The following is a 140,000-nucleotide window of genomic DNA, read 5'->3' as shown; positions in this document are numbered from 1 at the left end:
CAACAGGAGACAGAAACGATCATATTCCAAGGATCCTATTTGAGACACATTTGAAGGCTCATCATTCTTCAGAAGGTGGTGATGCCAGAAAATATGGAAGGAGGAGGAGAACCGCCAGCCAAGGGGAAGGTCTCTCGGTTACAGTGGTGATAAGTTGGGAGACTTGAAAGAACAGGCTTAGGGATAGATTCACCTGTAGAAAATCTACCTTGATGGTGAAGGTAGATTTCTAGATGACCTAGAAGTCAAAAACAACTTTGGTTGCTTTTTTCAAGAGGCTACTGGACTTCCTGGATTTTTTTCCTTTGAAGATGTTTTGCTTCTCATCCAAGATGCTTCTTTAGTTCTGAATAATCAGAACTTCAGAAGCTTCGTGGGTGAGAAGCAAAACATCTTTCAAGGGATCCAAAAGACCCCTGTTGTCTTTTGAAAAAAAAGCATCGTTGAGACTGACAGAGAAATGTTTGGATTTCTCAACTTACATGTGAGGGAAATGGCTTTCTGATGCTAATATCCTTCACAGAACTACAGCTTGGACTCCAGATTTTCTGGCTGTTTTAATTTACGCGAGGGGGCGGGGGGGGAATCAGAATATGGCCGGTCCTGCGTGGGTGAGATAAGCCGCCACTACCACACACATAAACACACAGACACACAAGCCGCCTTGATCCAGAATGCTATTTTTCTGGGTGGAAGGAACTGCCTCCCTGGGCCGCAGAAATATCTGTATCAACGCGGCTTGTAGAATAGTTAATTACAATTAGCCTGGAGGAAAGATATTGAACAGATAACATGATAGACACCTTCACACCCTGGAGAAAAGGGCTTGATAAATGGGGGGGGGGGAAACGGAGGAGATGGAAGAGTTGGTGTGAAGCCATCAGGTAGTTCTTCTGCTATTAGGGGCCTCCTCACCCAACCATGGTGTAATTCATTCTCCCCATGAACACGTCGATGTTACTCCCCGGTTCCACTTTCGTCCTATTTGCGTGGGGTTTTCTGAGTAGTCTTCCTCTCCTCTGGGCACAGCATGGGCCGAAAAGCAAGGCTGGGACAAACCCAGCAAGAGGTTTCCTCTACGGCTGGAGTGCTTCCACCTTCATCGATCCAATCTCCAGGCCACCACAGTGGCATCAGACTCCCCCCCCCCAAAAAAATCCCTCGAGCTTCCCTTTGTTCTCCCACCTGGCAAAAAAAACCTATTTTCGCTCTCGGAGACAAAGGGAGCCCCGTTTCCAGGAGTTGGATTCAGCCAATTCGGACGAACCGGTTGTTAAATTGCTGGCTGGCCTCGCCCCACCCCTCCCGGCCCCGCCCCTTCCAGGAGTCCTCCCCCCCAATGCCTCGTTTTGTCTCCCAGGGAAATGCAGGGAGGACCACGAGGCCCAAAATGGGGCACGGGGGAGGAGGCACGCCTCCCCTCCACCACCACAGCCCATTTTCACTCCTGGGGGGGTGCAGGAGGTGGAGTGCTTCCTGGCCATGCCCATCATGGCCACGCCCCCCCTCCCAAGCCGGTCATGAGGGCAGAGAACCGGTTGTTAAATTATTTGAATCCCGTCCTTTCCATCTGAAGGGCACGAAGAGTTGTCCTTTCTCTGATGGTTGATTGGAAGGACGTTGGGTTGATTGCACTTGTATCCAGAGCTTCATTCCTCCTGGTCAAATATTTGGAGACATTGGAGAACTTGAGAACGGGGGGAAGGGGGTGAAGTGGGACATCTTTGCTTGTCTTTGACTCTTAAAATTAGAGCAGAACATTTCACAAGAGGTCTCCACCCATCGTATTCAGAGGAGATTCTTTATTTTTAATTTTTTTTATTTTTATTACCTAAACAACACATACACACAGAAATAAAAAAGGAAAAAGGAAAAAGGAAAAAGGAAAAAAAAAGAACACACACAAAAGAAAAGAGAAAAAACCCATCATCACATACAGCATGTCGTTTAGTTACAGGTATTTTAACATTTATCATTCTTGTACATTTATTATTTCATGTAATAGGTTATAATATACAGTTTGGGTTGCTTTGATTACCATCCCTTCCTCCTGTTATAACACCACCTTATTCTCCCTTTCTTTTCTCCCTCCCTCCCTTCTCTACTTTCTTCCTTCCTCCTCTCCTTTCCCTTCCTTCTTCCTGTACCTTTCTCCTACTCCTGCTCTTCCTCTTCCCATTCCTACCCTCTCTCCTCCTCTTTCTCTCCTTTCCATCCTCCTCTCCTTACCTCTTTCTTTCCACCCTCTCTCCCTTCTCTACTTTCTTCCTTCCTATTCTCCTTCCTTCTTCCCTTACCTCTCCTTTGCTCCTGCTCTTCCTCTTTCCCTTCCTACCCTCTCTCCTTCCTTTTCTCTCCCTTCCATCTTCCTTTCTTTTCCCTTTCCTTTCTCCCTCCCTCCCTTCTCTACTTTCCTCCTTCCTCCTCTCCTTTCCCTTCCTTCTTCCTGTACCTTTCTCCTACTCCTGCTCTTCCTCTTCCCCTTCCTACCCTCTTTCCTTCTCTTTCTCTCCTTTCCATCCTGCTCTCCTTACCTCTTTCTTTCCACCCTCTCTCCCTTCTCTACTTCCTTCCTTCCTCCAGAGGAGATTCTTGAGATTTACACTACAGTAGTCCTCAGCTTACAACAGTCCATTTAGCGCCCATTCAAAGTTACAAACGGCACTGAAAAAAGTGACTTATGACCGTTTTCAGAGCTGTGACCTTTGCTGCACCCCTGTGATCATGTGATCAGGGTTCAGAAGCATGGCAACTGACTCATATTTATTTATGACAGTTGCTGTGTCCCAAAGTCATGGGATCCTCTTTTTAGCGACCTTCTGACAAGCCAGATTCATTTAACAACTGGAACAACTAACTTATGCAATGATTCACTTTCCTTCTTTCCTTTTCTTTTTTCCTTCTTTTTTATTTTTTCTTTCTTTCTTCTTCTTTTCCTTCCTTTTCTTACTCTCTTCCTTTCTTCCCCTTCCTTCCTTTCTCCCTCCCCTTTTTCCTTCCTTTTCTTACTCTCTCTTCCTTCCTTCCCCTTTATTCCTTTCTCCCTCCCTTTTTTCCTTCCTTCCTCCCTCCCTTCTTTTTTTCCTTCCTTTTCTTTCTTTCTCTCTTCCTTCCTTTTTCTTTCTCTCTTCCCTCCTTCTTTTTCCCCTTTCTTTCTCTCCTTCCCACAAAAGACAAGTGTAGAACAACTGAGTCACCCTTCCAAAATAAAAAACAACAACAACAACAAGAAGAAGCAACTTTCTTTTTGAATGCACTACACACACTTGTAACATTCTCCCCAGCCCGGTCCATGAAGATATGTATATATTATTTATCTTTTGAAGTTGTCATCGGCCAACTGGCTCCCCACTGGGCAGCAAGATTCTCTTGCTACTTAAGGGAGAATTACGTGATTAAATTGAGACTTGAAAAATCTCGCCCTTCTGAAGGCCGTAATGAAGAGGGCCCAAGTCCTCCTTCGGCATCAACTAAGCCATAGTTTGTTTTCACTCTGGTTAATCACCCACCAAGGCTTCCGTGCGGACCACCAGTTTCCAATAAGCGATAAAAGGCAGATCGGGGAAAGTATTGTCCTTTTTCTACAGAGCTTAGCGCGGAGCAGATGAATGAGACCTGTTCAAAGTCAGGCCGGTCAAGGAGATGGGAACGGGGGCCGCAGAACAAGGCGAGGCAGAGGGACGGAGGGCAGGATCCTGAAAAGTAAATTAATGTCTTTGGACACAATTGATGGCAGGGCCAACAAAAAGGCCAGAGCTCATGCTGTCCTTGGAAATTAAAATATTGGCTACTGCAAGTCTTGGAGACAATCCAGGCAATGCCGAACAAGGCTGTGAATTCCTGAACAAGCTTTGCTTAAAGAGGCTGCTGTTGTTGTTTGGGGAGGGGGGCAAGGAAGAGTCTCCCAACCTCCCTACCCAACTTGTGAAAGAACAAGCCCAGAAACCACCATCCACGTCCTAGATTTGTTAATGTCTCGGTTAGTGTAGCAATAGCAATATAGCAATAGCAGTTAGACTTATATACCTCTTCATAGGGCTTTCAGCCCTCTCTAAGCAGTTTACAGAGTAGTAGTAGTAGTAGTAGTAGTAGTAGTAGTAGTAGTAGTAGTAGTAGTTGTTGTTGTTTATTGGTCTTGTATGCCACCCACTCCCGAAGGACTCTGGGCGGCTTACAATAAACAAGGGAAGGGGATAAATAGACAAAACAACACTTTAAAATACACAACATTCATAGTTACCGTGGGGCTGGGTATTTCAACAGCCCCCCGGCCTGCTGGAGCAGCCAGGACTTAGTGGCTTTGCGGAAGGCCGGGAGAGTAGTAAGGGTCCGGATCTCCACGGCGAGGTCGTTCCAAAGGGCTGGAGCTGCAACAGAGAAGGCTCTCCCCCGCGGAGTCGCCAGCCAACATTGGCTGGCAGATAGAATCCGGAGAAGACCTAGCCTGTGAGATCTGATCGGTCTATGGGAGGTAATCGGCATATTGCCCGCAACAACAATCCGGGTCCTCATTTCATCCACCTCGGAAGGATGGAAGGCTGAGTCAACCTTGAGCCGGTGAGATTTGAACCGCCGAACTGCAGAACTGCAGTCAGCTGAAGTGGCCTGCAGTGCTGCACGTCTAGTGTCTTCAACGTACGATACCAATTGAGCCCCCAAATTTCTTATGGCTGAAACGTGGGTTAAGTGAGCTTCGCACCATTTCTCGATCTTTCCTGCCACCGTTGTTAAGTGAATCACTGCAGCGGATGAGTCAGTAACAGGGTGGTTAAGGTTACCCTCCTTCCGTAGGGTCTCCAGCCCAAGCGGGAGACCCTTAAGCCAGGGTTGGCGAAACTTTTTGGCACCGAGTGCCGAAACGGGAGAGCGCGCATTGACGTGGGAGAGCATCAGAAACCGGAAGAGCAGTTTCCCGGCATGCGTGAGTGCACCAAGAAGCTCAGCTTCCCATTTCCGGTGTGCATATGCACCATCCTCACTTGGTCTTCTGTTTTCTGGCACAAATGCATGCACGCACTAGTTGGCCAGCATGCAGGAACCTGGAAGGGCAACGGGCAACGGCTGACATGCCCAGAGAGATGGCTCTGGGTGCCACTTCTGGCATACGTGCCATTAAGTTCGCCATCACGGCCCTAAGCCATTTTTGACTAGCATTGTCTCCGAGACAGGGCTGAGCACATACCATGATTGTCTGGTTAGTTTTTAAGAAGCGTCTGGACAGCCATTTCTCTAAAATGGTGTAAGGCTTCCTGCCGGAGCAGAGGGTTGGACTAGAAGACCTCCAAGTTCCCTTCCAACTGATGCTCTGTTGACACAGCTCGTTCTTTGCAAGCAAGCCATTCAGAAAAGATGGGGAGTGGTCAGCAAAAGAGAGCCTGGATACCCTACTTCACTGCCAAGGACCTCAGGATTCTACAACCTTGGCCACTTGAAAATGGATGGACTTCAACTCCGAGAATTCCCCAGCCGGAAATTGGCTTTCAAGTTTAAACAACGGAGCTCTTTATTGGCCAACTGGCTGCGGTAGGAAATCTTTGTGAAATAATTTGTTTTCGCTTTTTTTTTGACCCGCGACGAGTTAGGAGTTAGTTCGTTTTCGTTCCCATTTCTCTCAGCCATCTGGAAGAGAAGACAGCTCAATAGCTCTCCTACAGCCCTGTTTATGGCCCAAACTGGCCAGTTGATCTTTTATTTTTATTTTTTATAATCTTTGCAGAAAACGCTTTGGAGGATTGCAAAGGCCAACTCCTCACTTTGCCTCGTGCCAACACGAAGGAGTTCTGTGCGTGCAAACGTTTTCCTTTGATCCTAGAACTTTTAGAATAACTTTAATTCTCCCTTTGAATGTTCGCTAATCGGCATATGTCGAGATGAGATTTCGCTGCATCCAGCTCTCAAAGGGCCTCAAATATACACTGGCCAGCCTAGACCGCATGCTAAAAAACAGAGACATTCCCCTTCCAACAAAAGTGTGTCTAGTCAAGGCTCTGGTTTTCCCAGTTGCAATGGATGGCTGTGAAGGTTGGACCATAAGGTAGGCTGAGTGCCAAAGAATGGAGGCCTTTGAACTCTGGTGCTGGAGAAGACTCCTGCATTGAGTCCCTTGGACTGCAAGGCCATCCAACCGGTCAGTCCTGGAGGAGATCAACCCTGACTGCTCTTTAGAAGGCCAGTCGGCGTGAGCTTCAGTGGACTCCAGAGGATGGTAGAGGACAGGTAGGCCTGGAGGAACATTGTCCATGGGGTCACGATGGCTTGGACATGACTTTGCAACTCACAACATCTATCTATCTATCTATCTATCTATCTATCTATCTATCTATCTATCTATCTATCTATCTCAAGTACTTTGGCCACCTAAGGAGAAGGAAGAAGGACTCCCTGGAGAAGAGCCTCACGCTGGGAATGATGGAGGGCAAAAGAAGAAGAAGGGGATGAGAGAGAAGGAGGTGGCTGGATGGAGTCACCGAAGCAGCCAACGTGAGCTTAAGTGGACTCCAGAGGATGGTAGAGGACAGGAAGTCCTGGAGGAACATGGTCCAATGGGTTGGGCACGACTTCGCAACTAACAACAACACAACATGACAGAATAAATAAATAAATATAACATTACGCTTTTAGCCACATATATGACATGGCAAAACAGCCTCATCCAGTTCGAATGTAATTCTTGTGTTCTGCAGATGTTTCCATTCACTTTTGGATCTTGGTCCTCCGTCTTGCACAACTTGAGCGCCAAAAGTTGGGAGTGCGACTCGTCCACGCAAATCTCTCCCGATTCAAGAGCCCGAGGAGATTCCCAACTCTGCTCTCTAGCTCTCTTTCCTCCCCACACCAGATTCTCCTCCCCCCGCAGGTTTTCCCTTCTCCTTTTTCTTTTTGTTCTCACGAAAACATCAATTCCCTCGAAGACGTCCTTAATCCCACGTTCGCCAGCAACAATTGCCGGCTCGGACAGATTAAGAAGTGGGATGATGCGGCTGTCTTGTTTAATTCGACCCTATTCAGGTAACCGTCGTCGCTCGGGCTTTGTAGTACCGGGTTCAAAACTTTCAGAGGGAGACCTTCTGGTATGGGGGCTGTCCTGGGGCGCCCACTTTGAATTAGGCCAGGCGGACAATCACTTAAGTCTTTGAGCTTGTCTTGGAGGCTTTGGGGAGCTCTCTCTCTTCTTTTTCTCTTTCTTTTTCTCTCTTCTGTTCTTTTCTCTTTCCTTTCTTTCTTTCCTTTCCTTTTTCTTTGTTCTTTCCTTTTTCTTTTCACTTTCCTTTTCCTTTCCTTTTTCTGTCTTATTCCTCCACCTTTTCTCTCTCTCTTTTTTTGCTTTTCCTTTTCCTTCTTTCCTTTCTTATTTCTGTCTTATTCCTCTTCCACCTCCAACTCTTTTCTTTTTTGTTCCTTTCCTTTTTTCTTCCCTTTCCTCTTTCCTTTTCTTTTTCCTTTTTCCTTTCCTTTTCCTTTTCTCTTTCCTGTCCTTTTTCCTTTCCTTTTTTTTGTCTTATTCCTCCACCTTTTCTCTCTCTTTTTTCCCCTTTTCCTTTCCTTTTTTCCTTTCCTTTCTTATTTCTTTCTTATTCCTCCACCACCGCCACCTCTTTTCTTCTTTTTCGTTCCTTTCATTTTTTCTTTCCTCTCTCCTCTTCCCTTTTCTCTTTTTTCTTTCCTTTCCTTTCCTTTCTTATTCCTCCTCGTTTTCCTTTTTTTATTCCTCTTTCAAAAAGCTATTTGAAAAATAAAAAAAACCCTTCATCTTGGGTAACACCAACTCAACCCAAATCAAAGGCGAAAACAAAATGAAAGGAACGATGAAGTTGAGGTGCAGAAATGACTGGAGATGGTGGTGTGTGTGTATCAGTGGTGGGTTCCGGCCGATACGGCCGGGTAGGGCCATACCGGTAGCAGCCGGGAGCTGTGGCCACCGTACCAGTACAGTGGCTTATTTGGCCCACCCACCTGCCTGCGTTCCATACATGTTTATAACGGGACCGGCCAATTGTGCATGCGTGCACGACTAGGACACACAGCCCCATGCGCAGAGTACCGGTAGCAACGGGGAGCGGAATCCCCCACTGATATGTATGTATCTATACATACATACATATGTAGGTCTTTGGTTATTCGGGTTTTTTCCCAAGTAAAATTGGAGGTGTCTTGGCGACATACATATACATGTACATATACATATACATACACATACACATACATATACATATACATGTACAGAGCCGAGGTGGCGCAGTGGTTAAATGCAGCACTGCAGGCTACTTCAGCTGACTGCAGTTCAGCAGTTCGGCTGTTCAAATCCCACCAGGCTCAGGGTTGACTCAGCCTTCCATCCTTCCGAGGTGGGTAAAATGAGGACCCAGATTGTGGGGGCAATTTGCTGACTCTGTAAACCGCTTAGAGAGGGCTGAAAGCCCCATGAAGCGGTATATAAGTCTAACTGCTATTGCTACTGCTATTCTTTTTCTTCTTCTTCTTCTTAGGGTGCAGTACTGCAGGCCACTTCAGCTGACTGTTATCTGCAGTTCAGCGGTTCTAATCTCACCAGCTCAGGGTTGACTCAGCCTTCCATCCTTCCGAGGTGGGTAAAATGAGGACCCGGATTGTTGTTGGGGGCAATATGCTGACTCTCTGTAAACCGCTTAGAGAGGGCTGAAAGCCCTATGAAGCAGTATATAAGTCTAACTATTGCTATTGCTACATATACATATACATATACATACATACATATTAGATTTTTTACAACCCCCGGTATGCCCAAATATGGGAGGAAGATCACTACTTCCATTCTCTGTCCTTCGGCTCGTCACAAGAGACCATCCAGGCAGAAACCCAATATTTTTACTGTTGCCTTTTTGTTACATTTTGTTGTATTTGTGCTGATAACTAAATAAAGGGAGACTAGTATAGATCTATTTCAAGCTATTTAGCTCTCATCAGCTAGCCATAGCCAGGTTCAAATCCCAGTAAGGGTATGGCTAGCTGATGAGAGCTAAATAGCTTGAAATAGATCTATACTAGTCTCCCTTTATTTATTTATCAGCACAAATACAACAAAATACATACATATACATATACATATACATATACATATACATATACATACACATACACATACAGACACACACAGACACACACAGACACACAGACAGACAGACACACACAGACACACACATACTTAAAAGTCCAATCTCTTCCCCCCACCCCACCCAACACAACCAAAACAATCTTCGTAGTGGAGAACCTGTGAAAAAAATCCAGCCCTGTAGTATCTCCATGGCAACCAAAGATTAAGTTCATAGGGGGCCTGGTGGGAAGGCGGGAGATGGTGGGGGGTTTAAGATAAATGCCAAAATCATCCACGATTTTATTTGGAGGGAGGACTTGATGGAAACAGATGGGGCGAGAGATGTTTGCGGGGGAATCTGTCAAATGCTTTGCAGCTCCAGGAAAGCAGAGGATGCTTCACCAAAGCCTTGGTGGGTCACTTCTTCACTTTACGGCCAATTTCTTTTGGGGGGGGGGGAGATTTCAAGCTTAGAAATGCTGCTTGGGACAAAGAGGTGGATGGTGCATCCCAAAACTCAACCAACTGACCAGTTGTAACTCAACACAACCACCTCTGAGATGTTCTTCAGCCAAGTCCTGAACCTCCACTTGACGTTGACCCAACTTGCGTCCTTCGTCAAAACTCTCTGGCGCAATTTGTTTGGTTAAACCCTTCGGGTTTTTTTTTTCCCCTTGGGTGATCAAAGTTGTTTTTGTTTCATTCGGCCGCAGCCCCCTTCGACTCCTTCCCTCTTCCTTGTTCTTAATTGCCCCGGCCCCCTTCCATAATGACCAACATGGCCAAAAAAAAAAAAAAAGAATGAATGGGGAAAAAAAAATCTAAATAACTGCGGAAGGCGACTCCGCCAAAGACTCTCCGACGACGACGTGTCCCACTCTTGTGCCTTTTCTGTGTCTCGAAAAGAAAGGGAACAAAAGCTGCCCCATTGAAAAACCGGCCGGAGGGACAAACAACAGGGGCAGAAACGGCTCCCTCATCCGTGTCCGAGGTTAGGATGAAAGGACCCTGGTGTTTTTTTTCTTTTTCTGAGAAACAGGACATCACAAAAGAGACAGGAGGGCTGACAAAACTCTTCTTTTTCACGCCTTTCATGGAAGAGGAAAAGGGAAGCCGTGGAGGAGAAAAAGGATGGCATTGGCCGTTGGGTTAATATTATAACATTATTATTCCAGGGATTCTGATCATTCCTGGGGGCGCGTCATGGCGACGCGACGGGGCAGTTGAATCGAGAAGTGGCTGGTCTGAATCCCATCCACCCCGTCCAGTCAGAAGGTTAGAAGGGACCTTGGAGGTCTTCTAGTCCAACCCACTGCTCAAGCAGGTGGTTAAATGAAGCACTGCAGGCCACTTCAGCTGACTGCAGTTCTGCAGTTCGGCTGTTCAAATCTCACCGGCTCAAAGGTTGACTCAGCCTTCCATCCTTCCGAGGTGGGTAAAATGAGGACACGGATTGTTGTCGGGGGCAATATGCTGACTCTGTAAACCGCTTAGAGAGGGCTGAAAGCCCTATGAAGCGGTATATAAGTCTAACTGCTATTGCTACCCTGTATTATTCCAAACCAATCTCTTCTTAAAAACCTCAAGGGATGGAGCACCCATAACTTCTGCAGGAAACCGGTTCTACTGATTAATTGTCCTCGCTGTCAGGAAATTTCTGCTTATTTCTAAGTTGCTTCTCTCCTTGATTGGTTTCCACCCATTGCTTCTTGTCCTGCCTTCAGGTGCTTTGTTTCAGTTTCAGTTTCACTTTATTTGTATGCCGCCCTTTTCCCTGGGGGGGACTCAGGGCGGCTCACAGTTCAAAAAGGGGGGGGGGGAAGGACAAACAATTTACAACATAAAAGCACTACATCATTTAAGAACTCAACAGTCATACAATTCGAGTAGGGGTTAGAGTCTTTAGCCCCAGACCAGCCGGGATAGCCAGATTTTAAGCGCGGCGCGGAAGGTCTGGAGGGTGGTGAGGGTCCGGATCTCCACGGGGAGTTCGTTCCAGAGGGTCGGAGCTGCAACCGAGAAGGCTCTCCTCCGCGTAGTCGCCAGTCTACACTGGCTGGCTGATGGGATTCGGAGGAGGCCTAATCTATGCGATCTTATCGGTCTAGTGGAGGTAATTGGAGAACAGGTGGGCCTACTCTTCGCTGTGACTGTTCCTTAGATATTGGAAGACTGGTATCACGTCACCCCCGTTCTTCTCTTCATTAGATTAGAGGCAATTCATGCAACTGTACTTTGTATGTTCTAGCTTCCAGATCCCTAATCCTCTTAGTTGTTCTTCTCTGCCCCCCTTTCCCCCCCCCCAAAGTCTCAACATCTTTTTTGTAATGTGTTTTGTAAATTGCTGAGGCCTCTTGTGTTCGAGACCTCCGTGGAGAAAGGAAAGAGGCAAACAAGCCGTAGACCTAATTTTTCTTCTCTCCTTTCCATGCATGGATGGCCAACTTACTCTACCAGAGATAAAACTCAGCCGAGTCCCATAACGGATCGGCAACCGGAGAATCAATATTTCAGCAACTTCAGGAGATCGCAGGGGCCCTGGGAGACCTGGCCAAGAGTAAGCAAATTGATTTTTCTTTCGAGGGGAAATTGCTCGGCAAAAAAAAATATAAGGGGAAGAAAAAGCATATCTTCCGCCCCTTTGAAGCAAGGGACCTCTTGGAGTTGTGTCATCCTGGGAGTCCCAACAGCTGTTCTGAGGAAAACAACAAAAATTAGGATGGCATCGGAAAGTTTCAGGAGTTTATTGTGGCGTAAAAGTTTTGAGGGCACCAGAATTTACTCAACCCAAGGTCTCAGCCCAGAGGTGGGTTCCTACCAGTTCGCACCTATTCGGTAGAACCGGTTCGTCAAATCTACCGAACCGGTTAGAAGAGGTCCCACCAGTGGACCCAGAAAGCAGGCCACACCTGCAGAAGAGGTTCCAAAATTTTTGAAACCCACCACTGGTCCTTGGATATGATTATTCTACACTATCATGGTCATGTTTATAAAACTCAGTGCCTCTGTGAAAGGTAAGGATGACTACTGCGTTTGTGGTGCAATCAGAACATTGCGTGTGTTGAAGTTGTTTTAATGCAAACCAAAGATGCCTTTTCAAAAACAAGTTTACATCGTATTCTCATGCATGCCAGTGCTGTGTGTGAGGTAATTTAAGGTGGTTCTGACAAGTGTCGTCGGCATCTTCATATCTGGTCACATGGGCGGCAAGCCACTCCTATCCGGTCACATGGACGGCAAGCCACTCCCACAAAGGAGGCCACACCCACAGAGTAGGTTCGAACCATTTTTGAAACCCACCACTGGTCTCAGCTATGAATGCTCTCTTTTCCCAGTATGCTCCCCAGTTGGGCGTGGCCTGAAGGAACTCAACCCAAGTTGAATTGTGCAAACAATCAGGACCGTATATTAAGCTGGAATTCGAAGATGGGTTGTCCAAGCCTATACACACGAAATCTAGTCAACTAGATAAAGGTCAATGGGATTCAGGAGGGTCGGATTTGGACCATGGATATCAACAGAACGATGACACACTTAACTCCACCTCTAGCTCCACCTGTTCTTCTATAAATGGTCAGAAAATGCACACTCTTCAATCGTGGCATACCGAAGAAAATGCAAATATGGAGAAGCAGATGATTGGCCTGTCCACCTTCGTAGCTCTCTCCTCCTCATTTAATGCCTGCACCAGCCTTTTTGGAGAATCCACCAAAGATGGACCAATGATTTTATTTCATTCACATTTCCACCAAGGCAGATTCATTAGAAATATGCTTCTTGCCCCCTGCGTGGGTCCTCATGTTCATTTTTTGGAATATCCTAGTTCAGGTGTTGAATTTATACCCTGCCTTTTCCCCCCAGGTTGTTCAGAATCAGATATTAAATATCCCTTCCTCTCTTATCTCCCCTCCCCAACAACAATTTTGTGAAGTAGGGAGGGCTGGGAGGCAGGCTAAGACCCCCCCCCCAGCGAGCTTCCTTGGTTAAGGCGAGATTTGAACCCAAATCTTCCTGATCCAAATCTGTTATTCTATCCCCTGCCACACCTTGCCGTCAAAATTGCAACATCGGCTCTACAATTCATTGAGATTGACCCCGTTTGGGTTGTTCGAACCGATCCAATTTTTTTAAAGAATCGGGTTTGATTCCACTGAGGTGTCTGAATCATCTCACAGCCTCTCGATTCAATCGAAGTTTTGGGGGATCAAGGGTGGAAAAACATCTTTTGGTGAGCCTGAAGAAAAGAAAGCATCCATTCTGCTTTGTTCCTTCAAGGCTCTTAGCTTGCTTGCTTTGATTTGGAAGTTCAATGCCATCATGTCGAATTAGATCACCCAACGTATCTCATTATCTTCGCCTTCATCTTGGATGTGGGTTGTGTTATTAGTGGGAAGCAAATGGGTCACGTTCACTCGTCGGTTGCACCCGGTGGTAATTTCAAGAAGCACACACATGTTCTGAGTGACACCTGCCTCATATTTGCTCGGAAAGCATCACTTGGATCGAGGACAGGTGCAGTTCGATATTTGGGAGGAAAGGGAAAAAGAGGGACACGGGACTGCGATATTTCTCGAGAGCAACCGAGGGCCCGTTTGAAGGGCTGATCCACGAGCACGCCAATTCTGCTTGCATAAATTCTTCATCCTTTCATATGGATTGATTCAACGTCCATCTCAATTTTTTTTCTTTTGGCCTTTCCACTTAACTTTTACTGGATTGTGGTCCGCCCATATATTCGATTCTTTTTCTATCTCTGGTACATTTGCTCTTAATTACGGCAACATCTATATCACATCTATTCTCAACCATGATTGGTGTGTATTTGAATAAAATGTCTATTGATTTTTCTTGGGGTTTCTTCAGTGGTGAAATTCAATTTTTTTACTACCAGTTCTGTGGGCGTGGCGTGGTGGGCGTGGTGTAGCTTATTGGGTGTGGCAGGGGAAGGATACTGCAAAATCTCCATTCCCATCCCACTCTAGGGGAAGGATGCTGCAAAATCTCCATTCCCACCCCACTCTAGGGGAAGGATACTGCAAAATCTCCATTCTCATCCCACTCTAGGGGAAGGATACTGCAAAATCTCCATTCCCATCCCACTCTAGGGGAAGGATACTGCAAAATCTCCATTCCCACCCCACTCTAGGGGAAGGATACTGCAAAATCTCCATTCTCATCCCACTCTAGGGGAAGGATACTGCAAAATCTCCATTCCCATCCCACTCTAGGGGAAGGATACTGCAAAATCTCCATTCCCACCCCACTCTAGGGGAAGGATACTGCAAAATCTCCATTCTCATCCCACTCTAGGGGAAGGATACTGCAAAATCTCCATTCCCACCCCACTCTAGGGGAAGGATACTGCAAAATCTCCATTCCCACCCCACTCTAGGGGAAGGATACTGCAAAATCTCCATTCCCATACCACTCTAGGGGAAGGATACTGCGAAATCTCCATTCTCATCCCACTCTAGGGGAAGGATACTGCAAAATCTCCATTCCCACCCCACTCTAGGGCAGTGGTCCCCAACCCCCGGTCCGCGGACCGGTGCCGGTCCGTGGAGTACCTGGCACCGGGCCGCGCAGCGGCCAGGGGCCATGATCGCTCTTTTAAATCCGCTCCTCTTAAATGCATTTCTCTCCCCCCCCTTTGGTCCCACCCTCGGCTCTCTCTCCCTCCCTCCCTCGCCATCTCCTCCCTTCTCTCTCCCCCCCTCCCGCACCGATCCATCGCCAGGGAAAGAGAGAGTGAGAGAGTGAGAGAGGAGAGAGAGAGGGAGAGAGGGAGGGAGTCAAGAAAACTGTTCCGGCCGCCGCTGAAATGACTCAGTAACTTTTGCGCTTGGATCTGCTTTTTCAAACCTCCCCCAATCATCATCGCCACCCTCTTCCTCCTCCTCCACCACCACCGTTTGTTCCGCTAAAGCTCCTAAAGCTCTCTCCTCGGCTTTTCCTGCTTTCTCCCTGTCACCCAGATGCATGCTGTGGTTCGAGAGTTCGGCTCGGTTTTACGTGTCCGCTTCTCTCCCTTTCTCTCCACACACCCCCCACCTCCATTTAATTATTTTTTTTAAAAGAAAGAAAACCGTAGTTCTGCCAATTGCAAAAAAAAAAAGTGTGTGTGCGTGCATATCTGCCGGCGGGTGTGTGTTTGTGTGGTGTGTGTATGTGTGTGTGTGTATGCGCGCGCGGAGAGAGACTGGTTGGAAAGGAAGGACAGGACTGGCGGTGTGTGTTTCTGCAGCCCCTCCGGTGGAGGCTGCACTAGCCGTCAGATCTGGTGTTTTTTTTTTCCCCCTCTCCTTTTTCCGGCAGGTCGTTTTAATCCTTGCTAATTACTTTCTGTTCTTCGCTTGCCAGCTTCCTTCCCACCCTCCTTCCTCCTCCTCCCCCCCCCCCCGGCCGGGTGCGCCTCCCCGCTTTTACTCCCAAACAGTTATATATTTATATATATATTTATTTTCTCTCTCTCCACGGCATTCGCGCGCGCGCGCTCTGTTCTTTGCCCGCCGAATGTGGTGGGGAGGGGGAGGGCGGGCAGAAAGGTTGGTCCGGGTTGAGGGTTCAGGATGGTCTTTGAGGAACATAAGTCTGTCCGGGTGGGGGGGGGGCATATTAAAGCACTTTATATTTATGTAATTGTATTTTATTTTGTAAGGCATGTTTAAATACAATAAAATAAAAGTTGTTTAATCAAAACAATCTGATATATAAACAATCAATGTGTCGTCGCGAACAACGCCCCCCCACCCCTGCGCGCGCTCAGCGGGCCACGGTAAAATTATCAAAGGCTGACTGGTCCGCGGCGATAAAAAGGTTGGGGACCACTGCTCTAGGGGAAGGATACTGCAAAATCTCCATTCTCATCCCACTCTAGGGGAAGGATACTGCAAAATCTCCATTCTCATCCCACTCTAGGGGAAGGATACTGCAAAATCTCCATTCTCATCCCACTCTAGGGGAAGGATACTGCAAAATCTCCATTCCCACCCCACTCTAGGGGAAGGATACTGCAAAATCTCCATTCCCACCCCACTCTAGGGGAAGGATACTGCAAAATCTCCATTCCCATCCCACTCTAGGGGAAGGATACTGCAAAATCTCCATTCCCATCCCACTCTAGGGGAAGGATACTGCAAAATCTCCATTCCCATCCCACTCTAGGGGAAGGATACTGCAAAATCTCCATTCCCACCCCACTCTAGGGGAAGGATACTGCAAAATCTCCATTCTCATCCCACTCTAGGGGAAGGATACTGCAAAATCTCCATTCCCACCCCACTCTAGGGGAAGGATACTGCAAAATCTCCATTCCCACCCCACTCTAGGGGAAGGATACTGCAAAATCTCCATTCCCATCCCACTCTAGGGGAAGGATACTGCAAAATCTCCATTCCCATCCCACTCTAGGGGAAGGATACTGCAAAATCTCCATTCCCACCCCACTCTAGGGGAAGGATACTGCAAAATCTCCATTCTCATCCCACTCTAGGGGAAGGATACTGCAAAATCTCCATTCCCACCCCACTCTAGGGGAAGGATACTGCAAAATCTCCATTCCCACCCCACTCTAGGGGAAGGATACTGCAAAATCTCCATTCCCATACCACTCTAGGGGAAGGATACTGCAAAATCTCCATTCTCATCCCACTCTAGGGGAAGGATACTGCAAAATCTCCATTCCCATACCACTCTAGGGGAAGGATACTGCAAAATCTCCATTCTCATCCCACTCTAGGGGAAGGATACTGCAAAATCTCCATTCCCACCCCACTCTAGGGGAAGGATACTGCAAAATCTCCATTCCCACCCCACTCTAGGGGAAGGATACTGCAAAATCTCCATTCCCATCCCACTCTAGGGGAAGGATACTGCAAAATCTCCATTCCCATCCCACTCTAGGGGAAGGATACTGCAAAATCTCCATTCCCATCCCACTCTAGGGGAAGGATACTGCAAAATCTCCATTCCCACCCCACTCTAGGGGAAGGATACTGCAAAATCTCCATTCCCACCCCACTCTAGGGGAAGGATACTGCAAAATCTCCATTCCCACCCCACTCTAGGGGAAGGATACTGCAAAATCTCCATTCTCATCCCACTCTAGGGGAAGGATACTGCAAAATCTCCATTCCCACCCCACTCTAGGGGAAGGATACTGCAAAATCTCCATTCCCACCCCACTCTAGGGGAAGGATACTGCAAAATCTCCATTCCCATCCCACTCTAGGGGAAGGATACTGCAAAATCTCCATTCCCATCCCACTCTAGGGGAAGGATACTGCAAAATCTCCATTCCCATCCCACTCTAGGGGAAGGATACTGCAAAATCTCCATTCCCACCCCACTCTAGGGGAAGGATACTGCAAAATCTCCATTCCCACCCCACTCTAGGGGAAGGATACTGCAAAATCTCCATTCCCACCCCACTCTAGGGGAAGGATACTGCAAAATCTCCATTCCCATCCCACTCTGGGGCCAGCCAGAGGTGGCATTTGCTGGGTCTCCAAACTACTCAAAATTTCCACTACCGTTTCTCCAGAACCTGGCAGAACCTGCTGGATTTCACCCCTGGGTTTATTTCTTCCCACGTATCTTGAATACACGCTTCTTCTGCCCTTTTAAAGAAACAGATACTTTGGGTAGCAATACGTGCACCAAATCATAAACAAGAAGACTTTTTACGAAAAACGACGTAAGAATATTATAGAAATGGGCTACGAAAACATTTGCGTGGTAGGTGATTAATGGGGTAGGTGATTGCAATGCAATTGTAGGTGCAAAATGTGATTATAGAAGTGGTAAAACAAGCAAAAAGACAAGAAATAGTCCCCCACGCACCGCCAATTCTGGTGTGGTTGGAAACTGAACGAAACATCTGGTTCCAAACCAAGGCCAGAAAAAGGTCAGCCGATGCCCCAGATGGCTTCTGCACGTTTCCATTCCTGTCTCCTCCGGTGCTCTGAAGCTGGTGCCCACAAAAAGAAAGTCAATTGTCCGTTTGAATCAAATCCCCACCTGAATTTGCAGCACGGCACGCAGAGGCCTCGACAAGCTCCCAGCCCTTCCAAATGGGCTCGTGCAGATGTCTGCATTTGTCTCCATGCCCCAGCCAGGGGGTGGGAGGCGGGGGGGCGGAGGAGTTGGGGTGGAAAACACAACCATGAAACGGTGAACGAGAAGGTCAGCAGCGCTCAAACAGCACTTGAACTCAGCTGTAACTCCTTTTTGCAGGAGGTAACGTAGCAAAATAAATTCCACAGGCTGGTGGTACCCTGAGAATCTCACCGAAAGACACCACGCGTGGCTTGGTGTCTTCGGTAGCTCCAAAGAGGCCGCGTGTCAACCCTGAAGCTGACCTGGCCGAAGCCGTCTTGGCGCTTCGTTGTTGCCACGCCAGAGCTGAGGGATAGGGAGGGAGGGACGAGAGATAGCTGGGGCCGTGTAGTCAAAATAAAATACTTTCCCCTGGGAACCAAGGACTTTCTCACTCCTGGGTGGAGAAAGGAGGAGCAATGTCATCAGACCAGTGGACGCTGCATTGATTGGACCATGTGACTGGTTGTTTGGGACTGGGGGAAAAACTTTTACTTTTAATTAGGTGACAACCAAGGGGCCCTTCAGATTCGGTTTTCACCAGATCTATGCCAATGTGATATTTCCAATAAAGCTATTCTTTCAGGAATCCACCTGCCTTGGAGTTCTTGCTTGCAATAGATCTATTACTTGGAACCCTGACATCTAGACCAGATCGGTCTTACCTGCCCCAAAACCATCTTGGAGGAACATTGGTCAATAAACATGCAAGTTTTATAGCATGTAAGTATAACAATTAGACATGTAAGAGAGAGATAGACAATATATTCCCAGATAGGGTGCTGCAAAGTGCTTCTTTGCCTTTGAATAGCTTCCAGGAGGTTGTGTGTCTTGAAGTAAATAGATTCACAACAAAGGCATGGGTGGGTCAAACAGAAAGGAACTTTGAAGGTTATCTAAAATTACCTTAAATGAAATAGAATAGAATTTCCTCCATTCCTTACACTTCCTATTTTCCACCTTCTGTTCTAAGAAAAGCTTGCCTTTTCTTGCAATCTTGAAAGACCTCTGGGCCAAGATCTTCAAATATTGTATTCCTGTCCCAGGATCTCCAGGCAGGTTCCTTCGGCATCTTGAGAGTCAAATTGTCAGGTAAGGCACAGGTAAAAAGAGTTGGTTTGCAGTTTAGCATGGGGTACAAACTCACGTCAGTGAGGTTGGAGATCTAGCATAGGGAATGAACGCTAGCCAGATAGGGCTGAGCTGATGCAAATATAACTTAAGATGGTGTAAAATGCCAGCCAGGAGAACACTAGAGTGAAATTAAATAGCAACTATTCAAAGGTTAATGTTGTGAGGTTTAAATCAGAAACTAAGAATAACGAAGTTGGAAGGGACCTTGAAGGCCTTCAAATCCAACCTCCTGCTCAGACAGGAGACTCTGTTACAGTGGTCTCCAACCTTGACAACTTTAAGACCTGTGGACTTCAACTCCTAGAGTTCCTCAGCCAGCAAAGCTGGCTGAGGAACTCTAGGAGTTGAAATCCACAAGTCTTAAAGTTGCCAAGGTTGGAGACCACTGCTCTATAACATTTCAGACAAATGGCTGTCCAATCTCTTCTTAAACACCTCAAGTGATGGAGCACTCACAATTTTTGGAGGCAAGTTGTTCTACTGGTTATCCTCACGATCAGGAAATATCTCCTTAGTTCTAGTTGCTTTTCTCCTTGATTAATTTCCATCCATTGCTTCTTGTCCTGCCTTCAGGTGCTTTGGAGAATAGTTTGACTCCCTCTTCTTTGTGGCAACCCCTGAGATATTGGAAGACTGCTATCATGTCTCCCCTAGTCCTTCTTTTCATCAAACTAGACATATTCATATCCATCTGAGGGAATGAGATGATACTTCATATTCTTGATCGCCTCAAAAGCAATCTTACGAAGATGCTTGGTGTTACAAATGGAAATCTCTTCTTCTTGAATCAGGTCTTCAAGGAAATGTTGCATGAATTATTGGCAAGGCCGTTGATTTTCTGGGTCCCCATCCTGCTTTTAAATCTGCCTTTATGTCCTGCACTATCTTTCTTGATGCTTTCCAAAGAAAAGTGCACATCGTTGACCTTAATAACTTATTTATTATAATATTTATTATTATGCAGGCTTCGGCAGTTCAAATCCCATCTGGCTCAAGGTTGACTCAGTCTTCCATCCTTCTGAGGTTAGTAAATAAGAACCCAAATTGTTGAGGGCCATTGTTTACAGCCCTAAGAAAACCACTTAGAGAGGGCTGTAAAGCACTGTGAAGTGGCATATAAGTGTGATTGCTATTGAGTTATTTTCCTGCAGCTGAAGAGTGTAACCGAGCAAGGAATTTTCAATCCAAAAGATCCAATGTTTATTCCTACGATGGCCCTTGAGGCTCTCTTGCTAATCCATTGATAAAGGGAGTTGATGGATGGACATTTAACATAATTACGCTGAAAGATCATAGCTTTTATAGCGTTTACTCGCTTTTTGTTATCCTCTCCGCCCCTCCCGCACAAATCTTCAAAATTAAAACATGTGTTTCTCTTTTCCACCACCACCCCTCCCTCCAAAAACATCTGTCTCGGGGAGTGAGTGTGCCCGATTAAGCTTTCTTCTTAGCCAAAGCTGTCATGAGTTTATGGGTATTCATTAAAATCCCGTCCTAATTGCTCCCTCATCAGCTATGAATTTTAAGAAGCTTAGTTACTAAGTGTTTAAAGTCTATTTATTGACAGAAAACAGAAAATTCGCTAATGACTGCAGGGTGATGTCAGCATTGTCGTGCTGGAAGGCTTGTTTTACACAGCCGTACAAAGGAGGCCAGCTTCAAGATTTCACCCTTTCGGATGAAAGCCATCCCCCGTGGGAAGTCAGCGGGGCGCAGAAGGGACCCAGACTGTTTTCGCAGAGAGAGAGAGAGAGAGCAGACGGCGGCCGTTTCTGAAGCCTGAAAAGACTTTTTTGAAAGGGAGCAAGTCGGAATTAGCCGTGAGGGTGACCCTCTACTCTATCTAGAGTTGGCCACCTCCTTCAGAGACAGCACCGAGTTCTGGAGACCCCATTTCAAGAAGACTTGCGTCAACCAGGACAGGTCAAAGGAGACCAGGAAGAGGATGAAGGGTCAAGCTCAAACTTGGGGGAAGTAAAAAAAAAAAACAGGGAAATGTTAAGGAAAAGTTGCCCCCCCCCCCAAAAAAAGGCAACTGGATTTTCTGGGGGTTTTTTCCCTTGAAAACATTTCACTTGTCATCCAAGATCTGTCATGCCTGCAAACCATCGTTTCTTTTTGGACTTCAGACCCACCACTCTTTCTACTGTGGGAAAATGGCAGTGGGGGGGGGGGGATTATATGGAGTTGGGTGATATGTAGGCATAACAACCTTCTTCCTAGAAAGCCAAGGTCATCTTTGCCTCTGCACCTGGCCGGATCTGGATGGGAGGAATCTGTCTTCGTGGCAGTGGGAAATTGGACCGTGTGATGAACTTGTGGCTGTTAGGGCTGGATTTTGAACTTTCAACTGGGTGGGAAAACCTGGAGGTTTTTCCGCAGATGTGCCAACATGGCTTTTTTAAAAAAATAAATTGGAACTTTGAGGAATCTCTTGCCTTGGCACTGATTAAATGATAGAAACAGCAGCTCTGCTGTTTGCAAACCTACCCACTTGAACCAACTGCTTTCGTTGGGAGAAACGTGGATTGTAGCTTTCATTAAACGAGGCGTAAAAGAACAACCACACAACAACACATCTCCGGATGAATTTGTGCACGATTCTGAGCCAGGCGTGGTCGAGTTACATGACGCATTTATGGAGCAGCGACTTCTAAAAATATGAGCTACAAGAGGCCATCGATTTCTTTTGCAGGCCAACCCTTTCTTTCTTCCTGAGTCAATGAAATATCTAAAGAGATGTGCAAAGTTGGTTTGGCTCATTTTTTTTAAAAAAAATTGTGCCTGCTGAAGTTCTCCCAAAAGATGCATTTTATTTGAACATGTTTATGGAAGCTGGATCCATGCGCCGATAGCCTCAAAGCAGTGGTGAGGAATTTGGCTTTTTAAGCGACACGGAATACGTCATCGTGACAAGGCTGCATCACGCAGGAATCCAATTCTCACCACAGATTCAATTGGGGACAATACCTTCTAGAGGGTCCCCAAACTTGGCAACTTTAAGACTTGTGGATTTCTACTCCCAGAATTCTCCCAAGCATAGCTGGCTGGGGAGTGAGGGTGCCCGATTAAGCTTTCTCCCAGCATAGCTGGCTGGAGAATTCTGGGAGTTGAAGTCCACAAGTCTTAAAGTTGCCAAGTTTGAAGACCTCTGTTCTAGATTCTTTAGATATTTAAAATGGGCATCCTTTACTCCAAAGAAATTCCCAGAAGTGTGCAGAAGGATTACACTGAAGTCTTTTCTTTCTGGACTCCCCCCCCCCAAAAAAAGCTCTGAAACTTCTCCGGTTTTCGACATTTTGACACCAGAAATTGTAAGATTTCAAAATCTTTGTTGCTGCAGTGGAATAATGTTATTTCTCCTTCAAGATAATTTCTGTTTTTAAAACACAAGGAGCGCCCCCTGCTGGAAAGGAAAAGAAAAAAACCCACCAAATCCTTCAAGATTTTTATATATTGTGCCAGGAGACTTTCGAAGACATCTGTCATTTTCACAAGGGTGGCCAGTTTAGAACTCCTGTCCTACACGGAAGATAAAGAAATAAATTACTTACAGCTGTTGGTTTAAGCAAGCCCACCACCCTTAGATTTCTACAGGGCCCTGAAATCCAACAGGTAGAGATGCCCTGAGTGAGAGGCTGGCACGCAAGCAGGCAGGCGTTAATGGAGGAAGATTTGGACCAATTGTCTATTTCAGTTTTCTGCAGATCAACAGTTGCAAAATTTTATTGTAGACCAATGTTATCCAACCGTGGCAACTTTTAAGATAGGTAGACTTCAACTCCCAGAATTCGCCAGCAAGCATGGGTGAATATCCCAACGAACTGTGGCCGAGGGAGCCCTTCCGTTCTCATTTTTGAGTGCGCTGGCTGTCTTTTCACATCTCACAGCCAACCAACCACAAATTCCTTATGTGGCAGAGCTAGCATGGGTCAGAACACTGGAAAAACAGAGTTGGGAGGAACCTTGGAGGTCTCCTAGTCCAACCCCCTATTCAAGCAGGAGCCGAGGTGGCGCAGTGGTTAGGGTGCAGTACTGCAGGCCAGCTGACTGCTATCTGCAGTTCGGCGGTTCAAATCTCACTGGCTCAAGGTTGACTCAGCCTTCCATCCTTCCGAGGTGGGTGAAATGAGGACCCAGACTGTGGGGGCGATATGCTGACTCTGTAAACCACTTAGAGAGGGCTGAAAGCCCTATGAAGTGGTATATAAGTCTAACTGCTATTGCTATTGCTAAATTTTCTCTCCTTGAAAACCTTCAGTGTTGGACTATTTGCAACTTCTGAAATCAAGTTGTTCTACCGATTAATAGGTCCCACTGTCAGGAAATTTCTCCTGAATTCTAGGTTGCTTCTCTCCTTCATTGGTTTTCATCCATTGCTTCTTCTTCTGTCTTCAGGTGCTTCGGGAAACAGCTTGACTCCCTCTTCTTCGGGGCAGCCCCTCAAATGCTGGAACGCTGCCATCATGTCACCCCTAATTCTTTTCACTAGACCTACCCAATTCCTGTAACCGTTTCTTTGTGTCGTAGCCTTCAGGCCCCCCAAAATCTGATGCTTTTCTGCATAATGTCTTTTTCCAAGCAGAATCAAATCTTATCTAACCTGTTTTTTTTTTCCTCCAGTTGCCCTCTATAAAAGGCGTCGTAACCTGACCTGAACCCAGAGGCATGTATGGAAGGAGTCTTGTTATACTAGTGGCCTTCTTGCAGTGAGATTTAGATCACTATGATTAGCCAGCAAAGGCTGAGTAATCTTCTTATGGGATCGCCCTGCCCTCTGCCAGTCATTAATTTTCAGAAAGCATCATGTTCAAAGAGCTGCTGATTCAGATCTACAGAGGAATGATGGGAGTCTTGTCCTCTGCACCTCCATAACTGTCTGGTTCGGCTCTGCAACCCAACAAGACAGACACGGACTTCAGAGGAGAGTCAGAACTGCAGAAAAACAATGGCTACCAACCTCCCTTCCATCGAGGACCTGCACACTGCACGAGTCAAAAAGAGGGCTGGGAAAATATCTACAGACCCCTCGCATCCTGGACATAAATTGTTTCAACTCCTACCCTCAAAACAATGGTATAGATAGAGCACTGCACACCAGAACAACTAGACACAAGGAGAGTTTTTCCCCCCAAATGCCATCACTCCGCTAAACAACTATAGCAATAGCAATAGCAGTTAGACTTATATACCACTTCATAGGGCTTTCAGCCCTCTCTAAGCGGTTTACAGAGTCAGCATATTGCCCCCAACAACAATCCGGGTCCTCATTTTACCCACCTCGGAAGGATGGAAGGCTGAGTCAACCCTGAGCCGGTGAGATTTGAACAGCCGAACTGCAGAACTGCAGTCAGCTGAAGTAGCCTGTAGTGTTGCATTTAACCACTGCGCCACCTCGGCTCCTTCCCACGACACTCAATAATTTACTAAGACTGTGTTACTGTTATTCTTCTCATCCTTCCTAGTACTTATCTCTTCCCACTTATGAGTATAACCATCTGCTTGTATCTTTACAATTTATAGTTTCTTTTCCTATTATGATTTGATTGCTTATTAGTAACCTATGACTATCACCAAGTGTTGTTATTTTACGATTCTTGATGGATGTATTCTATTTTATTTTTTTCTTTATGTACACTGAGAGCATCTGTACCAAAGAGAAATTCCTTGTGTGTCCAATCATACTTGGCCAATAAAGAATTCTATTCTATTCCTTTCATTCTTATTTCCCTTCCCTTCAGTATTCTATTCTATTCTATTCTAATCATTCTGAGTCACCTTCAGGGGAAAAGGGCGGCATATAAATATAATAAAATGAATGAATGAATCATTTCCAGAAAGGACCCTGTTTCCAGCTGCAAGACTTAAAAGAGCTTTCCTCATCTTGCAACCCTTTTTGACAGAGAACTTCACGGATACCAGCCTCAAGACTCCCATTTCACCTACCCAACCCCCAAAAATGCAAAAAATTAGTTTTGAGAGTTTGTTGTTCCCAGGAGAAGCCAAGATTTGAACTCGCAAAGGATTGCGATGGCATCAGCTCTATTAGGGAAACATTATAGTGAGAAATGGAACTCAACGGAGCGATCCCAAAGGTGTCTTTCCTGGAAGATGTTTCACTTCTCATCCAAAAAGCTTCTTCAGTTCTGAAGAAGTGGAGCTTCCTCGGTTCTTCCGTTCAGCTGCAAATGAACAAATGAAGCTTCTCGGATGAGAAGTGAAACATCTTCAAGGGAAAGAGGGGGAAAAAAGCATCCAGAAAGTCCAGCTGCCTTTAAAAAAATGTTTTTTAAAGCACCTTCGAGACAGCCATGACCTGGATGGCTGAGAATCCCCATGGATGTGAAACCCAGCAATGTAAATCTTGCTTGCTTTGCAAGAGAAGTTTTATACTCTCCATTTTTTAAAAATGCTTTATTCCTGCCTTTTATGCCACTCTATAAATAATTCTCTCCGATTGGCGGAAAAGGATTTTTTTTTTTTAAAAAAAAAAGCTGAATGGAACACTTATTTTCAAATGAAAAAAAAAAACGCCTGTAATTTGTGGATTCCCTTTGCTATTACGACAATATTTGCATTTCAATGAAAGCTTTTTTTCCCCTCCACAATCCCATTTCACCTTGACCCCCAACGCTGTAATCACGCTCTCTTTCTTTCTTCCTTCCTTCCTTTCTTTTTTTTCTTTCTTTCTCGCCTTGCTGAAAACACAGCAGGTCTACCGCACAAAAGTATTGCAAATCCAGCTGCTTGCAGGTGAAAACATGAAGCCGAATTCTGCCCTTGGTTTTTCCCTTTTCCCTTTATATTGGGTCTTAAGTCTTCATCAGAATTAAGACATTTTATTAGTTCCCGTTGAAAAAGAGAGGATTTGGGAGGGGAAAAGGCAGTGGGGATAAAGTGGAGGTTTGTTTTCTGCCCCTGGGAATGATGTTGTTACATCTCCAAATTTTCCTTTCCAAAAAGAGGTGGCAGGAATTGGAAAACATTGAGCAGCGCTGTTCTGACCCAATCTTCCTTAAAAAGCAAGAAGCAGAGTCTTGGTCCAAGCACAACCCCTTTTATTTACACACGACTGTGAATTCCTTTCATTCACAGTCAGCAAGGCTTGGCAAACATTCTTTCAAAGGAATGTTTATCCATACGAACCTTATCTCACTTGGGTAACTAGTTTCCAAACGCAGGGCAAGGCAAAACTTGGCACAGAGTCTCTTATAGTCACAAACAGAACTTTCCACTCTTGAAATGACCCAAGGAACAAATTGTTTCCTGCAAAAGCCCCCTCCCCATTCGCTCCTCTTTTGTTTCCTCGGGGAGGGGCCAATCCCCTCCAAGGTGTGGCTTTTCTCCTAAGTCAATCTTTTCTTAGTTGTTCCATTCATTCACATTCCCCAAGGCCTGGCAAACAGTCCTTCAAAGGAATATTTATGACCACAGACCTTATCTATCCTGGAAAGCTGCCATGTCAATATTTTCCAAATGAGGAGCTGTGCAAGGAAAGATTTGGCACAGAGTCTCTGAGATTCACGGACAGATCTTCACACTCCTGGAATGAATCTAGCGACCGAATGAACTAATTGTTTCCTGCAAAAGCCCCCTCCCCTTTTGCTCCTCTTTTAATTCCTATGGGTGGGGCCAATCACCTTCCACCTGTGGCTTTACTCCGAAGTCGGCCCTGCTTTCTTAGTTGTTCTTGTCTTCTGGCAGCTCTGCGCATGCGCACACTGGGAACAGGCTCCAGCTGTTCTTCTGCCTCACTGCTGTCTAGCTCCCTCTCTGTCTCGACACAGAGCCCTCGTCTGGGCTTTCCTCAGCCCCCAGGACTGGCCCATGTTCCTCCCCAGCCTCCTCAATGTCCAACTCTGCTGCCAGTTCCACTGGTCGCCGGCAAGCCACAACAAGCGCCAAGGTTTTTGGCAACACCTGAAAGACGGCATCATTGTTGTTGAATAAATTATTTCTGGATCTGGGCATTTACATTACCCGAAGGTTTGATCCTTGAATACAAATCCTGCAGGCTTGTTCGGATGAACGATGGGAGACATACTGGAGAGTGCTTGAAAAACAATCCCAAATTGTGCTCGCTGTGCAAATTGTGTTGACTAATTGGGTAGAGTTACACATTTGCACCAATAACACTGCAAATTTTGGGCCAGAGTAATCCAATCTGGCCAGAATATCAGAATAATAGCCGTTGGAATGGCAGATTTTCTGATCAAACAAGACTCCTCGCTTCCACATCTAGAACTGTGGGCCGTTGGAAACCGAATACAGGGAGATTCACACCTACAAGTGCAGCTGATCCCAAAATCTCCGTTGCTAAGCAAGACACTCGTTCAGTGAAGTTTACGATCTGTTCTCGCCACCGCTGTTCCGTGAATCGCTGCAATTCAGTTCGTAACCCGGTTGTTAAGCGAATCTGTCTTCCTCAGCGACTTTGCTTTCAAGAAAGTGGCCGTGCGCGACCATGGGATACTGCAACCGTCATTAATACGAAACCGGTTGCCACGCCTCCAGATTTTGACCACAGGACCAGGTGGTCGTCGCATGTGTGAAAACAATCCAAAGTCACCTTTTTTTCAGTGCTCTTGTTAACTTCAAAAAGTTACTAAATAAACAGTTGTAAGGTTGAAATTGATATTCAATTCATTGATATCCACCTACGGGTAAAATCCGACAATTGTTTTTTAAGCTTAAAAAAAATAAAGGAAACGTTTACTTGTATATTAATAGGAACCGAAGTTTTGGCTAGTTTTGGCCATGTTAAGGAGCAGCCACATTCCTTCCTGACCATCTCAGGTGACAGTGGGAAGGCTTTCTGAAGTTGTGAAACATGACGGAGGCCGTTTTTCTGAGCAGCTGGTGCCAGAACTCTGTAGTAACAACATAATTTACTATCTGTTTGTAACCGGAGGAAAAACACTTAAGACGTTCTGGCTCGCCACATTGCAAACTTCCAAGATTTATAAGCCTCGGGGAAGGGCCGAGAGGCCCTCAGGTGGCTCTTTTCTTGCCGTAAAACCGCAAGATTAATCCGTTGTGCGCGCTGGCCATATTTTTGTGTTTTGTTTTACTTTTCCCTCTTGTGTTGCCTGTCGACAGGCCTCCTGATATATTGAGAGCCCGTGGAGCCATTGTTAAAATGCCTTGTGCTATATGGTGCAGAAATGGTATCCCTACTTATTTTTTTTTAACCTCTCGAGAACAGCAAATAATGAGCAGATAAACTCATAAATGCAGTCCAAGGGCTGACTAAAATGGCATTTTCTTTTTTTTTTAAATCACCTTAAAAGTTGTAGAAAATGACACTATCAAAGCTAAAGCTGGTAATTTATGGATTGTAGCCCCCACATCGTCTTAAGGCAGGGCTGCCCAGCCTTGGCAACTTTTTAAAGACCTGTGGGTTTCGACTCCCAGAATTTCCCAGCCGGCTTGGCAATGTTAGGAATTCCACAAGTTTTAAAAGAGAAAAGCCACAAAGATGATTAAAGGAAGCTAAAACATACAAAAAATGTTTGCAGGAATTCGGTGTCAGGCCTGCAATTATATTCCTTTTAGAATTTTGGCCTCATTATGCTGTTTCATTAGTATAGTTGATGGGAGGAGGGAATAGACAGGAGTAGGATTGTGGAATGTATTGTTTTCATTCTTTTCTAGAAGCCAAGGTCATCTTTTGTCTCCGCACTTTGACACCTGACCGGAAGCAGCTGGGTGTGGATGCCAGCGTGGAAGAAGAAGATTGGACCATGTGATGGATTGTGGGTGTGGGGACAAGATCATGAACTTTTAACTGGGTGGAATTCTGATGTCATTTCCAGAATTGGGATTCACACAGATGTGCTAAGATGTCTGCTTTATTAAATTGGGACTTTAAAGGATCGTTTTGCCTTGGACTCTGATTTAACTCTACATGATACTTGGAACGCTGACATTCGGTATGTCTCGTTTAATGAAATGAAGGACTGGGGGGGGGGGGGCGCATGATAGCTGTGCTCCGATATTGGAGGGGCTGCCACAGGAATGTACTTGGCAATGTGGAGGAAGGACTTGAGACTTTCTTTTCCAAATATACCATCCTTACACTTACCCAGAATATTATCTATTGTTAAGATCATATTCTCACTTCAACTGAGCAGTAATTTCTCGTCTTATTTGCTGAAAAAATAATAACAATCTGAGAACGCATGAAAATTTTAGCATGGGTTTTGTTCTAACATTATGATGAGTTCAAAAAGAGGTGATTTTCAACAGAATTTTAATAAAATAGTAAAAATAAGGGCTCGGGTTAAAAGAGAATGTCCGGAGACCCTAATGGGGCATCACTATATTCAATATACAATTCTGCTCACAGCTTGTACTATCTGCCCATCCACTCAAAAACAGCTAAACATAAGAAACACAAGTTTGCCAAGTATAAATAGCAACAAAACTCCCTCACTCAAGGCTGACCATCTGCGGTCCAACATTCACCATGTGTTGGGACCAAAATTTGTGCTGAAACAGTTATTATTTAGAACTATTTAAAGAACTAAAACCGTCTAGTGTGAAAATCTCCCGGAATGGGATCCGGCACGAGGCCAAAACCTCCAGTCTCGGGGACCGACCCAGATTGGATCATGCAACATTATTATCCTGGGATGTGTAGATTCGCTTTTATTTGTGAATTAAAAGTCCCTCTTTCACCTGGAGGCAAGGAAGCACGTGCAAAACTCAAATGCAATATGGTGGGCTGCGCCTGGTTCGCACTGGTTCAGGCAAACAGGCAGTTAAGATTCTGCACAGTTCAGCGAACCGACAAATCCCACCACTGGCTGCCCCCCCCCTTTGTTTTCCGGGCTATTTTTTGGCCGTTTTGGCCCCCAAAATGGCCTGGAAAACGGGCCAAAAAACCGACAGGGGCAGGGCGAGCCAGTAGTGGCGGGGCTGGGTGCAATGAGTGATATCACCCACCCAGTCATATAACCAACCGACTACGCCTATCCAGCCAGAGAACCGGTTGTTAAGTTATTCAAGTCCCACCACCGAATACGGGTCACGATGTCTCAACTTGGGACTGCAATGATTTACGGCTATAATTCCAGGCTGAGTTTTGGTTGTAAGCCGAGGACTACGGTACTACTCAGCAACAGTCTTTCTACTTTACATAAACGACCTTGGTGATCGTATTATAAGCAGCCGCGTCCTCTTTGCCGACGATGCAAATCTATTTAACACCCCAGGCAATTCCACGATTCTACAGAACGACCTAGATTACGCATCTGTATGGTCAAACAATTGGCAACTCCAAATCTCTGCTAACAAATGCTGGGTGGAAACGATCTAAAAGGTGAGCCACACTCTGTTAAAGACCTCATTTAGAATTTTGTTAGTTCCTCCAACCTCCATGCCTTTGACCTTAAAGCTGTCTACCGTGGACTTTATGCGGTCCCTAAGGGGGCGTGCATAAGCGCACCAGCGTGCCTACCATCCCTGTCCTACTGGTCCCCATTGATATGCACTCTTTTTATAGCAATAGCAGTAGCAGTTAGACTTATATACCGCTTCATAGGGCTTTCAGCCCTCTCTAAGCGGTTTACAGAGTCAGCATATTGCCCCCAACAACAATCCGGGTCCTCATTTTACCCACCTTGGAAGGATGGAAGGCTGAGTCAACCTTTGAGCCGGTGAGATTTGAACAGCCGAACTGCAGTCAGCTGAAGTAGCCTGCAGTGCTGCACCCTAACCACTGAGTCACCTCGGCTCTAATAATGTGTTCATGGCTACGTTTCGCTTATTTATATCCATTTATTTGTGCCATTTTTTCATGTGTTTTTCATATTTGTTTCCTTGTGCCTGTTGAGAAATAAAATAAAATAAACTATGTGCCTTCCGTGAACGGGGGGAAAAAATCCAAAAAGCTGTGTTAAACAGCACAGCCAATAGCGGACGAGAATAGCCAAATTCAAGGCCTTCCCCGTGTCTTGAATTTGATGCTATCAATCACCAATGGATGAAAGAGAAACACGCCAAGGGTGCTGGAATCGGGTCGTTTTATTTAAAACAAGAGGAAAATGTTGGGGGTTTTTTCCTCCCACCCCTCAGAAATCTGCACGAGACATTAAACGGATGTCCTCTTGAATCAGGTGACAACCAACGGCGAAAAGAGATCCAACATTGATTTTAAAAGTCACTTTTTGTTGTTGTTGTTTCTGTAAACCGGACAGCCCTCTTCCATGACAGAATAATCAGTTAACCATGTAGAAAACAAAAGATTTACGAGAATTCTCCACCGGGAGAGACGAGTGTCGGTCGAACATAATGCGTTTGGCTTTTGTTATTAAATCGGGTGTTGCAACCAACCAACCAAAAGGGGGGAAAAAAATCTCTGGATGAAATGGTGGTGTGTTTTTTTTTGGAGGGGGGAAAAGCAAGTCAGGTTTTTCAGAAGGATCCTCGCTACTTACGTCCAATCCATTTAAAACCTGCCTTTTTGGTGCCAAGATAGAAGCTCTGGGTATTATCTGAACTGTTTGAAGATGAAATTGCTTTTTGTGACTTTTGTACACGGTTTAACGCCTCGGGTCTCCGGCAACTCGAGACGCGCGTTCAAATGGAAGACCCCGGGTTCCTTCAGTCTACTTTCACAACGCTGTAAATCTTACTGACGAACCAGAAGCAAGCGAAGAAACCGATTGTTCCTGCAAAACACGAATAAATCTTTTTTTTTAAAGACATGAAGAGGGTTAAACCTTGAATGGGTCCCAGCCAGTGCGGAGAACAGAGACAAGTAAATTGAATCTGGGTTTCTTTTTATCTCCCCGGAAGTGAATACTTAGCAATAGCAATAGCAGTTAGACTTATATACCGCTTCATAGGGCTTTCAGCCCTCTCTAAGCGGTATACAGAGTCAGCATATCGCCCCCCACAGTCTGGGTCCTCATTTCACCCACCTCGGAAGGATGGAAGGCTGAGTCAACCTTTGAGCCGGTGAGATTAGAACCGCTGAACTGCAGATAACAGTCAGCTGAAGTGGCCTGCAGTACTGCACCCTAACCACTGCGCCACCTCGGCTCCACTGCGCCATCTCTTGACTAAGAGAAAGTTTTGTTCTTAGCCTGAATGCACAAGATAACGCAAATACAGGCTTTTAACGGTTCACTTAGCGACCGTTTGAAGTCACAATGACCGCTTTTTTATGGCGGTTGCAGCACGACCCATGGTCATGTGATCAAGATTCAGAGGCTTGGGAACTGGCATGCACTTATGACGGTTGCAGTTCTTTTGGGACTTTCTGACAAGCAAAGGCAAGGGGGGAAAGCCAGGTTTCACTTAACAACCGTGTGGCTAACTGAACAACCGCCATGGCAAGAAAGGACGTAAAACAGGGCAAAACTCGCTTAACGAATGTCTCGCTGGGCTCCACTTTGGTTGCCAGCCCATCTGTACGAAGGACAGCTGGATCAAACTTGGCCACTTTTCCAGAGGTGTGGACTTCAAACTGTGGCCATAAAGTGAGGAACACCTGTAGCGTGGATGAATTACTAGCTTCTCCAGATGTTCCCCCATTTAAGGACGAGAAGAAAACCACAGCTTGGTTAAGCACCTAATTTCCCCCCCCCCTCCGCATTCTGGAGAAAGTGATTATTCAATAGAGCATTAATCAGGGGAAGGTGTGCCCCAAGGCATTTACACAACGATCTCACACGTTATCCTGGTGATGCAAATAGCAGTGGCATCAAGGGACTGGTCTCGACAAAGAGAAAATCCTCATTTCTAAGGAATATATTTACAGAAGCTGCTTCTCTAATTACAGCCGGTCTGGGAAGCCATCGGCACATCTGATATACTGGATTTTAAAGAAATTTATCGACTGGGTTGAAAGGGGTTTTTGTTTCCTTGGGAAGGAAGAAAGGAAGGAAGGAAGGAAGGAAGGAAGGAAGGAAGGAAGGAAGGAAGGAAGGAAAGAAAGAAATGTAGATAGAGAGATGTAGATAGACAGACATAATAGATAGGGATGAAAGAAGGAAAGAAAGAAATAGATAGATCAGACAGGGTAGATAAGGATGATAGAAAGAGCGAGATGTAGATAGACAGACATGGTAGATAGATAGGGATGAAAGAAAGAAAGAAAGAAAGAAAGAGAAAGAAAGAAAGAAAGAAAGAAAGAAAGAAAGAAAGAAAGAAAGAAAGAAAGACATAACAAATCTCGGTGGAAGAGCAAACTCTTGTCTTATTATTATTGTTGGGGTTATTCCCCCCCCCCCCGACAGGAGTGGCTTGGGTAACGTCGGAATGAACTCACCTGTGAACAGGAAGAAAATCAAGACCATGATCATAGTATACCCGAAGTACAGGATGGTGCTAGCAATGCCAGTAATCTGGAGTTTGGAGAAGAAATAATGGATGGCGTAGATGAAGAGATAAACGGCGGTGAAGCTGCTGGTCAGGAAGGATCTCCACCACCAGTGATAATCCTAGGAACACAAACAGAGAAGCTGAAGGACAAAGAGCAAATACTGTATTTTTCGGAGTATAAGACGCACCTTTTCCCCTCAAAGAGGAGGGTGGAAATCTGGGTGTGTCTTATACACTGAATACAGCATTTTTGGCCTCCCGAAATCCCGCCCCCTTTGCAAAAATGGCCGTGGGTAGGCTTTAAGAGGCTTGTTGAGTGCTCCTGGGGGCGGGGAAGAGCAAAAATGAGCAAGAAATGGCTGTTTTTTGCTCATTTTTGCCCCCCCCCTCCAGGAGCACTTTACAAGCCTCCTAAAGACTAGGCATGCACTTTTTTTTTGACAAAAAACAGGCCCGTTTTTGGGAGGTCTGCAGAGTGCAAAAACTTTTTTTTTTTTGAATTTGCCTCTTCAAAATCTTGGTGCGTCTTTTACTCCGGTGCATCTTATACTCCAAAAAATACGGTACGTACGAGGCAGGGGGGAAAATTCCCCGATGTTAAGAGCCAGAAAGGAGATGGTTGTTTTGAATTAGAACTCCAAAGTCCACCAACTGGGGCTTGACTCAAAATAAGAAAAGGAAGCTAATTATTTTAAGAGTTTCTTGCACCAACATCTGGTTACATCTGGGGAACGTTTGTAAAAATTTGTCCCCAGAAAACCTAGCCGTCTTCTGCTGCCTCTCTGACAGGCCTCCGTGTGTCTCTGGAGTGAATTTTGCACTATGGGGATATAATTGACCCAAACTCTGATCGAGAGATTTCCTGATTTCCAGGTTAATCCTGGCACATTCCCCAAATCTTTACGTTCTTTCTCTCTTTCTTTTTTCTTCCCCTGCAAAAAAAGGGAGAAAAACGCAATCGTGCGCCGCGCTTTTTTAATTCCTTTAACTCTCCGTAGTTAGGACTGGCATGTCGGCTCCACGTTTTAATAGGGTTGTTTATTTAGCTGGGCATAAAACTCCCCCAAAAAACATTCTAGGAAATGCACTTTGGGGGAGCAGCCCTGCTTTTTATGCTCCATCTGGCTGGCAGATGCATTTTTTTTTAATGACGGGACGCCGAGAAGGCCAGCTGGGCACTGGGAACGGTCGCGGGCTCTGGGGCTGGCAAGAGCGAATAGAAAAACATTCCGTTTTTTCCTTCCCTTGGCCTTTTGCCACCATGTGTAAGTATTTTCCTTTATTGCCACTCTTAAAACAGTTGCAGATCCCCAGATGCTTATTATGGGGAAGGGACTCCTGGAGTTGCAGACAATGTGTCACCAGCGTCTCTTTCCAGGCAACGGCGCCTCACCCACACGCAGCCCAGACACCCAGGAATCCCTCTGACACAGCTCCGTGCAGGAGAAGCCAGAAGCCACCAGTATTACCAGTTACTACTGGTCTGCTCTAACAATCCAGAGAGCCAGTTAGTGGTTAAGGCACTGGGCTAGAAAGCAGAGGCCGGGAGTTCCACTCCTGCCTTACCCATGAAAACCGGCTGCGTGACACTGGGCCAATCACCAGGAGACGGTGAGTTCTAGTCTCACTTTAGGCATGAAAGTCAGCTGGGGGACTTTGGGCCAATCACTAGGAGACAGTGAGTTCTAGTCTCATCTTAGGCATGAAAGTCAGCTGGGTGACATTGGGCCAATCACCAGGAGACAGTGAGTTCTAGTCTCACCTTAGGCATGAAAGTCAGCTGGGGGACTTTGAGCCAATCACCAGGAGACAGTGAGTTCTAGTTCCACTTTAGGCATGAAAGTCAGCTGGGTGACATTGAGCCAATCACTAGGAGACAGTGAGTTCTAGTCTCATTTTAGGCATGAAAGCCAGCTGGGTGACTTTAAGCCAATCACCAGGAGATGGTGAGTTCTAGTCCCACCTTAGGCATGAAAATTCGCTGGGGGACTTTGAGCCAATCACTAGGAGACAGTGAGTTCTAGTCCCACTTTAGGCATGAAAGTCAGCTGTGTGACATTGGGCCAATCACCAGGCGACAGTGAGTTCTAGTCTGATTTTAGGCATGAAAGCCAGCTGGCTGACTTTGGGCCAATCACCAGGAGATGGTGAGTTCTAGTCTCATCTTAGGCATGAAAGCCAGCTGGGTGGCATTAGGCCAATCACTCCCACTTTAGTGACTTTGGACCAGTCTCTCTCTCTCTCCCTCCCTCTCTCTTCCTCCCTCTCTCTCTCTTTCAGCCCAACCTACCTCACAGGTTTGTTGTTGCGGGGGAAATAAGAGGAAGGTGTGTTAGATATGTTTGCCCCCTTGAGTTATTTTCAACATAACAAAAGGCGGGATGCAACTTATTACAGTAAATAAGCAATAAACACATCTGGGTCTCAAACCGATTCCCCTGCTTACCTCAGCACACAGGTGAAAGTAACACAGCAGGACGGTGGCCTCCGAGCAGGTAATCAGGAGAATGATGAAGACTAAGAACAAGAAGCCAAACATGTAGTACATTTGGTGAGACCTGAGATGGGGAGAAGAAAAAGGGGGAGAAAGAAAAAGGGCATTTGGGTCAGCCCAGAACCACAGCGATTCTCCTTCTTAAGGGCAGATTTGGAGCACGGAAAATGGGGAACGGGGAACGGGGGGGGGGGGGGGAACCTCACCAAATGCTGTTCAGGATGAAAAAGAGCTGGATGAAGATGCACCCGAAGGGCAGGATGCCACCCATGATGATGCCCGGCAGAGGCTTGGTGAAAAAGGATTGCTCGGGGATCTGGCGAGGAATCTGATTCGTCCGGACGGGGTACTCGATGGGCTAACAAAAGCAATTCAGGCAATTAGAGCAGGGCTCACGTTAACTACCACGCCTGGCGATGGGAAGATTCTTAAAGTGCGCATTGTCCGTGTGGGTTGCAAAGGGAGGTCTGAGCCATCTCAACGGTGCCACGTTAGGGGAAAGCCAAGGGGCAAACGAGGACCCCAACTCCCAGGATCCCTGAGGCAGCATGGGATTCTGGGAGTTGAGGTCCACGGGGGGGGGGGGGGAAGTCTAGAGCTGCCCATCCTAACGCAGACAAACACAACTGAGAAAAACCGAAAAGCAGTGAGAAAATGCCCCCCCAAAAAAGGTGTGAAAAAAATACTGATTTGTTCGTAAGAAGTGCAAATGAAATATTCCGCCTAGCACGGAAAGAGCCATTCCTAACACAAAGGGAAAACATGCCTGGCCGAAAATCCCCACTCCACCCCCCAAAAAACCACATGAATTCCAAGCCCCTAATTTGGAAGAGCCGTTTGCAAAATCCCTGAATAATCGGCTGGAATTTGAGATCTGGGTTTTTTTCACTGCTCTATGGAAATATTGTAAGAGCCGTGGTGGCGCAGTGGTTAGAGTGCAGTACTGCAGGCTACTTCTGCTGCCTGCAATTTGGCAGTTCGAGCCTGACCGGCTCAAGGTTGCCTCAGCCTTCCATCCTTCCGGGGTGGGTAAAATGAGGACCCCGATTGTTGGGGGGCAAGAGGCTGACTCTGTAAACCGCTTAGAGAGGGCTGGAAAGCACTGTGAAGGCGGCATATAAGTCTAAGTGCTGTTGCTAACTCTGCCCGCTGCCAGGAGTTCAATTCTCATCGAATCAGCCTTCCATCATTCCAAGATGGATAAAACAAGGACCCAGATTTTGTGGGGCTATTGGCTGACTCTGTAAACCGCCTGGAGAGGGCTGTAAAGCATTGTGAAGCGGTATATAAATCTAAATGTTATTGCTATTGCTATATTTCTCTTCTCCTTTTCCCAGCTCAGGACCCCCCAAAACAAGAGAGCTCCAGGTTGAAGATGGATGCTGAGATATCACCTCACCCCCAAAATAGGGTTGCATTAAGCAGCCCATGACCACACACAGAAACATTCCTCCCAAATTCTCTGGACTCAAATCAAATGTTCTAAATTCAGAAAAAAAGACCGAAAGACTAAAATAGCATCTCTTGTTCCTCACTTACCTTCTCCTTGAACCCAAAATAGGCACCAATGAAGGTGAGAGGGACGGATATGCCGAACCACATGGCCAAGATGGCCACCAGGGTCCCGAAAGGTATCGCAGCTGAAGATCCCTTCACCCAGAGGATAAGGTTCATAATGAAGAAGTCGGCAAAGACGATTCTGGGAGGGAGAGCAGGAGGAGAAGACAATCCAAGGAGGGCCAGGGTTAGCACAAAATGTTGGGGTTCAGATCAGGAGCATCTTCTGAGGATCTAGAGAATTCTCAGAAGAAAAACAGTCTGGGTATCCACCATGGTGAGTACCAAACCTTACCCTATAAAGGTAAAAGTTCCCCTCGCCCACATGTGCTAGTCGTTCCTGACTCTAGAGGGCGGTGTTCATCTCTGTTTCAAAGCCGAAGAGCCAGCGCTGTCCAAAGACGTCTCCGTGGTCATGTGGCCAGCATGACTCAACGCCAAAGGCGCACGGAACGCTGTTACCTTCCCACCAAAGGTGGTTCATATTTTTTTACTTGCATTTTTACATGCTTTTAAAACTGCTAGGTTGGCAGAAGCTGGGACAAGGAACGGGAGCTCACTCCATTAGTCGGCGCTAGGGATTCGAACCGCCAAACTGCCGACCTTTCTGATCGACAAGCTCAGCATCTTAGCCACGGAGCTCCCGCGTCCCTACTCTATGGAGATTCTCAATCATCCAAGACATGATTGTCCCGAAGATGCTTTTTCCAAAAAGCAACTGGATTTTCTTGTTTTTTTTCTGAAGAAGCTTCGGAAGAAGAACTGAAGAAGTTTCTTGGATGGGAAGTGAAACATTTTCAAGGGGGAAAAACCCCAAGTAAGTCCAGTTTTTGGAAAAAGCAGCTTTGGGACTCCTCCAGCTACACAGATCCACAGGCCACCAAAGAGGGTTGATGCTACGCAAAAAATAACCTTCTGTTGGTTGCAAAGAGACAATCTTTTCTCCGAGTTGCATGACACCCTTCTGATTTGGGGACCCATCATGCTAAATATTTTTTTTCTTTTCTTTTCAAAGAATTTTTTATTTTTTTATTCTCTTACATACCCCTTTAAGTATACATTCACATAATTGTTATTCTTCTTTACATTTGTCATTCTTATACATTTGTTATTTCATTTAATAGGTTATAATGTAGAGTTTGGGTTGCTTTATTTACCATCCCTTCCGCCTGTTGCAACACCACTTTATTTTCCCTTTCTTTTCTCCCTCCCTCCCTTCTCTACTTCCTTCCTCCTCTCCTTCCCTTCCTTCTTCCCTCTTCTTTCCTCTCTCTACTCCTACTCTTCCCCTTCCTACCCTCTTCAGTCCTGCTGTGGCTGCAACAGCCACGTGAAATCAATTGAATTTGGGAACCATAAGCTGACCATGTTCCTATAGCCCTTTTGATTATTAATGCGTGTGCAAAGAGGAAAAATATATTCTATTTATCAAAAAGGGGTGTGTGGTTACTAACCCAGGGCAGAAGAGAGCCGTCAGCAACACATTGGTCTTCCATTTTTCACCCCTAAAGGCTAAGAAAGAAAAAAAAAAAGAAGAAGGCAATTTAGCATTTCTGCATCATGCATCTCTGGAGATTCTCCCTCATCCAGGTCATGGTTGTCCCCAAGGTGCTTTCTTTGGAGGCAACTGACTTTCTTTCTTTGTTCTTTGAAGGAGTTTCGCTTCTCATCCAAGAAGCTTCCTCGGCTTCTCTTAGAAAGCTTCTTCACCTTCTCTCAGCGCGGAAGCGGCTTCTTGGGTGAGAAGCGAAACGTCTTCAGAGAAAAACAAAGGAAGTCCGGTTGGAGGGAGAAAAAAGCACCTTTGGGATATATCATTCTTCATTTATCATCTCTGGAAAATTAAAACCAACTTTGATTCGCTTAACGCCAGCCCGTTTTTAGTTTCATGAAATTTAGCTTAGTTTAATGAAATTTGTATGCCGCCCACTCCCATTGGGACTCTGGGCGGCTCACAAGCAAGATAAAACCATTTTTAAGAGTTTTAAAATAAGAAATACAATATTAAAATTAACACAACATCCATTCTGTCCAAGAGGGGCTGGATATTAATCAACAGCCCCAGGCCTGCCGGAACAGCCAGGTCTTGGTGGCTTTACGGAAGGCCGGGATTGTGGTGAGGGTCCAGATCTCTACGGGTAGTTCGTTCCACAGGGCCGGCGCCTTAAACCTTGCTGCCCCCTTATCTCTCTATGCCATCTCACCAGCAGCTTTTAAAAGCCTCACAGGTTTGTAAAGCAACCTGAAAAAGGAGAAGACAATGATTGCAAAGGTGACTTTATTTTTTTTCCCTGATCTTCGTGGAGTGGCTCCAGCCCCTGTCCTCATTAGACCCGAGATGATCATTAGCGGAGACGCAAACTGTAAAAACAGTGATGTCTGACCTTGGCAGCTTTAAGACTTATGGATTCCAACTCCAAGAATCCCCCAGCCAACCACGGGGAATTCTGGGAGTTGAAGTCCACAAGTCTTAAAGTTGCCAAGGTCAGACATCCCTGCTGTAGAAGTTTGTTTACTTTATCTATTTGTCTTAGGAAATGTATATTGCTGCCTATTCACACATGGCGACTGAAGGCGGCTTATAGGAATATAAAAACCTCATATGTAAGACCATAAAACTAATAAAAAAGAATCAAATAAATTAATACAATATAATATAATAAAATCACACACCCCCACCCCAATGATGGCACATCACACGAGCCATTTAACGGGCTCCATCCTGCCCTGGGTTACCCAGGCTCGCTGACCCACTCTCTTGGCCTTCCGAAAGGCTACTAAAACCTGGCTATTCCGACAGGCCTGGGGCTGTTGACCTCATGAAGGAGGTCCAGCCCCGCCCAGATTGAGTGTATGAAGTGATTTTTTAATCTGCTCTTCTTTCTCTATTTTTTAATTTTTATCCTTTTAGAAATGTGTTTCTGTAAGCCGCCCGGAGTCCTTCGGGATTGGGCAGCATATAAATTCATTAAATTTGAATTTGAATTTGACGGAACCAGGTCTTCAGTTCCTTGTGGAAGAATATTAGGCTGGGGCCGTTCTAATCTCTGGGGGAATGATGTTCCAGAGAGATGGAGCCACCACCGAGAAGGCCCTTCTTCTGGGTCCAACCAGTGTACCTCCTTAGGGGATGGGAGCCATGTTTCTCGCCTCCCCTCTCTGGTGGGCCGGGTAGATGTCCCTCAGGTTTAGCCAAGGAAGTTCAAGGGAAAATGTGGAGTGACTCCATCCCTCCCAGCTCTCTCCTTCTTACGCAGCTCTGGCCAAAACACACAACAATGTTCTGACCCCCCCTTCTTCGCTCGTTCACAGACGACAGTCAGAGAAACTTAAAAGGAAATATCTTTATCAGTCCTGGCTCACGCAGCCTGCGAGCCCAAAATAAACATAAATAATGTCTCTGGCAAAAAGGTTACGCAGCAGAATGCAAAAACAAAGAGCTATTTCAGTAACACCAGGTTTACAGAAAGAAAGCAAATCACTTATCCAAGTGCCTCTCACAAACCACGACCGAAGAACGATGAACGTTGACTTCTGCAACCAGGGTATGACACCATCAGTCCTTTTATCTCCAGAAAACAACACTAACGAGCCCCAGCTGCATTGTTATTCCTGCATCCCGACTCAACTCACAGCAAACTTCTGCTGAGTCACAACACAACAAGATACTCACTTTTGTACATTCGAGCCGATACGTAGCCCGCTGGGGTCCCCAGCAAAACCCAGAGCACCACAGCACAGGTCATCAAAGCCCCCCGGTTGGCTGGTGAGAGGAAACCGAGGCAGGCGAGGACTGGAAGGAAGACAAAGAGGGAAGTGTCAGGAGAAGTGAGATCCCACGTCATTCAGGCACCCTTTTTCTTCCAGAACGAAACAAGGATCTGAGATCCCAGGTCTCTTTCCGGCTTCGGGTCAACCGCACCGATTGGAAAAAAAAAAAACATTTTTCAGCGTTTCAAGAGGTCTATCCTAGCCTGGGGTAGGGAATTCTGGGAGTTGAAGTCCACAAGTCTTAAAAGTTGCCCAGGCTGGACATTCCTGCCTTAAGGGCCTGCCTCTCCTACACCGACTCAGAATAATCTTCCCCCACCCTTCCCAAAGAAGCTGAGGGTTTCATTCCCGAGTTTTGGAGTAAGGCTGCCAAAACCTTCTCAAGATTCAGCAACCAACTTTGCAACTACCGTATTTTCCAGAGTATAAGACGCACCTTTTTCCCTCAAAAAAGAGGCTGAAAATCTGGGTGTGTCTTATACACTGAATACAGCATTTTTGGTCTCCCGAAGCCCCTTCCCCTTCACCAAAATGGCAGTGGATACCCTTATGGAGGCTTTCAAAGAACTCCTGGGGGCTGGGGAGGGCAGAAATGAGCGAAAAATGGGCTGATATTTGCCCAATTATCCCTCCCCTCCAATCCCCAGGAGCACTCTATAATGTCCAGCTTCCTAAAGGCTATCTATGTCCTTTTTAAAAATGAAAAACAGGGGCGTTTTTGCTCATTTTTGCCCACCCCACCCCTCCAGGAGCACTCTGCAAGCCCCCTAAAAGCTATTCATGCCTTTGGGGATGGGGGGGAAATGGGCCTGTTTTTGCGAAAAACAGGCCGTTTTGGGGAGGTTTACAAAGTGCAAAAATCTTTTTTTTTTAATTCGCCTCTTCAAAACCTTGGTGCGTCTTATACTCCGAAAAATACGGTATTTCTGATTTTCGATTTATTTATTTGTTCTTGTTTGATTCTGATTATTATTTGATTTAATCTGAGAGAGCAATGTGGTGGCCTAGAGGTGGAACTCTTGCCTCCAGGTCAGTGATGGCAAACCTTTTCGACACCGAGTGACCAAATTAGAATGTGTGTGTGTGTGTGTGTGCGTGCTTGCATGTGTGCGCGCTGGAGCATTGGAAACCCAAACACCAGATGGCTGGCACATGCATGCCTATTTTTTGGCTGGTTTGGGGGCTGGTTTTCAGGCTGTTTTCAGGCCATTTTCCGGCGCTCTGGCACCCGCAAAGACCAGCTGGTTGGCGCGCATATGCGCACCGGAAACCAAAAGAGCAGCTGGTGATGGCATGCATGCCCACAGAGAGGGCTCTGCGGGCCATAGGTTCGCCATCACGGCTCTAGGTTGTGAGTTCGATCCTAGGTAAAGCAGCAAATATTTCTCTCTCTGGGCGCAAAGGGGAAAAAAAAAATCTGCTGTGAACTGCATGTAGGCGTCAGGAAGGGTATCCGGCCAGCAAATGCTCAGCTCCATTCAGTCGCCCTGATTTTCCCCCCACCGATGCAAGGAATTGCAGGGTTATTAAAAGGGAAAAGAAATGGTTTAATCAAGCTAGGCTGTTCCACATGCAGATGGCACCCTTCTACAAAACCCTTGTCAAATATTTTTGCCAGCATCGCAACATTCCACCACCCCCCCCCCAATTTTAGCGCCTCAAGCGACACTTACATAAAGTAATGAACGTCATGATAAAAATCTGCGTCCCTTGGCCGAGGAAGACGGAGAGCAGCATGCCTTTCCGGGGCGGCCTGAACACGTCTCCGTGGACCAGCTTCCACCCGAACTCCTCCTGCGCATCTTCCTGTAATAACATCTTGATTAGAGGAGCCCCACGCAACAGGGAATTAGCACACGCCAGACGTGGAAGTTGCTCTGCCTGCCTGATTATCTTTCGCGGGGGGCAGGGGGGGGTGTCGTTACTAAAAGGGTCTAATTTCATCGGCATCGTTAACATGCCGATTTTACAACTCCCCAAAGGCGAACCGAGAAGGGAAGGGGGGGGGAGAGACACACAGAAAACACAGATTTATTAAGGCTCGCTTACGTTCGGAACGAGAAACAAGCATTAACAGACCTAGCTCAAAGGCTAACAATTGTGGTTAATATAAGCTATGCACAAGAGCAGCATTTAATGTATTTATCCTTGTCTTTTATTATCCAAATCATTTCAGATCTGACGATATACTTGTGGGCCGTATTTTCCTGCTCTCCCCCCACATTAAAAGCAACGGAATTCTATTCACTAAATGGAAAACACAATTTCAAGCCCAGATGCTAAATGCCACTTAGCCTGTGCAGCTATCTCCCGAGTAACCCTGCCTCTATTTTACGAATGGTTTTGTCCCCAGCATCTTGCAGTTCGATTCTTCCGAATTATTTTCCCTCTCTCTCTCTCTCTCCCTCCCTCCCTCCCTCCCTCCCTCTCTCTCTCTCTCCCTAGCAGAAATAGGATGTTTCACCAGAGCATTTTCATAGCCAGGTATGTAGTGAGGACACGAACATCAATGATACAGGGGAAAGAGGTGACTCCAGAACCTACATTTTCCTAGTGCCCCACCTACTCAGTCTGCAGATAACAGGGTAACAGAGTTGGATGGGACCTTGGAGGTCTTCTAACCCAACCCCTCTGCTCAAGCAGGGGGCGCTATACCATTATAGACAAATGGCTGTCCGAGCTCTTCTTAAAACTCATCCAGTGGTTAAGTTGTGGTGGCGCAATGTTTAGAGTGCAGCATTGCACGGGAACTCTGCCCACTGCCAGGACTTCGATCCTGACCGGGCTCAAAAGCTGACTCAGCCTTCCAACCATCCGAGGTCGTTAAAATGAGGACCCAGATGGTTGGAAGGCAATAAGCTGACACTGTAAACTGCTCGGAGTGCGCTGTAAAGCATTAGGAAACGGTATATAAGTCTAAGCGCTATTGCTACCCCCCGTTTCAATGCAGCTCAACTGCCTGGTTTATTGCGGTGGTGACTCTTTTGAGAGCTGTATTTAACGAAATTTCACTTTAATATATATCGATTAGTGTACATTCAAAGTGACAGTAAAGTTATTGTTCTATTGTATTCTATTTTATTGTATTGTATTCTATTCTCTCCTATTCTATTCTCTCCTACATCTATTCTATTCTATTCTATCCTACATCTATTCTATTCTATTTTCTCCTATTCTATTAGCAAAAAAAAAAAAAAAGCTTCTGTTTTTCCTAGCAATTGGAAGCTACATTCTAGCCTGCACTGGAAATGTGGCTGTACTAAGGAGGGGGGAAAGAAATCAAACTGTTAACTACAGCAGAGCTTTTGATTTCTTTCATATGAAGCCAGGCACTCTCCAATTTAAGGAAGCAGGGTTTCTACCAGCTTACTCATTACCTCCAAATGACCATTGATGGAAACCCGGCTTTTTTTTTTTTTTTTTTTTTTTTAGACTTTCATTTTAATTAGTTAAGTAAATACGGACTATTGGGTTTCAGTTTTAACAGTTCTTCACTAAATCAGCTGCGGGAACTGTTTTCACAAGCGGACCACCTGGGGGGGGGGGAGAAAGAGGAGAGATTCACCAAGCAAAGGGTCAGGACTGGAAATACAGATTTTACGTCCACTACGCAGTGGGGGGCTGGTTTGAGTGTGAACCCAGCCAGCCGGTTTTAATCGTGGTTTAGTGTCAAAGGACAAGCCAGGTATCTGAAGGAGCGTGAGAACAATTGTAGATGGGCCGGGTACTCTGTCTTCTCTCGGTTCATTAGAAAGAAGCCAACCTTTCAATTAATGGAGGCTGCTCCCTTTCCAATATCCATCAAGGTTCTGAAGCTGTTAATTTCACCCGTGAAGAGCCGAGGTGGCGCAGTGGTTAGAGTGCAGTACTGCAGGCCACTTCAGCTGACTGCAGTTCTGCAGTTCGGCGGTTCAAATCTCACCAGCTCAAGGTTGACTCAGCCTTCCATCCTTCCGAGGTGGGTGAAATGAGGACCCAGACTGTGGGGGCGATATGCTGACTCTGTAAACCGCTTAGAGAGGGCTGAAAGCCCTATGAAGCGGTATATAAGTCTAACTGCTATTGCTATTTGGGTGGAAAATTAAAAATAATTTCTCTTTTAAATTTTGAGAGCTCCAAGGGCTCGGGATGACTCACCGAAGAATCAATCTTGTTGTATCTCGCGATATCTTTATGCAGGGTCCTTAGGAGAATCATGGCCACCATCCCGGATAAGAAAAGGACGATCACAAGGGAATTCATGATGCTGTGGATTAAAGAGGGAAAACAAGATTTCAAAACCGGTTCCACGCCCTGGCGCAGCATTTAAAGATGGCAAGAAGTAAATGGCTCAGGAGGGACCGGAGTCTGTTGTGGCCTGCCAGCAGCCATGCAGCGGGCGGCAGATTCGGACAGTGAGGAGGTTGGGGAGGAACCTGGGCCAGTCCTGGAGTCTGGGGAAGGCTCTGATGAAGGCAGAGAGGTTGCCAGAGACGTATGCCAGTTATCGGCTGCCTTCGGAGTCAGACATCAGTGAGACAGACGAATATCTGGAGCCTGTTCCCAGTGTGCGCATGTGCAGAGTGGCCAGACGAAGGGAACAGCTAAAGAACAGGGGTCGACTTGGGAGTAAGGCCACAGGTGGACAATGAATGGCCCCTCCCAGAAGAAATAAAAGAGGAGCGAAAGGGGAGTGGAGTTTGCAGGAGACAATTAGTTCACTTCATTGGCTTGTGACTCTCGTTGCCAAGTTCTGCAGAATATCGGCCTGGCAGCTCTCCAAGCCAGATAAGGTCTGTGACTGTAAATCCTCCCTTGAAAGACTTTGCTGGATGCGAATGAGCAGAATTCACAGCCAATTAATAAAAGGGTTTTTTGTCGGGACCAGGAGTCTGCTTCATGCTCTTGGCAAGCCTCGGTCATTACACAGTCCTAAAAAGATTGTACGAGGAGTCCTCGATTTATGGCCATCCACTTAACAACGGTTCGAACAACACTAAGAAAAGTGACTTCTGATGATTCACCATCCCCCTGGTTACGGGATCAAAGTTTCGGCGATTGGCAACTGACTTGTGTTTATGACAGTTGCAACATCCCTCAGTCATGTGATAACAGCGGCGCCCATCCCAGCCGATTTCTAACAAAGTCAACCGGGAGGGGGGGAGCCGGATTCTTTTAATGATGGTGAGATTCGCTTAACGACAGTGAGATTCGCTTAACCATGGCGGCAGAAAAGGTTGTAAAATTTGGGGTGATTCACAATACACCATTGCTTAGCAAGGGAAACTGTAATCCCAACAGCAGTCTTAACTCAAGGACAATCTGTATAAAACCGAGAGGACAATACTATGAGGGGGGGAAACACAACAACAACCAGCCTCAGGAATTTCAGGGTGGAATCTGCACCTTTGGGCTGAAATTCTTTGGGTAGTACAAGAAACTCAAAATATTATTGTTATTTTTTTGGGAGGAATTCATCTTTGTCCCACATCTGTCGACAGCATTTTAAACGCTTTTAAAAGAATTTGCAGCCCAACCTGAATGATTTTGTACGCATCTGCTTTCAAAGCAGAGTCGAAGAAGCAAGAGGATTCCACGTTTTCTTTCTCCCCCATATCTTTTCTACGGAGTGGAGAGTTGGGTCTCCAACAGAAAGCCACTTGAGGAGACCAGAAGCATTCGAAATGTGGATTGACAGGAGGCTGTTATGTATCAGCTGGGTTGACAAAATCAGAAAGGAGGAGGGGATAAGAGGCCTGGGAAAGCCAAGGGAGATCATCAAAACCATTAAAAAAGCTAAAGTTAGGATATTTCGGACCTGGGATGCAACACCCAGAAAAATGCAGCATCCTTCACTTAATCCTCCAAGGAAAAACTGAAGGCAAACGAGATCCAAGCAGAAGAAGAACGTCATGGCTTCAAAATCCGAGGGACCGGTTTGGACAAAACTCAGCCGTGCTTTTTCCCCCGCGTCTGTTGACAAAACTAGGATTGCCAACATAATCGCCAGTGTCTGATGACGGATCTGGCGCAGGAAGAAGATTGACTGTATTTCGTCTTCCACAGCGAAAGGGAGGATGCTACTAAACAAGTCATGCGGCTTTTTCTTTCTTTCTTTAAAGAATGCTGGTCAACCGTCACATCTCAGAAAGCCTCGTAAAGAAAGCACAATAAAGGCGAGTCTGTTTCCTTCAAAAGGCGCATTCTTGAGTGAAACTGAACACCCAAGAGGCGTTCCCAAGGGGGACAAAACTGGGCTTAGGCTCCACAGAAGTAAACATGGAATGTCCCCCCTTTAAAAAAAAAAAAAAGGTTGTTTTTCACTAGAATTCCTCAAATAAACGCAGGCAGATCTCGAGTTACGACCCCGACACTTCTGTTGTTAAGTGACACCTTGGTTGAGGGAGTTTTGCCTTTCTTTCCACAGTTGCTAAGGGAATCACCCCATTTGTTGAGCTGGTAACATGTTGTTAAGTGAATCGGGATTGCCACTGACTTGTCAGAAGGTTGCAAGAGGGGATCACAAGGACCTTGGGGAACGCAGCAACGGTCGTAAGTATGAGGCAGATGCCAAGTGTCCGGATTTTGATCACGGGGATGCTGCAAAGGCCGTGAAAAAGGGTCAATTTTTTTCAGGGCCATTGTGACTTTTGAAACTGTTGAGGACTACCTGCATAACGTGATCTCCTCCTCACTCCACTCTTTAGGCATTTATTTCAGAAGTCCATGTTCCCTTACTAAGATGCAACATGTAAGAGAGCCGCAGTGGCACAGTGGTTAGAGTGCAGTACTGCAGGCTACTTCTGCTGACTGCCGGCTGCCTGCAATTTGGCAGTTCGAGTCTCACCGGCTCAAGGTTGACTCAGCCTTCCATCCTTCCGAGGTGGGTAAAACAAGGACCCAGATTCTTGGGGGCAAGAGGCTGACCCTGTGAACCGCTTAGAGAGGGATGTAGAAGCTCTGTGAAGCGGTAATAAAGTCTAAAGCAGTGAAGCAGTGAAAGATCCAAACTGTAACCTGAAATATCTGATCTTGTATGACACTTATTGGACTTCTGAAGCAGACAAGGTGAAGGTGAAGGAGCTGGAAAAAGTGAGGACTGACTTTCAAGTGGTTACATGAGTGGGGAAACTTTGCTGGGACCGTTTCTTGTCTTCTGTTGATCTTTGTTGTATAAACCAAGTTACTAGCCCAGTGATTTTTATTTTTTTTTAATTTCAGAGTTATGGGCATGATGTGATGTACCCAAAAATTCCATTCCATGTTAGGAATATGATAAAATGCTGAGGTAGTTCTGGAGAAAGCTTTTAGTTCTACGTCAAATTAAAATATATATGTAAAACCAAGTTGGTGGGCTTTTTAACCATTCGGGGAAAAAAGAGAAAAGAAGAGTAGAACAAAGTAAAATAAATCTATGGCCCACTATCATAAAGCAATAATGTAGATTGTGTTAATTTTTTTCCAGTGTAGGAAATAGAATTGTTTAGATAAGATTAATTCACAAGATTGCTCACTTTGATAACCAACAAAATGCAGTTATATCATATTTTCTGCTGACAGTATAAATGATCTTCTCTCTCTCAGCCTATGTAGCTTTATTAAAAAATAAAGTTTGTTTTAAAAAAACTGTCTAAGGGCTATTGCTCTTCCTTCCTTCCTGTTAGAACGCAGTACTGCAGGCTAATTCTGCCCACTGCCAGCAATTCGATCCTGACCAGTTCAAGGATGACTCAGCCTTCCATCCTTCCGAGGTTAGTCAAATGAGGACCCAGATTGTTGGGGGGCAAGATGTTGGCGCTGTATAAACATTGGAGGGGGGGGGGGAGCTGCTGTCTTACCTGAACCATTGAATGTTGGTGTGAGGCATGGATTTCAAGATATAGTCCCACCGCGATGCCCATTTTATATTGTTGTTCTCCTGTGCAGGGGGCGGAAAAATTGGAGCGGGATCACAAATGTCGCTTCCCAAAGAACAAATTTTATGTGACTGCGAGACTTCAAATGTCAGATCATCTCTGCTGCGGTGACCCCCCAATGGAATAGGGTGCCGTTTTTCCCACAGCGTGTCAGAGACAAACATGATTTATACACAGACGGTAAACAAACCACTTTCTTGACCTCTTAAGGGGAAAAAAAAACCTCAACCTTGGCTTGGGGTTGACACGTGATGGATGTATGTTGGGAGGGGGGAGGGAATGTGGTTTAATGTTTCAAGAAGTTGTATAATGGCAACAGAAAAGAACTGCTAAAAATAATTGAGGAGAAATGCTCAATTTTTATGTCTGAGGGCACTGGAAGAATTGCGCAACACACAGTACATAGCCCAATTGTGAAAAATGCATTTGAGAAAATATGAATAATATTCATAGGGTGTGCCTTTTGGTAATACTGTTATTATTAGCACAATAACTTCCCAAAATACACACACACACATAAACACATACACACACTCACATACACTTAAAAAGCTTATTGTGAGGTTCAGTACATACTATCAGCCCATTAACCACCAATATCGGAAAACCTGAATCATTGAAACAGATGCAGTTGTACATCTACAAGTTATACTTACTTCAAATTTCACAGAGTATGTATAGATCACATCCAGCTTGCTATTAAATTCTGCAGGAATTTCCATAGGGGGACCCTTACAGGATAAATTGTTTACATCTGTATGCTTGTAGCTGCAAAGATAAATACATACATATTTGCAGATGACCTAGAAACCTTCCTTCAAATGTGTTCCAGTTTTTAAAAATCAAAACCTCTACTTAAGATCTAGGACTACTTCATATAATACTCATGTAATGTACCGAGTTTCTTTTGTAGTCGGGAAGCTTATAATAATCATAAACAGATTGTTAAGCCAAAACACTGACTGGATTATGAGTTTCAAGATAATGGGAAAATCATAGACCGGCATTTTATAGATTACATTCCATTCTAAGCGATTGATGTACCATAACCCGGCCTGGAGAATTTTATTATTATTTAGGAGCCGAGGTGGCACAGTGGTTAGGGTGCAGTACTGCAGGCCACTTCAGCTCACTGTTATCTGCAGTTCAGCGGTTCAAATCTCACCGGCTCAAGATTGACTCAGCCTTCCATCCTGCCGAGGTGGGTAAAATGAGGACCCAGATTGTTGTTGGGGGCAATATGCTGACTCTGTAAACCGCTTAGAGAGGGCTGAAAGCCCTATGAAGCGGTATATAAGTCTAACTGCTATTGCTATTATTCTAAGATTCAAAGGAGGAAAATATACACTTCAAACAGGTAAGAAACAGAAGATTATTCTGCAATATATTCATAAAGAATAATGCTAGTGAATGAAGTGTTGGAAAATACTCAAATAGTCGCATTCCTAAGGATAGCTAACCAGGGAGTAGGACTGTATTATCCTTCTCATCTTTCTTATCACCTACTCCTATTGGTATCTAATGACTATCATTTTGTTGATCATATCTTACGATGTATCACTTTGTTTTTTGTATGTACACTTAGAGCTTATGCACCGGAGACAAATTCCTTGTGTGCCAAATCACACTTGGCCAATAAAGAATATTCTGTTCTATCTTCTAGTTTTGATTAGCCCAAGAACCCAGCCATCAATAACACAAGGGTGCACCTTTATAACAGAGCAACAGAGTTGGAAGGGACCTTGGGGGGTCTTCTAGCCCAACCCCCTGCTCTAGCAGGAGACGCTATACCATTTCTGACAAGCGGCTGTTCCGTCTCTTCTTTGAAAGCCTCCAGGGATGAAGCACCCATGACTTCTGAAGGCAAGTTTCTTTACGAAACTTTTGTGGTGGAAGTCAAACTCGGACAACCAGCTGTAATAAAACCACAACAACACACCCTCTTCTCTTTCCATTGTAAAATGTGATTTTATTCAAGCATTTCTGGGCCACCCTCCGCCCCAGCCAAAAAAGGTTGAAGCAATCACAACAGAGAGCATTCCCCACCACCACTCCCAATTTTCAAATCATCTCAGATTATTCTCTTGTAGTATCTTCAGGCTTTGGAATGTATTTTTTTTAATGGGGGGAGGGACAGGAAAAAAAGGAGTTGGTAAACATGTGGATGACAAAGCATCAATTAGATGGCCCCTTCCTTCTCCAGCAAAGGAACAAGAGATGGGTGGAACAGCGACAGGAAAGGCATTCAAACGACTTGACCATGCTTACTCCGCCCTCTTGTGGAGCACACAATCTCTCTCTCTCTCTCTCACACACACACACAAAAGCCAATTGTGCGCTGGCTGACTTTGTTCTTGCCCAGGGCGGCTCGATAAATTGACTAGCTAAATAAATCGAGCAAATCTACCCCGGACTTCAAGGGTCACCGGTTAAGGTCAGGAACGCTGATCAGTTTCACTTGCCACCTTTAAAGGCTTCTTCCGATCAGTCGAAGCCCTGGCTTCAACACACACACACACACACACACACACAGTCTGGAGGGTTGCCAGTTGGGAAGAAAGCAGCACACCCAGAGGTTTTTAAGAAAGTGCTAAGAACTGGTTTGCCCTTCCCTTTCTTCTCTCCAATATGGAATAAGTGGATTATTTTTTTAAACAAAAATAGTAAAAGGAATGCTATTAGAATAGAATTAGAATTAAAAGCATTAGAATTAGAATAGAATTAGAATAGAACGTAATTAGAGTTAGAAACATTAGAATTAGAATTAGAATAGAATTAGAATAGAACGTAATTAGAGTTAGAAACATTAGAATTAGAATATAATATTAGATTAGAATAAGAATAGAATTAGAACATAATTAGAATTAGAAACATTAGAATTAGAATATAATATTAGATTAGAATAAGAATAGAATTAGAACATAATTAGAATTAGAAACAGAAGAATTAGAGGATAGAGAATAGAATAGAATTGAATTCTTTATTGGTCATGTGTGATTGGATACACAAGGAATTTGTCTTTGGTGTATAAGCTCTCGGTGTACATAAAAGCTATAAGTGATAATCATCACTTATAGTTACTTAGTTATTTAGTGCCTCGAAATGATACCTACTACGATTAGCAAGTGAGCAGTTTACCCTGGTGGCCCAGTGATTAGAATGCAGTATTGCAGGCTAATTTTGTTGACTGCCTGCCGTCTGCCATCAGTTCGAGTCTCATCCTTTCAAGGCTGACTCGGCCTTCAATCCTTCCAAGGTCAGTAAAATGAGGACCCAAATTGTTGGGGGCAAAGAGGCTGACTTTGTAAACTGCCCAGATAATGCCATAAACTAAAGCACTGTGAAGCAGTATATAAGTCCAAGTGCTATTGCTATTACCTCTTAGGCTCCAGCTGAGCTGCCACGAGCCTTGCTCCGGGCCAGTTCTCATCTTTGCCACTATGGTAGGTGATTGTAATGTCTACGTGATTGAAGAGGTAGAAGGTGTTCTTCTTGTTGAACTCATCCTGAAAGATATTAAGACGCCATGAAATATCTCTAAACCTGGAGGGGGGGAAGATAGCAACAGGCACAGCCAATGCTGTTGGCCATACCAAATTTATGTCATAAACAAAGGGACGGACCCAGATGCACTAAAAAAAATTTGCTGATTTACAAAGAGTAAGGATTACATAAATTTCCAACCAGTTTTCCAGATGGAGCCCATTCCCGAAGAACAAAGAATTGGACGAAACAAAGATGGATAGGACTGTTTGGGGCTCATGTAAGTTTGCGATAGCTCATCCGTGCATATATCTGTATGCATTTACTTTGGGGGTTGGGATAAAAATCCACTTTCGAATATGGTATGTCATCCTTCCCCTTGCAATTTGCAAATATCTTGTTTTAAAACTTGCCTTTCTGAGTGCCCATTTGTTGGCTACAGAACTGCATCCGAATATTTCCAAAATGCCCTGCGTTGAAGGATTGTTTGTTTTCTGAAATGAATTCAAGCTTGGGTAGCCTTTCTCAACCTTGACCCTTTTTAAACTTCAACGCCCAGAATTCCACTACCACCATGCATATAAATTTCAGTCCACGACATGGGATCTTGGTAAGCATCTAACATACGACACCTGCCTTGCGGCATCGGCAACAGCACCTTGGAAATCTGCTAGGCCAAGGGGTCGGCAACCTGCGGCTCAGGAGCCGCATGTGGCTTTCATCCTTGACAGATGAAAGTACTTGAGGTACTTGAGAGACCGCCTGCTGCCAATTACCTCCAACAGACCTATTAGATCCCACAGACTAGGCCTCCTCCGAATTCCATCTACCGGCCAATGCCGATTGGCTACCACCCGGAGGAGGGCCTTCTCTGTGGCTGCTCCGGCCCTCTGGAATGGGCTCCCCGTGGAGATTCAGACCCTCACCACCCTTCAGGCCTTCCGCAAAGCCCTTAAAACCTGGCTGTTCCGAAAGGCCTGGGGCTGACGAGTTCCCGTCCCCGCTCGAATTGTGTGTAGTTGTTGATTGTTTTTAAATTGTTGTAGTTGTTTGTTCTGTTTGTATCCCTCCCCCCTTACTTTGGTTTGTGAGCCGCCCTGAGTCCCTCTGGGAATAGGGCGGCATAGAAACGCAATAAATCAAATCAAATCAAATCCCTCTGCTGCAGCTCCCCAATTGACTCCCCAATTGATAGGACTTTTGGTTAGGAGAGGTAGAGGAAAAAGGATGCCGCGCTAGGAGGAGACTCCATGGTGGGGGAACTGGACTTCCAGTCATCAGGGGAAAAAGGACATTGCACTAGGAGGAGACTCTATGGTGGGGGAACTGGATTTCCGATCAGCTCCAGAATTGAATGAGGGCTTTGGGTTAGGATTTTTGTGGCTCCTTCAATGTTTAAGATTGCCAACCCCTGTGCTAGGCCTAGGAGGAATTGTGACCCACACAGATTGCTAGTTTAGACAGTATGGTTGGCTGAGGGATTCTGGGAGCTGAAGTCCACAGGGTCTTAAAGTTGCCAAGATTGGACAGTCCTGATATAGATTTTTATCGCAATTACTGAATAAACTAGAATTTGTTAGGATTACTAATATTCCAAACCCAAACAATACACAAAGCCACTGCTTGTACCCGTTTCTGATTGTTCTTCAGATCAATTTAGGAGAAATATACCCATGTTCACTTACACTCATTATACAGAAATCTTTTATCCGGCCATCTGATGCAATGTAACACCCAACAGGAAATCCAGGATTACAGTACTTAAGGCTGTCTTCCACATTGTAACACCAAGTCACGGGCATGTTATCTATAATCCTGAACAAGAAAAACATTTGTATAATTCTATATTTATAAACATCATGGCATTTGTAGGCTTTTAAAATGGTCTTCAAACATTTGCACTCTTAATGCAATTAATGCTAACACCGCTTCTTCCATGGTCTTCATCTTTCTATTTTTAGAACACTTAATTCTTCCATGCACAGATCAGTGATTTTTAGAGAACACGTTCTCCTCACCAGTGATGCTGGTAATTCAACTGCATTCCCTTCTTCAAAAAATCCAGTCTGTTTTTGTCTTCTGGCTTCTGAGGGTCATAAGATTTCACGCAAACTTTCTTGCACTCTTCATCTTTTTTAAATGTAAACTGGCATAAAGACAAAAGACATGTAAATGTTTCAATCCACACCATTAAAACAATTCAGCTCGCACTCATTCAAGATTGTATTTGAAATAATCATTTTGTCCAGCCAGAGGTTAAAAGGTGTCCTTTAATACTTCCTTATCTAAAAACTCCCCAGGATTTTATTTTCTGCTCAGTGCTCCTTTAGCTTCTTTCTCTTTCTCTTTCCCTCTCTCTCTCTCTGTCTCTTTCTGACACTTAAAATATATTGCTTAGAACGGCAAGGTAAAAATAAAGGTTCCCCTCACACATATGTGCTAGTCGTTCCTGACTCTAGGGGGCGGTGCTAATCTCCGTTTCAAAGCCGAAGAGCCAGCGCTGTCTGAAGACGTCTCCGTGGTCAGGTGGCTGGCATGACTCAACGCCGAAGGCGCACGGAACACTGTTCCCTTCCCACCAAAGGCAGTTCCTATTTTTCTACTTGCATTTTTACGTGCTTTCGAACTGCTAGGTTGGCAGAAGCTGGGACGAGTCACGGGAGATCACTCTGTTATGCAGCACTAGGGATTCAAACCGCCAAACTGCCGACCTTTCTGATCGACAAGCTCAGTGTCTTAGCCTCTGAGCCACTGCATCCCGTTTAGAAGGGTACTGGTAGACAATTTGGCATCATCTGGGAGACAGACATAAGGCAAGCTTCTTGTCCTCATAAAATCAACTAACAACAAATGAATTAAAAGCTGGAAGTAAGAATGCCTGGAAATTCAAGACCATATCATTTTCCCTCTGCCCCACAAATTTATCAATGAATGTTTTATTTCCAGCGATAGCAGCCGCCGCCAGCCATATGCCCTTAGGAAACTCACATAGGAGCAATAGTGATTCTGCAATAATTATATCTTCTTTCTAGCCTGCTTCTGGAAATTCCTTTCAGCTGACCAAGAGTCAGCTCTATTCAGAAAGAAACCGAGTTGGCCTACAATTTCTAAATAGTCCTTTTATGTTCTGTATAAACACGTCCTCCTAACAGCCATGCAGCATCTGTGTCCCCCAAATGATTTCTGTGAAGCTTTTGTCAAAAGCAGCAGGTCCACCAAAGAATCTCACAACACAAAAACAACCTTTTCCAAAAGATTTGGAAGTCTGTGATTCACCTCGTAAGGGGAAGAAGCTATTCTCTCGCCAAACAGAACTTGCCCGAGGTTTTCTGAAGGCCTCTCTTCCGTTTGGTCTTTGCAAAAATCAAAACTGTGCAAGAAAGAAAAGAAGGTCGAATCTTCACGTTATCGTGCTTGGGAGTATGACCCTTTTATCTATACCCTTCATGGTATTGGACCGCCTGCTGCCAATTACCTCCAATAGACCGATTAGATCCCACGGATTAGGCCTCCTCCGAATTCCATCCGCCGGCCAATGCCAGCTGGCGACTACCCGGAGGAGAGCCTTCTCTGTGGCTGCTCCGACCCTCTGGAACGAGCTCCCCCATGGAGATTCGAACCCTCACCACCCTCCAGGCCTTCCGCAAAGCCCTTAAAACCTGGCTGTTCCAACAGGCCTGGGGCTAAAGAGCTTTTGCCCCCCCCCCCCCCGAATGGTATGGTTGTTGTGTGCTTTTAAATTGTGTATTGTTTTGTTTGTCTTTTTATCCCTTATCTGTATCCCCTTCCCTGACTTGGATTGTGAGTCCCCTCCAGGGAAAAGGGCGGCATATAAGTGCAATAAATTAAATTCAATTCAATTATTTTCTCTCAGCTGGAAAAGCCGTACCCAGCCCCTTTCCAGAAGCAAGGTGTACTTACGCATCGTATTCATACGGCAAAACAGATTCTACCGAGTCCAGCCTGTTTACAAACAGCTCAATTTTGGGCTAGGATTAAAAAGAGACATTGTTTTAAATAGTCGGCAACATAGCTTAAGTTTTCTTGAATTCCTCCCCAGCAATAAAGGGGGGAGGGGGAGAGGGATTTTAACAGATTAACAGAGTTGGAAGGGACCTCATAAGTCATTTAGTCCGACTCCCCAGCCCAAGCAGGATTTGTTGCCTTTTTGCACAAAATTCAAAAAAAGGTTCAAAAAAAGGGACTGAGATTCTGCAGGTAGCAGTTAGCAATAGCAATAGTTAGACTTATATACCGCTTCATAGGGCTTTCAGCCCTCTCTAAGCGGTTTACAGAGTCAGCATATTGCCCCCAACAGTCTGGGTGCTCATTTCACCCACCTCGGAAGGATGGAAGGCTGAGTCAACCTTGAGCCGTGAGATTAGACTTATATACCGCTTCATAGGGCTTTCAGCCCCTCTCTAAGCGGTTTCAGAGTCAGCATATTGCCCCCAACAGTCTGGGTGCTCATTTCACCCACCTCGGAAGGATGGAAGGCTGAGTCAACCTTGAGCCGGTGAGATTAGAACTGCTGAACTGCAGATAACAGTCAGCTGAAGTGGCCTGCAGTACTGCACTCTACCCACTGCGCCACCTCGCTCCCTCTGATTTCTCACCTGCGCCACGTAGGTCCCTCTGATTTCTCACCTGCAAATTAATGGCTATGGGAGGAGGGGGGGGGGAAACCTTTTATGGGTCACCACTGACCATTCCTCCCAAAAGAGGCCTAATTAGATGATTAGGCTAATTAGACCTAGAATTTGTTAATGTATTTATTTTGGAAATTTTACATTGCCGCCCACGGGCACCTCAAGGCAGCTTGCACGAATGAAAAAAGCACCGCCTAAAAATGAAAAGTAGTAAAAGAAAATAATAATAAATGAATAATTAATAAATTTCCCTTCCATCCCCCCCCCTCCAACGCTTCAAGGTTCCCATGGATGGCTGGGAGGGGTTCGTGTGAATGCGAGACACGTGTTCTCCCTCGAGGAAGCGTGTCCTGTAAACACAAACACACACCTGCCTCCCCCCCCCCACCCAGCTTGCCCACCCAGGGAACTACAACTCCCAGGGCCGCGCAGAGGATGCTGGGAGGTGTAGTCCCGGCTCCTCAGGAGGATACTCCGATCCCCCCCCACTCCCGCATCCCATCCCGCTCGGCGTCCCACCGAACAACCGGCGGAGCCCTCCTGCTTGGTGTCCGAGGGCTCGCAGAAGCTGACGGGCGCCAAGCCGGGCAGGTAGAAGGCGGCGCCGAGGCCTGCGCGGCCTCCCAAAACCAGCAGTAGCAGTAGCAGCGGGACGGAGAGGCGGCTAGGCCGCGGCCTCCCCATCGTGGCGCTTTCCTGGCTCGCGGCAACGGAGGGGGGCTCTCTGCGGGTCGGAGGGAGCTCCAAGGGCGGCGGCGGCGTCACAATCGCCCGGCAGGAGCGGCGGCAGCGGCGGCCTCACACTGAGGAAGCGCGGCCCGGGCCTGGGTGGAGCGCTTCGCCTCAGCCACCCACGTGACCCGAGCGCGCCGCCGCCATCTTGCGTCAGGGCAGCCTCGAGGGCCCGTTCAGATTCGGCGGGTCGGCGCTCGATCCAGGCCGAGCGGCGCCGGCCGCGCCATTTTGTCTAAGGGCAGCGGTCCCTTCCTGCATCCCAGCAGTTGGGTGCGTGAAGCCAACATAGAACAAGGATAGAATAATAATATCCGTAATAACGTGGAACGTTTCAAACAGTAGAATAGAATAGAAAAGTAAAGAATAGAATAGAATAGAATAGAATAAGAAAATAAAGAATGGAATGCAATAGAATAGAATAAGAAAGTAAAGAATGGAATAGAATAGAATATGAAAGTAAAGAATAGAATAGAATAGAATAAGAAAGTAAAGAATGGAATAGAATAGAATAAGAAAATAAAGAATGGAATGCAATAGAATAGAATAGAATAAGAAAGTAAAGAATGGAATAGAATAGAATAGAATAGAATAAAGTAAAGAATGGAATAGAATAGAATATGAAAGTAAAGAATAGAATAGAATAGAATAAGAAAGTAAAGAATGGAATAGAATAGAATAGAATAGAATAAGAAAGTAAAGAATGGAATAGAATAGAATAAGAAAATAAAGAATGGAATGCAATAGAATAGAATAGAATAAGAAAGTAAAGAATAGAATAGAATAGAATAAGAAAGTAAAGAATGGAATAGAATAGAATAAGAAAGTAAAGAATGGAATGGAATAGAATGGAATAGAATAGAATAGAATAAGAAAGTAAAGAATGGAATAGAATAGAATAGAATAAGAAAGTAAAGAATGGAATGCAATAGAATAGAATAGAATAAGAAAGTAAAGAATGGAATGGAATAGAATAGAATAAGAAAGTAAATAATGGAATAGAATAGAATAAGAAAGTAAATAATGGAATAGAATAGAATAAGAAAGTAAAGAATGGAATGGAATAGAATAGAATAAGAAAGTAAAGAATGGAATGCAATAGAATAGAATAAGAAAGTATGGAATGGAATGGAATAGAATAAAAAAATAAAGAATGGAATGCAATAGAATAGAATAAGAAAATAAAGAATGGAATAGAATAGAATAAGAAAGTAAAGAATAGAATAGAATAGAATAAGAAAGTAAAGAATGGAATAGAATGGAATAGAATAAGAAAATAAAAAATGGAATAGAATAGTATATGGAATGAAATAAAAAGCAGAAATGCTACAGTGGTGAATATCTGTAGATCAGGTGTAGGATGAGGGCACAGGTTCAGTCTCCGAGCTTGCGGGTTGGTTCCGAACGTTTCGTTACCAGGCAAGGTAACATCTTCAGCGGAGTTTGAAGATGTTACCTAGCCTGGTAACGAACATTCGGAAACCAACGTGCAAGCTTGGAGAACGAACCTTTACCCTCAAAAAAACAGAAAGTTCCAGTTGCCTCTTGAAAAAGTGTCTTTGGGGCAACCATGACCTGGAAGACGGAGAATCTCCATAGACGTAGAGAATAATAGACTTGGAAGCGACCTTGGAGGTCTTCTAGTCCAACCCCCTACTCAAGAGACTCTATACTACTGCAACATGCTCTACATGGGGCAGCCCTTGAAGAGCATTCGGAGACTTCAGCTTGTCCAGAATGCAGCCGCGCGAGCGATCGTGGGTGCGAATGCTGGCTGGGAAATTCTGGGAGTTGAAGTCCGGACATCTTCAAGTTGCCAAGGTTGAGAAACACTGATTTAAAATGAAGTGATTCTGAGCCAGACACTAGCAGACTAGGAATTGTAGCTCTGTGACCTTCCTAGCCACCTTCCAAGGAGGTCACAAACCATGGTCACACGATGTCTCACTTAGCAACTACAACAAAAAAAAAGGTTCATAAAATTTGGGGCTGTGGCATGGATGCCTCAATGATCTGCACCCCATTAAGTCAAGGACCCCCTTGGTACATATGAGTCCAGTCCAGAGATGTGTTGATATGTATGTATATATGTATTTAGTGTCGCAACCCCTGGTATGCCCAAATATGGGAGGAAGCCTACTGCTTCCTTTCTCTGTCTATCGGCTCGTCATAAGAGACCATCCAGACAGAAACCCAATATTTTTACTGTTGCCTTTGTTACATTTGTGTTGTATTTGCGCTGATAAATAAAGGGAGACTAGTATAGATCTATTTCAAGCTATTTAGCTCTCATCAGCTGCCTGATATGCAATCAGCCCAGGTTCGAATCCTAGTAAGGGTATGGCTAGCTGATGAGAGCTAAATAGCTTGAAATAGATCTATGCTAGTCTCCCTTTATTTATTTATCAGCACAAATACAACAAGTATGTATATATCTGTATACATGGTTGAACTTTCACATTCTTCAATGACACACCTGGATGCCTTGATATGCGCACATCCATGCTTTTTAACGTATTGCAAAATTGCATGCTTGTAAGAGGACCACAAAGAAGAGGGTGGGCAAATCTGGATCGAAAGCATCCCAGGCTGAAATGCAATCAACAAATCTACAATCCCCAAGGCGTATTATATTTATTGCCTATAATTTTATTCCAAGCTCCCTCCTCATATTCACGCCCTTATGGGAGAAGAGGCTCGCGCATGCGCAGGCACCCCCGCCCGCCGTTACCCGGGCCCATTTCTCCGCTCTCCTAAACCCTGGCCACGCCTCCTCCCTTTCGCCATGCTTTCATCCGGGCTTCTCAGCTCCGTTCGAACGCGCTGACGTCACTTATATAAAGGCCCTCAGTCCCTTTGTTCCTCTTCAGTGCGTCGTCGCAGGCCGGCAGGGAGGAGGTAAGGATGCGAGGTAGCGGCTGAGGGAGGCTTCCTTTTTCTTTTTCTTTTTTTAAATGAGGCCTTTTCGATATAATACGTATGCTTTTATTTCGTCTCACGCACACCGGCTAGCGGGGCCCCAAGGCCGTTATTTATTTCGCTTCCCATCCCCCCACACACACCCCTCAACGGTTTTCACCCTTCCCGCTTCTCCTCATGGGGGGTGGCTGAGGCGCCATTTTAAAGCTTGGGAAAGTTAGGTGGGTGGCGGGAAGTGCTGGTTCTTTCCCCCCCCCCCGCCGCCCCACTCGCTCCCCCAAAACGCGGGCTCCTCCTCAGGGAGGGTCTCTGGAGCCGCCATTTTGCGGCCGCCTTTGGAGGCGCCTCGATGCTTCGCACGCCCCCGCCCCCTTCTTCAAGGCGCGTGGGACGGGGGGGAAGGGCGGACGGGAGTGCGCACGCGCTGCTCTTTCGAGAGGCCCGTTCTTTGCGGAGGGCGCATGCGCTCCGCGCAGTCCGTTCGGCCGGCGCGCGTGCGCGGTTTGCACAAAGGCTCCGGCCTTTGTTGCTTGCTATAACCGAACGTGCGAATTGCTTTTCCTAAAGGTTGAGTGCTTTTATTATTATTATTATTATTATTATTATTATTATTGCTATTATTATTATTATTGCTATTATTATTATTATTGCTATTATTATTATTATTGCTATTATTGCTATTGCTATTATTGCTATTATTGCTATTATTATTTCTGGCTAAATTCGAAAACTGAATTCCTTGGAAATTTGCCCGGGTTCCTCAGCTAGGGGAGGTTTTTATCTTTTCTACCTCTCGCTTTGAACTTAAACCGTCCATTTATATTTTGGGATAAAACCCTGGCAGAATGGAATGGCCGATGTGGCCTTTAGCACTCTAGATGCTTTTATTAGGTTGCTTGTTTGTTTGTTAAAGACAAACTGGGTGTTCTCCAACAGTTTGTTCTTTTGGAACAGGAAAATAGTGAGAACTGTTTCAGGGAACTATTAAAAGCGGTCAGAAGAGAGTTGGATGCAGCTTTCGTTCAATTAAAAGTGCCCAGAAATATTTTAATAGCTGCTGAATTTCACAATACTGTAGCTGGTATTTAGATTTGGGGATTCTATATGTCTGGAGGGATTGGTTTGGACAGGCCAAGTCAGAAATTAAACTCATTTCAATTGTATTAGGACGATTGAGCAATATTTGTAAAAAAAGGGCTGATACTTCAAGAAAAAACAATTAAGGAATGAGGCTTAAAGGGACTATTATGAGGAAATGTGGTTTGTAATTGGCCATTCTTGGTTCATGCTGAAACTAGAAGAAACTTATTTTACCATGTCATATTGGAGTTTTCCCCCCCTTCTTTATTGTAGCAAGAGGTTGGGCCACTTGTACTTTTTATAAAGTGCATTTTTAGTGCAGCAGTAGGAATGAAGTAATTGACTAGTAATGAAAATGGGATGTTATTAGAGTTGTCTTTTATATTCAGGAAATCCCAAGAATCATGTTGCAGTTGTGTGTGGCTATATTTTTTTATGGTTTCTGAAAGTTGGCTGTATTGTTCTAGATTTCAAAATCTTCAAAATGGTTGAAGCGGATCGGCCTGGGAAGCTGTTTGTTGGTGGATTGAACATTGAAACGAATGAGAAGGCCCTTGAATCTGTCTTTGGCAAATATGGCCGTATTGTAGAAGGTAAGGGCAAGGCATCTTGGTGGGGTTTTCAGTTCTGCTGTGATGAACTCAGCTTTTTTGATCGGCTGAAGTGATAGAACTCACCTATCCTCTAAGAAGTTCTGAGCAGGCTTCTGTGAATCCTGGGTTGCACCCCTGTGAGATCAGCAAACAAAATAATGCTTGTATCTCTCTCAGTTCTCCTTATGAAAGATCGCGAAACCAACAAGTCCAGAGGCTTTGCTTTTGTCACCTTTGAGAGCCCAGCAGATGCTAAGGATGCAGCAAGAGATATGAATGGAAAGGTAAGATTTAATGTCTGGTTTTTATTGTGCAAAGGAGAGTACTGAAATAGTTTCAAAGGATCATGTCTGTTGATTTTCTAAGGGATACTTTAAGAAAATCTGTTCTCTTTCAAGTTGGATAGCAAAGGTTGCTTTCCACCACTTCTTAAAGCAGGAAAAATCCTTAGTATAAGTTTTTTTTTCAGTGGTAACAGTGCCATAAGAAACATGCCAGATATATGCCAAATGCTTGTTGGATGCTCCTCAAAAGACAAGAGGAAAAGATGTCTGGTATAAACAGGACAGCCACGTGTTTACTTCTAAAGTGTTAGTATTGCAATTTGAAGTTAAAAAGACATGACTTAAAACACTGTAGTGATGTATTTGCAAATCCTACTTAATATCCTCTGGTTTAATGCAAATGCAATGACATAACCTTGCTAACTAACCAGCAGTCAATAAACAGCATTAGCATTCTGAGTCCTCTGTGTGCACTAACCAGCTAGAATTGGATGCTGATAATATTCTAAAAGTCAAAAAAATGTAATAAGCCTAAAGGCAGGTGTTATTCACAAAGATTGAATTAGATGCCTTTGTTCAGTCTTTAGATGGAAAATCCATTAAAGTTGAACAAGCTACCAAGCCCACCTTTGAAACTGGTAGACGTGGGCCCCTCCCAAGGAGCAGAGGACCCCCAAGAGGCCTTAGAGGTGGAAGAGGCAGCAGTGGAACCCGGGGGCCTCCTTCAAGAGGCAGTCACTTAGGTATGTTTAAGTTCCTGTGTATTGACGGCACACAAGACGTAGAGAAGTTGAATGGAAAGAAGGAAAATAGCTGGACAGAAGGTAAATAAAAGTGCTGTGAGCAAGAATTATTACACTTCGAAATGCAAAAATACCCCAGTCACAGTCCAAGTAGCGCTTTGAGGTATCCATGCGCTCTTGTTCTTAGAAGAGATTGATGGTCTTTAAAGTCTGGCTTGCCTGAACTTGTATTTTGAAAGCAGGTTCAGAGTAAATATCTAGAAGGCACCATACCTTCTATTTCTGCAGATTCCTGCCTTAATATGCAAAAAAAAGTCAGTTTCATATTGATAATCAACAGGTAATTTTTTGAATCAGAAACAAGCTGGAACGTTAGCCATTGTTTCCTCAAGGAGCATGTTTCTTGATTTTAAGCTGATGCTGATCAGGCCGTTGGTAGCTCCTGATCTGGATGGCTATTTGCTATCTCTCAGTGTTCATCTTAAACTGTAAACAAGCTTCAACAACCAACAGACAGGGCATGCCTCTGGAACAGAGCTGTCATCCTAAGTATGCTTGATTGGCAACGATTGAATGCCTGCTGACCTGCATTCTCACCTGTGCTCTGAGTTTACAACAAGAACAAAGAGGCTCTACAGTTAGAAGATGGGTGTAGGTTACCAGTTTTAGCTGCTTGCTGCTTTTCTCTAACTTGTTTTGTTAATGGCCAGGGCCATACATATAAAATAGGTTTGTGCATAAATTGTTATATAGGTTGTGCCGGTTTCTATTTAGAGGCCTTGATCCAGAGGGTTGACTGTTTCTCAGGACAAAGGGAAACCTGAACATTCTCTCTCTTAACCCTTTTTCACTTCTGGTGCCTTTCAGCATCGGGATGATGTTTCTGAAGCTGTCATATGCTGTCTTCTAGGTTCCTCTAGAGGCCCTCTCCCAATGAAAAGGGGTCCGCCTCCCCGTAGTGGGGGCCCGCCACCCAAAAGACCTGCGCCATCTGGACCTGTACGCAGCAGTAGCGGGATGGGTGGTAGAGGTAAGCCTTGTACAAATGCTGCTTTAGTTCGCTCATAAAGTTTTAACCTGAGGGCTAAGGCACATTCAGAATGTGGGGCTTTAAAATTCTTGGTGCTGTTGGTGAGGTTCTTTGCTTTCCAGGCACTGGATACACCACAGAATAGCAAATCTGTACAAAATACTTTTATTGCAACATGCACCTTACCCAGCAAGCTGTTGCTCTGGGTCAACTCTGCTCTTCTAGGCTTTGCAAGATGCTACAGCCATGTATATGTGTCTAACGTTCAGTTGCAACTAAAAGCTCTATGAGTAACATGCAACCTTTGCCGTCTTCCAAATGTTCTTGCACAGGTTGCAATGAGGTTGTGCTTAATGCACAGTTCTTCCTCTTCTAATTGCCATTGAAGAATTTGTATAATTGTGCACAGACTTTTGCCTTCAATAAAAAACAGTGTAACATTTCTCCAACTTAAGAGTGGGGACAAATGCCTTCTCACTGCCTTCTTTCCAAACACTTTAGGGTTTGTTTGCTTTTTTAATTTTAGCGCCCCTGTCACGTGGCAGAGACAGCTATGGGGGGCCTCCACGAAGAGACCCCTTGCCATCACGAAGAGATGTCTACTTATCCCCCAGGGATGATGGCTACAGTACTAAAGACAGGTAAAATAATGTTTGTTACAACGTTGAAGCAGATGTCCTCGGACTTTGTGCTATTTTGCCTGTCAGTAATCAAAACTTGATTTTTAATTTCTGTAGTTACTCAAGCCGAGATTATCCAAGTTCCAGAGATACCAGAGATTATGCCCCTCCACCAAGGGATTATGCCTATCGTGATTATGGACATTCCAGTTCACGTGATGAGTATCCCTCAAGAGGTTACAGGTACCTAGAGTTCCGTTGTATGTGTTGGTCTCTTAATGTTCTATAGAGTTAATATTTGTTGGCTCTCCTTAAGAATGTCTAGAAAATTGAAAAGCCCAAAATTAATCCATTCCTTAAGTCATCTCATCTGTAACTAGGAGGGACTGAAGTTGGTTACCAGTAACCCTCTGGCTATGAATGATCATTTGTCCTTTTGAAGTTAAAATAACCCTGAACCAAATGGTGGCTTCAGAGAGGCCTTGGAGGTCAGCCTCGCAGGATTGTGGTCTTCGGCCTCCCGTAACAACATAACCAAATCATTGATGGCAGGTATTGCCAACACTAGGTGAGGGGGCCACACTTCAGGGCCGCCTCATTTGGCGGCGATGGTAATTCCAATCAAATTGCCATTGCAAGTCTGGAAATTCCAGTACTTGGTGATCAGTACGTTTTTTGAATTAAATATTGATGGCAGGCTTGGCTCTGATACCCCTTTAAAGACCTCAGAGTGCAGACCGTACATAACTTAGTGTGTACGTCTGCATACCCTGGTGGCGAAGTGGTTGAACTGCAGTATTGCAGGCAAACTGCCTAGAGTTTGATCCTGGCGGGGCTCAAGGTTGGCTCAGCCTTACAATCCTTCTGGTGTCTGTAAAATAAGGACCAGGATTGTTGGAGGCAAGGTGCAAGTAGTGATCTTATATTGTAAACTGTATAAGAAAGCACTATGGGGCTGTATATAAGCCTAAATGTTGCTATACCTCCTGCTTCGTAGAGAAGAGATGGAGAAAGTGTTAACACCGTTTAGAAATGCAGAGAAAAGGAAATCAATGAGAGCCAAGAATAAAGGAAACTTTTCTATCACCCTGGACGTTCAGTACTAAACCCTAGCAGTTATTCCTCCTACAGCGATCGGGATGGCTACGGAGGGCGTGACCGGGATTACTCGGACCATCCCAGTGGAGGCTCTTACAGAGATTCCTATGAGAGTTACGGTAAGTGCTGACTTTGAGGGCTTCTAAGGAATGTCTTAGGCTTCTTCTTTGACTCACTAGAGTGCTGCTCCTGGGGGGGCGGGTGGGGGGGGGATTAACACAATGGGTTTTTCTGATGCAGTGGAAGAAAAAAAAAGTAGAAAAATGTTTTTATTTTAACAACAATTGAATTGCAGTTCCCTTAACCTATCGAAGCAAAGTTCAACAATTCTGAATTGCATCTCTCTCACTGGAAAAACAATGGCTGAGTTTCTTCTATAAAAAATAGCAAGCAGTTCTGGAATAATCCCAAAAAAAAGAGCTACTTTGTGAAAAACCAGCATCTTCAAAAACAGCCTGTTTATTTCCTTCTCTGCCCGATCCTTTCCCCGCCAAATATAATGTGAGATTATATTTAAACTACTACTCAGTTTAAAAATCCCAAAAAAAAAAAAGAAGAAGCCATTGATGCATTTCTTTTAAAAACTCAGATGTAAAATTGTGATATGATTTATAGTGTTGCCCTATTACCTGACCATTGAACCTGCAGGTAACTCCCGTAGCGCTCCCCCTGCACGCGGGCCCCCTCCATCATATGGTGGAAGCAGTCGCTATGACGATTACGGAAGCACCCGTGATGGGTATGGTGGAAGTCGAGAGAGTTACTCAAGCAGCAGAAGCGAGGTCTACTCAAGTGGCCGAGACCATGTGGGCAGACAAGACAGAGGCCTTCCCCCTTCTATGGAACGGGGCTACCCTCCGCCACGCGATTCTTACAGCAGCTCGAGCCGCGGAGCACCCCGAGGTGGCGGCCGGGGAGGGAGCCGCTCGGATAGAGGTGGAGGCAGAAGCCGATACTAAAAAAACCTTTGAAACTCATGGACCAAATCAAGTTTTTTCCTCCTCCTCCTCCCAACACAAGGAATGTGGAAGTTTTGTCTCGTTCCCAACCAGAGGACTACCGAAACGATGTTTTTAACTTTTTTTTTAATTGTTGCTTGTTAAGTTCCCCTTCATTACTGATGTTTTTTGTGAGGAAAACAGTAAAAACATGTTTTAATTTCATTTCAAAATTGTTAATAATTTCTCTCAAAAAGCAGATGTTAATGTATGCCATTTTGAGCCTGTGTACTAGTGTTGTAACCTTTTCAAAGTAAACGTTAACCCTGAAATGCCACACTTTTCACTTCATCAATGCAACGGCCAGCCTAAGGCACCCCATGCTCCTAAAATGGCCATGGATCGTTCTGCGCATGCAAGCATATGCCTTCTCTCTCGAGGCAAGTCGTATGATTTGTTGGAAGGGAGGGTGGGGATGGATGCCAACCCTAAAGTATTAAGTGTCCTCTGAAATGCACAGATGCTCCCAAATAATGACCACTCTTCCGTCCTGTGTAAAAATTCAGGATACCATTCAGCCTTTTTAAGTCAAAACCACCAATGGATAAAGCTGAATGTACATTGCGCCATTCTACGCATTTCCTTAGGCAATTTGCAAGAACCTCACCTCCCCCTCAGTAATAGATTAACCTGTAGCAAAGCCAGCTACGGAGTTCTGTAAATGTAAGGAGGAAAAAAAAAAGTGGTTTGGCCCATCCCATCCAAGAAGCTGCAGAACGTACTTGCTCTTTACTGTTTCAAATTTTTGCCATCCTGTAGTGTCTCATTTTTAAAGGAACATCTTTGACTCCAAAGGCAAAATGGAGAAAAGTAAGATAAGCACAGAAGTCTCTTTCAGCAGCCTCTGAAAAGCTTATGGCTTCCCATAAACAAGTGAAAACTTTCAGCCGCCCACAACAGCTTTAAAGCATCAAATGCCCGTGAAAACAGCAAAAGATGGTAAGCAAAGCAAAAACTAAGTTTTTCGGTCTAAGTCAAAACGTGAAACCAAAGCTATCGTCCTTTTTAGTACAGTAGGACATTCCGTGCGTCATGGCAGTGGAAGCTTTTCTAGCTTTTAAAGAAAGCGCCAGATGGAGGAAAAAAATAAATACCTGTGCTGGGAAGCCTTCTAAATTCGTCATAACCTTGTCTTGGATGAAAATGTGTATGGCACAAAGCTTTTGAAAATGATGCTTAAGAAAGCAACTTGTAAAACAAACGTGTCCCCATAAGGGCTTGGGTTGGGACTTGCTTTTTTGGCCCAGTATGTTTCAATGAAGATATTTTAAAAAAAGAAAGCTACTTGTATTTCTTAAATTTAAGAAATGTAAAAACCGTAATACAGTCAGAACTTGGCTTAAATGGCCAAAATCTGTGGTTAACAGCTTGGGAAATGTCAAGCAAGCCATGGTTACGAACTTGATGTTTTAGTTGGATGCCTGACCTCTTTTCTTTATACTGTAGTCTTGTTTGGGAGTTTTGGTACCTAGGCCATGAGTTGCCATGAGCCAGGTGTGCGGCCAGGAAGTTCAAAAGATGCTGTTGAAATGTAGTAAGACCTGAAGACCTCCAGCTAAAGTGCCTCCTCTAAATCTTCCAAACACATATATTGCCAGTCAAATGGACTTACCATGAAAAAAAGCACCATTGGAAAGAAAAATCAGAATCCATAAAGCCATGCGACTTTTTCACTAAGCCATTCCAGTTCATTCCAGTCCAATGAACCTTCCACCTCTCAAAAATGTGTAAAAAATGTTAGATCGTGACAGGCTAATCGGCAAGCCCAGGTTGTTGGTTTTCTGGGGGTGTTTTTTTTCCCTCCCCCTCTTTCTGGGGTGGGGTTGTGGGCTTGGGCGGCTGGGCCCACCAGAATCTTTACCCCGTCTGTAATTGTTGCAGGCTGAACGCTTCTTCCTTTTAAGATGAGACCCAGGAAGCAGTGCGTGTGTTGTTGGAAATGAAGGTCACGATTGTGAGCTGCAAGCAGGTAACCTTGTGGAGGTAAGGGAGGCCTTCAAAAATGGCTTGTTTCAGGTATCTTTCCAATTTTTACCCCATCCCTGGTTTGTAGGATTAGCTGACATTTTTAATTCTACGGTTCAGCTTGAACAGGCTGATAGCACCTCCCATTTCACGAGAACCTTGCTTCTGCAAGCAAATGGGAACAAATACTTTTATTATTAAAGTCAAAAATAAATACTCTATCCAATATGATGTGTTAAAAACTTCTAAAAAGGAAGGTTACCTATGAAACACAGGATGAAGAATATTCAGTAGAAACCTTCCAAAATAGAACTTGGAAATATGTTGGTTTTTCCCCAGTGGACATTACGGCTCACCTAGGTTTTCTGTACCTAGTTTCTTAAATCCCTTTTTTCTTTTTAAAATGGAGATATAAATAGTTAAACAGCTGGAGAGCTGATATGCTTGTGGGCTAATAGCTCCATTGACCTTAACAAGGGTTAGCAGACAGCTCTTAAGCTTTTGCTGAAAGCTGTTTTATCGTTGAGGCTCAGCATTTCATAAGAGATGATCCGTCACTTGAGAAGGTGTTATGAGAGAGGAGTTGTGGGCATTTACGGCATTTACTTGTTCAGAAACTGCAAGCAGCCAAGTGCAACCAAGTAAAGGTCCTGAAATTGTTCTTTTTGTGCTATGCAGCTGTTTCATTTTGCCAACAGCATTAGCCAGTCTAGAGTAACAATCATATGTCTTGACAGCCTTTCTCTTCTGACAGTCTCCTAATGTTTATATTCCAGGTACAGAATTGTGTGGAGGCCTCCAAAGAAAGAAGCAGTCTCTCAAACTATGGATGTAAAGTTTAAAAAAGGCAATTTGCAGGAAAGTCATTCCCTAAAGGCCATTGTCTGTTGTGACTACAGACAAGGGTCGTATGTGAGATGAAGAGAGTCTCAAATGTCAGGTGGAAATTATTTCTGTCCTCTTAAATGCGATGGAAATCCTGGCAGGAGGACATCCAGCAAAAGCCGTGGCTTGTGATTTAAGGGGGAGTCACATCCCTGATTTAGACAAGTGTACGTCTGTCTCATAACTCTCAAGAGAGATTAGACTGCACTGCGGGAAGTGGATTTTCAAAATGTGGTCAGTTGCAATACTGACCTTTTCCCCCAAGAAGAACTCTTCTTAAATTCTCATGTTCAACATGATGTTTAAGCCAGGAGTTGAACAACGATTTGATTTCACAAGAATGCCACAGCCATCTACAAATGGTTTGGGAGAAATCTACAAATGAGAGAGCATAAAACTCAGTGTAGTTACCAATGCCCTTTTCATGAAATAAGATTGTGAAAAGGAGGTAGTGCCATAAATTTTAGAAACAGGTAATGTTTTGGTCAAATGCTCCATGGAAGACGCTCAACGGCTGAAGCTTTGGATCCTTGTATTCATTAAACTGTCAATAAAGTGTTGGATTTCCTCCTGAGGTCTTCGTTACTCTAAAATGGTCTCTGGTAACACTTTCGGAATGAAGTGTAGCACAGGAGTGGCCAAAGACTACTTAGTTATTTATCGGATTTGATATTACTGACTAGATAACCAGCTTTTCTGTCAGGCTTTTATGGTACAGGTAGATTTGAATGGGTTGACAAGGGTAGAATAGAATTCTTCATTGGCCAAGTGTGATTGGACACACAAGGAATTTGCCTTTGGTGTATATGCTCTGTACATGAGGATAAAATACATCAAGAATAAAAAGATAACTAGTGGTAGTCAAGGGTATTAAGCTATCAAATCGCACTAGGAAACAAAAAAGCCCATCATGGTATTGGACCTGGGTACTTGAGAGATCGCCTGCTGCCAATTACCTCCCAAAGACCCATTAGATCTCACAGGGTCCGCCTCCTCCGGGTTCCGTCTACCAGCCAATGTCATCTGGCTACCACCCGGGGGAGGGCCTTCTCTGTGGCAACTCCGGCCCTCTGGAACGAACTCCCTGCAGAGATTCGGACCCTCACCTCTCTCCAGGCCTTCCGGAAAGCCGTTAAAACGTGGCTGTGCCGGCAGGCCTGGGGGTGATGAGTTCCCCTCCCCTCTCGACTTGTATGGTTGTATGACTTGTGTATTTTAATTACGTGTATCGTGTTTGTATCCCCTTTTCCTCTTTTGAGTTGTTTGCCACCCTGAGTCCCTCCCGGAGAAGGGCGGCATACAAATAAACTAAATCTTAAAAACTATAAATTGAAAGGAGCAACATGTTATATAGTAAGTTGGAAGAGATACTTAGCTTTTTCACAGAGGGAGATAGGACTGCACTACAGGGACAAAGCAAAGGCCTTTTCCTTTTAAACAGTCCTAATAACTCGGACAAGAACAGTCCAACCCACAATGTGCCTGGCAGTACTTTGCAGTGGAGGTAGCTGGGTGCTTAATAACCCAGTTAAAAAGATATATGAGCCAAAAAAAACACCAGGAAGAGAAAAGATACCGTTGTGTTAGCTCTGGCCCATTGCAAAGTACTCAAAATGCACAAGGATGGATTGAGCAGAGAAACTGGTGGGAAAAGGTCCAGGAAAACATTCTGGAACTTCTGTATGATTATGCCACTTATGGAGTACGGTTTTGTCACCTGAGGACTCTCACTGGGCTTCTGTGTCTAAAAACACTGCATTTTGGAGTCAGACTCCACCCAATCACTGTATTGGTAAACTTGTGTCTGGTCACAACCCTTGGCTTTAAATGATGCAAATTCACAGAATGATTCCACATGCACAGAAGAAAAAGCTGCCAATAAGTATGGGGGGGGGGAGCCATTGTTCCATTTTGAAAGGGAAGAACTTGCAGCAAAAATGAAAAAGGTGGCTTAACTTTTGGGGAGTGCAAAACAAGAATTGTCAGTAGAGGGCGGCCTAAGCCTATGGGAAAAGATGCGTAGGGATCACGGCCTCCTCTGTGCCCCACAATTATGTAAGGGATGAGCCTCGCTCTGCCAGTTGGCCGGCATGCCCAGAAAGGGGGGCATTCTTGGCGAAATGGCTACAGGTCTCTTTTATTCATGCATCCTATGCTGTGGGATCCACCATCCTGGACACCTGGCTTCCATTAAAACATTTTATGCCACCCTCTTTGAGTTAACAGTATTGCACGGAGGGAAAGGGCTATTCAATGTGCTTTTTTTTATAAAAAAGCCCCAACAACCCTGAAAGTGAAATGTGTAGAGAGCTTCGAACCCTGCCCCATTTTCAGTTCTTGGCATGCTCTGCAACATCTGGTGCAGCTCATGAGCTCCGAGGAGCCTGGCCCAAAACCACAAACCAGAAATAGACAACCTGAAGCTTCAGTGCAGCTGCCTCTTGGGTGGCTCAAGTGGCAGTTTTAAGACAGGAAGGAGGGCGAGAAATAAAGGTGCTTCCTTTTTTTTTTTTTTACAAAAGGCAACTATCCACCAACACAAACTCAAAAGCCCCGATTTTTTTTATCACTGCGTCCCTTGCAAACAGCCCTCCAAAAAAAAGAGATTGAGCACGATTCCCAGAAAGCAAGAGTTAGCCCTTTATGGCCCCCAAAACCACAAGATGCCACTGTTTGGATGAAGCCGTGGGAACTTCTAGCTGTATCCCTGAATTCTCCATTTCTCCCCCCCCCCTTTTTTAAGTTATGTGCTTGTGATTGTTTTACATACACAACGGCAGCCCGTGTGGAAAGAGGGCTTTTCATAACACTGAAAGAGTTCATCTCTCATTTATTTATTTATTTTTAATTTTATTTTTTCCATTTTCATAACATACAAGCACATGTATACTATACATAGCCAGTATCCTATAGTATTAAATAGTAATTACAACAGTTCCTCTTGTCATCAACGCCCCCCAAAATAAAAACCCATTATTAGCTCTTCTGCTCTCCATACACCTTTATTCTACCTCTCTCCTACCTCCTATCTTTTCTCCATCATCCTTTCCTACTCTACTTCCCCTTCCTTTCTCCTTCTCCTCTCTCTACATTCCACTCCTCCTTATCCTCCTCATCTTCCCCCCTTACCCTCTCCCCTATCCCTCTCTTCCCATCTTTCTTCTCCCTTCTATTTCCCACTCTTCCCCTCCTTGGTGTATTTCCGCTTCCATATCAATATACTTAACATATCCTAGTTTTAAAGAAAAAATAAGAGAAGACAGTATACATGTGGAATCAATTTACATTAAAATCTAACACCTCTCGTCAAGCCTAATATATATCCCACCCTCCCCCCTAACCCCCCCCCAACCTTCCCTCCCCCGACTTCCCAGAACCCATACACAGTATAAATCTTTAACAAAAACAGTCTAAAATATATTGGAAAAAAGAATAAAAAATTGATAACATCTTTACATTGAATTTAGCTCCTCCTTGCTAAGCTAGCTTTAAACAATTTATATCATTCCTGATCTTAATCATAAGCTATCTGGAATTTCTTAGTCCCGTATTTATTTTGTATATAATCAATCCATTTCTTCATCTCTCATATTTAAAGATGTAAACCTTTTAAAATACCTAACCTTGATTTGAGTTACGTGGGTGTTGTGTGGATTGATGCCTTAACAGATTCTTGACTGAATCCTCATCGGTCCTGGTCTGTGTGTGCGTTGTCACAGATTGTACAGTCTGAAGGTGAACGATGGCAACTAAAATAATGGATAATTCCCTTTCCCCCCCCCCACTAAAAAACAACTCACTTTTTAGAAATGCATCTTTTGGACATATCTTGACTTTTACAGCTCAGTAAAAATCTTTTGTACGTTTAAAACTATCCCTGCAAGTAGAAAAATCACCAAGATTTAAACGAAGCCACAACACTGTTTCCCTCTGGTAGATTCTTTAATTTTCCTCGCAGGGAGATTTTTTTTTTACCTATCCATTTTCTCGCCCTTCCTATCCACTCGCCCCATCACAGAATTAGAGAAATTTACTATTTATTGCAAACTTTGCAGGGCGTTTTTTTCTCTCTCTCTCTCAAGCCTGGCAACTTCAGGAATTCTGGGAGTGGGAAGTCTACCCATCTTCAAGCAGGCTGGCTGGGGGAATTCTGGGAGTTGAAGTCCATGGTTAAATTGAACCACTTTCATTTGCGACATCGGTGGTGGTGGTGCGCGGAATGTTCTGTTTTGTTCTTCCGCAGAAGTAATTGCATAAGGCAATCGATAGAAATGCAACAATCTTGTTCCTCCAGTCCAAGCCAGTCCAAGATGGTGCTTTCTTGCTTGGGGTTTCTTTTTGTAAGTATTCAACTGGTTCGTCCTCTTATAGGTGGAGGGTAATAGGGGAAGCACTTTAACTGCCTTTTCGCCCACCTCATAAGAAGCCGGAAGATGCAGCCACGGATGTGGGTTTGGCTCCACCGTTGCACAAAAGAAACATCTAAGAGCAGAACAGCCTTCAGTCATGAATCCAGAGGAGCGAATGGTGACTTGGTTGATTTCCATGGGGGCTTTAAATTCCCCCAAAATGATGGTTGAGGACCCCAAGAAATTCCTCAAGACATCCCTCAGAGACGGAGTTGTCCTTTGCAAACTCCTTCTACGACTTCTGCCTGGCTCTATTGAAAAGGTATGACCGGTGAGGATTCGCTTGCTTTAGAAAAAGGGGGGTAGATAAGAGCTGGACTTTTTGGAGGCCAGCTAGAACAGGTTCTGCACAATTGTTGCTCTTCAGCGTCGAAGGGTAAATTTTAATTGCACGTAGTGGTGATGGGGGAAAACAACAGAGATACAAGGGGGCCTTTTAGAGAGGGAAGAAGAGAGAGAATGCCAAAATACCATTAATTTCCTCAAGGACAGCTCTCAATTCAAGGCAGACGAGATCCTAAAAATTATTTCAGTCCTTTCTTTTCTCCTTCCACTCCTGTCTCCAGACTCATTCATTTCAAAGGAGGGATGACTCAAGTAGAGGACGTTCACATGGATTTAGAAATCCGTGCGTAAAAAAAAAAAAGAGAAGCCCTGAGGCAGAAGTGGAAGAACGGTGAACTTTTACATCTCCCCCCAAGAAGCGCATTTGGAAAGTGCAAGAGGCAGATGGAAAACACCAACAAGAAAGAAAGAGGAAGAAATAAAACCATGTTGTCTCTTCGCGTTGCCTTGGAAGTTCCTTTCTTTCTCTTGAAAAAGGAAGCATTTCTGCGCGGACGCCTCCCTCTCTGAATTTAGAAGGTTTAGAGTAGGGATCAAGAAGGGTTTAGAGTAGCAATCTCCAAACCTGGCGACTTTTCAGCTTTGTGGACTTCAGCTCCCAGAATTCCTCCTGCTGGCTGAGGAATTCTGGGAGTTGAAGTCCACAAGCCTTAAACGTTTGTCACGTTTGAAGATCCCTGATGTAGAAGACTCCTTCAACCAGCTGAATTTCTTTCCCCTGCCACTCTGAATGAGCCAATCCTGTAGGGAAAGGTAGAAGAAAGAAGAAGAAAGAAGGAAGCGAAGGAGGAAGAGGAGGAGGAGGAGGAGGAAGAAGAGGAAGAAGAAGAAAAAGCAGCAGCAAAAGAAGAAGAAGAAGAAGAAGAAGAAGAAGAAAAGGGAGAAGAAGGAGAAGAAGGAAGAAGAAGGAGAAGGAGAAGAAGAAGGAGAAAAGGGAGAAGAAGGAGAAGAAGAAGAAGAAGAAGAAGAAGAAAAGGGAGAAGGAGAAGGAGAAGAAGGAGAAGAAGGAGAAGGAGAAGGAGAAAAGGGAGAAGGAGGAGGAGGAGGAGGAGAAGGCGGAGGAGGAGGAGGTGGAGGAGGAGAAGAAGGAGAAAAGGGAGAAGGAGGAGGAGAAGAAGAAGGAGAAGGAGAAAAGGGAGAAGGAGGAGGAGGAGGAGAAGAAAGAAGAAGAAGGAGAAGGAGAAGAAGGAGAAGAAGGAGAAGGAGAAAAGGGAGGAGGAGGAGGAGGAGGAGGAAGAGGGAGAAGGAGAAGGAGAAAGAGAAGGAGAAGGAGAAGGAGAAGGAGAACTGTAGTGTTATTGGCTTGGGTTTATAAACAAAACAGATTCTTCCAAAATCTGACCCTCTGGTGCTTCAAATCCACTGCTGTCCTTCAGCCGTATCCTGTCCACATGACTCTTAACCTCAGCCCCTGCTTCATTAGATCAGAAGATCTGCTGATGTTGCTTCTTATGGGGGGGAGAAGCCCACAGGCAGGAAGTGCACGATGGGGGGCCTTGCAACCGTGGCCTGGAATTTGAGGAATCACAACCAGGCAGCTGTTTTTGCAGACTTGATGCGAAAACGTTATTTTCCCTCCCCCAAAAAGATAAAAGATATAATGGACTTCACAGCGCCACATAGTCGGTTGTATTTTGATAACACTTTTTACTTGGTCAATTCAATCTTCCCTGTGGCCATTAGAACCGGCATAAGAAGGGTGGAATATAAACAATCATTTTAAAAGCTTTAAAAAAAACAAGAGGATGAAACGCAGAGAAGGACGCTTCCTTCCCCTTCTGTCTCCTCCTCTCTGCGCTTCGCAAGCCCTTTCTTACCTTGAGCTCTGCTCAAAACCAGGAACTATGATGTGAGAATCCAACATCCTTGGCCCTGCAGTCCTCCTGAAGGGCTCCAGGCCTCCTGAAAGGCAGAGTCCCTTTCCTTTGGATGTGCTGAACCGGAGTAAAAAATCTTTTATTTTTAGCCGAAGCTCGGTGTTTAGAGGGAGCCATTTGTTTGCAAAACGCTGACTCAGGAGGCCAGCTGCAAATCCATACCTCTTCTTTGCGTTTGCCCTTTTAAACTGCTGTGTTTCGATCCAAGTCTCTGCATGTGAATCTATAGAAATTATGGGTTAGCCATCCTGGGAAGTCCCCTGTGACTTGTAAACAGTGACTTGAGTTTTAGGCCCGGATCTGCCAGCAAAAGGGGGATTTTATCCAACCAGCTGCATTTTAAACCCACAGTGATGCAACTGGGATGTGATCAGCTTCTCTGCCCGGGTGATTGACTGGGTGGTCTGAAGCCCAGCATAAAAACAGTGGAGAGTTGTGAAAATTGGAGTCTTAATTACAAACTCCATACCTGGAGTTTGGACAGATCAATATGCAAGCTAAGCCAATACAACGGCTAGATAGAGACATTTATTTGTTTCTGAAACCGTCTCTTAATCCATCCTATCCATCTTTGGAAAAACGTCTTTCTAATAAACCACGACTGTTTCAGCCAGGGACAAGTCCATCATTCGTGCTTAATCAGCCAAGCAGGAATTCCTAAGAACAGCAACAAAATGAAAGAATTGAAAATCACCTCTCCATAAACGTGAAGTGTGTTGATACCACTTTATAATGCCTTGGTTAACGCCACACTGGAAATACTGCATCCAGTTTTGGTCGCCGCGATGTCAAAAAAAAAAGATGTTGAGACTTTGGAAAGAGTGCAGAGAAGAGCAACCAAGAGGATTAGGGGACTGGAGGCTTATAAAGAACGGTTGCAGGAACTGGGCATGGCTAGTTTGATAAAAAGAAGGACTTGGGGAGACAGGATAGCACTGGTCCAGTATCTCAGGGGCTGCCCCAAAGAAGAGGGAGTCAAGCTGTTCTCCAAGGCACCTGAGGGCAGAACAAGAAGCAATGGGTGAAAACTAATCAAGGAGAGAAGCAACTTAGAACTAAGGAGGAAATTCCTGATGGCTAGAACAATTCACCAGTGGAGCAACTTACTTCCAGAAGTTGTGAATGCTCCAACACTGGAAATTTTAAAGAAGATGTTGGATAATCATTTGTCTGAAGTGGTATAGGGTTTCCTGCCTAAGCAGGGGGTTGGACTAGAAGACCTCCAAGATCCAACTCTGTTATTCTATTCTATTCTATTCTAAATGAAACAGCCTTCACTGAACCTCATTTTTTTTCCCCTGTCGTGCTGCTTCTTCAGAAATGCCTTTCCAAAACGGTATCTTAGCAAGGAAAACACGATGTTTTTCAGGTTCTGAGGTCCTCAGAAGACAGTTTCAGATGATTTATTCCAGTTGTTGTTATGCACATTTTCTTCCCTCCTCTTCAGAGGACTTCCCCATTTCTCAAGAAAGGAAAAAAAAGAAAGAAAGAGAAATCCACCAGAGCAACAAAACCAGAAAGACCAGAATTATAATTAGAAGGTTGGCCAACGCTAGTCCAAATTCAGCGGTAACTGTTTTAAGGATCAAATTTGCATGGGAGCAAGTCTTTGAAATACAAGACTCCACACCTGGCTTTAAAGGTTGCCATTATCACTTGAAATTAGGCTAACAAACAGCCTGGTGCAGCAAAAGTCTCTTGTGTAGTATCTCCTATCCAACTGGCTTTCCAACTGAATCAACCAAGCAGGCCAGAAGCCACCTAAGAAATGGCTTTTTTTCCTTGCTACCATCTTTCTCCTTCATCTTGAAGAAGTTGCACATTCTCACGTCTTGCAAGCTAGCTAGCTAGCTCTTGCAGAAGACCTTCTAAAGATAGGAGAGATAGATTAGCAGAGTTGGAAGGGACCTTGTAGGTCATCTAGTCAAGCCCAAGGAGGAGACCCTACACCCTTTCTGACAGAGGGCAGTCCTGTCTCTTCTTGAAAGCCTCCAGGGATGAAGCTCCCACAACTTCCGAAGGCAACTTCTGTTCCATGGGTTGATGGTTCTCACGGTCAGAAAATGTCTCCTTATTTCTAGGCTGAATCCACTTGGTCCATCGCCCATACAGATTCCCAGAATTGCTCAGCAGAGGGATCTCCCAGTTCACAGGTCTTTCATCTCCAACAATCTTTCTCTTCCTACCCTAGCAGAGGGCATCTTATGGCGACCAGCATTCGGCGTCAAGTCCTAATCTCTGGGTGGCTTTGGGTTCATTTGCTCCACCATGGTTCTTCCTGAGCTGACAGCTTGTCTTCCCCCCCCCTTCGCCCCCACCCACCCACCCACAGCCCATCTTCTTGTGAAAATCCAGTGAGCACCAAGCTGTCTTGTTCCTTCCTACGAACACGCAGGGTAATGTTCTTTGAGAACAAAAGTGAGCCAGCTGACAGGAGTTGTCACAAGCTCCCAAATCTGTTGACTGTCAGATTTTGGTTCTTTTTTTCAGTATTGCCTGGAGCCCAGGACCGAAGCCGACTGCCTTGGCAATATCCAACAGTTTTTAAACGGGTGTGCAGCGCTGAAAGTGGAGGTAAGCAGCAACAGATAACAGCGCCGGGAAGGGTCTGTGGATGGATAGGCGGTGGGCGGCAGGGGTGGTGGTAAGGAAGAGCCGCTACAACCGGATGCCCTGACCCAATGGGACCCCTTGAGGGCGTCTTCCGTGGGTTGAAGAAGGACTGAGGATTGTGGGTGTGGCTGCTGTAGAGGGCCACCGTGCTCTGTCCTCCATTCTGCAAAATAATATCAGTCCGTTTTGGTTCTCGAAAGGGTTTATTCCCAGCCTCGGCCTTCCATTGGAAATAAGCAGGAACTGACTCCAATACAGTTTGCAAAGAGGGAGGGAGGGAGATGGTAGGTAGGTAGATGAGAGAGGGGAGGGGAGAAGGAGGGAGGGAGAGAGAGAGGTGGGTGGGTGGATAGATGTGGATAGCTAGATAGAGATGGATGGATGGACAGACAGACAGACAGATATGGATGGGTGAATGGATGGATGGATTGATGGACTGATAGATAGATAGATAGATAGATAGATAGATAGATAGATAGATAGATAGATGAGAAAGGGAAGAGGATAGATAATGATGGGTGGATAGACAGACAGACAGACACAGACAGACAGATATGGATGGGTGAATGGATGGATGGATGGATGGATGGATGGATAGATAGATGAAAGATAAGGGAGGGAGGGATAGATAATGATGGGTGGACAGACAGAGATGGATGGATAGATAGATCGATATATAGGGGAGAAAGGGAGGAGGATAGATAATGATGGGTGGATAGAGAGACAGACAGATATGGATGGGTGGATGGATGGATGGATGGATAGATAGATAGATGATAGATAGATAGATAGATAGATAGATAGATAGATAGATAGATAGGGGAGGGAGGGATAGATAATGATGGGTGGACAGACAGAGATGGATGGATTGATGGATGGATGGATAGATAGATAGGGGAGAAAGGGAGGAGGATAGATAATGATGGGTGGATAGAGAGACAGACAGACAGACAGATATGGATGGGTGGATGGATGGATGGATGGATGGATAGAGATAGATAGATAGATAGATAGATAGATAAGGGAGGGAGGGATAGATGATGGGTGGACAGACGGATGGATGGATGGATGGATGGATGGATGGATGGATAGATAGATAGATAGATAGATAGATAGATAGATAGATAGATAGATAGATAGATAGATAGATAGATAGATAGATGAGAAAGGGAGGGAGGATAGATAATGATGGGTGGGTAGACAGACAGGCAGAGATGGATGGATGGATTGAAGGCTGAACAAGAGAGAACTGGGACAAGGGAGGATTTCAAAGGGAGGATTTCAAAGGGGGCTTCCAGCCCCAGAAGCAGCTCCTCAATCCTGTGACTCTCTTGTAGCAAGGCCAGTTCAGACGTTCTCGGAGTTCTTCCTTCCCTTCCGTCGCCTCAATGCGAGACTTCTTCGGAGTCCAGCTAATGCAAGAACCAGAATGTCCGGTTTTAGGCTTCCCAAGAGCGAACCGCCTTTCCCCAGCCTTCTCTCCTTCGGTCTCCCTTATCTTTAGGAAGGCTGGGGGGGGGGTATTTTTCCCCTGCCGCCCCCCTGTCCCCGCTCCGCTTCCAGGGTTTACAGACACATCTGGGGGGTGGGAGGGGGGAGACGAAGGGTAGGGTGGGGAGGGCGTGGAAGAGAAGAAATAGAAAAATCGGTGCTTGCAACTCCCACCAAGTGTCATATGTGAGTCTGGGGAGGGGGAATCCCCCTCCCCTTTTGCAGCCCACTCCCATTGTTCCCCGGCGGCGGCAGATTGTGTCTGGGGAATGATTCAGTTCCTGCCCCAGAGAAAGGAGGGGCAAAGCCGAAGCAGATGTCTGGATTCGATCTGGTTGTCATTAAGTCGGGGCTTCGGGCAAGATAATTGGGGGGGGGGATGAGAAAAATACCAGCTTCCAGGGGGCACCGCCTCTATCCCACCCACCCACCTACCCAGTTGCTTTCCTGCCAACAAGGCCGCCAAGTAGATCCTGAACCCCCCACGCCCCCACCCCTGCCATGGGCCGCCAGGCTGGGCAACAGGCAGGCGAGTCGAGTGGCAGGGAGTTCCAAAGGAGACCCATCCACCCACCCAGTTGCTCTTCTGCCAACAAGGCTGCCCAATAGATCCTGAGACAGACAGACAGACACACAGACACGTGTGTCTGACTCTGATGGGCTACCAGGCTGGGCAACAGACAGGGAGTCGAGTGGCAGGGAGTTCCAAGGGAGACACACCCCAACCCCCCCCCCCGAAAAATTCGCTTCTGCCGGATTGGGCACCTCCTGGGCTAACGCGAAATGGCTTTTTTTTTTTTTTTTTGCAACGCCGGGGCCGCTCCCCTCTGCAATCCGAAACCGCGGCCGAAACTACCGTTTCGTCCGAAACCAGCTGTTCATTGCAGCCTGGCTCACATCCCCTCCCTCGCTCCCCCCCCCCCGGCTGTTCGTGCTTGCAGATCCGGGGCAACGACCGCTTGGAAGACTGGTCGCCAAGGGTGGGAGGGAGGATCGTGGCGCCCTGCTTGTCCTACACAGCGAGGTTGTTGCAAAAGAGGTTTGCGCGCTGTCAGACCGGCGAGGACTTGGGGACCGGGGGGGGGGCGCGCATCTTTCCCCTCCGAGCCCCGCAGACATCATCACACACACACACACACACCCCGCCCGGGCTCTGGGGAGCTGAGCGGGATCCCCCCCTTGGAGACCCTTTGCCCGCGGTGCGCCTTGACGCAGAGGGGAGCGGCAAGGCAAGAAGGCAAGGGCGCTCCCCGGCAGCCGAAGCAGGCAGGCAGGCGGCGCGGAGGGGGCGCTCCGGAGCATCGCCCCTGCCTGCCTGCCTGGCTGGCTGGCTGCCTCCCGCTCCCGCCGCCTGTCACTTCCCTTGCTTTGCGCCGCCCGCCCGCGATCCAGCTCCGGGTCAGCGCCGTCCCTGCCCAACGGGGCTCCGAGATCGCAGCCAGGCAGGCAGGCAAGCAGCAGCGGCCGGGCAGAGGGAGCGGAGGGCTTGAGCCACCCGACGGACGGGCGAGCCAGCTGCGGAGTCTTCCTCTTCTTCTTCGCCCTCCTCCTCCTCCTCCTCCTCCTCCTCCTCCTCCTCCTCCTCCTCCTCCTCCTCTCCTCCTCCTCCTCTCCTCCTCCTCCTCCAGCTCCGCGGTCCCCTCCGCATCCCCTCCGCGCCTCTCGCGACCCGCGCAGGGGCTCCCCGGGCCGCCCCCCCCCCCGACCCTGCTCCGCTCCTTCCCGGGGCCTGCAAGGTTTCCCCGCAAAGCTTCCAGCGCAGGTAAGTCGCTTCCTCCTTCCTTGCTAAGTTTCTCACCGGAGCCTCTTTTGGACCCCGGTTTTCGGGGCGCCCCGAGGATCCCCGTGAACAAACCAAAAAAAAAACCGGCTCCGTCCTTTCTCTCCTCCGAACGGCGCTGGGTCTTCTTGCCATGCCCTCCAGATGTTGCAAGGGGAGCCCCCTCCCCCCGCAGCCCGAAGAAGGGCAGCCGCGGCGCCCCCCTTCCACATCTGGAGGGCGTCCTCTTGCAGGATGCGGCTGTGCCGAAGCCCTGGGTGTCTCCAGATCCAATTTGAGGGGGGGGGAAGAGGGGGTTGGACATCAAGGCCCATCGTCCACTTATGGCCTTTGCTCTCCATCCATCAAGGAGGTGGGGGCAGCTTCCAACTGGAAGGGGGCCTTGTCCCGCTTGATGAGCTGCCATCCGTCCCTCCTGTCAATCTGTACTCGACTTAGAGGTCAAGTTGGGAATTCTGCTGTCGGCCCAGAAACAGATGAATGATTTCTCCGGCCTTAACGGAGTTGATTTTCTGGAGCAAAGAGGCGACTCCTCGGGGGAGGTCTTTCTCTGTTGCTGCCCCGGCCCTGTGGAATGATCTACCGGCAGAGATCCGGACCCTTCCCACCCTCTCTGCCTTCTGGAAAGCCATTAAAACCTGGCTGTTCCGGCAGGCCTGGGGCTGTTGACCCCAAAATACGGCCCAGCCCCATTTGGAACGGAGTGCATGGTGTGTTTTTTTTAAAATCTATCTTTTCTTTCCTATTTTTTTCCCCTTGATTTATTCTGTACTGTAAGCCGCCCGGAGTCCTACAGGATTGGGCGGCATATAAATGCTATTAAACTTATAAACTTATATAAGTGACAAGGGGGTGAACAGAGGGGAGAGGCTGGGGGGGGCGCTAGATCTCTCGTTAAGAGCAGGCAAAGTGATTGGCAATTGAAAGTCGGGAAGGGGCCATTGGCACCCTTGAAGGGTGAAAAAAAACTGGAACAGTTGCACAATGCCTTTCCTTGTGGGGGGGGGGGGGGGTTGCACGGAGAGGAACTATCCAAAGCCCAAACTTTGAAGACTTATGGACTTCAACACCAGAGGTGGGTTCCTACCAGTTCGCACCTATTCGGTAGAACCGGTTCGTCAAATCTACCGAATCAGTTAGAAGAGGTTCCACCAGTGGATCCGGAAAGCAGGCCACACCTACAGAAGAGGTTCCAATTTTTTTTGAAACCCACCACTGCCACACACACACACACACACACACACAGACAGACTGACTGACTGACTGACTGACACAGAGAGAGAGAGAGAAAGAGAAAGAAAGGAAGACATAAATAAATAAAAAAAGAAGAAAGAAAGAAAGAGTGGGAGCGAGATGAAAGAAAAAAAGAAAAAAGGGACAGAGAGACAAAAGGAAGGAGAGAGAGAGAGGGGGAGGGAGAGAAAACACATGGCTGCCAAGCCACCCCCCACCAGGTCACATGGCCAGCAAGCCACTCCCACAAAGGAGGCCACACCCACAGAGTAGGTTCCAAATTTTTTTGAAACCCACCACTGTTCAACACCCACAATTCTCCAGCCAGCCAAGTCTTAAAATTGACAAAGTTTGGAAACACCCCACCTCCTGCTCTAGACTCTAAACCAGGAGGGCCTTGTTTAAGAGGGGCAGGGGGAGTGGGGAGACCCACCCACTCGGTGGGGGAGATCCACCATGGTGTCAGTTCTGTCCTACCTTGATTGATTGACTTGCAAGTTCTGGAGAACATCAGAAGACCTTCTTCTTCCCAGGGTGGGACTGGGTTGAGGCCTCCTTCGGTGAGGTTCTTCCTTCTGATCCCAATCTGCCACTCTTCCCATCTTGCTTTCCATCCAAGGAGGCACGGCTATTCCCCCCATCCACACCCACCCACCCCTGGACTGTCTAATCCTGTGATGGCAGTGATCAGTCCGTCAAAGGGAGAAATTGGTTTTAAGGGAATTTGGCTGCTTATGCAAACAGATAAACCGGTGAAATGTCCTTAGATCCATAGCAAGGATTTTTCTGATTATAAACTCATTCAGGAATTCTGGGTGAGCTTGGATGGGATGGGGGTCTGTCTTGGATGTGGACGTGATACCATTTATAACCTGACCGTGATTAAATCTCCTGTAGGGGCGGTGATGCTTCCATAAATATAGGCTACCAATAATATGTTTTTTTTTAAAAAGGGGGGAATTTTCCAATTGTGCACACGGTGGAATGCCTCTTACGAAATGATGCATGCCATTCTGGCTGCCACAGATGGTGTCCCTTCCTCTCCCCCCCCTTTTTTTTTAAAGGATGCAAGGTCCCCCCCCCTCTTCAAGGGCCTTTTATTAGTCATTTCTACTGCTGATGCACATTCTGTCCCGATCCATCTTAACGGGAGAAATCGTAGAATAGAGCTGGAAGGGACCTTGGAGGTCTTCTAGCCCAACCCCCCCCCCTGCTCAAGCAAGAGATCCTAAACTATTCTGGACAAATGACTCTCCAATTATCTTCTTAAAAACCTCTGGTGTTGGATCATCCACAACTTCCGGAAACAAGTCGTTCCACTGATTTAAGTGTTCTCATTCTCGGGAAAGTTCTCCTTAATTCCAGGTTTGCTTTTTCGATTAGTTTCCATCCATTGCTTCTTGTCCTGCCTTCTGGTGCTTTGGAAAATAAGCTGATTTCCCCCCCCCCCCCACTTCTTCTTTGTGGCAGCCCCTCAAATAGCGGAATACTCCTATGTGAATACTGCTATGTGATTATTTCAAATACTGGCGTGTGATTTTGTTTCTTGTCTAGCCTAATATATACCCCTCCCTCCCTCCACCCTCCACCCCAACCCCCCTCCTCCTTCCCCCCCCCCCCGACTTCCCAGAACCCGTACACGGTATGGATTTCTAACAAACGCAGTCTAAAATCTATTGAGAAAAAAAGAAATAAAGAAATTAATGACATTCTACATTGACCTTAGCTTCTTCTTGCTGAGCCAACTTTAAACAGTTTAAACCATTCCTGATCTTAAGCATAGGCTAACTGGAGTTTCTTGGTCCCGTATTTATTTTGTATATAGTCAATCCATTTTTTCCAGTCTCGTTTATATCTCTCATTTGAGTGATCTTTAAGATATGCCGATATTTTAGCCATCTCGGCTAAGTTTGTGACTTTCAATGTCCATTCTTGAGTTGTTTCTGATTGCATCGGTATCTGGGTGCGTGTTTTATATTGTGTGCTGTCTTGGGTAGATAATAATCTTGGGGAAATGGACTATATTTGTTTGCAAGAACAAAATGGGTTCCAACACATAGCTCCCTCCCAGACCATGCACGCAATGATTCTGCCATAAATTGGCCATAATTGTGGTACTCAAACTGCCCGAGAAGATACGGGTCAAAATCCAAAATCATGGAGTGGCACAGATTATAGCAATAGCAATAGCCGTTACACTTATATACCGCTTCATAGGGCTTTCAGCCCTCTCTAAGCGGTTTACAGATTCAGCATATCGCCCCCAACAACAATCCAGGTCCTCATTTTACCCACCTCAGAAGGATGGAAGGCTGAGTCAACCTTTGAGCCGGTGAGATTTGAACAGCCGAACTGCAGAACTGCAGTCAGCTGAAGTAGCCTGCAGTGCTGCACTCTAACCACTGAGCCACCTCGGCCTTATAGTTTGGCCTTAGCGCCGTGTAACAGAGTGAGCTCCCGTGACTTGTCCCAGCTTCTGCCAACTTAGCAAGCATGTAAAAATTGCAAGTAGAAAAATAGGGACCACCTTTGGTGGGAAGGGAACAGCGTTCTGTGCTCCTTCAGTGTTTAATCATGTCGGCCACATGATCACGGAGACGTCTTTGGACAGCGCTGGCTCTTCGGCTTTGAAACGCAGATGAGCACCATTCCCCCTAGAATCAGGAATGGCTAGCCCATATGTGCGAGGGAAAGCTTTATCTTTACTCCTAAAGTAAGGCCCCCAGATTCCTCTGTTACTCAAACTGCCCGAGACGATACGGACCACAATCCAGAATCATGGAGTGGCACAGATGATAGTTTGGCCTTGCAAACCGTTGTTCAAATAAACAAAAATCCTGTTCCCTTCTTTAGAAACTCAAAATTATAGTCCTCAGGCCACAGAATAGCCCTGGGTTGGCTGGTATGTAAAGAAAACCAGAGAAGCTTAGCGTTTTTGGGTGGTGGTGGTGGTGTTCAGTTGCAAAAACAGCTGACGTAAAGGAAAAAGTTACTTTTAAAATTTAACCCGCTTTGGTAAAAACAGTCTTTCTTGAAGATGGTGGCACTGCCCTTTGGTTGAATGAACTCTGCATACCTCTGTTTTAAGGAGCAAAATGCAGCCAAAACAACTGGTGGCTACCAGAAGGAGGGGAGGAAATGCAGGGGGGGGGGAATCCAAACAAATCTATACCCCCCCACCCCCGAAATGAAAGCCAGAATGATGCTGTGTTAAAAGTATTGGGATTGGATGATTGGCGTGTTTTGTGTTTGTTTGTTTTTTTAGAAAATCCCAGCATTCTCCCCTCCTGTGGTCGAGAATTCTGGGAATCGAACTCTGCACATCTGGAGGGTTGGGAAAGCTGGGTTGATAATTAGAAAGTGAAGGTTTGGGATGCTAGCCAATATCTCTAGGAAGCTCACCAAGAGGGTTTTTTCCTTAGCCTCCAGACTTAGCAACAGGTATTGCGAGGTAGACTGCCCCTAAACATGGAGCTTTGCATACTCACAGCAACTGAGACTGCTCTAAATGTTTGGATTGCATTTCCTCAATTACATTAGTAAATTTTGTTTACTAAAACTGTGTTACTATTATTCATCTCATCCTTCCTATTACCTCCTCCTACTTATGAATATAACCTGGCTGCTTGTATCTTTACAATGCGTATTGTTTTATTTAGTTTCCTAGTGTGATTTATGTTGATGGCTTATTTAGTATTATATGACTATCCCTAAGTGTCGTATCTTATGATTCTGGATGAATGTATTTTTATGCACACTGACAGCATCTGCACCAAAGACAAATTCCTTGTGTGTCCAATCACACTTGGCCAATAAAGAATTCTATTCTATTCTGTTCTGTTCTGCTCTGTTCTATTTTATCCTTTTCTATTCTATTCTATTCTATTCTATTCTAATCTATTCTATTCTATTCTATTCTTCATTATTCTATTGTGTTCTGTTCTATTCTATCCTTTTCTATTCTATTCTTCATTCTATTCTGTTCTGTTCTATTCTATTCTATCCTTTTCTTTTCTATTCTTCATTATTCTGTTCTGTTCTATTCTATTCTTCATTATTCTATTCTGTTCTATTCTATTCTATACTTTTCTATTCTATTCTATTCTTCATTATTCTATTCTGTTCTGTTCTATTCTATCCTTTTCTATTCTATTCTATTCTATTCTTCATTATTCTGTTCTGTTCTATTCTATTCTTCATTATTCTATTCTGTTCTGTTCTATTCTATCCCTTTCTATTCTATTCTATTCTTCATTATTCTATTGTGTCCTGTTCTATTCTATCCTTTTCTATTCTATTCTATTCTATTCTATTCTATTCTATTCTATTCTATTCTATTCTATTCTATTCTTCATTGTTCTGTTCTGTTTTGTTCTATTCTATTCTATTCTATTCTATTCTATTCTTCATTATTCTATTGTGTTCTGTTCTATTCTATTCTATCCTTTTCTATTCTATTCTATTCTTCATTATTCTATTGTGTTCTGTTCTATTCTATTCTATCCCTTTCTATTCGATTCTATCCCTTTCTATTCTATTCTATTCTTCATTATTCTATTGTGTCCTGTTCTATTCTATCCTTTTCTATTCCATTCTATTCTTCATTATTCTGTTCTATCCTATCCTATCCTATCCTATCCTATCCTATCCTATCCTATCCTATTCTATTCTATTCTATTCTATTCTAAAGGCTGCAAAGGTTGCCATGACATTTCTTCCTTTCATTTTTTCGTCTTTTTCCCAGCAGTTTGATGCCCACGATCTCTACTCCGGAGAAAACTTCTCCAAGGTACTGACTGCCCTCTTGTCTCTCAACAAGGCCACGGAAGGTAAGGCAGAAAAAAACAAGGGGGGAATGTCACAATATTTTCCTGCAAACGTCTCTCGCCTTCGTCTTCCTGCTTTGCTCCGAGCTCCAGGGATATTTCTGCAGACGGGGGCAGGCAGCTCGCTAAAGCCAACCGTGGCTAGTTTCAAAAAAGGCTCAGCCGGCTTTGCAAGCGACCGCAATATCTCGGGGCTGTAGGCCAGCTCTGGGAGGTGGTGGTGGTGGTGGGGGAAGCGTTGACAGAAGACAGAGGCAAACTTTCCATGTCGTTGCTAAATAAAAGCCAAGGACGTGTCCACAGAGGACTCACGAGTCAAGCTAGGCTTGAAAGAGGCTTTATCTTGACAATGTGGGGCATCTACACACACACACACACACACACACACACACACAGCCCCATCTATTTGCAGAAGAACAATAGAATAAAAAATTGGCTGTTCCTATAGAAACTGCTGCTTATTCCTTTTCAAAGACAAAAGTATGTTCCAGTTTAGTTTTTTCCCCGTATCCTATTTATTTTCTTTCTTCTTTTCTTCCTCAAAGTTAATATTTCTTTTTTCTTTCCCTCTTTCCTTCCATGTCTATTCTTCCCTCCTTCCTCAAAATGAATCTCCTTCCCTCCTTCCTTGAAATGAATCTTCCTTCCTTCCATCTATCCTTTCTCCCTTCTTCCATCACTTCTTCTTTCCTCCTTCCTTCCTTCTTTCTTTCCTCAAAATTAATATTTCTTTTTTCTTTCCCTCCTTCCTTCCTCAAAATGAATCTCCTTCCTCCCTCCATCACTTCCTCTTCCTTCCCCTTCCTTCCTTCTTTCTTTCCTCAAAATTAATATTTCTTTTTTCTTTCCCTCCTTCCTTCCATGTCTATCCTTCCTTCCTTCCTTCCTCAAAATGTATCTCCTTCCTTCCTCCATCACTTCTTCTTCCTTCCCCCTTCCTTCCTTCTTCCTTTCCTCAAAATTAATATTTCTTTTTTCTTTCCCTCCTTCCTTCCATGTCTATCCTTCTCTCCTTCCTCAAAATGAATCTCCTTCCTTCTCTCCTCAAAATGAATCTTCCTTCATTCCATCTATCCTTCCTCCCTTCTTCCATCACTTCTTCTTCTTTCCTCCTTCCTTCCTTCCTTCTTTCTTTCCTCAAAATTAATATTTCTTTTTTCTTTCCCTCTTTCCTTCCATGTCTATCCTTCCTTCCTTCCTCAAAATGAATCTCCTTCCTTCCTTCCTCCATCACTTCTTCCTTCCTCCTTCCTTCCTTCTTTCCTTCCTCAAAATAAATATTTTTCTTTCCCTCCTTCCTTCTATGTCTATCCTTCCTTCCTTCCTCAAAATGAATCTCCTTCCTTCCTTCCTCAAAATGTATCTCCTTCTTTCCTTCCCTCCTCAAAATGAATCAACCTTCCTTCCTTCCTTCCTTCCTTCCTTCCTTCCTTCCTTCCTTCCTTCCTTCCTTCCTTTCTTTCTTTCTTTCTTTCTCAGTGTTGGACTGCTAATAGAGTAAAATGCACGTGTCAGTATTTTCTCTACTATTTCTCTACTGTTTAGATCATTCTTGGAGGATTTGGCAAGGATCCGCTTAACATGATATGGTCGGGCTGGTAATGCGCAATGAAATCTTTATTTAAAGCTAAAAGCTTTAGGAGATGCAAACAGTGGAATCTTGCTGAACAGATGCTAGATTTTAACAAGATTCAGAGCGAGCTGAAGAATATAGAAAAGGATTGAGGCTTCCTAAGCACATCGGAATAGATTTTATCTTGTCCTGCTTGGTGTGAAACAGATGGCAGACCTTCCAGAGGGTCCCATCCTGTCTCACCAGTGGAGATTTATATATTTGTATCTGTGGGGGTGGCAAGAACACCTGTGACACTGGATGGGGAATGTTGAAGGCTATCATTTGATACCTGAAAAGAGATACTGATTTATTTTTTGGCCACTGTGTTCTGATGTTCATTTCTTGGATGAATGGATGGATGAATTGATGGATGGATGGACAGACATATAACATGGATGGGTAGAGGGAGTGAGACAGATAGACACAGATATAGTATGGATGGATGGACAGACAGATAGATATCATGGAAGGATGATTTGATGGATGAACAGACTTATAACATGGATGGGTGGAAAGAGGGAGACAGATAGACACAGACATAGGATGAATGGATGGATGGATAGGTAGATGGATGGATTGATGGACAGACAGACAGATATATAACATGTTTTTTTTTGTTTTTTTGTTTTTTTTAATTTTTATTAACAAACACACACACAAAAATACACACACACACAAAAAAATAGGCGTACACCACATTTATACAATACAATACGAACAGGAACTTCCTGTTTTTCATAATATCAATCATCAATCGATACCGCTCACCTTAGATTATTTCCCCTTCTATTGTATTTCATTTGGATTTCACCATTCTAAACCCTCTTATTTTACTCATAACTATTTTGAGTTTTGTTATATATATTCTTTCATTGATTTTTGTTTCTTTCCTCCATCCACCTATACCAGTTATCCCACAGATATATAACATGGATGGATGGATGGATGGATGGATGGATAGATGGATAGATGGAGAAACGTATAACATGGATGGATGAATTGATGGATGGATAGATGGATGGATGGAGAAACGTATAACATGGATGGGTGGATGAGTGGATGGATGGATGAATTGATGGATAGATGGATGGATGGATAGATGGAGAAACATATAACATGGATGGATGAATTGATGGATGGATGGATGGATAGATGGAGAAACGTATAACATGGATGGATGAATTGATGGATGGATAGATGGATGGATGGAGAAACATAACATGGATGGGTGGATGGATGGATGGATGGATGGATGAATTGATGGATAGATAGATGGATGGATGGAGAAACGTATAACATGGACGGGTGGAGGGAGGGAGAGAGAGACACACACAAATAGATCATGGATGGATGGATGAATGGCCCACCCATCTTAAAATAGTTAAAATTGAGAAAAACTGTCTTAATGAATTCCTGCCTGGAACAGGGCTGGACTAGATGCCTCTCCAACTCACACAATCTGTGACACCAGCTGGTTGACGGAGAGGACGGCGCATGGATGCCACACTAATAATCCACCCACACTTCCCTCCTTCCGAAATGGCTCGCCATATGATGCTGAAAGCTGTTCTACTTAGCAACACCCTTTTTTTCTTCCGAAGGCTGGGCCGGGAAAGGCTTCTTTTAAGTCCTGGTGTTGTGAGCCAGGTCATGTAAGGGGGGATTTCGCCCCACACTTTCCTGAAGGCGGCTGTACATAAAAATGGATAACGAGTAGCGAGATTATGAACGCAAGATAGAAATGTATAGAAGGGAAAACACTAACTGCAAAGAAACCGATTCGGAACTGCGGTATGATATTCGATGGAACTTATTGTTCCTATGTTGTTTTTAAGTTATGTGTTTGTTTCTGTTGATGTGCTTATGTGTTTAAAATAAAAAAAATTATCATTTAAAAAAATGGTTAAAGTTGAGAAACGCTCAGGGGGTTTTCAGTTGGGGTGCAAAAGACGCAGGCTTCCTTCGACCCATTAGAGAGCTTTTTCCAGCCCAGCAAGAGTTATTTCCTTCCGTTTTTTGACCTCTTCTCCTTTTTAACAGACCGAGGAAGTTCTACCAGGAAGCCATGTTCTCAGCTGCCTTCTCCGTCCCCCGGTGACTGCCAGCCCCTCACCCGAGCCGCCTCCGCTCGGCTATCCAGAGTGTTGCAGAGACAGTCAAGAGTTGGGGTATGTTTTCAACGCGATCCCACCCAGAACCAGGAATGCCCCATTCGCAGCTTCCTTCACCACCCGTGGGAGTGTGGCCTTCTCAAGTCCATTCTGCCCCTTTCTGCCATCTCAGAAGATGGGGACCTATTTACAAAAAACAGCTTAGCGATTGGACTTAATTAAGGCAACATTGTTTTAATTGAAATTTGTGATCCTTTAGGTTTGAGTTGGCTTTCTCTATTCTCTTCTTGTTTTGTTTTTTTTAAATCTTTCTTCTCCTGGCCTATTCCTTTGTAGAGGCTGGCATAGCAGCCCAAGTCAAGGATAATACGCCATCCTTAAAATACGTTGGATTGTCACAGGAAGTAGCAGGCAGGGGTTCAAGGCCTGGTGTTAACCTGGTGCAGCAGAAGACTTTTACAGCTGAATGGTGAAGCAGGAATTTCCTCCTTCCAATCCAACTTTTTTGGAGAAGTTGTCAGCTTCATAGTTTCAGCCCGTCCTGACATCGGTTGGCTAACAAAGCATCTCTCTTCTGCTTCTTCCTAACAAAGCTTTCCTGTTTGCTATTCAGGCAGAGTTGGAAGGGACCTTGAAGGTCTTCTAGTCCAACCCCTTGCTTAGGCAGGAAACCCGATACCATTTCAGTCAAACGGTTGTCCAATCTCTTCTTAAAAACATCCGGTGTTGGAGCATTCACAACCTCTGGAGGCAACTTCTGTTCCACTGATTAATTGTTCTAACTGTCAGGAAATTCCTCCTTAGTTCTAAGTTGCTTCTCTCTTTGATTAGTTTCCATCTGTTGCTTCTCGTCCTGCTTTCAGGTGCTTTGGAGAATAGTTTGACTCCCTCTTCTTCTTTGGAGCAGCCTCTGAGATATCGGAAGACTGCTATCATGTCTCTCCTGGTCCTCCTTTTTAATTAAACATTAAACATTCATTAAGCTGTCTGGATGTCAGGATTCCAAACAGTATCCAAAATCAAATCAGAATTCCAATTTATTAAGAGAGCCATGTTGGCACATCTGGGAAAACCCGAATCTGAAAGCTTCCTGGTTTTCCTCACACCCACAAGTCCATCCCATGGTCCAATCTTCCATTGCCATGCTGGCAGTTCCACCCACCCAGTTCCGGTCAAGTGCCGAGGTGCAAAAATAAAGGATGACCTTTGCTTTCTAGAAAGAATGTTGTTATGGCTACATAGCATCTAACTCCGTACAATCCCCGCTCCCATTTTCCCACCATAGAAAATGCATAGTAAGACAATAGAAAGTGTGGCAGGCCAAAGATCCACAAGAAAAAAATGGCTGTAGACCTGACACGGGATGGTTCCCTTTCTCACTTCTTCTTTCATCTTTCTCTTCTGGAACCAACCGTCTCCTCTTGACCTTGCTTTAGGAGATGACCGAAAACGGCAGTCACCAGCTGGTGGTCAAGGCCCGTTTCCAGTTTAAGCAGACCAATGAAGATGAGCTGACCATCAACAAGGGGGACCTCATTTACGTCACCCGCACGGAGGAAGGGGGCTGGTGGGAAGGGACCCTGAACGGGAAGACGGGGTGGTTCCCCAGCAACTACGTCCGAGAAATTAAATCCACCGGTAAGAGGCACCTGTTGTGATCGTTCCTATCGTTGTTGGCGTTTACGTTCGTGTGTTTGCGGTTGTTGTGATGTCGTCTGCTTGGATATGTTTGATTTGCGTGCCCAGAGAGATGGGTGAGGTCCCTTAAAGCACAGAGCAGCCTATATATGGGGCTGCTCATGCTTTAACAGGGTGTGGTTTCCATAGTTAGCTTTAGGTGGTCTACATGATTTCTGCGTTTGTGAAAAAATCCTTCTCCACTTTAGCCTCATCCCCTTACTCCTCCTCCTCTTCCTCCTCCTCTTCCTTCTCTTTTTTCCCCTTCCTATTTTCTCCTCCTCCTCCTCCTTTTCTTTCTCCTTTTCTTTCATTTTTTCCTCCTCCTTCCTATCTTCTCATTTTCCTTCTCCTCCTCTTCTTTCTCCTCCTCCTCCTCCTCTTCTTTCTCCTCTTCTTTATCCTTTTCTTTCTCCTTCCTATCTTCTCGTTTTCTTCCTCCTTCTCCTTTTCTTTCTCCTTTTCTTTCATTTTTTCTTCCTCCTTTCTATCTTCTCATTTTCCTTCTCCTCCTCCTCTTTCTCCTCCTCCTCTTCTTTCTCCTTTTCTTTCTCCTTTTCTTTCTCCTTTTCTTTCTTCTTTTCTTTCTCCTTTTCTTTCTCCTTCCTATTGTCTCGTTTTCCTTCTCTTCTTTCTCCTCCTCCTCTTCTTTCTCCTTTTCTTTCTTCTTTTCTTTCTCCTTTTCTTTCTTCTTTTCTTTCTCCTTTTCTTTCTCCTTCCTATCGTCTCGTTTTCCTTCTCCTCCTCTTCTTTCTCCTCCTCCTCTTCTTTCTCCTTTTCTTTCTCCTTTGCTTTCTCCTTTTCTTTCTTCTTTTCTTTCTCCTTTTCTTTCTCCTTTGCTTTCTCCTTTTCTTCCTCCTTCCTATCATCTCGTTTTCCTTCTCCTCTTTTTTCTCCTCCTCCTCTTCTTTCTCCTTTTCTTTCTCCTTTTCTTCCTCCTTCCTATCATCTCATTTTCCTTCTCTTCTTTCTCCTCCTCCTCTTCTTTCTCCTTTTCTTTCTCCTTCCTATCTTCTTGTTTTCCTCCTCCTCCGCCTCCTTTTCTTTCTTGTTTTATTTCACTTTATAACCTACTGTTTCTCCTCCAGATAAACTGCTCTCTCCCAAGGCTTTGAAAGGAGCCGAAAGTCCTCAACTTACGAAGAACTACTATGCTGTGGTAAGCCTGTAGACGTCTCTATCACCCCTGGATTTTTCTAACGGAAAGGATGCCTGTAAATCTACCTTTGTGAACCATTGAAGAAAAGCTGCAACATCACACAAAGTCATAAAAAAAAAATCAAGCCAAGCTTAAGCGAAACACATGCTTTGCGATGGGGCTACAGAATCTGGTTATGCTGATTGTCTGAATATTACGCAGCTCTTCTCCATTTCAGTTTTCTAAGCTAAGGAAGAATCAACTTTCCTTCAGCACCATAGCTGAGTCTCCTGCAACATGACTTCAACCAACTAAAAAAAATGCTTTTTAGTTTATGTTCTGACAGAGGCTTCCCGAGAGCAGGAAGCAACTCCTTGTCCCGACAAAAAAACCCTTTTATTAATTTATTGTGAATTCCGCTCATTCACATCCAGCAAAGTCTTTCAAGGGAGGATTTATAGTCACAGACCTTATCTGGCTTGGAGAGCTGCCAGGCCGAGATCTGCAGAACTTGGCCAGGAGTCTCGGAGAGTCACGAGCCAATGAAGGGAACTGATTGTCTCCTGCAAACTCCACTCCCCTTTCGCTCCTCTTTTATTTCCTCTGGGAGGGGCTATTTACCGTCCACCTGTGGCCTTCCTCCCAAGCCGACCCCTGTCCTTTAGCTGTTCCCTTCATCTGGAAACTCTGTGCAAGTGCATACTGGGAACAGGCTCCAGCTGTTCCTCTGCCTCACTGATGTCTGACTCCGAAGGCAGCTGATAACTGGCATACGGCTCTGGCCCCCTCTCTGCCTCCGACACAGAGCCCTCATCCGAGCCTTTCCCAGACTCCAGGAATGGCCCAGATTCCTCCCCAACCCTCCTCACTGTCCGAATCTGCTGCCACCTCCACTGGCCGCTGCTGGGCCACAACAGCTTATTTTTTTATTGAAAATTTTAAAAAAAGCTTTTACAAATATTTACCTCCCCTCCCCCACCCTCCCCCCCCAAACCTAACCCCCTCCCAACGTTCCCCCCCCCCGACTCCCCAGAGCAAATACAGGGTATAAATCTTTAACAAACATATTTTAAAACAAACTAAAAGAAAGCTAGTATCCTCTTTCATTTGTGCTTTAACTCCTCTTGTTGGGCTAACTCTAAACAGATTATATCATTCCTCGCCTTTTCAGTCATAAAACTATCTGGAATTTCTTAGTCCCGTATTTATTTTGAATATAGTCAATCCATCTTCTCCACTCCAGTTTATATTTCACATCTGAATGGTCCTTGAGATATGCTGATATTTTAGCCATCTCTGCAGAGCCGATGTGGCGCAGTGGTTAAATGCAGCACTGCAGGCTACTTCAGCTGACTGTTATCTGCAGTTCGGCAGTTCAAATCTCACCGGCTCAAAGTTGACTCAGCCTTCCATCCTTCCGAGGTGGGTAAAATGAGGACCCAGATTGTTGGGGGCAATATGCTGACTCTGTAAACTGCTTAGAGAGGGCTGAAAGCCCTATGAAGCGGTATATAAGTCTAACTGCTAAGTTTGTTACTTTTAATATCCATTCTTGAATAGTAGGCAAATCTTCCTTCTTCCAGTATTGCGCCGGCCACAACAGCTTATTGAAGTCATGTTGCAGTTGAGAGCAGAACACGCATTGGCTTTTCCAAGAAGCGTCTCTTCTAAGGTTGGCTCCTATTTGAAGGGCACATGGTCCACTTTCAATGGAAATGGAGATTTCTGTTTTATATCCCCAGCACTTCCTTCTTTGAAGTTAGGACCCTGGCATGTGGGTGTTTGTGCCAACAGTGATGTCAGAGGTTAAGGCATTCCTGCAGGGTATTATTAGGAAAGGACTTATTATTAGCAACGAGAAGGGGGAAAAAAACATCTCAAGAAAAGCTCCCTCTTGCAATCTTAACATTCTAGAATTTTTGGGTCTTTTTTGTCAGAGTGGGAAAAAAGTCAACTCTTCTGCCATTTTTAATCAAGTTAGGCCAAAGAATTCTCCTGCTTCTTTTTTTATTTTTGGCTGGGTCTTATTTACTTTGGTAGAAGAGATAAGCAGCTTTCAAATGTTCTTCCAAAGAAGAAAACAGCAATGACGTATTTCTGGGATAGAAATAACATTTTCTTGTACTTATCTTTTGTCCTCTCTTAACACAGGTGGGTTCCGGATTATTAAGGACAGAGGTCCACAATTAGTGGGGGGAAATCTGATTCCGGTGATTAAACCTGGAACATGGAAAGCCCTCAGAGCTATCAAACATGAACCCTGGGGCTTCACTCTTTATCAGTATTTCTCAACCACCAACATTTTAATATAGCAATAGTTAGACTTATATAGCAATAGTTAGACTTATCTACTGCTTCATAGGGCTTTCAGCCCTCTCTAAGCGGCTTACAGAGTCAGCATATTGCCCCCAACAACAATCCGGCTCCTCATTTCACCCACCTCGGAAGGATGGAAGGCTGAGTCAACCCTGAGCCGGTGAGATTTGAACAGCCGAACTGCAGAACTGCAGTCAGCTAAAGTAGCCTGCAGTGCTGCATTTAACCACTGCGCCACCTCGGCTCTTGATATATTTCTCCTGTCCATAAATATCCTGGGAAACAACAATACGATTGCCCAGGAAAGAGCAAAAGTTGACCTCAACTCAACTTTGCTTTCCAAAAGCTAAGCCCAACCAAAGCTGGATATGGTCCATGCTTGAATAGCACACTCAAGATCGTAGGCTAAACCTTGAGTTGTTGAAACCATATCTTGGAAGCATGAAATGATAAACCACTTCTACCTGTTGCCAAGAAACCGCACAGATATTTATATGAAGTCACCAGCAGCTGAGCCAACTCGAGGGAGACTTTATTTTTGGCACCATGTCCGTAAACACTTGATGAGAAGGATTTCAATGCTTGTCAGCCTACTAGCCATGTTGATAAACCTACAGTCTGTTCATGGATGCCAACATCCATGGAGGCAAGATCGACTTGGATCGTTCCTAACATCCTTCATTTATCTCCTGCTTATCTTCAGGTGCTTCAGAACATTTTGGAAACGGAGCGCGAGTACGCCAAGGAACTGCAGTCCCTTCTAGGAACGTACTTGAAGTCTCTCCAGTCCTATGACAAGTAAGTAAGATTATTTGAGGGGATCTCCATTCATGGGGAGGAGGCTGGCTGGGGAATTCTGGGAGTTGAAGTCTACAGGACTTAAAGTCGCCAAGGTTGAGAAACACTGCTGTAGATATTTAACCTTCGGCGTGCCTCTTAAGGCGAGATTCTCTTTCCCTGCTGAACGGCTCTCTTTCCATGATTCGTATATTTCTAGGCTGAGCACTACAGACATATCCGCTCTGCTTGGAAACGTGGAGGAGATCTGCAACTTCCAACAGACGCTCAACCAGACGCTGGAAGAATGCGCCAGGTTAGTCCAGGAGAGGTTTCCTTCTTTAAAATCTTCTCGGAGGGTCCAGGGGAAAGCAGGTCCAGCAGTGGTGAAGTCTAACTTTTTTTTTTGCCCCCACCGGTTCTGTGGGCGTGGCTTGGGTGTGTGTGTGTGTCACGTGACTGGGTGGGCGTGGCCAACTTTTTTTTCACTTTTTAAAGCATTTCTGTGTGCCTTCGGGGGAGTTGAGTCCTGCCGGCCACATGACCACGGAGACGTCTTCGGACAGTGCTGGCTCTTCGGCTTTGAAATGGAGATGAGCAGCGCCCCCTAGAGTCAGGAATGGCCAGCACATATGTGCGAGGGGAATCTTTACCTTTAAGTCAAGGACCTTTAAGAGTACCTGTACAGACTGGGACTGAATAGACATTTCTAAATAAATGGCAGAGAAGTTATTTGATTGATTGATTGATTGATTGATTGATTACATTTGTATGCCGCCCTTTTCCCCGAAGGAGACTCAGGGCGGCTCACAATTCAATCAGGGAAGGGGGTACAGACAAGGGAATAAAAAAGACGAGACATAACAATACAAAATTTAAAAAACACACAGCAACCATACCATTCGAGAAGGGGGGCAACAGCTCTTTAGCCCCAGGCCTGTCGGAACAGCCAGGTTTTAAGGGCTTTGCGGAAGGCCTGGAGGGTGGTGAGGGTTCGAATCTCCATGGGGAGCTCGTTCCAGAGGGTCAGAGCAGCCACAGAGAACAGTTTCTGTTCTTCTTGGCTCAGATAAAGCTAACGTTTTAAATGCCAACCTACATCTTCATTTCTCCGACCTTTGACGTGCGTGTGTCTCTTACAGACTCCCCGAACACCAGCAAAGAGTGGGAGGTTGCTTCCTAAGCCTGATGCCGCAATTTGCGTCTCTGTACCTCACTTATTGCACTAACCACCCCTCTGCGGTCAACGTCTTGACCCATCACAGGTAAAAATAAGCCCTGCCCCAGGGGGAAGAGAAGACACGTCCAGTGGGCTGGTCTGCTTCTCTCTCATCACGGATGCTTCTCTTCCAGCGATGAGTTGGAGAAGTTCATGGAGAATCAAGGGACGAGCTCCTCTGGGCTATTGACCTTGACCACAAGTCTTAGCAAACCGTTCACACGGCTGGACAAATACATTGCCCTTCTGCAGGAACTTGAGAGACACATGGAGGTGAGCTTTTATGGAAGACTAGTCATCCATCTCGGTTGGTTCCACCATTGTCCCAATGACGGGCTCTTCTTGTAAGGGTTAGTGTTTGGCTTTCCCCCGTGATTCTCTTGGTGGTCACCAAGGTTCTTCCTGGGTCTACATCCTAGTAGGTGGGTTCCTGGAAGGAGCCTCTTTCTCTAGCCCCCATCTTGGACCCATTGCGCCAAAGAATGGAGGCCTTTGAACTCTGGTGCTGGAGAAGACTCCTGCATTGAGTCCCTTGGATTGCAAGGCCATCCAACCGGTCAGTCCTAGAGGAGATCAACCCTGAGTGCCCTTTAGAAGGTCAGATCCTGAAGGTGAAACTCAAAGACTTTGGCCACCTAATGAGAAGGAAGGAAGCCAAAGAATGGAGGCCTTTGAACTCTGGTGCTGGAGAAGACTCCTGCATTGAGTCCCTTGGATTGCAAGGCCATCCAACCGGTCAGTCCTAGAGGAGATCAACCCTGACTGCTCTTTAGAAGGCTGGATCCTGAAGGTGAAACTCAAAGACTTTGGCCACTAATGAGAAGGAAGAAGGACTCCCTGGAGAAGAGCCTCATGCTAGGAACGATGGAGGGCAAAAGAAGAAGGGGACGACAGAGAATGAGGTGGCTGGATGGAGTCACCTAAGCAGAAGGCATGAGCCTAAATGGACTTCAGAGGATGGTAGAGGACAGGAAGTCCTGGAGGAACGTTGTCCATGGGGTAGCAATGGGTAGGACACAACTTCGCAACTAACAGCAACCTCACTTATTGCAATAACACATCTTTCTAACCATCAGAGCCAAGGTGGCGCAGTGGTTAAATGCAGCACTGCAGGCTACTGCTAGATCAGCAGGTCAGCGGTTCAAATCTCACCGGCTCAGGGTTGACTCAGCCTTCCATCCTTCCGAGGTGGGTAAAATGAGGACCCAGATTGTTGGGGGCAATAGGCTGACTCTCTGTAAACCGCTTAGAGAGGCCTGAAAGGCCTATGAAGCGGTATATAAGTCTACTGCTATTGCTATTGCTATCACTCCTTCTGGTTCTAGTATTTTGAGAAGGCGGGGGGGAAGGTTTCTCTTCATCTAATTTATCTACCTTTCCCTCCCCAGGAAGCACATCCTGATCATGACGACGTTTTGAAAGCCATAGGAACCTTCAAATCTCTCGTGGTAGGTCTCCGAGCAGCCCTTAAATACCCTCCAGGGGGCGCTGTTGTCCCAAGCAAGATTCCAAGTGTGATTTTATTTTTATTTTTGATGGTTATTTTTGTTGAGAAAGTGGTTTTGTTTTTATTTCCTGTTGTTTCCCCTCGTAAGGCCCAAGGGACAATCATCAGCTTTTGGTTCTCCTCCGTTAAAGGAGGGAGATTTTTGGGACAAGAGAGGAAGAACGGAGGCCAAGGAAGGAGGGAGGGGAAAATATATATATTTGTCAAAGCAAGGTGAAGAATCATTGAAATGGAAGCATTGAGGAAGCTCTAGCTCAGTGTTTCTCAACCTTGGCAACTTGAAGATGTCTGGACTTCAACTCCCAGAATTCCCCAGCCAGCGGATGCTGGCTGGGGAATTCTGGGAGTTGAGGTCCAGACATCTTCAAGTTGCCAAGGTTGAGAAACACTGCTCTAGCTTTTGACTTGAAAGCATCCAGAATCTGATCTCCTCCTTGATGAGCCGAACTCATGAAAACGATATCAGAGATCTGAAATAAGATTCGAATGCGTATCCAGGTAGTCAGAACCAGCATTTCTGGCCCAGTTGAAGTACCCTTTTGTCGGTTGTTAAGCAAATCACACGGTTATTCAACAAATCCGGCATCTTCCATTGACTTCGCTTGTTGGAAGAATTGCGGGGAGGTTGCAAATAGCATTGATTTGTGACGCCTGGAATGTCACAAACGCCAGTTGCCAGGCGTCCAAATTTTGACCATGTGGACCAATGGTGGGTTGCGGCAGCCACTAGTGGTTAAATGCAGCACTGCAGGCTACTTCAGCTGACTGCAGTTCAGCAGTTCGGCGGTTCTAATCTCACCGGCTCAAGGTTGACTCAGCCTTCCATCCTTCCGAGGTGGGTGAAATGAGGACCCAGACTGTGGGGGTGATATGCTGACTCTGTAAACCGCTTAGAGAGGGCTGAAAGCCCTATGAAGCGGTATATAAGTCTTAAGTGCTATTGCTACTGCCAGTTCACTCAGGGATGCGCCATGCGCGTGCATGTGGAGCAAAATGAAAATTGCTCTATGCATGCGCAGAAGCAAAAAACAAGATGGCGGCCAAAAAACAAGATGGAGGCGTGGCAGGCCTGGCTTGCTGCCAGTTCCAGCGACCTAGGCCATCAAGCTAGCCGAACCAGTAAGAACCCACCATTGAGGTGGACCCTGGGGGTTCCGTGATGGCCATACACACAAGGACCAGTGGGTTGTAAGTCACATATACATATTTGTTGTGACTCAGCAGAAGTCTCCTGTGAGTCTTTTCGGGATGCAAGATTAACAATGCAGCTGGGGCTCGTTAAGTGGCGTCTTCTGGTGATAAAAGGACGGATGGTGCCACGCCCTGGTTGCAGGAGTCAACGTTCATTCATTCGTTCATTGATCCTCGGTCGTGGTTTATTTGTGAGAGACACTTGGAGAAGTGATTTGCTTTCTGTAACCCTGATTCGAAGAGACCCTTGGAGAAGTGCTTTGCTTTCTTTTTGTACACCTTGTTTTGCCGTAAGAGAGATTTGTTTTGCATTCTGTTATCTTCAGGCAGAGACTTTATTTAGGTTTATTTTGGGCTCTCAGACAGTTTGAGCCGAGGACTGATAAAGGGAGTTCCTTTTAAGTTTGTCTGCCTGTCGTCTGTTAACGAGCGAAGGAGGGGGGACTGAACTGATATTTATGCATGGAGAGGCAGATATTTCTCTCTCTGGGCAGAATGAGAATATATCTGCTGAATGAAACACTCTGTATTGGCAACAGGGAAGGGCATCCGGCCAGTAAACACTCAGCTCATTTGGCTGCCCAGATTCTACCCCGCAAGGGATTATGGGGCCATTAAAAGACGATAATGATTAATTGTCTTGTATGCCATAAGATAGCAGTCCTTCCTCCAAGGGACAAACAACTTGGCCTGATCTATGATCCCCCTTGTAACCCAACCTTTGTTGACAGTCCCAGTGTCAAGAGATGAGGAAGAGGAAGCAACTCGAACTGCAGATCCTTTCAGAAACCATCCAAGGTTGGGAAGGAGAAGACATCCGGTCCATGGGCAACGTCCTTTATATGTCCCAAGCCATGGTCCAATATGGAGGGAATGAGGTGAGAAGAAGACGGAACCACGATGCTTTTTCCATGGTGCTCCACTGTCCTCTTCTTGGTTCAACCAACATGGAGCCTGCTATCAGAGCTCCATCTGAAGAAGTTCCCAGTCCCGGTTATCAGACACATAGTGATGTAACGAGCATCAAGAGACGGGGAGGGATTGCAGAGATGGTGTTTTCCACAATTGTTCACGCATGGTGCCTCTCTCCCTTGATCCCAGGAGAAAGAGGAAAGATACCTCATGCTGTTTCCAAGCGTTCTGTTGATGCTCTCAGCAAGTCCTTGCATGAGTGGATTCGTGTACAAGGTGAGCGGGATGTATCTTCTCCTCCTCCTCCTTCTCCTCCTCCTCCTTCTCCTTCACCTCCTCCTCTTCCTCCTCCTCCTCCTTCACCTCCTCCTTCTTCTCCTTCACCTCCTCCTTCTCCTCCTCCTCCTTCTCCTTCACCTCCTCCTCTTCTCCTCCTCCTTCACCTCCTTCACCTCCTCCTTCTCCTTCTCCTTCTCCTTCACCTCCTCCTCCTTCACCTCCTCCTTCACCTCCTCCTTCTCCTCCTAGTCCTCCTCATCAGTCACCTCCTCCTCCTCCTTCACCTCTTCCTCCTCCTCCTTCTCCTTCACCTCCTCCTCCTCCTCCTCCACCTCCTCCTTCTCCTCCTTCTCCTCCTACTCCTCCTCATCCATCACCTCCTCCTTCTCCTTCACCACCTCCTCCTCCACCGCCTCCTTCTTCTCCTCCACCTCCACCTCCTCCTCCTTCACCTCCTCCTTCTCCTCCTAGTCCTCCTCATCCGTCACCTCCTCCTCCTCCTCCTTCACCTCCTCCTCCTCCTTCACCTCTTCCTCCTCCTCCTCTTTCTCCTTCACCTCCTCCTCCACCACCTTCTTCTTCTTCTCCTCCTCCTCCTTTTCCTCCTCCTCCTCCTCCTTCTCCTTCACCTCCTCCTCTTCCTCCTCCTCCTTCTTCACCTCCTCCTCCTCCTTCACCTCCTCCTCCTCCTCCTTCTTCCATATCCATCATCGGACATTGGTGATCATTTTGGCCATCCTACTTTTATCAACAGCAGCACGAAAAAACGCTGCTGAGTTTTGTCCAAACCGGTCCCTTAGATTTTGAAGCCACGATGTTCTCCTTCTCCCTGGACCTCCTTTGCCTTCAATCTTTCCCTGGAGGATTAAATGAAATATGGCATATTTTTTCCCAGGTGTCGCATCACGTGTCTGAAATATTCCAACTTTCGCTTTTTTAATGGCTTCGATGATTTCCTTTGGCTTACCACCTCCTCGTTTCTGATTTTGACAAGCCAGCTTTATCCATAAACAGCCGCTTGTAAATCCATATTTCAGACTGATTAGGGATGTCTCTCTCCCCCGATTGTGAAAATATCCCATCTGAAATCAAGCGAAGGAGACTTTTGCCATTTCTAGTTTGGGGATGTGGTGCAGGTTTAAGCTACAAATCACGATTTTATTTTATTTTTTTGAATCGGCCAATCGGCCGGTCGTTTTCACATTTGATCAAGATTGCTTAGGATAACTGTCATATCCTTTTCTGCCCCCACCTCCTTCTGGGGGAGCAGGGGAGACTCCCGTTAATAGGAATGCTGGTGACCAAATCAGAAGATCTGGAAGGAAACTGTCACACTTTTGAAATCTCAGGTCAGTGTTTTTAGATTCTCCTTCTCGTGCGTCCGATCATGTTCTTAGATTAATTTTATCCAAAGATAAGGGTATCATCCCATATTGAGTACAAACCATCAAACTAAGATTAGAAATCGATGAGTGTCCAAGAGACTGTATTAATAATCAATCATATTTATAAATACATGTTATTAGCCCCCTATTAAAGTTTCATTAGGCCATCTTTAAAATGCTGGGATTGATTGAGCTTGGTAGGCAATTGATGAAGGAGAAAAAAGCTACAGAGGACACAGCTGTGCCAGGCCAGTCAACCATGTTTTTCCTATCTTAGCAAACTCTAACAAGTCTGCCTTTCAATTCCCAGAATTCCCCAGGCAGCTGTACCAGCAGGGGAATTCTGGGAGTTGAAGTCCATATGTCTTAGAATTTGCCAAGATTGAGAATAACTGATTTATGGAGTCATGGTTGATGTGGGGTTGATTCTGATCAAAGTCCTTTCTAGGCCAGAATTATTGGGCAATTGGATACCTTAGAGAAGTCCACAGTCAGGACGTGAAGATAACATTAGTCCACCTTTGTGGCTTCACAGAAAGCTGGCTCTCAGCAGTGAATTGCTTCCACGCTTGGAGGTGCTATCTAAACACCTTGAGATCCTTCTGGATTGATCCTCCTGGATTTATCTAATAACGTCTTCCTTAACCTGGTCCCTGTTCAATGACCCATGGCTATAATTTTGAGGATTTCTAGAGGCCCTGAGGGCTGGCAATTCAGGGAAATAGCAATAGCAGTTAGACTTATATACCGCTTCATAGGGCTTTCAGCCCTCTCTAAGCGGTTTACAGTGTCAGCATATTGCCCCCAACAACAATCTGGGTCCTCATTTTACCCACCTCGGAAGGATGGAAGGCTGAGTCAACCCTGAGCCGGTGAGATTTGAACAGCCGAACTGCAGAACTGCAGTCAGCTGAAGTAGCCTGCAGTGCTGCATTTAACCACTGCGCCACCTCGGCTCTAAACCAGAGGTCACCAACTGAGAAAATTTTGGCGGCCCGCAGAAAAATTATTTGCATTTTTTATATTGCACTAAATCAGGGATCCTCAAACTACACCCCCTGGGACGGATACGTGCAATGAACGCTTGTGTTGCTGCAGAGAGTCTCCCCCTTTGGGGTCTTTTTATGGGGGGGCAGAAATTCCGACTTGGGGTCTCCTTCGGCCTCCTGGTGGGGGGCTTTGGGAGAAGGCTGGAGGGAAGAGCCGCTGGTGGCGAAGAGCCGGAGGGCCTCGTTCCAGTGGGACTGCATCCTGGCCTGGAACTGGCTGACCATCTCAGCCCGCTGAGCCTCCAGGCGCCGGCACCTGGCCTTGCACTCCCACAGGTCTTCCCTCTGCTTGGAAAGCCCATGCTCCTAGTCCCCAGTGAGGTGGTTCTGCTGAGCCTCCTTCTCGGTCAGATCCAATTTGAACTGAGCTGTTTTGCCAACTCTTTCTCCTGGGGGCTGCTTAGCTCCAGCAACTGCTTCCTGTTGGGGCCCTCAGGAGCCCGGAGGGCAGGCGAGGAGTGGCTGGGAGGGGAGGGTTGAGTAGAGGCTAGCGAGGCACCCCCACAATGAGTGACATTGAGTTGGCCATGCCCACCCAGTCACAGGATCACCTAGCCACATCCACCCAGGCGGTCATTAGGCAGATCATATCAGTGGTCCGTGGGACTTAAAATTATGAACTTAGTGATCCCTGAGGTCCGAAATGTTGGGGACCCCTGATTTAAACCATCTGGAACATTTGAAGATTGGTGAAGGGTGGGCTTCCTCATGGCAGGAAGCCCACCTATATCTACACTCACCCCATGTTGCCCTTCTCCCTCTCCCAGTAACCTGGTTCGTCTTCTTCTCACAGGGAGCATGGGAGACCGTCTGACGGTACATTGCAATAGCGGCCAAGATTTGCACGAATGGCTTGACCACCTCCAAAGGCTGACCAGAGGAACCACTTTCAGTGGTACCCTCTCGAAAACCCAATCTTGGGGGTCCCATTCGGTGAGTAACTCCACGCCTAAATCAAGCAGAGAGTCCAAGCACAGGTGGAAAGTTCTTTCTTGTAGGCCGTGCCCATATCTACTTTGAGCCTAATCTTAGGGGACAATTGGAGAAAAAAATAATGTCCTGTTTTCTTCTTTTCCTTCCTTTCAGCGGGCCCAACTATGTCTCTAGGGCAGGGATGGCTAACATTTTTTGTCGTTGCGTGCCGAAAAAATAATGCAACGCGCACGTGTGCCTCCCACGCCCCCCCCCGTCCATGCGCACGTGATCCCCTGAACTCACCCACACACACGGACATGCAACCCTCTCCCCCATGCCACGTTTTGAGCCTGGTAGGGCTCCCTGCAATCTCCCTGGGAGCAGAAACGCCACCCCCGCCCCGTTCACATCTGTGTGCAACTCTCCCCCACACGCACATGCGCCAGCATCTCCTGCATTCCCCCTCCCCCCGCGCATGCGCAGCAGAAACCCGAAAATCAGCTGGCCGGTGGGAGGTGTCAGTGCGGTGAAGCTAAGCTGGGGCGACAGCTTGCGTGCTCGCAGAGAGGACTCTGTACCACCTGTGGCACCCATGGCCTAGGTTTGCCATGTTCGTTCTGGGCCACACCATTCCCTCCTTCCCAGCTGGAACCCTCCAAGGGCCTCCTTCTCCCATTCCCATCCGTCTTTTGAGAGGGGGGGAAATTAGAATGTCTTCCTGTCCTTTTACAGTTGTCTGATCCAAAGGTGCTTGGAAGCCTGATATATGAATGTAGATAACAAAAAAATTAACTAAGTTTTATAATTAGTAAGTAGTAATTTAGTAACTTATAGATGGTTATGTTAAAAAAATAATTGACAAGGGCAATAAGGTATATATATATATATATATATATATATATATATATATATATATATATATCGATTCCCAAAAACTTGGGTATGGCTAGCTGATGAGAGCTAAATAGCTTGAAATAGATCTATACTAGTCTCCCTTTATTTATTTATCAGCATAAATATAACAAATATATATATATATATATATATATATATATATATATATATATATATATATATATATATATATGTTTTCTGAGGTTTTCGCGGGTGTTAGTATGTAGGTCTCTAGTTGTTCGGGTTTTCTCCCGCGTAGAATTGTAGATATATATATCGATTCCCAAAAACTTGGGTATGGCTAGCTGATGAGAGCTAAATAGCTTGAAATAGATCTATACTAGTCTCCCTTTATTTATTTATCAGCATAAATATAACAAATATATATATATATATATATATATATATATATATATATATATATATATATATATATATATATATATATATGTTTTCTGAGGTTTTCGCGGGTGTTAGTATGTAGGTCTCTAGTTGTTCGGGTTTTCTCCCGCGTAGAATTGTAGATTGAACAATTCTACGCGGGAGAAAACCCGAACAACTAGAGACCTACATATATATATATATATATACACACACTTAAAGTCACAACCCCTGGTATGCCCAAGTATGGGAGGAAGGTCACACTTCCACTCTCTGTCATTAGGCTCGTCACAAGAGACCATCCAGACAGAAACCCAATATTTTTTTTTACTGTTGCCTTTTTGTTACATTTTGTTATATTTATGCTGATAAATAAATAAAGGTCTCTCTTTATTTATTTATCAGCATAAATATAACAATATATATATATATATATATATATATATATATATATATATATATATATATATATATATATATATATATATATATATATGTATATATATGTTGGTTTGATGAGAAGAAAATAGATATAACAGTAAAGGATTTTTTTGTTAACCAATATTAATTGGTTAATTGGTCAAGAGCCGAGGTGGCGCAGTGGTTAGAGTGCAGCACTGCAGGCCACTTCACCTGACTGTTATCTGCAGTTCGGCGGTTCAAATCTCACCGGCTCAAGGTTGACTCAGCCTTCCATCCTTCCGAGGTGGGTGAAATGAGGACCCAGATTGTTGGGGGCGATATGCTGACTCTGTAAACCGCTTAGAGAGGGCTGAAAGCCCCATGAAGCGGTATATAAGTCTAACTGCTATTGCTATTGCTAATTGTAACCACTAACAATGGAATGATAAGGATAAGGGATACAGTTAATGATACATACATGTACCACCATAACAAAAGGAACATGGACACAAATTGTAAACAGTGATTTTTTTTGGGGGGGGGGGGAGAAACGGGCTTAGATATTTTGTCAACTAATTTTTGTTTAGAATTATGTTATAAAGGTTTAAGGCTGTTGGATGACTCTGTAATAATTAATGAAATGCCATTAGGTGGTTGTGTTTTTTCAACTATGGATTATTCTAGGCAGAAGGACGTTAAAACAATTTCAGTTAAATGAGAACTAGGATATGTTGAAAGTTAAGACTCATCAAGAACTTTGATATTTGATATGAATGTAGGTAATGACTCTGGAAGAGATGCACGAAAGCTAATTGTAACCAATTGACACACTTTCTGCAAGGTGTAATGTAAGATGATTATTTTTTGTGTGTGTTGTTTGTTTAGTAAAAAATTTTTTAAAAAATGTTTAGAAAAAAAAAAAGGTGCTTGGAAGCCACCAGTGGGGATTCTACATGGCTGGCTGGAAACCACAAGCTGAATGTTCCTCCCTTCTTCTAAGGGATGAGGAGCTTTGAGATGAAAACAGGGAACTCAGTGGCCTGTTTTTCTTTTTTAATCAGACTTTTAGCTCTACTGGACAATTCCGTGGCCCACTGGAACCCCCCCAGATTCTCAAACCTTGGACCTTGAGTTGTCTCCGCCCAGCCCCTCCTCTCAGGCCCTCAGTGGCCCTCAGCTACAAAGAGGTAAATCTCGTGTGACCTTCGCATGAGAGTCTTTCTTGGGCTTCCTCGTGACAGTTTGATGTCATGGTCCTTAATTTCCAGATTGAGCAGCGGGACTCCATGTGGGTGGAAACGTAGCCCACGCGGAACCACAATTTCGCAGAGAGCTGGATGGAATTTAGGGAGTTAGACTTAGCTTGCAAGCTTTGGGGCTCCTTGCCAGAGGAAACCGCGTTTACTCCATCGTGGTGGTCCTTCTCTCCTTCCACCAAATCCATGCTCACTTAGAAATAGATTCTGCAGATTGGTTGGGAAATGACTTGTCTTGTTCAATTGACAGACTTAAGAATTAACTCTGAGTTGAATTAGGAATTAATCAAATTAATTCTGGTGAGAATTTTCCTATGGCAAATCTAGACAGCATCCTAAAAAGCAGAGACCTCACCCTGCCGACAAAAGTGCGTATAGCCAAGGCGATGGTTTTCCCAGTTGCCATGGATGGCTGTGAAGGTTGGACCATAAGGAAGGCTGAGCGCCAAAGAATGGAGGCCTCTGAACTCTGGTGCTGGAGAAGAAGACTCCTGCATTGAGTCCCTTGGACTGCAAGGCCATCCAACTGGTCAGTCCTAGAGGAGATCAACCCTGACTGCTCTTTAGAAGGCCAGATCCTGAACAGGAAACTCAAAGCCTTTGGCCACCTAATGAGAAGGAAGGAAGCCAAAGAATGGAGGCCTTTGGACTCTGGTGCTGGAGAAGACTCCTGCATTGAGTCCCTTGGACTGCAAGGCCATCCAACCGGTCAGTCCTAGAGGAGATCAACCCTGACTGCTCTTTAGAAGGCCAGATCCTGAAGCAGAAACTCAAGTGCTTTGGCCACCTAATGAGAAGGAAGGACTCCCTGGAGAAGAGCCTCATGCTGGGAAGGATGGAGGGCAAAAGAAGAAGAAGGGGACGACAGAGAATGAGGTGGCTGGATGGAGTCACTGAAGCAGTCGGCCTGAGCTTCAATGGACTCCAGAGGATGGTAGAGGACAGGAAGGCCTGGAGGAACGTGGTCCATGGGGTCGCAATGGGTCAGAAACGACTTTGCAAATAACAACAACAAATTTCCTCGTGTTTTGTTTTCTGGGGAGACAGAGGTTAGAAGTTCAATAAAGATTCTTTTCTGTTCCAGAGTTGTAGGAGAGAAAGATTTTTCAAACACGCTGCTAATTTCCCAGCCCCATCCAAGTTTCCTCAACGTTGCAATTTTGCTCATTTGAACTCCCCCGGTTTCAAATCTTCCATCAACATATTTTGACCTGTTTTTTCTTTAATCCCATAAAACCTGGGATCCCTGTCAGTAAAGCCGGTTTTAAAACTTCTGCTCCGGGAAAGTAGATTTATTTATGGAGCCAGCCCATTTCTTCTCTTCCATTGAATTGTCATCAATCCATGCCTTGTCAAAACACAACACTATGCAAATTTAGGCCCACAGGAAACGGCGGTGAGCAGTTAATTTGCATCAGCGAGGAAACTTGTATCACACACCCCAAACTCCGTAATTTTAAACCAAATCACTCATTCTTTTTCTTTGCTTTTCTGACTCACTTTCTGCGCAAATCAAATCAAGATGAGATTTACTTCTCTGCTATCACAAGAGGTTTGGCCTCTCGTTTTCACCTGATGCGTATCAGAGGAGGGGAAAATACCTTTGTCCCACCACCCTACTGACATTTCTCATGCTCAACCATTTTAGTCCTGGTCCTGGGTGGATTTCTGGAGACGATCTTCTCAAGAAGGTCTATCTCTGAAAGAAGTCAACCAGAAGAACATTGGAACGCAACCGCTGAAAGTCGGTTAGGTTAGACAGGATTGTTGTAAGAGATGAGAACTTCCCAGAAGGATCCTGAAGGGAAGTTTACAAATCTGATCCTAGCCCACTGCTCCCCACAAAAACCCACGCGGGTAAGAGGCAGTGTCAGGGTTCCAAAAAACACCCCCAACGAAATAAAACTCCGAGCCGTGAGTTTCCTCAAAGTTCCACTTTATTAGAGATGTCATGTTGGCACATCTGGGGAAACCCGAATCTGAAAGCTTCCTGGTTTTCCCCACCCGGGTTGAAAGTTCAAGATCCTGCCCCCCACACCCACAGGTCCATCCCGTGGTCCAATCTCCCACTGCCACGAAGATAGATCCCACCCATCCAGTTCCGGCCAGGTGCAGAGACAAAGATGACCTTGGCTTTCTAAGAAGAATGTTGTTATGGCTGCACATCATCCAACCTCCATATAATCCCATTTTCCCACATTAGAAAGTGTGGCAGAAAGAAAAAAATGGCTTCTTGCAGGCATGACAAGCAGATTCTGATAATCAATGTGACAAAACTTGGATTAGTTATCTAACCATTCAAGAATAGGAGACCCCAGACCCATTACCTCACACAGAACAATACAAGCAGTCCTCGACTTATAACAATTCATTTAACGACCGTTCAAAGCTTACAACGGCGCTGAAAAAAATGACGTGTGATCCTCCCCATGGTCAAAATTCGGACGCTTGGCAACTGGTTCCTATTTATGACGGTTGAAGTGTCCCGGGGTCCCCCTTTTGTGACCGTCTGACAAGCAACATCTATGGAGGAAGCCGGATTCAAAATAACCGCATCACTAATTGAAGAACTGCCGTGATTCCCCTTAACCACTGTAGCAAGGTCCGTCATAAAACGTGGCAAAGTTCACTCAGCGATTGTCTCACTTAATAACAGAAATTTGGGGCTCAATTGTGGTCATAAGTCGAGGACTACCTGTGTAGTTAGAATATTCTTGTTGGGGTTCAAAAGCTAGAGGAGAATAAATCCTAAATCTCCTGTGATTTATTTCTAGTAGGAATGTCGTAAGTTTTAAAACGGGTTCTTTATGGAGGTAGTTTGATGGCTATATTCCTCTTTTCATGCTCATCTTTTCTTTCTTTCATGCTCCTTCCCAGAGGATGTCCTACATCTTAAAGGTAAGGCAAGAAACCTCTCCACCACATGTTCCCTTGCAACCTACCGACATGTTTTCATGCACAAGCAGGGTTTTTCCCCCCCAGTTTCTGCACTGGGTTTGAGGTCACATTTCCCCAAAGCTCATTTCCAGCGCTGTTTTGTTTGCGCAATCTGGCTACCCGCACATCGACAGTAGTCAAGCAGAGATGTGCTTTCAGGCAGCCTCTGATTCAAGGCTTATTTATCCGGGCAACCGATTCCCACGCTTGTTCAAAACCAAACACGAAACAATTCCTCGTATCTTAAGGGGAGGCGTTCTGTAAAGGGATTTAGAGAGGATTTGGAGAAGGTAGGAGTGAGCCATCGTGCGGGGGGGGAGAATTTGGCACAAGGAGAAGAGATTATGGAATCTAGAAGTTGAAGGAAGTGTGAGAAAGAAACTCAGAGAGAGAGAGACAGACAGACAGAGAGAGAAATTTTAACCATAAGATGGGACAGGGAAAAAACTGGGACAGGTTTTCAAGATTTCTGAAGTTCTACCTAATACTATAAAGAGGGTTTCCTAGAATTCTCACAGTGTCCCTTTCTTGACCTGATCTTTGAAGTCTGTCCCAGTTTCTCTCTTTGTCCTGTTTTATACTAAAACAACATCAAGAGTGTCTTTCTCACGTGTCTTTCTATCTCTAGAGGGTGTACAGTAAGCTCTCTGTTGTGGCCTGTCGGCTGCCATCCCTTCCAGCAGCCAAATCAGAGGAGGCGGAGGAAGCGTGGGATCAGCATCAAGGCAACCTGAGAACTCTGAGGAGGAAGAGGGAATGGAGCTGGCAAAGAGAGAGACAGAGAGACAGAGAGACAGAGATGGAGAGATGGAGAGAGACAGAGAGAGAGAGAGAGAGAGAGAGAGAGAGATGGAGAAAGAGAGAGAGAAACAGAGTGATGGAGAGAGAGACAGACAGATGGAGAGAGAGGGAGAGAGATGGAGAAAGAGAGAGAGAGAGAGGGAGAGAGAGAGAGAGACAGAGACAGAGAGGTGGAGAGAGAGAGAGACAGAGACAGAGAGATGGAGACAGAGACAGAGACAGAGAGACCGAGAGAGACAGTCAGAGACAGAGAGACGGAGAGAGAGAGAGACAGAGAGAGATGGAGAGAGAGACAGAGACAGAGAGACAGAGGGAGAGACAGAGAGACACAGAGACAGAGACAGAGAGATGGAGAGACAGAGAGAGAGAGACAGAGAGATGGAGACAGAGACAGAGAGACGGAGAGAGAGAGAGAGAGAGACAGAGACGGAGAGAGAGAGAGAGACAGTCAGAGACAGAGAGACGGAGAGAGAGAGAGAGATGGAGAGAGAGACAGAGACAGAGAGACAGAGGGAGAGACAGAGAGACACAGAGACAGAGACAGAGAGATGGAGAGACAGAGAGAGACAGACAGAGAGATGGAGAGAGACAGAGAGATGGAGACAGAGACAGAGAGACGGAGAGAGAGAGAGAGAGAGACAGAGACGGAGAGAGAGAGAGAGACAGTCAGAGACAGAGAGACGGAGAGAGAGAGAGAGATGGAGAGAGAGACAGAGACAGAGAGACAGAGAGAGAGAGACGGAGAGACAGAGAGAGACAGAGACAGAGACAGAGAGATGGAGAGACAGAGAGAGACAGAGCGATGGAGAGAGAGAGAGAGACAGATGGAGAGAGAGAGAGAGAGATGGAGAGAGACAGTGAGAGAGAGATGGAGAGAGAGACAGAGAAAGAGAGAGACGGATAGAGAGAGAGAGAGACGGAGAGACGGAGAGACAGACAGAGACAGAGAGATAGAGAGACAGAGAGAGACAGAGAGAGAGAGAGAGATAGAGAGATGGAGAGAGAAAGAGACAGAGAGACGGAGAGGGAGAGACGGAGAGACAGAGAGAGACAGAGACAGAGAGATGGAGAGACAGAGAGAGACAGAGACAGAGAGATGGAGAGAGAAAGAAAGGGGCAGAGCCTGGGTCATCCATCAGCTCTCAGATGGAGAGTTAACAGCCCCCAGGTCTGGAGGTGGCTGATGAGGAAGAGGAAGAACAGCTGGGTCCAGTGCCTGATGTGCGGATGTGCAGAAGGCAGAGGAGAGGAGAGCAGTGGAAATCTATGGGCCGGTTCTTCGGAAGGAAGAGCCATGGCTTCTAACAAAGCCCCATCCTAGCTCTGGGGATCAAAGGCAGGCGGCGGAGATGAATAGATGTGGACGACAACTATTCCATCTTCCAGATGGACAGACTTGTTAGCCTGCAGTGAGAGAGAAATTTTTTGCCGGGGCTGCCGGCACTCCTAAGAAAGAAATTTTGGAGTTAACTTCAGAGGGTTTATTTTGATCGAGGAGTTGGGTCAGGACATTCTCATCTAAATCCCTCCTGAATGGTTGACTCACAAGGCCAGCTCTAAATCCTTTCACAGCTATTTGCATGCCGGATCTTCCATGCTAGAATTCAAGGCATTGCATTTATGGGATGGTCAATCGTCGAACTGCCGCACACGGAAAAGACGCAACATCCCTATTATTGGTAGCTGGGCCAATGGCTCAGAAGAAAAAGGACATTGTGTGTTGTGGGCTAAGCACAGTTTATGACTACCAGATTAGCCCAATCTCCCTTTGTGTCGTGCTCCCTAACATGTCACCCCCTCAATACAATGGCTCGTCCCTCGTGTATTTACTCCGCAAACTCACAAATATTTGAGTCCGGTCCTCGGTGAAGCAATGGAAGTTCAGATGCACCACGAGTGGAGATTTTGTTTTTCCACCTGGGACCTAATCCTAATCCAGGGGTGTCCAAACTTGGGAACTTTAAGACTTGCGGAATTCAACTCCCAGGCTGTCTGGGGAATTCTGGGAGTTGAAGTCCGCAAGTCTTAAAAGTTGCCAAGTTTGAGGACCCCCTGTCTTAACCGATGGTTCTATCTCAACAGGATGCCAGCAAGAGTCCAAAGACAATGAAGAAGTTCTTGCCCAAAAGGAAAACGGAGAGAAAGCCATCGGATGAGGAATTTGTCATTCGAAAAAGTAAGATGGTGGCATGGCTCCTTTGTATAATTACAGAATTATAATTGATTTTCTTAATGATGTAAGGACGCAATGGCTCAGTGGCCAAGACGCTGAGCTTGTCGATCAGAAAGGTCGGCAGTTCGGCGGTTCGAATCCCTAGCGCCGCGTAACGGAGCGAGCCCCCGTTACTTGTCCCAGCTTCTGCCAACCTAGCAGTTCGAAAGCACGTAAAACAATGCAAGTAGAAAAATAGGAACCACCTTTGGTGGGAAGGGAACAGCGTTCCGTGCGCCTTCTGCATTTACGCATGCTGGCCACATGACCGTGGAGACGTCTTTGGACAGCGCTGGCTCTTTGGCTTTGAAACGGAGATGAGCACCGCCCCCTAGGAAAGACATTCCTTGAAGAGTTTATTTCAATTTCTACATCAGGAGAATTAATATTTCCACTCTATCTTCTATTAGTCAGGCCTCTTAGTATCACTGCCCCACCACGGCTCATACCATCAAAGGTCTCGCCTTCACCCTTGCAAAAGGAATGCGAAGGAGACCTCCAAGATCTGTTGTGGAGAAAGGACAGAGGACACCAGATGACAATGAGACACAGTGAAGGTTATCGATAGATAATGACCATTCCCTGATCAATGATTAACTAGTGGCCGGTTGCCTCACCATACATCTGATAAGGCTTGAAGGACTCAAGACTTAAAAACAGGCTAAGGCGGTCCTCCTCCTTCTACAAAAATTGAAGATGGAGAGCAGAGGTCTCCAAAGTGGGCAACTTTAAGACTTGTGGACTTCAACTCCACGCTGCCTGAGGGATTCTGGGAGTTGAAGTCCACATGCCTTAAGGTTGCCCACTTTGGAGACCCTTGTTCTAGAGTAAATCCAGAGTCTCTCCTTAACATTCATTTGATTTTTCAGGCACGGTTGCCTTAGAAGAAGATGCTCAGATCCTGAAGGTGATTGAGGCCTACTGCGCAGGCGCGAGTTTACAGCAGAATGTCACTTCAGGTGAGTGGTTTGAAGCAGTGGTGGGATTCAAATAATTTAACCAGGGGTGAAATTCAGGAGGTTCTGACAGGTTCTGGAGAACCGGTAGCGGAAATTTTGAGTAGTTCGGAGAACCGGCAAATACCACCTCTGGTTGGTCCCCAGAGTCGGGAGGGAATGGGGATTTTGCAGTATCCTTCCCCTGCCACGCACAACAAGCCACGCCCACAGAACCAGTAGTGGGAAAAAATTGAATTTCCCCACTGAATTTAACAACTGGTTCTCTGCCTTAATGACCATCTGGGTAGGCGGGGCTCGGTGGTCATGTGACTGGGTGGGTGTGGCCAACTTAGCATCACTCATGTCGATGGGCGCTTCGCTTTAGCTGTTACTATGGAATAAGAGTTAACCGGAGAGGCAGTTTCTATAAGCAGGGCAATAAAGATGAGGCTAGAAACAACACCAGAATGTTGCCTTCCTTCCTGCCTTCCTTACAGGATTAGCCCTGTAAAGTGGGGAAAAACAAAATAAGATTTCTTCCAATAACGGTTCTCCAAACTGCTTAGAAAGTTACCAACCGGTTCTCCCGGACCGGTGCGAACCGGCTGAATCCCACCACTGGTTTGAAGCCAAACCAGGTTTGCTCACAGGGGTTCAAGATCACGGCCGATGTTTCATGTGTCAGGTTAAACATAGGACGCACCTACCTGGTGCCTGAATTCAGAGAAAGCTGGGATTTTGTTCACCACTTACTCCAGAGCTGCGCTGGCTGGGGAATTCTGGATACTGAAGTCCACCCATCTTAAAGTCTGTAGCGATTCTTACTCAACCAGGTCGTGGATGTCCCAAAGGTGCTTTTTCAGGAGGCAACTGGACTTTCTTTGAAGATGTTTTGCTTCTTGTTGCTCTCAGAGAGGGTTTGTTTTCTTGCAGGCATTTCACGACCCAACTCAGCAACGCCATCAGTGCTGGGAGGGAGGGAGGATGAGGAGGACTGGGGAGTCATTGGTGCTTTCTGAGATTAGTTGTTGTCTTGCAGGCATATTTCATGAGCCAAACCTAGATAACAACATCAATTAACCCTCCTTCTCTCGGGCACTGAGCAATAGCCATAGCCCTCAGATTTCTATACTGGCCCATAATCATTTACAGCACTGTGGGTGGGTTACAGAGTCAGCCTATTCCTCCCCCCCCCAAACAATCTGGGTCCTCGTTTTTCGACCTCGGGAGGAACCTGTCAAGATCGAACTGCAGGTATCGGGAGAGAGGTGTGGTAGAGGGGGAGAGGAAGTAGGGTAGAGGGGAATGATGGAGGGAAGATGGAAAGTTGGAGGGGGGCGAAAGAAAGGGTGTATGGAGGGTCGAAGAGGTACATTGGGTTTCTATTTTGGGGGGTATTATTGACAAGAGGAATGGCTGTGTTTATTGTTTAAAGTTATAAGGCCCCGGTTCTGCACAGTATATATGTGACTGTACGAAAATGAAAATGGAAAATAAAAACACATTTACATTAAGATCGAACTGCAGGCTGTGGGCAGAGTCAGCCTGTCATACTGGATTCTAACCCCCAAGAGCCGAGGTGGCGCAGTGGTTAAATGCAGCACTGCAGGCTATTTTAGCTGACTGCAGTTCAGTGGTTCAAATCTCACCGGCTCAAGGTTGACTCAGCCTTCCATCCTTCCGAGGTGGGTAAAATGAGGACCCGGATTGTTGTTGGGGGCAATATGCTGACTCTGTAAACTGCTTAGAGAGGGCTGAAAGCCCTGTGAAGCGGTATATAAGTCTAACTGCTATTGCTATTGCTATTTCTCCTCGCTGTGTCTTTGATCCAATGTCAATTGCATTTTCCCCACCAAAATTAATACCCCAGGTGGGGGGAAAAAGGCCTTTTTCCGAGGCTGAATGTAAAGCCACCTCCCATCGGATCATTTCTAACGCAGGTAGTCCTCGACGTACAACAATTCATTAAGGGACCGTTCGAACTGTCCCTGGAAACAGTGATTTGTGGCCCTTTTACACACTTACATCCCTGTGGTCGTGCAACCCAAATTTAGACGCTCGGCAACTAATTCGTATTTATGACGGTTGCGGCATCCCGGGGGTCAGGCGATTCCCCTTTTGCGACCTCCCGACAAGCCAGATTCACTGAACGGCTGTGTTGTTCCTTTCCCAACCGCAGGGATTCGCTTCGCGAAGGTGGCGAGGTGGGGGGGGAGGCGTAAAAGGGGGGCGGAACTCCCTGAACAGATGTCTCACTTAGCAATGTCTCTGTTGGGCTGGATGGTGGTCGTAAGTCGGGGACCAGCCATTGTGCTCTTTCTCCTCTCGAAAAGGAGTAGAGAAATCTCGCCTGGAGGAGTCAAAGGCTTTTGAAATAACGCTGACTTTTGAGATAGCGAGATGAAAGGAAAGGAAACCGTGAGAAGTTTGCAGCGAGATGCGTTTGTCCTCAATTCTTTCTTACCCTCCCGGCCTCCCGAGATGCTAATCTCCCAAGGCTCCCGTCACTCTGGGCCTTTTATCGTTCAATCTGCTGCGCGTTTCAGAAAAAAGAATCAGCCTGGTGGTTTTCTATAAATATACGTTGTATTTCGCTTCTTCTGAAGCCACAAATAGAAACGCGAGTCTCGTTATCGGTGGCACTGAGCTGGCAGCGGTAAATCAGTGCCTCTTGGAGATGTTGATTCGGGCTTCGCTCAGCCGGGGTGGGGAGGGGAGGTTGCAGGTTATCTGTGACATTTTTATTTTATTTTATTGTACTTCGTTATATATCCCGGTTTTTATTACTTTTACAATGACTCAAGGCGGGAAACGTCTCCTACGAGCGTTTCTCCTCCTGTTTTCTCCACAACAACGGTTCCTGTGAAGTGGGTTTGGGCTGAGGGAAAAGGGCAGGCCCAAAGTCACCCAGTTGGCTTTCATGGCTAAGATGAGACTAGAACTCACAGTCTCCTGGTGATTGGCCCAAAGTCACCCAGGAATCTTTTGTGCCTGAGATGGGACGAGAACTCACCGTCTCCTGGTGATTGGCCCAAGGTCAGCCAGCCCTCTCTGATGCCTTAAGGTGGGACTACAACTCCCAAAGTCACCCAGTTGGCTTTCATGGCTAAGATAAGACTAGAACTCACAGTCTCCTGGTGATTGGCCCAAAGTCACCCAGGAGTCTTTTGTGCCTAAGGTGGGACGAGAACTCACCGTATCCTGGTGATTGGCCCAAGGTCAGCCAGCCCTCTCTGATGCCTTAAGGTGGGACTATAACTCCCAAAGTCACCCAGTTGGCTTTCATGGCTAAGATTGAGACTAGAACTCACCGTCTCCTGGTGATTGGCCCAAAGTCACCCAGGAGTCTTTTGTGACTAAGGTGGGACTAGAACTCACCATCTCCTGGTGATTGGCCCAAGGTCAGCCAGCCCTCTCTGATGCCTTAAGGTGGGACTACAACTCCCAAAGTCACCCAGTTGGCTTTCATGGCTAAGATAAGACTAGAACTCACAGTCTCCTGGTGATTGGCCCAAAGTCACCCAGGAGTCTTTTGTGCCTAAGGTGGGACGAGAACTCACCGTATCCTGGTGATTGGCCCAAGGTCAGCCAGCCCTCTCTGATGCCTTAAGGTGGGACTATAACTCCCAAAGTCACCCAGTTGGCTTTCATGGCTAAGATTGAGACTAGAACTCACCGTCTCCTGGTGATTGGCCCAAAGTCACCCAGGAGTCTTTTGTGACTAAGGTGGGACTAGAACTCACCATCTCCTGGTGATTGGCCCAAGGTCAGCCAGCCCTCTCTGATGCCTTAAGGTGGGACTACAACTCCCAAAGTCACCCAGTTGGCTTTCATGTTAAGGCAGGATTAGAATTCACCGTCTCCTGGTGATTGGCCCAAAGACATTCAACAGTCTCTTGTGCCTAAGGTGGGACTAGAACTCACCGTCTCCTGGTGATTGGCCCAAAGACATTCAACAGTCTCTTGTGCCTAAGGTGGGACTAGAACTCACCGTCTCCTGGTGATTGGCCCAAAGACATTCAACCGTCTCTTGTGCCTAAGGTGGGACTAGAACTCACCGCCTCCTGGTGATTGGCCCAAAGACATTCAACAGTCTCTTGTGCCTAAGGTGGGACTAGAACTCACCGTCTCCTGGTGATTGGCCCAAAGACATGCAAAAGTCTCTTGTGTCTGAGATGGGACTAGAATTCCCAGTCAATTAGCTAGTTTTCATGCTAAGGCAGGATTAGAATTCATCTCTCCTGGTAATTGGTCCAAGGCCAGTTATCCCTCTATGATGCCTTAAGGTGGAACTACAACTCCCAAAGTCACCCAGTTGGCTTTCATGCTAAGGCAGGATTAGAACTCACCGTCTCCTGGTGATTGGCCCAAAGACATTTAACAGTCTCTTGTGCCTAAGGTGGGACTAGAACTCACCGTCTCCTGGTGATTGGCCCAAAGACATTCAACAGTCTCTTGTGCCTAAGGTGGGACTAGAACTCACCGCCTCCTGGTGATTGGCCCAAAGACATTCAACAGTCTCTTGTGCCTAAGGTGGGACTAGAACTCACCGTCTCCTGGTGATTGGCCCAAAGACATGCAAAAGTCTCTTGTGTCTGAGATGGGACTAGAATTCCCAGTCAATTAGCTAGTTTTCATGCTAAGGCAGGATTAGAATTCATCTCTCCTGGTAATTGGTCCAAGGCCAGTTATCCCTCTATGATGCCTTAAGGTGGAACTACAACTCCCAAAGTCACCCAGTTGGCTTTCATGCTAAGGCAGGATTAGAACTCACCGTCTCCTGGTGATTGGCCCAAAGACATTCAACAGTCTCTTGTGCCTAAGGTGGGACTAGAACTCACCGTCTCCTGGTGATTGGCCCAAAGACATTCAACAGTCTCTTGTGCCTAAGGTGGGACTAGAACTCACCGTCTCCTGGTGATTGGCCCAAAGACATTCAACAGTCTCTTGTGCCTAAGGTGGGACTAGAACTCACCGTCTCCTGGTGATTGGCCCAAAGACATTCAACAGTCTCTTGTGCCTAAGGTGGGACTAGAACTCACCGTCTCCTGGTGATTGGCCCAAAGACATTCAACAGTCTCTTGTGCCTAAGGTGGGACTAGAACTCACCGTCTCCTGGTGATTGGCCCAAAGACATTCAACAGTCTCTTGTGCCTAAGGTGGGACTAGAACTCACAGTCTCCTGGTGATTGGCCCAAAGACATTCAAAAGTCTCTTGTGTCTGAGATGGGACTAGAATTCCCAGTCACTTAGCTAGTTTTCATGCTAAGGCAGGATTAGAATTCATCTCTCCTGGTGATTGGTCCAAGGCCAGTTAGCCCTCTATGATGCCTTAAGGTGGAACTACAACTCCCAAAGTCACCCAGCTGGCTTTCATGCTAAGGCAGGATTAGCACTCATCATCTCCCGGGGATTTGGGCCCAAAGTCACCCAACCATCTTTTATGCCGAAGATGAAACTAGAACTCACCCTCTCCTAGTGAATGGCCCATAGTCACCCAGCCAGTTTTCACGCCTATGCTGAGACTAGAACTCACCATCTCCCAGTTTCTAGCTTGGCGTCCTCACCACTTGACTAAATTGGCGTCAGCCTCATGGAGGCAAAATTGCATCGCAACCTTCTCGGTTCTCGGGCGCACCAAACGAAGCCCCTTCCCTGACTTGTCCCCTCTCGTCCTCAGGGTGCCGCAAAGATTCAGTGCCCCAGGTTCTACTTCCGGAAGAGGAGAAACTAATCATCGAGGAAGTGAGGAGCAATGGGCAGACGGTGGCCGAGGAGAAGTGAGTGAGAGCCCGAGCCGAACCCACGAAAAAGCTGCAGCAAAACCAAGTGGGGGAAAAAATCTCCATTCCTCCTTGAGGTTTCTTTGAGGACTTCCTTCCCTCATATGGAGTCTTCTGCTGACGACCCAATTATTAATAATAATTAAACAATTGAATGAATTATATATACTTTATTCATTAAACATGAAACTCAGCCAACTGAACATTCAAAAATACATCACAAATACCAGTGACTGGTGCTAATGGTTGATACGGTTTGCTGCCAGCGTCCTAGGTATCAACCAAGGACCTTCTTAAAATATAAGATGTTCCGAGTAGCGCAGTTTTTTTGCAGTTCTGCTGGTGTGATTGCAGGAAGCTGAAATTTGTTGATGTGTTCTGACCCCCCTTGTTCCACACCAAAGCACACTCCGAGCCAAAGATAAGTTATGGCATTTAATTAACAGACAGGTCCTTGGCAGCAAACCGGCGCAGATAAGCCCTGGCAGCAATCCAGCACAGATAAGCCGTGGCAGCAATCCAGCCTGCCAAGCTCACAATCATGTTCTCCAACATTAATTCCTGCGTTGACTTCTGCAAAAGGGGCATGTGCACAAGCAGTCCTTTTTATAGTCTGGAGAGGAGCCAAATGACCACCAGCTGAGTGCAATCACCTCCTGTAATTGCATAATTGTTCCTGAGGCCTAGTAACTCTTCGATGGCGTGCATCCAGGAACAACTCACTGCTGGCGTCCGGATCACTCCCCCTTGTCTCCTCCCCGCTGGTCCAAGGCTCAGGCGCCTCCTGGTGGCCAACCAGCCTCTTTGCGCCCTGCTCGGAGTCGGAACCCTGTCCAGGGTCCTCCACATCCTCCAGAGCCGACTCAGAGGGCCCCTCGCTGTCGGAGTCTGGTGGCAGCTCCAACTGCTCCTGCTGGGCCACAACCTTGACGTATCTTGTAAAAATGTAAAAATGAATGATGATGATGATGATGATTGATGATGATGATGATGATGATGATGATGGTGCCTTTTTCTGCTGTTTCCTAGAAGCCTGGTGGATACTGTCTATGCGCTAAAAGATGAAGTCAAAGAACTGAAACAGGTAATCCAAAATGATTGCATCAGCTTTTATAAACAGTTCCGCAAAAAAAGAAGAAGAAGAAGATTGCAGATTACAGTTGCAGGCTCCGTAATCCAGTCTACTCTTTTCGTTTTTGGTTTTAAAAGATGGTTGAACTTAGAATAACTTAATCGCCACTTTGAAGGCACCCGAATCGGCACACATGAAAATGAAATTTCGTTGCATGCCGCTCTCAGAGGATCGCCACCTCCTTCAGACACTACACAAACACAACAAAAATAAATGCATACAAAAGTATGCATACACCCACCTATATTATACGACACAGAGAAACGAGACAGCCTAGTTCAGATGCATGCAGGTACATAGCGAGAAAAACTAATCTTGCGAGGTTTTGGGTTGGGTTTCTAGTCCTCATGGCAGCCACGAACCGGGTGGAAAACGGTTAATTCGGTTAATTGTTGCATGATGGAAACAGCCTGGGGTCTGGCTCGGGTGCAGATTCTTCTTCAGCCATGGATTCAGCTACTTCTTGGGTTGGTCTAAAATTGCAGTGGTGTTGATTCAGATTCAGATTCAGATTCAGATGATTCAGATTCAGTTTATTTGTATGCCGCCCTTCTCCGGGAGGGACTCAGGGCGGCGAACAACTCGGAGGGGGAAAAGGGAACATAAAACACAATACACATGGTTAAAATAAACAAGAATCATACAGCCATACAGGTCGAGAGGGGAGGGGAACTCATCAACCCCAGGCCTGCCGGCACAGCCAGGTTTTGACGGCTTTCCGGAAGGCCTGGAGAGAGGTGAGGGTCCGAATCTCCGCGGGGAGTTCGTTCCAAAGGGCAGGAGCTGCCACAGAGAAGACCCTCCCACGGGTGGTAGCCAGATGGCATTGGCTGGTGGACGGAACCCGTAGGAGGCCGACCCTGTGTGATCTAACGGGTCTTTGGGAGGTAATTGGCAGCTGAGAAGTTGAGAAGTTTAAAGCATGAGGAAGTGCAACTATATGGAGGATCTTGGGGGTTGATTTCTGGGAAGCTCCCTGTTTCAGGAAGGGGGTCTTCAGCCTGGTAAGAGGGAGGGACGGGGGGGGGTTCCTGCCTAAAACCAGCAGCTGCAAAACCAGTTCCCATAACTTTCCACCGTCAAGTGGGCGTCATTCCTACCAGATACAGGCAATCCTCAACTCACAGCCATCCGTTTAGCGAATTCAAAATGACAACAGCGCTGGAAAAGCTAACTTAAGGCAGTTATTCACACGCACAACTGTTACCGTGTCCCAATGCTCACCTGATCAGAATTTGGGTGTGTAGCAACTGGTTTGTATTTACTGCCATTGCACCGTCCCAAGGTTTCAGGGTGGGTTGTTCCCGGCATTACTGCCGGTTCGGTTTGCTCCGCTTCGCTCGCGCACATGGCGGCTGCCCTTTTGCACAACAATAGATATTGTGCATGCACAAAACGTTAAAAGGAAAGGGAAAAAAATTAAATTTGTGCAATTACAATTCTGCGCATGCGCAGAACGGGAAATCAAGATGGCGGCCCCGTAGGAGAACCAGTTCAGGGGGCGTGGCAGGCCTGGCTCCTTTGTGTAATTACAGAATTACAATTGATTTTCTTAATGATGTAGGGATGCTCAGTGGCTCAGTGGCCAAGACGCTGAGCTTGTCGATCAGAAAGGTCGGCAGTTTGGCGGTTCGAATCCCTAGCACCACCTAACGGAGCGAGTTCCAGAGACCCAGGCCACCAAATCACTACCGGTTCTGGGATCACCCTTGTGCTAAGGTTATGTTTACTCATAAATAAAATAAATCAAATGTTTAACCTTCCCAGCTGCCTTAGGAAAAGCCAAGGCGGTGGGGTAAACTGACCGACTCAGATTCACTTAAGGACTGCATTATTATTATTATTATACAATTGTATCACAGCGGCCAGTTATTATTATTATTATTATTATTATTATTATTGTTGTTGTTGTTGTACAATTGTATCACAGCGGCCAGTTGTTTCGCCGGATTTGGCATTGGTTACTAGTCAGGCCCCATCCAGGGGCCTAGGACGTCGTAACGTATTTTCGTAATATGCGTGCAGATCCAAGCAGTGCGGCTTTTTGCATTTGACTGATGGTGATTTTGTCAATTTTTAACTGTTTTAAATGTAATTCCAGTGCTTTTGGAATAGCACCCAGTGTGCCGATTACCACTGGAATTACCACTGCTGGTTTGTGCCATAGTCGTTGAATTTCGATTTTTAAGTCCTGGTATCTTGCGATTTTTTCATGTTCCTTCTCGGCGACCCTGCTATCACCTGGTATTGCGATGTCTATGATTGTGACCTTATTTTTCTCAACCAGTGTGATGTCTGGTGTATTATGCGCCAGTATTTTGTCGGTTTGTATACGGAAATCCCACAAGATCTTGACCATCTGATTTTCGGTGACTTTTTCAGGCTGATGTTCCCACCAGTTTGTTGCTGTTTTAATATTATAATTTTTGCACAAATTCCAATGGATCATTTGTGCTACTGAATTGTGCCGCAATTTATAATCAGTCTGCGCGATTTTTTTACAGCAGCTGAGTATGTGATCAACAGTTTCATCAGCTTCTTTGCAAAGTCTGCATTTGGCATCATCAGAGGATTTTTCGATTTTGGCCTTAATGGCATTTGTGCGGATAGCTTGTTCTTGCGCAGCCAGGATTAGTGACTCTGTTTCTTTCTTTAATGTACCTGTTGTTAACCATAACCAAGTTTGTTCACTGTCCACTTTATCTTTTATTTTTTCCAGAAATTGGCCATGCAGTGCTTTGTTCTGCCAACTCTCCATTCTTGATTTTATCACATCTTTTCTGTATTCTTGTTTCGTCTGTTGGGCCTTCAGTAGATTTTTGTTCTTTACTTCGATTAATAGATGTTCTTGGGTGTCTTTTAAATAATCAGCCAGTGCATGTTTTTCTTCTTCAACTGTTTGCTTCACTTGTAATAAATTGTTTATAATAAATATTATTATTATTATTATTATTATTATTATTATTATTATTATTATTATTATTATACAATTGTATCACAGCGGCCAGTTGTTTCGCCGGATTTGGCATTGGTTACTAGTCGGGCCCCACCCAGGGGCCTAGGACATCATAACGTATTTTCGTAATATGCGTGCAGATCCAAGCAGTGCGGCTTTTTGCATTTGACTGATGGTGATTTTGTCAATTTTTAACTGTTTTAAATGTAATTTTGGAATAGCACCCAGTGTGCCAATTACCACTGGAATTACCACTGCTGGTTTGTGCCATAGTCGTTGAATTTCAATTTTTAAGTCCTGGTATTTTGCGATTTTTTCATGTTCCTTCTCAGCTACCCTGCTATCACCTGGTATTGCAATGTCTATGATTGTGACCTTATTTTTCTCAACCAGTGTGATGTCTGGTGTATTATGCGCCAGTAATTATACAATTGTATCACAGCGGCCAGTTGTTTCGCCGGATTTGGCATTGGTTACTAGTCGGGCCCCACCCAGGGGCCTAGGACGTCGTAACGTATTTTCGTAATATGCGTGCAGATCCAAGCAGTGCGGCTTTTTGCATTTGACTGATGGTGATTTTGTCAATTTTTAACTGTTTTAAATGTAATTCCAGTGCTTTTGGAATAGCACCCAGTGTGCCAATTACCACTGGAATTACCACTGCTGGTTTGTGCCATAGTCGTTGAATTTCGATTTTTAAGTCCTGGTATTTTGCGATTTTTTCATGTTACTTCTCGGCGACCCTGCTATCACCTGGTATTGGTATTGGTATTGGTATTGGTATTATTATTATTATTATTATTATTATTATTATTTTAATTAATTTGTATGCCGCCCACTCTCAAAGAGACTCAGGATTTCCTTAATAACCGCCGTGAGTCGCTTAACAACCGTAGCAAAAATGTCCATCAAACCCCTAACCACTGCGGAAATTTGAGGCTCCATTGCAGTCGTTAGGTGAGGACTGCCTGACCCCCAAAAACAGTTTACGGAAGAAGAACTGGAGGTGTTTTCATGAAGTGCGCACACGGCTGTCCTTTTTCTCTTCCCCCCGCTGCAGGAGAACAAACGAATGAAGCAGTGTCTGGAAGAAGAGCTGAAATCCAGGAAAGATTTAGAAAAATTGGTCCGGAGGTTATTGAAGCAAACGGACGAAAGTCTCCGGGAAGAGATGGGCCGCCGTTCCTCCGTACTGGCCTGAACCCTCAAAACCCCACTCAGGAAAGTTTTCAGCCGCGCCTCTCGTGCTTCCTCGCTCTTTCGTTTTGGGGGGGGGGGGAGAATCACGCCTCTTTTGCTTTTCCCTTGCAGGAAAGAAAAGATTTAAAAAAACAACAGATAGCCCAGCTATATATTTCTCCCCCTCCTCGTTCAAAAAGACTATTTTGCATGCTGCTCGTGGCCCTCGAAGATTTGCTCCAAAACGGACGTCAGAAAAGTCAAAGAAACTTCTCCGGGACTTCTAATATTGCTCCCACCTATCCACCCACCCACCCACCCATCTCATCCTAAGATTATACGCTCCTGGCAAGGGATGGGTCACCACCCAGCGTGAAGAAGGTTCCTGAGTGCGAAACCCAGTTGAGAGAGGAAATGCAAGAGGGGGAAAAACCAAAAACACCCGTACCTCCTTCCATTCTCGTTTTGCTTTTAAAGCGTGTTTCTTTATTTATTGAGTGGGAGGGGAAAAAGCAGATTCAGGTTTCTTGAATTGCAAGCAAGCGAGAATGGCCAAACGATCATTTGCACCTCTATTTCTTTCTTTCTTTCTTTCTTTCTTTCTTTCTTTCTTTCTTTCTTTCTTTCTTTCTTTCTTTCTTTCTTTCTTGGAATCGGGGGAAAACGAGTGTTGAGAATTGCTGCCTTCTCCTTTGAGATTGTGAGAATCCCTTTCTGTGGTCTTTCCGTAGGAGATATTTATGCAAAGGATCACAGATTTCAGAGGATTTTCAATTCCTCTGGGTTCACAGCTTTCGGCTCTCCTGCGAATTAGCACGGGATCCCTCAGGAAGGGTGTGGAAACGAAGAGAAAGCAGCCAATGGCATGCTTGCCTCTTCTCGCTAGTATAGGGTCCCCTGCTTGAGCTGGGGAGTGGGGGGTTGGACTAGAAGACCTCCAAGGTCCCTTCCGTCTCTGTTCTTCTGGTTTTATGATTAACCGAGTCAGCCTGATTACAGGATCCATCCTCCCCTTACAATAACTCATTCAGTTACCATTCAAAGTTACGAAGGCATGGGAAAAAAACGACCGATGAACATTTTTTCAAGTTGCCCAGCGCCCACATTTTGATCGCGAAACCCTGGGGCTGTTGCAGCGGTCGTAAGTGCGAGGAACGGTTGTACGTTTGTTTTTTTTAATGCAATGCTTCCGTAGCTTTGAATAGCCATTAGACAAAAGGTTGGAAGTCGAGTTACCTGTGCCCTGAGGTGGGAGAGGAGATTATTTTTTGATTGCCTCCCTTTAGCAAGAGTGGAGCTGACTCCGAAAAAGTCCAGTTGGAGATCGCCTTTGCATTCCAGCTGTTAGCTGCTGGAAGGGGGAAAGTTGCAACTACAAACTCTCTCGCTGCAACAGCGGATGCGTTGCGATGCAGCCAGGAAGGGCAAAGGCAAGCAGATTGCAAGATAAAGCTGAAAAATATCAAGAGACAAAACGCACGCAAATTGAGCGAAGGGACGCGCCCTTGGGTTGGCTGAGTTGGTGTGGAAGCTTGTTGCAAAGAGACAGAATGGAGATGTTCCCCTAGAAGATCTCCCTCAAGTCTGCAGCTCCTCAGCATCTTTCGTGAATGATCTTCTGGGAACTGAGTGATTTGTTTTTTTCTTCCTGGCCACAGAAGGTATACGGTTTGCCCATTTCGACCCACAGGGATTCTTCTGGCCAGGAATTAGAAGTAGACAGAACACAGAACACAGAATACGAAGAGGAGGAGGAGGAGGAGGAGGAGGAGGAGGAGGAGGAAGAGGAGGAAGATGAAGATGAAGATGATGATGAAGAAGAAGAAGAAGAAGAAAGAAGAAAGAAGAAAGAAGAAAGAAGAAAGAAGAAAGAAGAAAGAAGAAAGAAGAAAGAAGAAGAAGTGTTTAGTGTTTATTAGGACTTGTATGCCGCCCACTCTCGAGAGACTCAGGGCGGCTTATAAATAAAGCAGGAAGGGGGAACATATAAAAATTAAAAAACAGACATTAAAATTCACAACATTCATAGCTCAGAATGGGGCTGGATAAATCAACAGCCCCAGGCCTGCCAGAACAGCCAGGTCTTAAACGCTTTGCGGAAGGCCGGAAGAGTAGTAAGGGTCCGGATCTCCACGGGGAAGAAAAAGAAGAAAAAAGAAGAAGAAGAAGAAGAAGAAGAAGAAGAAGAAGAAGAAGAAGAAGAAGAAGAAGAAGAAGAAGAAGAAGAAGAAGAAGAAGAAAGAAAGAAAGAAAGAAAGAAAGAAAGAAGAAGAAATGTAATAATTGCCATTTTTGAGACTGTGAGGTCCTGTTTCCCCTGCTTTGCCACTAAAATGAAGGAAGTGCATGAGATGAATGCTAATGCTTTCCAGTTCCTATCTCGACCCTTCCTAGTAGGCCTTCTTTTTTTAAACAAAAAAGAAAAAGTATGATAGATTTTTCAAGTTCAGTTGTTATCTTATGAAGGAACTTCTTGAAAAGGGTCAACCCAGCTAGACCAGGGATGTCCAATCTTGGCAACTTTTAAGATCCGTGGACTTCCAACTCCTAGCTATGCATGGCTGGGGAATCCTGGGAGTTGAAGTCCACGGGTCTTAAAGTTGCCAAGGTTGGACGATCGTTTCTCTCTTTTGGGGGAGCGATGGAGTTGAAGGTTGCTTTGGTGGCTTGCGCCGGCCACACAGCACTGGGCATTGCCAACTTCTGAGGACATACCTGGAGACACCTCTCCTCAAACCTTCCTAAATTCAGCCGTGGGGAGGAAGGACATCTCTCTGAGCTGAATGCGGAGATGGTCCTCTGATGCCTCCTGAGGCCCACTTATTTCTGTGCTTCCTTAGTACTCCCAGCCAGGTGCTTCCAAAAATGTGGATCCAGATGTGTCTTAAGCCATTCCAAAACTGTATCTGGAGCATGACAGGGGGTGGGTTGGAATAAATATCCACAAATCCACCAAGTTTGAGGTCCCCCCCACCCGCCCGCCAGGAACAAAGCAGTTCCAACATGGTCCAGGGGAAGAATATTAACGCTGATCAATTCTTGGCAATCAAGGAAACCGTCAAATCTCTGGGCACACGGTAGGAAAAATCTCAAAGTTGGAATGTAAGAAAGAGATCATTGCCAAGAGATGGGGAAAAAAATCTTGATTTCTCAAGGATTGTTAATTTCTTCAGAAAACAATTACCAAGGTGGCGCAGTGGTTAAATGCAGCACTGCAGGCTACTGCTAGATCAGCAGGTCAGCGGTTCAAATCTCACCGGCTCAGGGTTGACTCAGCCTTCCATCCTTCCGAGGTGGGTAAAATGAGGACCCAGATTGTTGGGGGCAATATGCTGACTCTCTGTAAACCGCTTAGAGAGGCCTGAAAGGCCTATGAAGCGGTATATAAGTCTACTGCTATTGCTATTGCTACTACTACCACTTCCTTGGTAAGCATAAATTCCATCTCTCCTTGGTCATGTTTCCTCCAGCCAAGGAAATTACTGTGTCCAGGCCTCCAAAATTTAGGAAGTGCTGGCCTTATTCTCTGAATTCAACCTTTGTTTCCACTATATGCACCAGATGTTGTAATATGTTTGTGTGTGTGTTGCTAGTCTAAGGACAATTAAGGCTGCCAAAATTCCATGTTTTTCAGAGACGTCCGTGGAATTCAGTAAAAATGCATAGGATTGGGCTGTTAAAAAAAACAAAACAAAAGGAAGAATATACAATTGTACTAAAGGAATAGAAGCCATGTGAACCTGATTGGATAATATGCATATACATATATAAATACATATAAATATATATTTACAGTTTTATGTAAATAGGTTTCTGTTAAGACCTCGTCTTATTTGTCCGTTTCTTTTGCTTCTCGGTACCTCTCTTGTTACGTTTTTTTTAAAATTTCTGGCCCACCCCACGACTGATGCAATCAAACTCCCCCCCCTTTTTTTTTCTAAAAAATATTTTTATTTTGAGAAAAATTTTAAATTTTGGTTTTCAAGGAAATAAAAGAGGATTTTTAAAAAGAAAACAAGGCTGTGGCTTTGACAAGGGTGCGCCGTCGTCTTTCGCGATAGGTTATTTCTCCTCGGAGTAGTTTAGTTCTGGCTAAAAACGAAAGGAGGTCGTTGCAAAAAAGGCTCCCTTAACAACAACAACCTCCGGATGTTTAAGCGGAAAATATCAGAAAATGTTTTGTTTCGACCGTTTTGGGCTGGCTGTTTAAGAACAGGAGGAGTTGGGACACTCTCTTCTCTTTTCATCGTGCACAGGTTCGTTTCCGTCAACTTTGCTAAACTCCCGTGTTTATCATTCCTTAGAGCTGGTTTCCTAAACTAGGAGTTTCCAACCTTGGCAACTTTAAGACTTGTGGACTTCAACTCTGGGAGTTGAAGTCCACAAGTCTTAAAAGTTGCCAAGGTTGGAGACTTCTGGCCTTAAACCATAGGGGACTTGCTTAACACATACGGATAAGGTGTTGTCCTCTTTGATACTACACAACAGCACTTTGGCAATTGGCAACTTGGCAATTTAATAAATTTGTATGCCGCCCAATCCCTGGGCGGCTTACAGCAAGATAAAAATAAGAATTAAAAAAATAACATAATTTTAAAAAACAGCACACCATACATTCCATTAAGTGGGGCTGGACCTTGTTCAACAGCCCCAGGCCTGCCGGAACAGCCAGGTTTTAGTGGCTGTTCGGAAGGCGGAGAGAGTGGGAAGGGTCTGGATCTCTACAGGTAGATCGTTCCACAGGGCCGGAGCAGCTACAGAGAAGCCCGCCCCCCCCCCCGAGGAGCCGCCAGCCAGAACTTTGAGCTTTTCAAAGTTCAGTTTGGGAAAACATTTGAGCCAGAGGTGGTACTCAGCCAGTTCTGCACAGGTTCTGGAGAACCGGTAGCAGAAATTTTGAGTAGTTCGAAGAACCGGCAAATAGGCTGGCCGTGCCCCCTCTGCTTCCCATCCTCCTATCTGATCTTCTTTTGTTGCCCCGAACAGGAGAAGGGAGCTGGAAATCAGGTTAGTGGGTTGAGGAGGGAATGGGGATATTTTGCAGTATCCTTCCCCCTGCCACGCCCACAAAGCCACGCCCACAGAATCGGTAGCAAAAAAATTTGAATCCCACCACCGATTTGAGCCAAGATTTCGTCACTTCGTGGCTACTTCAACAGGGAAGTTCACCTTAGAGGACTTAAGTTTTTTCCCCCTTGGGTCAAGCATACTAAGAACGGTTGCAGGAATTGGGTATGTCTAGTTTAATGAAAAGGACTAGGGGGGGGTGACATGATAGCCACGTTCCAATATTGGAGGGGTTGCCACAAAGAAGAGGGAGTCAAGCTATTCTCCAAAGCACCTGAGGGCAGGACAAGAAGCAACAGATGGAAACTAATCAAGGAGAGAAGCAATGAAGGAGAAACTTCCTAACAGTTTAGGAACAACTTGCCTCCACAACTTGTGGGGGCTTCATCACTGGAAGTTTTTAAGAAAAGACTATTTGTCTGAAATGGGTATAGGGTCTCCTGCTTGAGCAGGAGGATGGACTAAAAGTCCTCCAAAGTCCCTTCCAACTCTCTTATTCCCTTAAACACGTTAGTCTTTTACAAAACATACTAATATACAATCATAGGAGGGTTGTTATGCTTGTGCAAAGCTGGCCAGGTTGACTAAGCATGTTTGCAGTTGGCATCTCAGCACACCTGAAAAACATCAGATTGGGGAGCGTTGGTTGATGGTGAGGAACAAGCAGTTCTTCCTAAGGGTCTTTCTAGAGCCGAGGTGGCGCAGTGGTTAAATGCAGCACTGCAGGCTACTTCAGCTGACTGCAGTTCTGCAGTTCGGCTGTTCAAATCTCACCGGCTCAAGGTTGACTCAGCCTTCCATCCTTCCGAGGTGGGTAAAATGAGGACCCGGATTGTTGTTGGGGGCAATTTGCTGACTCTGTAAACCGCTTAGAGAGGGCTGAAAGCCCTATGAAGCGGTATATAAGTCTAACTGCTATTGCTATTGCTATTGCTATTTCTTAGTCCTCTTTGGAGGCAACTGTGACCTGGGGTGGGCCTCCAGGATGAAGCAGCAGATGGTTCCCCACCGGGATATTGTCCATCCTTGAGTTCTACTAGCAAAGCACGAATGGGATTGAGAGGCGCACCACTTTCTCCTCCCGCGACAGTCCTGGAAGCCACCTGAGATGCTGTCTTGAAAGCAGCAACCTTCAGCTTTCCAACTTGGAGCAAACCACAGCTATCCTCTCACCTTAAGGGCCGCCTGTCTTTGATAATCTTCGGAATCGAACAATTCGCCCTCCCCCTCCTGCTTAATAAATTAAATAAAATATATCTATAAAAGAAATGGAACCAAAGAGTTCATAAATATGGTTGGAGGGCAGAGGAAGGGATCAGGGCGGGCCGCAGAACCTTTTTCTAGGAGAGCTGAATGAGGCCCAGGTAGGTATGCCCATGGGCGTAATCTACCCTGGAGAGGTCCGTTACGTTGACGAACATGGTATGGCCAGACCGGAGCTCCACAACCCTGCCCACGTGGATGGACTGCAGGCCACAGAGGTCCTCTGAAGTGGTGTAAGTCCCCACCCCCTTCAGTAGGAGTTGATCTGTCTCCGACGGCAGGTTGAGATAGACACGGACGTTGAACGGGGCGTGCAGCTCTGGCTTGCTGCAGAAGGTGACTTGGGCGTAAATGTAATACCGCCCGTCTTTGCTAACTGTGATTTTTCCATCCTTGTTGGAGAACGCATCGTCCTTCGGGGCGTAGATCGTATTCTTCCAGTGTAGAACTGTAGGGAGGAAGAGGATAGGTTTCATTAACGCCGTGTCAACTCAATAAGGTAAGACCAGATTTAAAAAAAAAAAAAACAATGCCCTCAAAGTCCACTTTTATTTTTTGGGGGGTAAGCTACAACTACATGCTAGCTTGGGCATCCTGGGAGTTGAAAGTCCACGCATTGTAAAGCTGCCCAGTTTGAAAAGCTTTGAGGGTTGAGGGTTTCTTCAACTGAGGGGGGATGACTGTCAACCCTGAAGCTGACCTGGAGGTGGCCGCTTTCTTTTCTGTAGCTTTTTCTGTGGGGATTTTTTCTTCACATGGCTTCAGGCTTGACACAGCCAGGAGCTCTGTGTGAGTGTGTGTGTGTGTGAGTGTGTGTGTGTGCGTGTGTGCGTGTGCAGAGATAACGGGGTTTTGTAGCCAAAACAAAACAGTTTTCTAACGAGTCAAGGACATTCCAACTGCTGGGTGGCCGGAGGAGGAAGAGGAGGAGAAAAGTAACCAGGCAACCAGCCGGCAAGAACTTACTGTTTGAGAGAACAGGAAACTTTCACTTTTTAATGAGGTGGACCGCGCGGGAACTCTCAGAGTTGATTTCCCACCCAGCTGTGCCAAGATAATCTCTCCAAATAAAAGAAATCAACCTGCCTCGGAGTTCCGTTTGCAATGGGTGCATGAATTGGAACCAATGGTGGCTTGCCAATTTTTTTTACTATGGGCCAAAATGGGAACAACCCACCTCCGATGGGAACCCTGGCACTCCGCTATGGTAATAGGACTTTGCAAGTCTGATTGTGCTTCTCCCCCTCCCCTCTCCCGCTTCATTTGTGTCCTAGGGAGAGTGTTGTGTGAGCTTTCTTTTCAAGTTCCTCTCTCTTGGCCTGTGCTCAATAGCAATAGCAGACTTATATACCGCTTCAAAGGGCTTTCAGTCCTCTCTAAGCGGTTTACAGAGTCAGCGTATTGCCCCCAACAACAATCCGGGTCCTCATTTCACCCACCTCGGAAGGATGGAAGGCTGAGTCAACCTTGAGCCGGTGAGATTTGAACAGCCGAACTGCTGAACTGCAGTCAGCTGAAGTAGCCTGCAGTGCTGCATTTAACCACTGTGCCACCTCGGCTCTACATAGCAATAGCAGTTAGACTTATATACCGCTTCATAGGGCTTTCAGCCCTCTCTAAGCGGTTTACAGAGTCAGCAACTTGCCCCCACAGTCTGGGTCCTCATTTCACCCACCTCGGAAGGATGGAAGGCTGAGTCAACCTTGAGCCGGTGAGATTAGAACCGCTGAACTGCAGATAGCAGTCAGCTGAAGTGGCCTGCAGTACTGCACCCTAACCACTGCGCCACCTCGGCTCTTAATCCCCTCTTATCTGACTCTTGCCTTGATAGCAATTCTTTCTCCAATTCCAAATGGCCAGAAAATAATGCCACCTCTCACCTTTGGCCTGGCTGCTCACACCTGCCAAGTGTATGCTTGCACCTCGCTTTGGGATACCTGCAATTAAAAAAACAACAACAGCGGTCATTGAAAGCGTCTGCCTTTTGATAAAAATTTGTTAGCCACGTATCATGCTATCCGACTTTTAATTCACAATTCACGAAAAAGTTTCTCACGAGCCAGAAAAGGTGCTGCCGAACTCTTAATTTTCAACTTATTGGCTGGAATAAAGCTCCTTGCTCCATTAACTCTTCATTGAATTGAATTTATTGCATTTATATGCCGCCCTTTTCCCCGAAGGGGACTCAGGGCGGCTCACAATCCAAGTCAGGGAAAGGGGTAGAGATAAGGGTAACTCTTCATTGACGGGAAGATGGTCCAGAAAGGGGGGAAAGACTCTAGAAACCCCAAAAGGAAGGAAGGGCTGAAAAATTCAGAAATATGACATAGCATGATCAAAATGAACTAATTTCCAAGTGAGGTTTGTGCAGCTAGGTAGTTGCTAGAGTGTCGAGAAATTTTCTCCATTGTTTTAGGGCCAAGATGTCGCCAGTAACGTAATCGTATCCATAACCAATTTTCTGGTGCTACTTTTATGTTTTCTTTCCCTTTTCAAAACCTTTTTTGTGTGTCAATGAAGTGTTAATGCGTCTTAAACCAATAGTGTGTGAAAGAGAGAGAGTTGGGGAAGAAAGAGGGAGAGAAAAAGAGAGGGGGGGAGAGAGAGAGAAAGAGAGAGAGAGAGACAGACAGAGAGATACAGAAAGAGAGAGGGGGAGGGAGAGGGAGAAAGAAGAAGGGAGGAGGGAGAGAAAAAGAGAGGGAGGGAGAGAAATTTTTTTCAAAGTTGCAGAAACTTACTTTTTTGCATAGCTGGCAAAATTTGATCTGGAACCTGTAGAAGAAAAAGAAGCAGTTTTGTTGATACGATTTCTAGAGCTGCCCATTTCACACAAGCCCCTCTGTTTGAGATGCAAGGAATTAAAAACTCACACACTCCACATTTTGAAGAACTCCCCTCCAGTATTACAGGCACAGGGAGCAATGATCTCGGTTCCATATGAAATAAAATTATAGCGTAATCTCTCTATGTGTGTGTGTGTTCCAGCAAAACTCTGGAACGCCTGGAGCAATTTCAACCAAACTTACTACACAGATGACTTACTCTCTGGAAAAAAAAAACACTGTGGGGGTAAGACACCCCTAACACCCCTCAGGGTGTGTGTTCTGTTAAGATACAGCCTGTTGTGCCATAAAATGGCTTCTACTGTACTGCTGTAAAATGGCTTCTACTGTACAGCTAAGTGGAGTTGCCATGGTAACAGCTTCGCAGTATTCCACTAGGCGGCTCCCTCTGCTAAGGGGGAAAATCCAACCTTAGAAATTATGTTTCTATTTTCCCCTCTATAAATAAATAACGTTCTTATGAATTGGCATTTTCCTTCTATAAATAAATAAATATGCCGTTGTTTTTTTCCAGCTAATCCGAAATAAAGAACCATTTCGGGACCTGGAGCAAAGGAGGGGAGTTAATCCATCCTATTTTCCTGCCTGGGCCTTTGGGGGTCATGACCTTCCAGTTCGTAAAGATTATCTGGGACAGCTGCTGCCATTTAATCAATTATTCTTAAACGAATTGGGGTTTCGCACCCTGAAACCGCTGGGACAGGAAAACCTGTGCATCTCACTGCACTCTCAAAACGAATCCTTGGGCGTGACTAAAACGAGGGTGTGAAAACGCAAATGCTACTTCCAAGAAGGCTGTGCGGCCTCTTTGCCATTTTCTTTGCCTCCAAATATGGTTTTTTTAAAATCTTCTTACTTGTTTCTTTCTCAACCCCCCCACCCTCTTTTAGCATAAGCATCAAACTTTTTCCTCCCCAGATCTGGCTTACGCAACCAGCTTCTTCCAAAACGGTATTTTTCTAGATTGGCTGAATACCAAGTCCCACCTTTTCCAATGGTTAACGGAATAACAGAATAACAAGCATTGGAAGGGACCGTGGAGGTCTTCTAGTCCAACCCACTGCTCAAGCAGGAGATCCTATACCATCATCCTAGTCAAATGGCTGTCCATTTTCATTCTTAAGAACCTTCAGTGATGGAGCATCCATAACTCTTTTTTTTATTTTAATTTTTTATTTTATCAATTTCATATATACATTCACAATTATATGATCTCATAACTGTTATTAATAATATGTATTTATAACAATTTTTCCCTACAGTTGACAATATACTTGAAGATTGCTTTCTTACCATCCCATAGATCCATCTTATCTTACAACGGTCCTACTTCTTCTTCCCTCCCTCTTTCCTTCCCTCGTTTCTTCTCTCCTACTCCCCTTCCTTCCCTCCTTCCTTCCTTCCCTCCTTTCTTTTCTCCTTCTCTCCTTCCTTTCCCCCTTCCTTTCCTCCTTCCTTCCCCCCTTCCTTCTCTCCTACATTCCCTCCTTCCTTCCCTCCTTTCTTCTCTCCTTGTATCCATAACTCTTGAAGTCAAGCCTTCCCACTGGTTAATGGTTCTCACGGTCAGAAATTTTTCCTTAGTTCTAGGTTGAATCTCTCTTCGGTGATTACAGAATAACAAGAGTTGGAAGGGACCTTGGAGGTCTTCTAGTCCAACCCGCCACTCAAGCAGGAAACCCAAAGCATTTCAGAATGGACCAGGGTTGTCCATTCACCTTCAACGCTTGGGAAGGACAAAGAAAAAGGACCCAGGAAAACAACCCAAGGATGCTTTTAGGTCAAACTCGTGGATGGACAAAACTCAAATCACCTTTTGGAAAGAATTCGTCAGTTCTCGGAAGCTTTCTGAAATCTTCGCGCAATCTAGAAAGGACATCTCCTCCCCCTGCGGTTTCCGACAGCTCTGGACTCGCTTCAGGAACACGTAATCTTCGTGTAACGTCAGATCGCTGCTCATCTATCAGGGGAAACCATCACAGGTTAAAACCATGGACGCAACGTTGAATCGGCACAACGTTTTCATGTTTCCATGTGGAAATGCCAATGAGAAACTTGCAAACAGAGTAAATGGCTTCCTGTTTACTCACGGAGAAGGCAACTGAGATGCACGTTCTTAATTTAACATTTCTGCCATACGAAATATAGAATAGAATAACAGAGTTGGAAGGGACCTTGGAGGTCTTCTAGTCCAGCCCCCTGCCTAGGAAGGAAACCCTACACCATTTCAGACAAATGGTTATCCAACATCTTCTTAAAGACTTCCAGTGTTGGGGCATTCGCAACTTCTGCAGGGAAGCTGTTCCACTGAGTAATTGTTCTAACTGATAGATAGATAGATAGATAGATAGATAGATAGATAGATAGATAGATAGATAGATAGATAGATGATAGATAGATGATCGATAGATGGATAGATGGATAGATGGATAGATGGATAGATAGATTGATAGATAGATAGATGGATGGATGGATGGATGGATGGATGGATAGATAGATAGATAGATAGATAGATAGATAGATAGATAGATAGATGATAGATGATAGATGATAGATGATAGATGATAGACAGACAGACAGACAGACAGATAGATAGATAGATAGATAGATAGATAGATGATAGATAGATGATAGTCAGATAAATAGATGATAAATAGATTGATAGATGGATAGATAGATAGATAGATAGATAGATAGATAGATAGATAGATACTGTAAATGTGGGTGGATGGATGGATGGATGGATGGATAAATAGATAGATATGGATGGGTGGGTGGGTGGGTGGATGGATGGATGGATGGATGGATGGATGGATAGATAGATAGATAGATAGATAGATAGATAGATAGATAGATAGATA

The 140,000-nt window shown here is 45.5% G+C and overlaps 4 protein-coding genes and 1 non-coding gene across 9 annotated transcripts; 3 read left to right on the top strand and 2 right to left on the bottom strand.

The window, feature by feature from the left end:
- Positions 1-31,309: 31,309 nt before the first annotated feature.
- LOC116515684 (transmembrane 9 superfamily member 2-like) lies at positions 31,310-58,327 on the bottom strand. Its single transcript, XM_032227844.1, has 17 exons — positions 58,000-58,327; positions 56,753-56,820; positions 56,108-56,201; positions 54,850-54,977; positions 54,517-54,646; positions 52,727-52,854; positions 50,005-50,116; positions 49,271-49,350; positions 45,591-45,699; positions 43,127-43,259; positions 41,356-41,475; positions 39,137-39,194; positions 37,665-37,824; positions 36,332-36,483; positions 36,078-36,189; positions 33,579-33,750; positions 31,310-31,974 (listed from the first exon to the last, which is right to left on the bottom strand). Exons 1-17 carry the CDS (start codon positions 58,162-58,164, stop codon positions 31,907-31,909), a joined length of 1,989 nt encoding a protein of 662 aa, XP_032083735.1. The 5' UTR covers positions 58,165-58,327; the 3' UTR covers positions 31,310-31,906.
- Positions 58,328-61,006: 2,679 nt separating this feature from the next.
- Positions 61,007-71,001, top strand: RBMX (RNA binding motif protein X-linked). The gene is made up of 10 exons (XM_032227544.1): positions 61,007-61,110; positions 62,679-62,804; positions 62,982-63,088; positions 63,669-63,831; positions 64,742-64,861; positions 65,388-65,502; positions 65,599-65,724; positions 66,598-66,698; positions 67,228-69,560; positions 70,319-71,001. Exons 2-9 carry the CDS (start codon positions 62,696-62,698, stop codon positions 67,536-67,538), a joined length of 1,152 nt encoding a protein of 383 aa, XP_032083435.1. The 5' UTR covers positions 61,007-61,110; positions 62,679-62,695; the 3' UTR covers positions 67,539-69,560; positions 70,319-71,001.
- LOC116516274 lies at positions 62,841-62,913 on the top strand. The gene has a single exon (XR_004256333.1). It is a non-coding gene; the product is annotated as a small nucleolar RNA SNORD61 (small nucleolar RNA).
- Positions 71,002-74,757: 3,756 nt separating the features above from the next.
- ARHGEF6 (Rac/Cdc42 guanine nucleotide exchange factor 6) lies at positions 74,758-129,415 on the top strand. Of its 4 annotated transcripts, none has more exons than XM_032228048.1 (22): positions 74,758-75,098; positions 79,549-79,632; positions 88,923-89,004; positions 92,657-92,784; positions 94,164-94,365; positions 95,493-95,563; positions 98,562-98,656; positions 98,856-98,951; positions 99,778-99,900; positions 99,989-100,127; positions 101,243-101,302; positions 103,284-103,430; positions 103,654-103,740; positions 105,014-105,092; positions 106,971-107,110; positions 109,831-109,956; positions 112,903-112,923; positions 115,846-115,939; positions 116,845-116,934; positions 122,594-122,693; positions 123,726-123,780; positions 127,845-129,415. In XM_032228048.1, the coding sequence occupies exons 1-22, from the start codon at positions 74,934-74,936 to the stop codon at positions 127,983-127,985; spliced, it is 2,325 nt and encodes a 774-aa protein (XP_032083939.1). In that variant the 5' UTR covers positions 74,758-74,933; the 3' UTR covers positions 127,986-129,415. The 4 variants fall into 4 exon arrangements, with proteins under 4 accessions (XP_032083939.1, XP_032083938.1, XP_032083942.1 ...); XM_032228047.1 differs by having other exon boundaries at positions 88,920-89,004; XM_032228051.1 differs by lacking the exons at positions 74,758-75,098; positions 79,549-79,632 and adding an exon at positions 82,799-82,924.
- Positions 129,416-133,931: 4,516 nt separating this feature from the next.
- On the bottom strand, positions 133,932-139,268 carry CD40LG (CD40 ligand). Of its 2 annotated transcripts, XM_032228192.1 has the most exons (4): positions 138,953-139,268; positions 137,035-137,068; positions 136,174-136,230; positions 133,932-134,741 (listed from the first exon to the last, which is right to left on the bottom strand). In XM_032228192.1, the coding sequence occupies exons 1-4, from the start codon at positions 139,097-139,099 to the stop codon at positions 134,371-134,373; spliced, it is 609 nt and encodes a 202-aa protein (XP_032084083.1). In that variant the 5' UTR covers positions 139,100-139,268; the 3' UTR covers positions 133,932-134,370. The 2 variants fall into 2 exon arrangements, with proteins under 2 accessions (XP_032084083.1, XP_032084082.1); XM_032228191.1 differs by lacking the exon at positions 138,953-139,268 and having other exon boundaries at positions 137,035-137,264.
- Positions 139,269-140,000: the final 732 nt, after the last annotated feature.

Source organism: Thamnophis elegans, chromosome 12 (assembly GCF_009769535.1).
Source record: "Thamnophis elegans isolate rThaEle1 chromosome 12, rThaEle1.pri, whole genome shotgun sequence".
Lineage (NCBI taxonomy): Eukaryota > Metazoa > Chordata > Lepidosauria > Squamata > Colubridae > Thamnophis > Thamnophis elegans.
Note: the sequence above shows the minus strand (reverse complement) of the source record. Positions and strands in the feature narration are given on the sequence as shown.

Coding starts and splice junctions, on each gene's coding strand:
- LOC116515684 (XM_032227844.1), bottom strand. CDS start 58,164: ATGGGGAGGCCGCGGCCTAGCCGCCTCTCCGTCCCGCTGCTACTGCTA. Junction 54,978..56,107: donor TAGCTTCTTCCCCTTACGAG/GTGAATCACAGA, acceptor TCTTTATGCCAG/TTTACATTTAAAAAAGATGA. Junction 39,195..41,355: donor ATCGGCTCGAATGTACAAAA/GTGAGTATCTTG, acceptor TTTCTTTCTTAG/CCTTTAGGGGTGAAAAATGG.
- RBMX (XM_032227544.1), top strand. CDS start 62,696: ATGGTTGAAGCGGATCGGCCTGGGAAGCTGTTTGTTGGTGGATTGAAC. Junction 63,089..63,668: donor CAAGAGATATGAATGGAAAG/GTAAGATTTAAT, acceptor GCCTTTGTTCAG/TCTTTAGATGGAAAATCCAT. Junction 63,832..64,741: donor TTCAAGAGGCAGTCACTTAG/GTATGTTTAAGT, acceptor GCTGTCTTCTAG/GTTCCTCTAGAGGCCCTCTC.
- ARHGEF6 (XM_032228047.1), top strand. CDS start 74,934: ATGAATCCAGAGGAGCGAATGGTGACTTGGTTGATTTCCATGGGGGCT. Junction 75,099..79,548: donor TGCCTGGCTCTATTGAAAAG/GTATGACCGGTG, acceptor TCTTTTTTTCAG/TATTGCCTGGAGCCCAGGAC. Junction 123,781..127,844: donor AAGTCAAAGAACTGAAACAG/GTAATCCAAAAT, acceptor CCCCCGCTGCAG/GAGAACAAACGAATGAAGCA.
- CD40LG (XM_032228191.1), bottom strand. CDS start 137,233: ATGGAACCGAGATCATTGCTCCCTGTGCCTGTAATACTGGAGGGGAGT. Junction 136,231..137,034: donor TTTGCCAGCTATGCAAAAAA/GTAAGTTTCTGC, acceptor TTTTAATTGCAG/GTATCCCAAAGCGAGGTGCA. Junction 134,742..136,173: donor TGTGAGCAGCCAGGCCAAAG/GTGAGAGGTGGC, acceptor TCCTCCCTACAG/TTCTACACTGGAAGAATACG.